This window comes from Salvelinus namaycush, chromosome 3 (genome assembly GCF_016432855.1).
Source record: "Salvelinus namaycush isolate Seneca chromosome 3, SaNama_1.0, whole genome shotgun sequence".
Taxonomy (NCBI): domain Eukaryota; kingdom Metazoa; phylum Chordata; class Actinopteri; order Salmoniformes; family Salmonidae; genus Salvelinus; species Salvelinus namaycush.
The window spans coordinates 15,065,762-15,201,337 of record NC_052309.1 but is presented as its reverse complement, the minus strand read 5'-3'; the positions used below and the strand labels follow the sequence as shown (position 1 = coordinate 15,201,337).

Below are 135,576 nucleotides of genomic sequence, written 5' to 3'. Positions count from 1 at the left end.
TCATTGGAGAGTACCTTGGGAGGGTCCAGCCTTCCATAAAGATTATAATCTTGGTCTGGTTTGGTCTTAACCATATGGGTGTGTGGTAACACGTCATGCAAAGATCAAAAGACCTCAGAGGCCCTCAGAAGAAAGATTATTGATGCCCGTGAGGGGTTACAAATCCATTTCAAAGCAATTCAAAGTACATTGTTCCACTGTCCCGACGGATCATCTACAAATGAAGAAAATTCCAGACCACCAATCTACCTAGGACAGGTCATTCTACCAGATTCAGCCCAAGAGCTGACCGAAAGATGCTCATATAAGTCTCTAAGAACCCCAAGGTAACATCAAGGGATCTACAGACCTCTCGTGCCACAATCAATATCGAAGTACATGAGTCAACTGTCAGAAAGAGACTGCACAAAGTTGGCCTACATGGGCGGTCAGGAAGGAAGAAAAATAATATCAAGACAAGACCAAAACTACTGGAACAATGTGCTCTGGACAGATGAGTCAAAGGTGGAGTTGTTTGGCTGCAATGCCAGACACCATCTTTGGCGAAAACAAAACACTGCCTTTGAACAGAAGTACCATAAAGCATGGAGGCGGTGGCATTATGGTTTGAGGCTGCTTTGCTGTCTGAGGGCCTGGCGAACTTACCATCATTTAGTCAGCCATGAATTCCATACTGTATCAGAGAATTCTTGAGGAGAATGTGAGGCCATCTGTCAAAAAGCTAAAGCTGAACCGAACATGGATCTTGCAACGGGACAATGATCCAAAACACACAAGCTAAGCTACAACAGAATGGCTCGAACAATAAGCAATGGAGGGTTATAGAATGGCTGAGTCAAAGCCAAGATCTCAATCCTGTCCAAATGTTGTGGGGGGACTTGAAGCGGGCCGTGCATGCAAGAAATCCCTCGAACTTGACACAGTCGAGGCAGTACTGTAAAGAAGACTGGGGAAAAATCTCGATATAAGAGACTGATAGACAGTTAAACTTAATGTAGACATTTCTTGTTTCTGCCAAAGGGGACAACACCATCTATTGAAGCTAGGGGTGTATTTATTTTTCCCGCACTATGGAATTGCATTTCTGTTGATTTTTGATGAATAAATGATTGAAAAGTATCATCTTTCAGTTTAATTTGTTAAATTAGGTTACCTTTATCTGTCAATAGTGTTGAAGTGAAGATTACATATCCATTTGTCCAAATATTTACAAAAAAATTACTTTCTAGGGGGGTGTACTTACTTTTTCACATGACTGTACATGCATAGTAGTTGTGTATTCTATTATTTACTCTACAAGAACATTTGGAATTTGGACTGGCATGAAATAAACAATCATCAACAGGCACTCTCTCTCACACACACTTTACAAAACAGTTACTTTATGGAGGTTTTTAGAAATAAAGATATGATGACCACCATGATAGCAAAGAATTCCAGATATGTTGGTGTTAACTCCTGTTGCATGCACCCACAAGCACACGCTTTCACACTTGACTTTTGATTGACAGGTAATGTTAGTTTAAGTCAGACCTAACATTGCATTCTGCCTATGATAAAGAATCAACAATACCTGAGTTAATCAAAGATGTAATCAGCATAACACTAATAGAAAAGGAGTAATATGTATATAAACTCTGGATTTCTGATGCTATGTATTGGCCATTGAGAGGCTTTGAAGCCACCGGTCATCCATATTTGCACTCCCCAGTAGGAGTAGTCCTCCATAGGAATGGATGGAATTTTACAGTATTTCAATTAAATGTTTAAAGGACAAAATTGCATGTGTTTAAGTATGTGTTGTAGAGGGGACAGTGACATTAGTAATCTCTAAAAATTATACTTTTAGGAATTCTAAGTTAAGGAAAAAGTTATATATTTTGTCATTTTAAATGTTTATGTTTAGCTCACATAATATAATTTAAAAGTATGCATTAAGGTATCTGTAATGTAATACATGTGGCAAAAACAAATTTAGATATTAATATACTGAACAAAAAAATAAACACAACATGTAAAGCGTTGGTCCCTTGTTTCATAAAAGATTCCAGAAATGTACCATATGCACAAAAAGCTTATTTCTCTCCAATTTTGTACACAAATTTGTTAACATCTCTGTTAGTGAGCATTTCTCCTTTGCCAAGATAATCCATCCACCTAACAGGTGTGACATGAAGAAGCTGATTAAACAGCATGATCATTACACAGGTGCCCCTTGTGCTGGGGACAATAAAGGCAACTCTAAAATGTGCAGTTTTGTCACACAACACAATGCCACAGATGTCTCAAGTTCTTAGGGAGCATGTAATTGGCATGCTGAACATAGGAATGTCCACCAGAGCTGTTGCAAGAGAATTGAATGTTGATTTCTCTACCATAAGTCACTTCCAACATCGTTTTAGAGAATTAGGCAGTACGTCCAACCGGCCTCACAACCACAGACCTTGTGTAACCACGCCAGCCCAGGACCCCCACATCTGGCTTCTTCACCTGCGGGATCGTCTGAGACCAGTCACCTGGACAGCTGATGAACTGAGGAGTATTTCTGCCTGTAATAAAGCCCTTTTGTGGGGGAAAAACTCATTCTGATTGGCTGGGCCTGGCTCCCCAGTAGGTGGGCCTGGCTCCCAAGTGGGCAGGCCTATGCCCTCTCAGGCCCACCCATGACTGCGCCACTGCCCAGTCATGTGAAATCCATAGATTAGTGGCTAATGAATATATTTCAATTGACTGAATTCCTTATATGAACTGTAACTCAGTAAAATCGTTGAAATTGTTGCATGTTGTGTTTATATTTTTGTTCAGTATAAATGCATTTTTATAGCTTCCAAAATATTTTTTACAACGGTGGGGAGTGCCAAGATGGAGGCACGGTGTCGTCAACACAGCGCCCCAATGGTCATCTAGTGTATATATAAATAATTGTGCCAGGTCATAAATGTAGCCCGAACAACATTACGACAGCTCTCGGTCTCCCTCTTGTGGAAGGACTTGAAAGTGCGCGAACTGACGTCATTGACCGAACAGGTCTGAGTTCAGAAAATCTATAAACAGTAGAAAAACACACTTTTTTTCTGTCTTACCTTTTTTGTGTTTCTTCCTCTTGCTTGGCATCCCATCAACATGGATTATCCTGTGTATACAAGTAATTCGCGAGCTGGCAAGCCGAGGTAGCAAACTAAATTTCCCCTCAGTTTGTAACGTACGTTACCGTGTGGTAACCGCTGAGCGCTAACGTTAGCTAGCAAGCAGAGAACGGGCTTTTCTTTTTAACACCGTCTAACAAATTGACATTGTAAATACCATCTGAGAGCAAGTAATTTACACCCCAAAATATTTGCAAGCAGATAGCTAGGTAGCTTGCCAATGTTTGTTTGTTTTCCTCACGATAACGTCTCACAGGATGCTAAAAAACAGAAATATATTAATTATATTTCGCGCGCTAGGATCGTCAAGTCACATGACATCACTCTCCCAGACTACCTAAGTTTCAAGTGTAGGGTCGGTCAGTGAAGAGTTAAAAAATAAAACGGCAACGGCGCATGGTAAATATGGATGTTTCATGTAAGTATGGATGGTTTTACCTGATTTTAGCTTCTGCAGGTGCTTGTCAACTAGAGTATCAACCAGAGTTGGGTCAACATTTTAATAAAATACTGTTGATAAAGCCCACATGCCGGTAGATACTGTATCTTTATCAGCTCACATATAGTGCTGCTCAAGTCTTACCACAAGATGGCAGCAAATGTCCACAAACGATTTAATTGCAACTTGCTGTTCCCAGAACAGCTTGATAGTGAGAATAGAGGGGACTACTGTAGCTTCTTTCTCTTCCAAACGTAATATTTAACTAGGAAGTCACATTTAGATAAATAATCAACTTTTTCTCTAACATCCATCAAAGATCTTCGCACATAAGTACACGATTGTAGATTATTCAGTGTATGAAATCATTACATTACTATACATAAGATATTACATTTGCCTTTTAAAGCCACAGTCTATACGTTTCCAGTAATTTCAACTAAGTAAATATACCCCTTGATTTAGAAGAATGTGACTCGTAGCTCATACTATAATGAGATGAATAGTACAACTGTCTTTATTACCTTATAATAACTAGCCGGGGCGGCAGGGTAGCCTAGTGGTTAGAGCGTTGGACTAGTAACCGAAAGGTTGCAAGTTCAAATCCCGGAGCTGACAAGGTACAAATCTGTCGTTCTGCCCCTGAACAGGCAGTTAACCCACTGTTCCTAGGCCGTCATTGAAAATAAGAATTTGTTCTTAACTGACTTGCCTAGTTAAATAAAATAAAAAATAAAAAAATGCAATACCATGTGTGGATATCATAAGGTGAATGCACCAATTTGTAAGTTGAGCGTCTGCTAAATGACTTAAATGTAGATAATAAAATAAAGACCTAGGCATATTGCTTCATTGTTATGGTTGTGTTGTCATATGAGACAACAGAGTGTGTCTTTAAGGCACATTTTGAGATATTTGTTAAATTGGGTTACCTTTATCACATTTTGTCCTATTGCACATGTATTACTTTTCATTGTGTGCTGTGTAGGGTAATACCTACTCTATTATAATTGCCATAACACATGTTATGTAACAGTTTATTACTGTATGTGTGTCATGGAATACAAATCACCAAAATCAAACATTGCTTCCTTTTTACATTTTATTCAAAATGTCATTCACCAAAGACAAATCTACCAGTCCATTTATTTCCTTTTCACCACAAATGTTGCCTTTACAGAAAGTGAACCATCATATCTCAAAACTTAAAGGAAAAAAGAAAGAAAATAACATTTTCTAAATCCATTTGAGTTAGTTCACACATACTGTAATTATCACAAACTATGTTCCTTGATTTCACTAACCAAGGCATTGGAGTGGCATTTCGGCCCTGAAAACAAATATCTTTCTGCATTGAGATTAAAGAAGACATATTCACGTAAACAACTATCCATATTATATAGTTCATTTACACATATATCGACATGCAATCACTCTACAAAGCCTTAAAAATATTAAACACCTGCTATGTTAAAATAATGATGTACTAAATAGTGAAGGATATTTCAAAGACTCATTTGTCTTAGGGCTGGCTACAAAATAGGGAATATATAGTGATAACAATTGTTGGATACATATATAGTGATGACGATTGTTGGATACATCTCGTTTTAACCATATTGTCAGCATCACAGCACCACCTTCAAGAATTTGATCAATCAAAATAAAATAAAAATACAATTGAAGTTGTCATATGCAACAGGAATATTGACAGCATGATAAAAGTTAATCAAATTTAAAAAAAAAATACACACCACTTGAGGATTGCTATTTAAATTACTGCTTATTTAACCCATGATAGGAAGTTGGTTGTTTTTCACCAGAAACAGCTCATAGGGCCTCATTTCATTAGTTGTAGCAAATAAAATGTAATTGTATTTGTATTTATTGGCAGCAGCTTCTCTTCCTGGGGTCCACCAAAATTAAGGTAGTTATATACAAATGTGTTCTCTGTTGCTTTTTTTGAAGAATGAAGCTTGCCCAGTCATTCAAACATAGGTTGTCCTTTCATAATTTTACAAAATTCCTTTTGGACATCAACACCCATATCACTTTCCTCATTACTTATACCATTATACCATATACATATTCTAGGCCATGACTTAACTCAACACAAAAATACCCAGACAAACCATAAAATAGGTGGCCTATCTATCTCGTAGAGAGGCGGCGGATGTAAGCAATTTGATTGGGCAACTTTATGAATGACAAAATAACAAAGGAAAGGAAATATGGTAGAGTGACAATAACTGGACAAATATGACAGATTGAAAACAAGAATGAACCAAAACATTCCGTGTTTGTGTGTGCGTGTGCGTGCGTGTGCTTGTGTGCACTATTGAGCGTTGATCTACATTTTGCTCTCAGTTTTCGGACGTTTGGCGTTTTCGTGGTCGTTTTCCTGAGAGATGAGCTGGTATGGTTTTTTCCTCTCCTCCAGCACAATGTTCCCCATCTCCACATCCTTGGCCTGCAGCTCCTGTCGAGATAGGAATTCCACAATGCCAGCCCCAATGGAGTCACCCAAGACGTTGGTTGTGGTACGCAGCCGGTCACTACAATCCAGGAATAACGTAAGAAGAAAAAGCTTAACCAGGGTGAAGGAGTCATATACAGTGGGAGGAGAGACAGAGGTCGAGAGGGGTGGCGGGACATACAGTTTTTAAAAGAAAACCCTAGCCTATGTCCGCTGGGACGTTTGGTCATGTTATATTGAACAGGTCAAAACATTTACCTATTTCCTGCTTTTGATTAAAGGTAAACTAACGTTTTTAGATTACTCATAGTCAAAAGAATGCAGAGGGGAAATAGTCCACAGCATTATCAGCAGAGACAATTCCAATCTACTGTTAAAGAGTAGTCAGAACACTCCCTATAGGCTATCTCATATTCTAATCACTGTGAGAAACATCCATGTTTTCATTAAATGAAGGTTTGACTCTGTCTGCACATTCCATCCCTCCTAGTTTATGGAGAGTGGGATTTTTTCTCACTACCCAATTAGCTGTGTAATTTCTGGGAAGGGAATTCTAATTGAAATCATTAATTTGGGCAACCTAATTATGTTTCTATGTTAAAACTTTTAAAAAATGCAATTCCAAAAAGTGGAGCAAGACCCGAGGGATAGTACAAGTGTGTCACTAGGGTTGTAGTTGATAAAAAAGGATGTTCGACCTTTAAAATGAAAGATAAATGGTTTGCGTTTCAGTTCCAGTCATTATACAATTTGTATACTATAGACAATAAGTAGTGTGTGTATATTTGCACCATAATAGCTTTATCATTATTCAAATATAATTTATCTATTCTCATGTCTCAATCTGAAAATGGGAAAAAATTACTCACAGGAACCAATCAACTGCAATGATGAGGGTGATGTCATCAGTGGGAAGTCCGACAGAGGTCAACACAATCACCATGGTGACCAGTCCAGCCTGTGGTATCCCAGCAGCTCCAATACTTGCTGCAGTGGCTGTGATGCTATTTTATAGCACAAAATGATATATTTTAAACTCTTATCTTGATAAATCATGTAATGTAGTTGTAAACATATCAACATCTTTTGATTCTGTAAACATAAACTTTAGCTTATTAACCTTAGATACTAATTCTTACCTGATTGTAATGATCTGACCTAAGTTCATGTCCATGTTGTTAACCTGAGCTATGAAGATAGCTGCCAGAGCCTCGTAAAGTGCTGTTCCATCCATGTTAATGGTTGCGCCGACCGGCAACACAAACCGCGTGATGCGCTTATCCACCTTGTTGTTCACCTCCAGACACTTGAAGGTAATGGGAAGGGTTGCTGAGCTGAGATAGAGACGGAGAGAGAAACAGATGGTGTTTGAGTGGTTGTTGTTTTAGTTTTTTTGTATTAGATCTATTCATCATATTCTCCAGGGGTAAGCTTTAGTAACACTACTAACGAGGATGGTGATGTCTTATAGGCACAATCTGATCAAGAACACTCCTGGCCCTACTATAATAGGCTTTGATTTGACATGAGTCAGGGCCAAGTCAGGCAAGGCCACAGTGTGGGGTAGTCCGAGCAGGCCAGGGAGGAGATTAATGTAAGGGGACCAACCTGGAGGAGGTTCCCAGGGCTGTGATGAGGGCCTCCACCAGCCCCATGATGAAGATGAAGGGGTTCAGCCGTGTGATGGCGAAGTACAGGCCGGGGAGGATGATGAAAGCATGGATGGACAGGCCTATGATCACCGTGATGGTGTACATGGCCAGCTGACCACCCATCTCAGTGATGTCATCCATCTCCACGATCTTCCCTGATATGAGGAACATGATGCCGATTGGTGCATACCTGTAGAGCAAAGGACGGAGAAGAGGTTATGCTGGGGAAGGATATGGTCACAAAGTTAAAAGGGATTAATTTTTTTGTGTAATACTGTAGGCCTGAAAAAGTAAAATTTTTAGTCTCTCACGGACAGACATTTGAGAAATCATCAGTGCATTCTGAGAGTGCAAAGCACAGGCTATGAAATTACCTTTATTCATAAACAAAACTTGGTTTAAATCTGTCAAATATCTGACTGGGAATATTTTGGATTTAATTGAGTGAACATGTCACTGGTCTTGGTTACAAAGCCTTGTAATTCATCTGTGGAATCATTTAGCATCAGGAAGCTACATGCCCCGAGACGGTTCTATGTTGGCCAATTATGAGATTGTGGTCCTGCAATTATCTCAGTAACCCTAAAGACCTATATCAGATCATGCCTGTCTATAGTTACCAGATAATTCATAGCAATACCTCAGGCAAGAGGCTAAATAAAGCCATTTGATTGAATTGAGAGGGAGAGATACACATAGTAACTCCCAAATCTGCAGGCACTCTATAGGTAGACTTAGCATTTCAAAGCATAGATGTGGAGATTTCTCTGTGCCTGATCTAATCATGAACCACGTGCAATGCAGGGGGTTCACATAAACACACACACACACTCACCTAATGAATGATTATTGGACCATCATCATAACACACACACACACACACACACACACACACACACACACACACACACACACACACACACACACACCATCCTTATAAACACCTATACACACACCAACTACTCACCACATGATAATTGCTACCAGTCTCATGATAGCCTCATTGAGGCTGTCGAAGAAATCCCTGAGGGGCTGGCCCTGCTCCTTCATGTTGCCGATGATGAGGCCAAAGCACATGGAGAAGACCACCAGCCCCAGGGCGTTGACTCCGTTCACCGTGCCCGGGATAGGGATCACCTCCTCCCGGGTAATCTGCTCAGTCAGGTTGGTCAGGTTGAAGACCGAGTCGTTCACTGTCACCGTTACATGGACAATTCGCTTCCCGTATTTGGTTTTGAACTGGAGGGAAAGAGCCGGTTACGTGAGTGATGGGTTATCATTGTCTTGTTAAAGTGATGATAGCATGTCATTTCCTTTAGTGAAAGTGTTACTGAAATAGTATTTTTTAAGTAATGTTACTGAATATTAACTCAGCCTCTTCATTTTGGCCTGTGCTCCAGTCTTCAAGTGGGATTTTGATGTGCATCTACTGAACATAGATAAGGTATCTAGGGAAGATTGTCAGACTTGTGCCCTTTCGATAGACTAGAGAGCAAAAACTAAAGGCACCTGCTCCACTCATCGCAGCCTTGTGAATTAAACAATAGGCCTCCTCTGTATGGCTGGAGCAGTATTCTGTAAGGTTCAGCTGGATCTATGATGACCCTGTATGGGGAGAGGGTCCAGACCACCAAGTGTTGAGCTCCCCATGGACATGGTCCCCCCCAAAAGCCATGGAAGAAAGGTTTAGAATGACAGGAAATTAGCTCAGACCTTGCCCGGGGCCCTGCGAAACTGCGGTACGCCACGGACCCCACAATGCTATTGTTACAACCCTGCCAATTCTTCATTGCAGTTCAAACCCCACTGTGTCAATCAACTATACCACAACAACTCCAAAACATTCAGATGAATAATGGAAGTGGGTTCTTTCTTATCTCCTGCTGGTGATCATTTTTTATTTACACATGGCAGCAGAAGTCCAGGCTGTATCACAACCGGCCGTGATTGGGAGTCCCATAGGGCGGCGCACAATTGGCCCAGCGTCGCCCGGGTTAGGGTTTGGCCGGGATAGGCCGTCATTGTAAATAAGAATTTGTTCTTAACTGACTTGCCTAGTTAAATAAAGGTTAAATAAAATAAATAAAAAATGTCAGATTTTGTCATTTGTTCCTAGTGGTCAGAATTTTTCTTCCAGTGTAAATAAAAGCCCCCCTCAGTTTTGGGTTTTTATGTCTCTTATGTAATGATTTATCTCTGCTCAGAAATTCCAAAACCAGCAAGCTTCCTCTGAAAATGTCAATAATGTATCCATTCACAAAAAGTATTTCGCAAAACGTATCCTTTTTCATTACCATCATTATTTCAATAGAACCATTTCCTGTGGCAAACTTTTACTGAGGGAAAATCTGCTTATTGAATGAGGAAAGCTGTTTTACTTTATACGTTTCAGACTGTCAGTACAGTTGAAAGTGTGGATTATATCTCTCGTGCTCCACGCAGGTCAGGTAATAATAAAAACAGTCACGCTGTTGATGTGACAGCTTGAGAAGACGTGCCCGCGGTTCATAACAAACCATACGTCAGACAACGCACGGTCTCTTACTTCTTCTCGCAAGTTATTTTAGCCATATTGCTCAAATTGACTGCTTCGCTGCTCCCATTTTTCGAATTGCATTTTCCCAGGTCCCGGTAAGGCAGGGGTTCCCAAACTTTTTTTGGACCACGACCCCATTTTGATATCTGAAAATTCTTGCGAGCCAAACCATGTGAAAAAAATGATTTAATTAACAGCAAATGTTTACTTTTTTATTTGGGGTTTTGGCAGAATTGAAAAACATTCTAACAGTATTTCTGATTGGCTTCTCAACTCACCATCACATACTTTTAATGTGGGGCTATGAGAGTCAATTCCAAATTAGTCTGACATAATGTCTCTTATCTCACCACCACTAATAAAATGGGTGTGCTTGATGCATGTCACGTCAGAGATTCTCAAAGTCATGGGGTGTGGTCGACAGTGCGCACCTCATCTTTGCTGTCACATCCAACCTGGATCTATATTTGGTTTTAAAGCAGACGATAGCACTGAATCCAGCTTCACACAGATGCTGGTGAAGGGTAGCATGAGGTTTATAGTGCTTTCAAAACAACTGGGAACTCTGGAAAAATACGAGCTCAAATCATGGCTTCAGTGATCTTCATGTCGGAAAGAAACGATTTTTCAAAACAATTTTTCCCAGTCGGCGCTTGTTTTTTTCAGAGTTCCCAGTTGTCTTGAATGCACTGAAGTCTGAGATTTCCGAGTTCCCACTTACAAGTTCCCAGTTGTTTTGAATGTGGCATTAATGCTTAGAGGGAGATGGCAGGGTCAGGAACAAAACCTCCTCCGTAGTGACCCGTGAATGCATTCGGTCACATGACCGCTCAATTAGCTGTTAGATTTCACTTACCGGTATGTCAACTGAGCCAGGATCACAGTCAAACAGATTGGGAAGTAGGTCCCAAAGTGCTCTTCCAAGCATTGGAGGTGAGCAGTGATCACTCATGTTGGACACTTACAGATTCTGTTTTCTGTCAGTAACATGCACAGGTGAGGGAAGGGGGCATGGCTTTTGGAAGACTCTCTCCAATAAGAATTCTTTCCTCTGAATGCACTGATTCGGTCACTCATCGGTAGAATGTTTTAAAAAATAATGTTTTTTAGTACTTTCCAATTCCAGTGAGTCTTGTTCCATCACTGCAACTCCCATATAGACTAGGGAGAGGCAAAGGTCGAGAGCCATGCATCCTCCAAAACACAACCCGCACTGCTTGCTTACCCCGGAAGCCAGCCACACCAATGTGTCGGAGGAAATACCGTACAGCTGGCGAGCAAAGTCAGCATGCATGCGCACAGCCTGCCACAAGGAGTCACTAGAGCGCAATGGGACAAGGACATCCCGGCCGGCCAAACCCTCCCCTAACCTGTCCGGGACTCTGGCATTCTCTATGGGGGTGCCACAGGGTTCAATTCTTGGGCCGACTCTCTTCTCTGTGTACATCAATGATGTCGCTCTTGCTGCTGGTGAGTCTCTGATCCACCTCTACGCAGACGACACCATTCTGTATACTTCTGGCCCTTCTTTGGACACTGTGTTAACAATCCTCCAGACGAGCTTCAATGCCATACAACTCTCCTTCCGTGGCCTCCAACTGCTCTTAAATACAAGTAAAACTAAATGCATGCTCTTCAACCGATCGCTGCCTGCACCTGCCCGCCCGTCCAGCATCACTACTCTGGACGGTTCTGACTTAGAATATGTGGACAACTACAAATACCTAGGTGTCTGGTTAGACTGTAAACTCTCCTTCCAGACTCACATCAAACATCTCCAATCCAAAGTTAAATCTAGAATTGGCTTCCTATTTCGTAACAAGGCATCCTTCACTCATGCTGCCAAACATACCCTCGTAAAACTGACCATCCTACCGATCCTCGACTTCGGCGATGTCATTTACAAAATAGCCTCCAATACCCTACTCAATAAATTGGATGCAGTCAATCACAGTGCCATCCGTTTTGTCACCAAAGCCCCAAATACTACCCACCACTGCGACCTGTACGCTCTCGTTGGCTGGCCCTCGCTTCATACTCGTCGCCAAACCCACTGGCTCCTGGTCATCTACAAGACCCTGCTAGGTAAAGTCCCCCCTTATCTCAGCTCGATATACCAGCAGGTATATCTCTCTGGTCACCCCCAAAGCCAATTCCTCCTTTGGCTGCCTCTCCTTCCAGTTCTCTGCTGCCAATGACTGGAACAAACTACAAAAATCTCTGAAACTGGAAATACTTATCTCCCTCACTAGCTTTAAGCACCAGCTGTCAGAGCAGCTCACAGCACTAACAGAGCAGCTCACAGCACTAGCAGCACTAACAACTACCTCTTCCCCTACTGTATTTATTTAGCTCCTTTGCACCCCATTATTTCTATTTCTACTTCGCACATTCTTCCACTGCAAATCTACCATTCCAGTGTTTTACTTGCTATATTGTATTTACTTCGCCACCATGGCCTTTTTTGCCTTTACCTCCCTTCTCACCTCATTTGCTCACATTGTATATAGACTTATTTTTCCTGTATTATTGACTGTATGTTTGTTTTACTCCATGTGTAACTCTGTGTTGTTGTATGTGTCGAACTGCTTTGCTTTATCTTGGCCAGGTCGCAATTGTAAATGAGAACTTGTTCTCAACTTGCCTACCTGGTTAAATAAAGGTGAAATAAATAAATATATCCTGAACGACGCTGGGCCGATCACGTGCCGCCTCATGGGTCTCCTGGTCGCGGCCAGCTGCAACACAGCCTAGGATCGAACCCGGGTCTGTAGTGACGCCTTTAGCACTGCCTTAGACTGCTGCGCCATTCGGGAGGCCACCCATAGAATGTTTTTGTATTTCCCCTGCATGCTTGTGTTCAGTTCGTTCAGTTTCCCAAATATGTCTGTTACATAGTCAGGGAGACACATTTTCCTTTCATTACACAGAAAGTCAACTAAGTCAGTTTCTTTTACATACATTGTGAATGACAACAGTACCTCTGCTAATGAGATTTTTTTTTCTAACACTCGATTACCACCAAGCCTCAGTATGAAATAGAACATTGTCATGCCTCCACATAGTTTTGCGAACAGGCGTGCACGCAGTGGATGTGGTTTGATATAGTTTACAATCGAAGTTACCTGCTGCAGTATATCTCCGAGTTCTGTGCTCAGCTCTTTTGTCGCCAATTGCTCTCGGTGTATCGTGCAATGCGTGCATATAACAGAGGGAGACACAAGCCTGGCAGCCATAGATGGAGCCCCATCTGTGCAAAGCCCACCATTCGATTCCATGGAATGTGTTTTTTGTCAATATAGCCACGCAGCACAATGAACATCCCCTGTACCATTTCAGGTAGCCTAGTGGTTAGATTGTTGGGCCAGTAACCGGAAGGTTGCTGGATCAAATCCCAAGCTGACAAGGTAAAAATCTGTCGTCTTGAGCAAGGCAGTTAAACCACTGTTCCCCGGGCGCCGTGGATGTCAAGGCATCCACATAAGGCAGCCCCCTGCACCTCTCTGATTCAGAGGGGTTGGGTTAAATGCAAAAGACACATTTCAGTTGAATACATTCAGTTGGACAATTGACATGGTATCCCCCTTTCCTTCATGCTCGGGAATTGTGAGACAGAACAATATGTCCTTGTGAATAGCATCCCCTGAAATGTATAGTGAACAAAAGTCAATGCATGGACATCTTTCCCCTCACAGTTAATGTCCATTTGGAGAGTATAAGCTGGGGAGTTGAGTCTTTCAATCAGTTTCCTCTTGATTGCTAACAATAGCAAAAACTGTTTGTTTAACAGTGTTATCTCACAAAGGTATTGATTTGAGTCTCGGTGCCTCTGCCTCCCCACACATTGTTTTTTCACCATATCAATTGTGGCTAGTAATATCAAAGTCTCTGCAATAGTGTGTGCTTTCATAGCGTAGCGGGCCTAGTCTTTCACTGTGGGAATGATTCAAATGCAACGGTCAACTGCGGCCTTTTCCCATGATCTAAGGGCGTTCTCTGGTTGAATTTGAACTTTTAGATTAGAATAATTTTCATTTAGATTTTTAAGGTTAATCACATTACAATGATTTTGAGATACAAAGACAATATTATAATATACCTGCAAAACACCAGTCTCTATGTCAACAGTGAAGAGGTGACTCCAGGATGCTGGCCTTCTAGGCAGAGTTGCAAAGAAAAAGCCAATCCCAGACTGGCCAATAAAAAGAAAAGATTAAGATGGGCAAAACACAGATACTGGACAGAGGAACTCTGCCTAGAAGACAAGCATCCCTGAGTCGCCTCTTCACTGTTGATGTTGAGACTGGTGTTTCACGGGCACTATTTAATGAAGCTGCCAGTTGATGACTTGTGAGGCATCTGTTTCTCAAACTAGACACTAATGTACTTGTCCTCTTGCTCAGTTGTGCACCGGGGCCTCCCACTCCTCTTTCTATTTTGGTTAGAGCCAGTTTGCGCAGTTCTGTGAAGGGAGTAGTACACAGAGTTGTACGGGATCTTCAGTTTCTTGGCAATTTCTCGCATGGAATAGCTTTCATTTCTCAGAACAAGAATAGATAGTTCTTTATCTCCGGCCATTTTGAGCCTGTAATCGAACCCACAAATGCTGATGCTCCAGATACTCAACTAGTCTAAAGAAGGCCAGTTTTATTGCTTCTTTAATCAGAACAACAGTTTTCAGCTGTGATAACATAATTGCAAAAGGGTTTTCTAATGATCAATTAGCCTTTTAAAATGATAAACTTGGATTAGCTAACACAACGTGCCATTGGAACACAGGAGTGATGGTTGCTGATAATGGGCCTCTGTATGCCTATGTAGATATTCCATAAAAAATCTGCCATTTCCAGCTACAATAGTTATTTACAACATGAACAATGTCTACACTGTATTTCTGTACAATTTAATGTTATTTTAATGGACAAAAAATGTGCTTTTCTTTCAAAAACAAGGACATTTTTAAGTGACCCCAAACTTTTGAACGGTAGTGTGTGTGTGTGTATGTATGTGTCTATATATATATATATATATATATACCAGTTATTTATATATATATATATATATATATATATATATATATAGACAAATAAAAAAATGGATTTTGGACATTCTCCCGCAAACCCATGTTCATATCAGGCGACCCTTCGCTTGGGAACCGCTGCAGTAGGGTAAGCTAAACTCTGTGTGAGTTGTGTGTACTGACAGTCTGTCATCAACAGCCTGTGACCTGTGGGTCGAAGCGCGAAATTCGCCCTCCAAGGCTGTGTGACAGCTCTCTCCTACCTATCTCTTTTATATCGGTGGATATCGGGCTTCCTTGTCTTGTGCTAACTTTAATAGCTTACCAGCTAGTGTGTATGTTGGCCACTGTACTCCGGTGCTAACCTTGTCAAGATATCCTCCACTGCCATGCTTGTTATCGAGACCACGGGGCACTAGTCATCCTTCGACTGTTTAAATCTCAAAACGGGTCCCTTTCCCTAGATAACCACGTCTCATAGCGTGCACGCCGTCTAGGAAGATTGTTAGCCTAGCGAACTATACGAAGTGAGATTCGAACTGCCTCCCCCAGGCATCCCTCTCCTCTGGTATTACTAGGACACTACAAGCTAGCTAGCTAACCAACTCAACCTACTGTAGCTGCCACTGTGTGTCCTCAGCTAGCTAACCAACTCAACCTAGCTGCCACTGTGTGTCGTCAGCTAGCTAAACACTCAACCTAGCTGCCACTGTGTGTCGTCAGCTTGACTTACCAAACGACAGCCGTTCGTGAGTGTTTTTCATAAATTATGCCTACATTTAAACATGGTATCTCTCCTGCTCCAGCCCTACGGTCATAGCTTGGCTCACAATAAATGATTTTGAGGTTGCTGTACAACTCTTGCCAGATTATTGTAGCCCTCTACCTTTACTGTGTATTGTGGTATTAATAAGTATATTTGCATGAGAATATATATTTAGATTTTTTTCTTCACATTCTTAGCTGAGAGACTACCACATCACCATTGCTGGGCATGCATGGCTGCTCCTCATTTGGAGTTGAACTACAAGTGGAAGATGGCCATGACCTGTTCCCCGCCTGCCTAGGCATTGGCCACCTGCGAGATGCACTCTCTGACCCCTGCATTAACTGCACCATCATGCCTGTGAAGGTGAGGGAAGCGCAGCTAGCCAGAGTTGAGGGCCTGGTTTTCACAGATAATTTGAGTCTCTGTGCCTCTGCCTCCTCACACATCATTTTTTCACCATATCAATTGTGGCTAGTAATATCAAAGTCTCTGCAATAGTGTGTGGTTTCATAGCGTTGTTCGCCAGGACCCACCCAGGGCCACCAAGAGAGGGAAAGCCCACAAAACTCTATATGCAAGCCTCGGAGCACTACAGGAAGTCAGACCAGCTGTTTTACAAGGTCAACGTCTCATCCTGCCACACCATGGGACCTGCCATTCTCCCAGTGACATTGTCGCATTAATCAGAGGTTAATAGTGCTATAACTGTACTGACGTTCTGAAAGGTATGAAGTAGAACAGAAGTTACGATTGTAACTATGGCTCTACGAATACCTGTAAGACCGTCAGTACTTTCCTGTCACTCTGAATCTTTGGGCAAGAAGATTTTCTGAGACAGTGCGTGGTCTGATGTACGGTTTCATATGAACTGCGGGGGCACGTCCTACCACGCTGTCACATCACCAACGTGACTTTGTTGTTGTTATAACTCGACCTGTGGGGAGTGCGAGGGATATCATCCACAATTTAAACCATACTGACGGTCTTCAAGGAATTCGTAGAACCATAGTTAAATTTGTAGCATCCGTTTGTAGTGACGAAGTCATTAAATGCTTTACCTGCTGTGTGCAGGCCTGGACCATGTTTGGTGGAAACATGTTTCTGAAATGAAAGAGCATGATCATCACAATGAATGAACACAGGGGTACTATGGCACAAAAACAGTTCATATTTCCTCCACTAAACCCCTGACCCTCCTCCTACTCTAGTATGCAGCTAGCTACCTGATGAGATCCAGGAAGGCGTCGGCAGGGCTGATGTCCTCTATCTTCGACTGTTTCATGAACTCATCCTTAGATCCTTTCCCAGGGTGGATAATGAGCACCACGATGATGCCTATGATGACAGCGATAATGGTGGTGGTCATGTAATACACCACAGCGCGCATACCCATCTTTCCTGAAGCCTTACTGTCCAGTGCTGCCATGCCTGGTTGGGAGAGACAGGGGAGATGTTGTTTAGAAGAACAGTATTATCCCATTGTGCAACATTTCTAACATTTCTTCATAGCAGTGGCATGAAAACACTTGAAATAGCAATTGCCTGTAGCCATATTAGCCTGCATTCTGGATAGCTCCTGAAGCTATGCTGATGTGTTGGATGGTGTTGGAGCCAGAGAGACAGAAGGGTGAGTCCTTGCTCTGGTCAAGGAAAGGCAGAGACAGGAACACTGTGAGAACTGAGGGGCCACAGAATTGTTGAGAAGTGTCTATGCCATAACAGGCAATTGTTGGCTGGTATTGGAACAGCAGGGTTCTCAGATATCTCATCATCAGACAATGGGTGAAAATGAGGTTGAACTCAGTGAACTGGGGCTATCAGGTGTAACATCAAGAGACCAGTGGCGACCCGTCATTCTGTTTTGAGCCCCATATTTTTAGCAAATAAATTATAAAATATATTTTCTTTTTGGGGGGGCTTGCCTGTTTTGCATGTTATTTTGGCATTAATACGTGTCACATATCAGTTCGCAAACAATGTCAAAAAATATATATATGATTGAGTTAATAAAGACGCATACAAACATGGTCTCGTTTTTGTTTTCTTGAGTAAGGCAGCTCCAAAATGCAGGTGTTTCAGCCTAGCTCAGTGCTTTCTGTGGTGGTGGGGCAAGCCAGCAGAAAATACGGAGCCCTGCTCCGTGATTGGGTCAGTGTTCTGTCACTCATGGGGACACTACATCACCGCCAAGTCTAAGGGTAGACCTCGAAAATTCTAGCCATTTGGGTGTTGCCATAGAGTTACATTAGAAGTGCCCATCCAAGAAGGCTCAAGGTCATTGGCCACAGATATAATTACGTCAAATCACGTTATACAGTTGAAGTCAGAAGTTTACATACACCTCAGCCAAATACAATTAAAGTCAGTTTTTCACAATTCCTGACATTTAATCCTAGTAAAAATTCCCTGTCTTAGGACAGTTAGGATCACCACTTTATTTTAAGAATGTGAAATGTCATAATAATAGTAGAGAGTGATTTAATTCAGCTTTTATTTATTTTCTTCACATTCCCAGTGGGTCAGAAGTTTACATACACTCAATTAGTATTTGGTAGCAATGCCTTTAAATTGTTTAACATGGGTCAAACGTTTCGGGTAGCCTTCCACAAGCTTCCCACAATAAGTTGGGGGAATTTTGGCCCATTCCTCCTGACAGAGCTGGTGTATCTGAGTCAGGTTTGTAGGCCTCCTTGCTCGCACACGCTTTTTCAGTTCTGCCCACAAATTTTTTATAGGATTGAGGTCAGGGCTTTGTGATGGCCACTCCAATACCTTGACTTTGTTGTCCTTAAGCCATTTGCAACAACTTTGGAAGTATGCTTGGGGTCATTGTCCATTTGGAAAACCCATTTGCGACCAAGCTTTAACTTCCTGACTGATGTCTTGAGATGTTGCTTCAATATATCCACATCATTTTACTTCCTCATGATGCCATCTATTTTGTGAAGTGCACCAGTCCCTCCTGCAGCAAAGCACCCCCACAACATGATGCTGCAACCCCCGTGCTTCACGGTTGGGATGGTGTTCTTCTGCTTGCAAGCCTCCCCCTTTTTCCTCCAAACAACGATGGTCATTATGACCAAACAGTTCTATTTTTGTTTCATCAGACCAGAGGACATTTCTCCAAAAAGTAAGATCTTTGTCCCCATGTGCAATTGCAAACCGTAGTCTGGCTTTTTTATGGTGGTTTTGGAGCAGTGGCTTCTTCCTTGCTGAGCGGCCTTTTAGGTTATGTCGATATAGGACTCATTTTATTGTGGATATAGATACTTTTGTACCTGTTTCCTCCAGCATCTTCACAAGGTCCTTTGCTGTTGTTCTGGGATTGATTTGCACTTTTCGCACCAACGAACGTTCATCTCTAGGAGACAGAACGCCTCTCCTTCCTGAGCGGTATGACGGCTGCGTGGTCCCATGGTGTTTCTACTTTTGTACTATTGTTTGTACAGATGAACATGGTACCTTCAGGCATTTGGAAATTGCTCCCAAGGATGAACCAGACTTGTGGAGGTCTACAACTTTTTTTCTGAGGTCTTGGCTGATTTCTTTTGATTTTCCCATGATGTCAAGCAAAGAGGCACTGAGTTTGAAGGTATGCCTTGAAAAACATCCACAGGTACACCACCAATGATGTCAATTAGCCTATCAGAAGCTTCTAAAGCCATGACAATATTTTCTGGAATTTTCCAAGCTGTTTAAAGGCACAGTCAACTTAGTGTATGTAAACTTCTGACCCACTGGAATTGTGATACAGTGAATTATAAGTGAAATAATCTGTCTGTAAACAATTGTTGGAAAAATTACTTGTGTCATGCACAAAGTAGATGTCCTAACCAAAACTATAGTTTGTTAACAAGAAATTTGTGGAGTGGTTGAAAAACGAGTTTTAATGACTCCAACCTAAGTGGATGTAAACTTATGACTTCAACTGTATGTACAGTAGCTTTGATTGGACCGATCATGTCAACATCATACTTTCAAAATCCTAGCTAGCAGTCATCATGAATCAAGTCAACAATCTACTGGCAAATCCTTTTTAATCCTTGTCATATGAAGAGAAATAATGAAGAGATTATAGATCAAATACACTGCTCAAAAAAATAAAGGGAACACTTAAACAACACAATGTAACTCCAAGTCAATCACACTTCTGTGAAATCAAACTGTCCACTTAGGAAGCAACACTGATTGACAATATATTTCACATGCTGTTGTGCTAATGGAATAAACAAAAGGTGAAAATTATAGGCAATTAGCAAGACACCCCCAATAAAGGAGTGGTTCTGCAGGTGGTGACCACAGACCACTTCTCAGTTCCTACGCTTCCAGGCTGATGTTTTGGTCACTTTTGAATGCTGGCGGTGCTTTCACTCTAGTGGTAGCATGAGACGGAGTCTACAACCCACACAAGTGGCTCAGGTAGTGCAGCTCATCCAGGATGGCACATCAATGCGAGCTGTGGCAAGAAGGTTTGCTGTGTCTGTCAGCGTAGTGTCCAGAGCATGGAGGCGCTACTAGGAGACAGGCCAGTACATCAGGAGACGTGGAGGAGGCCGTAGGAGGGCAACAACCCAGCAGCAGGACAGCTACCTCCGCCTTTGTGCAAGAAGGAGCAGGAGGAGCACTGCCAGAGCCCTGCAAAATGACCTCCAGCAGGCCACAAATGTGCATGTGTCTGCTCAAATGGTCAGAAACAGACTCCATGAGGGTGGTATGAGGGCCCGACGTCCACAGGTGGGGGTTGTGCTTACAGCCCAACACCGTGCAGGACGTTTGGCATTTGCCAGAGAACACCAAGATTGGCAAATTCGCCACTGGCGCCCTGTGCTCTTCACAGATGAAAGCGGGTTCACACTGAGCACATGTGACAGACGTGACAGTCTGGAGACGCCGTGGAGAACGTTCTGCTGCCTGCAACATCCTCCAGCATGACCGGTTTGGCGGTGGGTCAGTCATGGTGTGGGGTGGCATTTCTTTGGGGGGCCGCACAGCCCCCCATGGGCTCGCCAGAGGTAGCCTGACTGCCATTAGGTACCGAGATGAGATCCTCAGACCCCTTGTGAGACCATATGCTGGTGCGGTTGGCCCTGGGTTCCTCCTAATGCAAGACAATGCTAGACATCATGTGGCTGGAGTGTGTCAGCAGTTCCTGCAAGAGGAAGGCATTGATGCTATGGACTGGCCCGCCCGTTCCCCAGACCTGAATCCAATTGAGCACATCTGGGACATCATGTCTCGCTCCATCCACCAACGCCACGTTGCACCACAGACTGTCCAGGAGTTGGCGGATGCTTTAGTCCAGGTCTGGGAGGAGATCCCTCAGGAGACCATCCGTCACCTCATCAGGAGCATGCCCAGGCGTTGTAGGGAGGTCATACAGGCACGTGGAGGCCACACACACTACTGAACCTCATTTTGACTTGTTTTAAGGACATTACATCAAAGTTGGATCAGCCTGTAGTGTGGTTTTCCACTTTAATTTTGAGTGTGACTCCAAATCCAGACCTCCATGGGTTGATAAATTTGATTTCCATTGATAATTTTTGTGTGATTTTGTTGTCAGCACATTCAACTATGTAAAGTAAAAAGTATTTAATACGAATAGTTCATTCATTCAGATCTAGGATGTGTTATTTTAGTGTTCCCTTTATTTTTTTGAGCAGTGTATATCGGTGCTCATTGTCCATTGGACATAAACATTACACAACAAGTTGGAAATCGCAAATTCAACAATGAGTGGTTTGGAAGGAATCAGTGACAGGGGCTGTGTGGTCCAAAATCTGCAGTTAAGGGCTCTTTTCCAAGTTTAAAATGATAAACATTCAATATAGGCCATGCTGCCAATGAAGCTGTCACGTCTGCTCCCGCTCTTCCCGCTGCCCTGTATCACGCACTCCTTCTATCCATTACACACACCTGCCTTCCCTCGTCACGCACATCAGCGATATTGGACTCCCCTGGACTCACTCATCACCTGTTATTACCTCCCCTATATTTGTCAGTTCCCCAGCTCTGTTCCCCGCTTCTGCATTGATTGTCTTTTGTTTGTGTTACTCGTTTGCTGACGCTGTTCCTGTCTCGTTCCATGTCCGTTCTACATTAAATGTTTTACTCCCCGTACCTGCTTCGTCTCTCCAGCGTCATCCCATGTGACAGAATGCAGCAGCCATCACACAAAGCATCGGGGAGTACTGGCGTTCCGGTTGGTATGGTGGCATCGGCTCTGGGTCGCCACCGATGGAACTGGGGGCTTCCATGCCCTAGCTGGCTCGAGAGGTTTCCTTGCCCCGGTTGGCTTGGATGGTGCCCATCCCACGTTGGGCCTCAGCCGGATCGTCAGTTCTTGTTCGCCCAGCCGGTCCAGGAGGTTTTTTTGTTGTTTGTTTTTTGTTTTGTTGGTGACGTCGGGGTGGATTCCACCACCGATGGAACCGGAGGTGCTTAAGCAAGCCCGTCGGGCTTTCACGTCCTGGCTGGCTCGAGAGGTTTCCTTGCCCCGGTTGGCTCGGCGGCTTCCCATCCCACGTCACTCTCCATCGGATCATCGGGCTCCCTCGCTGCAGCAGGATCGACAGGCGTCTTGCCTCAGTTGGATTGTCTGGCTTCCATGCCTCAGCCGGCTTGCCAGGCTCTCACGCTCCTGCCGGTTCGTTGGGCTCCCACGCCCCCAACCGGCTTGCCCAGCGCCCATGTCTCAACCGGTTAGCCCAGGTGGGACACCGGGTGGCGCCCCAAGAGGGAGGGGTACTGTCACGTCTGCTCCCGCTCTTCCCTCCCTGGCGCTTGAGGGTGCCAGGCTGCCCTGCATCACGCACTCCTTCCATCCATTACGCACACCTGCCTTCCCTCGTCACGCGCATCAGCGATATTGGACTCACCTGGACTCACTCATCACCTGTTATTACCTCCCCTATATTTGTCAGTTCCCCAGCTCTGTTCCCCGCTTCTGCATTGATTGTCTTTTGTTTGTGTTACTCGTTTGCTGACGCTGTTCCTGTCTCGTTCCATGTCAGTTCTACATTAAATGTTTAACTCCCCGTACCTGCTTCGTCTCTCCAGCGTCATCCCATGTGACAGAAGCATGATTTGTGCCGCGCTCAAAACAACTTATCTCGGAACTGCAGAAACGTGACTTCAGTGAGTTCAAGACAACTGGGAAGTCGGGAATAAACAAGCTCCGACTGGGAAAAAAACATTTTAAACGGTCATCCAACTCGGAATTGTAAATCTGGCCTCTTTCTAGAGCTACAACCTGAAGATGAATGACGTCATCAAGATTCAACCTTGTTTTTTTTCTGAGTTCCCAGTTGTTTTGAAAGCACCATAAATCCAGAGAATGTCAGACTTTGATGACAAAACTTGCCCACGAAGGACCACCGTGCCACCTTCCTGTTCAAGTTAACACAGCACAACAAGGTGAGTCCAAAAATGTATTGTATGATGCTGCATAAATGATGTAATATGCCAGGGAGATATGTTTACGGTAGCTAAGAAAGTAATTCAAAATCAAATCAAAATGTATTTGTCACATGTGACGAATACATGTGTAAACCTCACAGTGAAATGCTTACTTACAAGCCCTTAACCAACAATGCATTTTTAAGAAGAAGAAATAAAAGTACCAAATAATTAAAGGGCAGCAGTAAAATAACAATAGCAAGGCTATATACAGGGGGTACCGGTACAGAGTCAATGTGTGGGGGCACTGGTTAGTCGAGGTAATTGAGGTAATATGTACATATATAGAGAGTTAAAGTGACTATGCATAGATAATAAACAGAGAGTAGCAGCAGCGTAAAAGAGGGGGAGGGACAATGCAAATAGTCTGGGTAGCCATTTGATTAGACTAAGGGTATGTTGTGTAGTAAGATGTTAGTAACCCATGTGCCTCACCCTAATAATTTGGTCTATTTACCCCTCTTAATTTTGCCTACTGTTCTGACATGGTGGTGCACATGTAGCCTATATAGCCTGTTTTAGAGAAATGTCATCATTGAATATTGTAAGAGATTTCATTGTCTGCTTATATGCCCCCTTTATTTATCCTACGGTTCTGACTTAGTGTACAGGGAGAACACTGTAAGAACGACCCATGTTCTGAATTCTGTCACTGTACATTTCAAAAGTGCTAAACAAATAGTTATATCGACTACGTCCGTCCTAGCTCGCTCGTTAAAGTCTTAATCGAAATGACGGATTGCGTCTTATCCTCTTGTCGTCCACTTATGCCATAGTTTGTACATCTCATTTGTCATTAGAAACCAAATTTGTTTAAGCAAGTTAGCCATATCAGCTATGTTTTTTTTTAAAGGCAGTAAATGAAGTTGAGTGAACTGTTTCGCTGCCAGACAAGGCTCCGCTGATAGCCAGGTGTAGCAGTGGTGTCACGTTGTCACGTTCCTGACCTGTTTTTCCTTTTTCTTGTATTTATTTAGTTGGTCAGGGCGTGAGTTGGGGTGGGTTGTCTATGTGTTATTTTCTATGTTGGGATGTTTGTGTTCGGCCGGGTATGATTCTCAATCAGAGACAGCTGTCAATCGTTGTCCCTGATTGAGAATCATACTTAGGCAGCCTGGGTTTCACGTGTGTTTTGTGGGTGTTTGTCGCTGTGTCTGTGTATGTCGCACCACACGGTACTGTATCGGGTTATGCACTTCGTTTATTTGTTTTGTAATTCGGTATTCAGTTTCGTTTTAATAAATCATTATGAACACTAACCACTCTGCGTATTGGTCCGATCCGTCTCGCCTCTCCTCGTCCGAGGAGGAGGAAGAATATGACGATAGCCGTTACACACGTCCTGACAATAGTGAGCCTTTTTATTCTCTATTTCGGTTAGGTCGGGGTGTGACTAGGGGGGGTGTTCTAGTCTAGTGTGTGTATTTCTTTGTTGGCCTGGTATGGTTCCCAATCAGAGGCAGCTGTTTAGCGTTGTCTCTGATTGGGGATCATATTTATGTAGACATTTCCCCACTGGTTTTTGTGGGATCTTGTTTGTGTGTAGTTGCCTGTGAGCACTGCATTTGCTGCACGTTTCGTTTGCTGTTTATTGTTTTTGCCCGTTTCACAAATAAAGATGTGGAACCCAGATCACGCTGCACGTTGGTCCGAGTATGCTTCCAGTTCGTACGACGAGCGTAACAAGTGGTAAGATGTTGGGACTGCTGTTGGCACAGCTTTATGTAGGCCCTAACAGTTTGTGGGCACTGTTTGTCACCGTTATAGTGCAATTCATGTATTGTTTAGTGTTGTGTAGTGGCTTTGCTGGCATGCATCCCACTTTTTTATTATTTTTGCCAGACCAAGATGTACATGCTGAAATCACCACTGCAAGAGACTAATAGATGACCTCAGTGTGAACTAGTCTACTGCCCTGGCAGTCACTCTTCTCCTTTTTCTCAGAGATTATTTATCATCTCTCATTATTGTAGACCAGAGATTATCTGACCTGCTGGAGGATGCAGCCTAATACAAAGAGTCAACAGGTGTGCAGATTAATGGGCTGCCTGACAGTCATCTGACAGAAATCAGAAATCAGGCTAGTAGCAAAACATACAGGTGAGCAAAAGTATTGACGTTCTCCATCTGAAATTAGATAATGATTATGGTTTGCTTCTCCCTACTGACATCTCTCAATCTTACAAAAAGGCCAAGGGTAAGAGGCAAACAACGAGCCATTATAGAGAAAGACCTCTTCCTGAAAAAGCGTTGCAATAAAGTTTGCTTTGGATTTTCCAAGGTGTCAGGGGCCGTTCTGGTGTGTTATACCAATTCAGTGTGTTGATGGAGTAAGCGTTTTTTGTGTAAGCGAGATGTCTGTGCTTTAATCCTGTTAGGGGCACTGCCATTAGACTAAACCTCCTCACCCTCCATTTAACCCTCGTTCAACTCTCAATCTCCTTCATCCCGCCTCCCTCTCCCACAATCACCCCTCTGCTGACCTGTGCCTCTGCTCCTTTCTGTGTCTCTCTCTGTTCTGTGCCTCTCTTTATTTCTCTCTCTTTCACCATCTCTCCCTGTTTCTCCCTTTCTCTTTTTCTGTCTTTTCCCTCCATCCTCTCTGAGTCCTCAGAAACTTGTCCACTTGCCATGCGCCCATAACGACTTTGCATCTCCACATTGCCATGGAAACTGCAAACAAGCCTGTGTGACCACTTTCACGGGACTAAAGAAATGACTTATGTGGGTTCTTTTCAGGGGTTACTACAAAGATGAAGGATGAAACAAAAATTGATCCCACACATCTCCTTTTCTGCCGTTCACGCCACAGTTCTACTGTTTTTTTAGTGTTTAAAATGTGATCAGAGAAAGTATTCTTAGTAAACATTCACTGCTTCTTTCAAGCCAGTGTGAACATTCACAAATTAGGTTAGTTTGAAAAGAAAATTAGATACAGTACAGATCAGCTCAATCTTACTTTGAGAAATGACTAGAGCTTGCTGCTGTAGGTCTAGTTTCAAGGTCACAGTAAATCCCTCAGCATTAGCATAGTGATGTCATTTATACTACACATCATACCAAGCTAGGTCATATGGATCCTAACCTTGTTGAGGACTCAGGAAGATACTAGATGCTGTAGTTACATGTCTGCTTGTGTACCTGGGCAGTGGACCTCTTTTCTAGGCCGTAACCTCTTATCCCACCACCCTCCAAACCACTTACTGTATTTTGGTGCTGGGTGTCATGGAATGCCACAAAACAATACAGCTGTGTAGAAAGTGGCGGAGGGGCACATTGTGTGCTTTTATCCGTGTGAAGTCAAGCAGGAGGAAGAGGTTCAAGGGGGTACCCATCCCAAAGCTACCCTCTCAGACCCACAGGCAGTGGGTGTCTTTTCTACTGAAGCTAACCCCACTCCCTCCATCCCTCCTCCCTCATTCTCTACACCACATTTTAATAGAAAAGAAGTACAATGAAGTGGCTGTCTCCATGCCAGAGCCTAGAGACCAACGGGAATCTGGAGAAAAATACATTTCACACGGATCAAGCACAAGTTACAGTACCTGTGCTTGTGCCTCAAGCCCCTTTGGCATTCTTCCTTTTCCTTTGGGCCTCCACACCTGTCTTTCAAACACCACTAAATCCACCCCTCATCTGCATGGTCAAAACATCTAAACTTGCCTCTGGTGGAGGGCATCCGTATAGTGACTTGGTGTACCTGTGATTAGACTGGATACTAGCAGGGGAAGCACCAGCATCTGCAGCATCCTCATCAGCAGCTCTCCGGGGAAAGAGAAGTACTTCACCTCTCGGTAGGTCATTTTATAGGGACGCAGTGCAAAGCCTAGGATTATACCTGGAGAATCAGAAGGGCTGATTAGTGGGCTTGAAACTGCATGTAGAACAGAGGACACTGAGAGGCTCTGTCTCTCAATCACCTCTAGAATGAGGTTTGTAGGTGAGTCTCCCTATTGGATTTTGGATTGCAATAGAAGAGCATGGGTTTCAAATTGTGTGAGTGTGTGTGCGTGTGTGTGAGTATGTAGGCCTGTTTGTGTGTATTGTGTATGTAGGCCTGTTTGTGTGTATTGTGTATGTAGGCCTGTCCGTGGTGGGGGGAGGGTTCACTCACCTACAACGACGGCAGCTACAGTAAAGAGCACGAAGGCGTGCTTCTTGAAGAAGGCCTGGACATCTTCTTTAGAGATGTCCTCCACTTTCCTTTTGGCCTTCATGGTCCTTATGTGGATGCCCTCCCGGATCCGCTGCATCCTAGTGTGGAAATCCGAAGCCGGGAGAGTTTCCTCATTACTGGCCATGACTGCAGATGGGACTAGGGGTGTCTCACACACCTCTTAGACACCCAGAGAACCTGAACCAATGGGTCGGACTGGACCTTACCTTAGTGATAGCTACTTGAGATATGTGTATTGTCATGTGTCATTTCATCTTCGGTTGAAATGGCACATGCAGACGTTCACATTGACATTGCAATGCAGTTGATAAGAGAAAAAATGTGTTTTTCTTATCGCAAATCTTGACCATATGGTGTGTAGTCAAAATAACAATGTACATAAATTGATATTTTCATGATAAAATAGTCACAGAACCTTGAGAAGAGAGCAAGTCATTTTAGTGTAACAAAAAAGCCAGCATTTTTTCCCATTATGAATCCATGACAAGCATCGAAGACCCTGAACACAGGAAGCATGGAACCATAATACACCATGGCAAATCATTAGTCTATCCTGGAAGATTATAAATACAAACACTTGAGTAGAAAAAACTCATGCACACCAGAATAATGGAATAACAAAAACAATATTTTTGTGCTTTCTTTAAAAAAATAATTACTCTTAGAGGAAATGTGTTTGTGCCCTCATACATTAAAGAGTTGCCCCGTCATGCATTAAAGAAACTTAACAGAAAGCACCGTACAGCTCTGTATGTTCTCATTTGAAAGGCACAATTTGTCAATCAGTTGTTTGATTGAAAATGCCAGTTGGCAACCCTCTGAACAAACTGCAAATTTATATACAAAGATTTTGTTTGCATTTCAATGAATGTAAATGATGTGGACATGTTACTATGGATAGTGTAAAATGTAATGAAAATCGGAACAAAGGATGAGACCTTTCATGCGTGGCCACATCAACAGTATGTACCCCTGGCATACAGATACAACAACACAAGGGCCACACAGACCTGGCCATTTCCTTGGACAACACCACCAACAACTTTCTCTGAAGCAGTTGTTAGGAATTTCAAGAAAAAGTGAAAAGCAAAACAAAACGCTGACCTTCACCAGTGTAGATGTTCCTTCTTTAGACAAACTCCTATTCCTGACGATGCTCAGGGTTATCCTCAGCCTGAGGACAGGTCAGGCAGGCAGGCAGGCAGGGAGCAGCAGTGGAGGAGGTCAGCAGTGGGTCCGTCAAGAAGGCAGAGAAGGGAGGATAGAGACTGGGAGATGGAGTGAGAGAGACGGGCACACAGAGAATGGTAGATATGCGTATATGTTCTCTTAAGACGACTGAAGCAATCCCTCATACTCCCATTCTCTGAAGAGGGAGGAGACTTTAAAACTCAGAGAGAGAGAGGGGGAGGAGGAGGCAGTGAGGGGAGATGATAGCCCTTCCTATTTATTGTTTTTCTATTAATTTTACACTGTTTCAGTTGACACACTCTCTGTATGATTTGGGGGATGTTATGTACCTAACTCATTCCAATGAGACTGCCCTCAGTGATGCTCAGAAAGCAGAAGTGAGTAAGAGTGGACAGTAGGCTATTCTTTATACACTCTTAAAGTAAAAAAGGTGCTATCTAGAACTCAAAAGGGTTGAGGGTCCTTCGGCTGTTCCCATAAGAGAACCCTTTGAAGAACCCTTTTTGGTGTTTTATCTGGAACCCTTTGAAGAACCCCAAAAGTGTTTTATCTGGAACCAAAAAGGGTTTTACCTGGAACAAAAATGGTTCTCCTATTGGGACGGCCGAAGAACCCTTTTGGAACCCTTTTTCTAGAAGTGTAGACAAGATGCAAGTTGACCAATTTTTGTAGAACATTCTCAGTTGCTTACTCATGCAAACTGCTGCATTTTACTCAGAACACATATCTTTCATCTCCACTTACCTCTCACTACTCCTCTTCTCCCTCTCCCCTGCTCTCCTCCTCCCACCTATCGTTTCCTTTCCCATCTTCCCTCCTCCCCATCCTCTCCTCCATCCTCTTCCCCTCTCTGCTGGGCTATTCATCCCTCACTGGAGTGCTTCAGATAAAGCCTGTGGCCCCGTAGGCGAGCTCTGCTCCAGCCCAAGGGGGTAGGGCTCTCTCCCTCTGCTTCAGTGTAACCTCAGCCCAAGGTGGTAGGACTCTCTCCCTCTGCTTCAGTGTAACTACCCAAGGTGGTAGGACTCTCTTCCTCTGCTTCAGTGTAACTACCCAAGGTGGTAGGACTCTCTCCATCTGCTTCAGTGTAACTACCCAAGGTGGTAGGACTCTCTTCCTCTGCTTCAGTGTAACCTCAGCCCAATGTGGTATGGCTCTCTCCCTCTGCTTCAGTGTAACCTCAGCCCAATGGGGTAGAGCTCTCCCCCCCTGCTTCAGTGTAACCTCAGCCCAATGTGGTAGGACTCTCTCTCTCTGCTTCAGTGTAACCTCAGCCCAATGTGGTATGGCTCTCTCTCTCTGCTTCAATGTAACCTCAGCCCAATGGGGTAGAGCTCTCCCCCCCTGCTTCAGTGTAACCTCAGCCCAATGTGGTAGGACTCTCTCTCTCTGCTTCAGTGTAACCTCAGCCCAAGGTGGTGGGGCTCTCTCCCTCTGCTTCAGTGTAACCTCAGCCCAATGGGGTAGAGCTCTCTCCCTCTGCTTCAGTGTAACCTCAGCCCAATGTGGTAGGGCTCTCTCCCCCTGCTTCAGTGTAACCTCAGCCCAATGTGATAGGGCTGTCTCCCTCTGCTTCAGTGTAACCTCAGCCCAAGGTGGTAGGATTCTCTCCCCCTGCTTCAGTGTAACCTCAGCCCAATGTGATAGGGCTCTCTCCCTCTGCTTCAGTGTAACCTCAGCCCAATGTGATAGGGCTCTCTCCCTCTGCTTCAGTGTAACCTCAGCCCAAGGTGGTAGGGCTCTCTCCCCCTGCTTCAGTGTAACCTCAGCCCAATGTGGTAGGATTCTCTCCCCCTGCTTCAGTGTAACCTCAGCCCAAGGTGGTAGGATTCTCTCCCCCTGCTTCAGTGTAACCTCAGCCCTGTGTGGTAGGGCTCTCTCCCCCTGCTTCAGTGTAACCTCAGCCCAATGTGATAGGGCTCTCTCCCTCTGCTTCAGTGTAACCTCAGCCCAAGGTGGTGGGGCTCTCTCCCTCTGCTTCAGTGTAACCTCAGCCCAAGGTGGTAGGGCTCTCTCCCCCTGCTTCAGTGTAACCTCAGCCCAAGGTGGTGGGGCTCTCTCCCTCTGCTTCAGTGTAACCTCAGCCCAAGGTGGTAGGATTCTCTCCCCCTGCTTCAGTGTAACCTCAGCCCAATGTGATAGGGCTCTCTCCCTCTGCTTCAGTGTAACCTCAGCCCAAGGTGGTAGGGCTCTCTCCCCCTGCTTCAGTGTAACCTCAGCCCAATGTGGTAGGGCTCTCTCCCCCTGCTTCAGTGTAACCTCAGCCCAAGGTGGTGGGGCTCTCTCCCTCTGCTTCAGTGTAACCTCAGCCCAAGGTGGTAGGGCTCTCTCCCCCTGCTTCAGTGTAACCTCAGCCCTGTGTGGTAGGACTCTCTCTCTCTGCTTCAGTGTAACCTCAGCCCAATGTGGTGGGGCTCTCTCCCTCTGCTTCAGTGTAACCTCTTCCACAGTCCTGACAAACAGGACCTTTCATCAGCAGCAGTGATGTTGCTGGTGAAGGAAGCCCTGGATCTGACTGTCAGTATCTGGTGCCGTAAGATCAGCATTAGTTCCAAGATACTTTGAAGTATTGAAAGATCATTCTGAGTGTTTCACAAAAAATAGGTTTGATGTTCGACAACAGTGCCCATTTCAAATGCCCAGTAAATCTTTATCAGATATTGAGATCAATAGTAAAATCACCTCTACAACTCCCTAGAATTCATCAAACACACAGAGCCAAGTTGGTCAAGCAGAATGTGTGTCGTTACTGTGGTAGTGGCCTTCTCTGGGACACGCATTGGCAGTCCACAAGGAAAACTCAATGAGGAGCTAACAACTCCATACACATGGTTTTTATTTAATCAGGTAAGTTGACTGAGAACACATTCTCATTTACAGCAACAATGTAGGGAATAGTTACAGGTCAGAGGGAGGATGAATGAGCCAATTGGAAGCTGGGGGTGATTAGGTGGCCAGATTTGGAATTTAGCCAGGACACCAGCGTTAACACCCCTATTCTTACAATAAGTGCCATGGGATCTTTAGTGACCACGGAGAGTCAGGACACGCGTTCAACATCCCATCCAAAAGACAGCACCCTACACAGGGAAATGTTCCCAATCACTGCCCTAGGACATTTTTTTAGACCTTAGGAAAGAGTGCCTCTTACACCACATCCAGCAGCATCTGGTCTCCCATCCAGAACTAACCCTGCTTAACTTCAGAGGTAAGCCAGCAGTGGGATGCAAGGTGGTATACTGCTGGTTTGGGTTAAAGGCTGATGGGGTACATACAAGGACATGGCTCCCAACACAGTCTAAACAAGACTATGCTTGATTCTGTGTTTCTGTCAAATCAAATCACATTTTATTTGTCACATGCGCCGAATATATACAGGAAGTACCAGTACCAGATCAATGTGCAGTGTAAATGTCTTCACTGATATACCTGAACCCGATTACCCGAGATCTGACTCAGTATCTGAACAGGTTGGATCCGAAATTCTGTAGTTGACCCTCAGATCCTGGGTCGGATCACGCTTTGTAGCCACGGACCTGGGATATGTCTGAAAATGTGTGAAATACCATCCAGATCCGAAATTACATTTTGAAGAATAAAATATCCTGACGAAAATAAATATCCTCTGCATCACATTTGCTACGCATCGCAGTTGGTTCAGGCAATAGCATTAAAATATATCTTCCGCCTGTCTGCCTCTCTCTCTGTCTAGCTATAGAGAACTTGCAACATTATTTCAACTGGGTCCTCACTCTTTTCCACGCAAATGAGCTTGGAATTGACACAGCTGTATTTGCACAAGGGAGAAGGGTTCAGGTAGCCCATTTTATGACATTTCCACTGGAGATATGGGATCAGCATTTTGCTATTTCACACCGAGGCATGGTGGTTACTTAGGCCTATAAAGAAGAAAAGTGTTGGAAAGATTTTTCAAATACAGTGAAGAACTAGTGTTATTCGCAGTGGATGGAAACACTGTTGACTTTCTGTGTTAGGTGATGGAAAATAAACTTTGAGTCAGTAATCAGAAATACTATTAGACATCCCCAAATGTGAACTTTTATAGACCTACATTTGCGCTCAGGCCAGGTACTTCTATGCTTGCTCAATCAAAATCAAAATAAACATTAACAAAGGGCCAACAATTGACACAATGAAACAATGAATGTGCATGAATTAGCGGGAGACAGAAAGCTCATTGTTGGCAGAGAGGTGCCTATAGTGCATCTTCGTGACACACCCCTTCCCGTATGGTGCCGACATTTTAAATTAGGCATGTCATTTATGAAAATTCGAAGCTGTAGTGTAGACCACAACTCAATTATTTTAAAATGGCCTACAACAGAAAATGCATGTGAAAAGGTTCACTGCCTGCCAGACAAGTCAAAACAATTCTGCTGGCTTGCACAGCAATAAAGCTGAATTTTTAATATTTCAGATCCATTTGGGTCTGATACAGACCTGACCCAATTTGGACCTGATTCTCCCTCATCTCTTATATATTTTGGGTCAAATCTGGTTCATGATCTGATCCACCTCGGAACCGAATCAGATCGGTATTGATTTTGTATTTTATTTACAGTGTTAAGAGAATTATGTTCTCAATGTTCATAAACTGAACTTCAATTAAACTACTCGGTCTGTTACCAAAAATGTGTAAGGTTCTTGTTGAAATGAAACAGACAGAGGCCAGTCTACAATAGTCAGAATGTTTATTTACGAGAGCTCTGCTTATCATTTCCTGTAAATTGGTTTATATACCTCTCATTTCGTCATAAATGTCCCTCCTCCTCTCAGAGACAATGACAATATAGTTCACAAGTCTTCTCCTACCCATAAATTGAAGGCCACCTGTTATACAATCTACTACAATCCCAAGGTTTCTCCCCTCCCTGGGTGGGGACAGAATGTCCTGTAAGGAACACAGTAGTACAGCTTGTTTGTCGATAGCTCCTCTTATCATTTGTTTCACACTTGCACCCCTAATTCTGACTAAAACTACACACATCAGATTATAGTTTTATGTTTCTAATAAATTTCATATAATTATATGGTTTCAGGGTGGAATATTTTTAGTCATTACCATTAAGCATATAATTCCCTTATCAACAGGACCTGTGGGTGTCAGATGGCAATTTCACAGATCCAATTTGGTTCGGATCTTAATTTCGGTATCCGAGAGAACCTGAAGTGGTACGAGGTATTTGAGGTAAATACAGTTGAAGTCGGAAGTTTACGTACACCTTAGCCAAATACATTTAAAGTTCGTTTTTCACAATTCCTGACATTTAATCCTAGTACAAATTCCCTGTCTTAGGTTAGTTAGGATCATCACTTTATTTTAAGAATGTGAAATGTGAAATGTGTAACGTTCGTCGTCTGAGGATGAGGAATCATCGGACCAAAGCGCAGCGTGGTACGTGTTCATGATATTTATTAAATTGAACACTGAAATAAAATTAATCAAGAGAAAAACGAACAGTTCCGTAAAGTCACTACAACTATACAGAAAACAACTACCCACAAAACACAGGTGGGAAAAGGCTACCTAAGTATGGTTCTCAATCAGAGACAACGATAGACAGCTGCCTCTGATTGAGAACCACACCCGGCCAAACACACAGAAATAGAAAACATAGAACACAAAACATAGAATGCCCACCCCAACTCACACCCTGACCAAACCAAAATAGAGACATAAAAAAGGAACTAAGGTCAGGGTGTGACAAAATGTCAGAATAATAGTAGAGAGAATTATTTATTTCAGATTTTATTTCTTTCATCACATTCCCAGTGGGTTAGAAGTTAAAATACACTCAATTAGTATTTGGTAGCATTGCCTTTAAATTGTTTAATTTGGGTCAAATGTTTCAGGTAGCCTTCCACAAGCTTCCCACAATAAGTTGGGGGAATTTTGGCCCATTCCTCCTGACAGAGCTGGTGTAGAGCCAGGTTTGTATGCCTCCTTGCTCACACACGCTTTTTCAGTTCTGCCCACAAATTTTCTATGGGATTGAGGTCAGGGCTTTGTGATGGCCACTCCAATACCTTGACTTTGTTGTCCTTAAGCCATTTTGCCACAACTTTGGAAGTATGCTTGGGGTCATTGTCCATTTGGAAGACCCATTTGCAACCAAGCTTTAACTTCCTGACTGATGTCTTGAGATGTTGCTTCAATATATCCACATAATTTTACTTCCTCATGAAGCCATCCATTTTGTGAAGTGCACCAGTCCCTCCTGCAGCAAAGTACCCCCTCAAAATGATGCTGCCACCCCCGTGCTTCACGGTTGGGATGGTGTTCTTCGGCTTGCAAGCATCCCCCTTTTTCCTCCAAACATAACGATGGTCATTATGGCCAAACAGTTCTATTTTTGTTTCATCAGACCAGAGGACATTTCTCCAAAAAGTACGATCTTTGTCCCCATGTGCAGTTGCAAACCGTAGTCTGGCTTTTTTATGGCGGTTGTGGAGCAGTGGCTTCTTCCTTGCTGAGCGGCCTTTCAGGTTATGTCGACATAAGACTCGTTTTTACTGTGGATATAGATACTTTTGTACCTGTTTCATTCAGCATCTTCACAAGGTCCTTTGCTGTTGTTCTGGGATTGATTTGCACTTTTCGCACCAAAGTACGTTCATCTCTAGGAGACAGAACGCCTCTCCTTCCTGAGCGGTATAACGGCTGCGTAGTCCCATGATATTTATACTTGTGTACTATTGTTTGTACAGATGAACATGGTACCTTCAGGCGTTTGGAAATTGCTCCGAAGGATGAACCAGACTTGTGGAGGTCTACAATTTTTTTTTCTGAGGTCTTGGCTGATTTCTTTTGATTTTCCCATGATGTCAAGCAAAGAGGCACTGAGTTTGAAGGTAGGCCTTGAAAAACATCCACAGGTACACCACCAATGATGTCAATTAGCCTATCAGAAGCTTCTAAAGCAATGACATCATTTTCTGGAATTTTCCAAGCTGTTTAAAGGCACAGTCAACTTAGTGTATGTAAACTTTTGACCCACTGGAATTGTAATACAGTGAATTATAAGTGAAATAATCTGTCTGTAAATAACTGTTGGAAAAATTACTTGTGTCATGCACACAGTAGATGTCCTAACTGACTTGACAAAACTATAGTTTGTTAACAAGAAATTTGTGGAGTGGTTGGAGAACGAGTTTTAATGACTCCAACCTAAGTGTATGTAAACTTCCGACTTCAACTGTATGTACATGAAGGCAGGGTAAAGTGACTAGGCATCAGGATAGATAATAATATAAGAATAAAATAAAGAACAGAGTAGCAGCAGCAAATCATTAGTGTGTGTGTGTGTGTGTGTGTGTGTGTGTGTGTGTGTGTGTGTGTGTGTGTGTGTGTGTGTGTGTGTGTGTGTGTGTGTGTGTGTGTGTGTGTGTGTGTGTGTGTGTGTGTGTGTGTGTGTGTGTGTGTGTGTGTGTGTGTGTGTGGTGTATGTGAATGGGTTTTGTGTGAGAGTGTCAGTGTAGTGTGTGTGAGAGCCCAGCCTATCAAAGCACTTCATAATTACAGATGTGAGTGCTACACGGCGATAGTCATTTAGGCAGGTTACTTTGGAGAACAGGGACAATGGGGGTCATCTTGAAACATATTGGGATTGCAGACTGGGACAAGTAGAGATTAAAAATGTCAGTGAAGACACTTTCCAGCTGGTCTGCGCATTATTTGAGAACGCGCCCTGGTATTCCATCTGGCCCAGCGAGTGTTTAAAAAAATATATATATTATTTAACCAGGTTAGTTGACTGAGAACACATTCTCATTTACAGCAACGACCTTGGGAATAGTTGCAGTGGAGAGGACGGGATGAATGAGCCAATTGTAAGCTGGGGATGATTAGGTGACCGTGATGGTATGAGGGACAGATAGGGAATTTAGCCAGGACACTGGGGTTAACACCCCTACTCTTACGATAAGTGCCATGAGATCTTTAGTGACCACAGAGAGTCAGGACACCCGTTTAACGTCCCATCCAAAAGATGGCACCCTACACAGGGCAACATCCCCAATCATTGCCCTGGGGTATTTAGACCAGAGGAAAGGATGCCTCCTACTGGCCCTCGAACACCACTTCCAGCAGCATCTGTTCTCCCATCCAGGGACCAACCCTGCTTAGCTTCAGAAGCAAGCCAGCAGTGGGATGCAGGGTGGTATGCTGCTTGTTTAAAAGTTTTACTCACATCGGCCATTGAGAGCAAGGTCACACAGTCATCCGGAACAACAGGGGCTTTCATGCAAGTGTTGTTTTCCTCGAAGCAAGCATAAAAGGTATTTAGCTCATTTGGGAGTTCTGCATCACTGTGCATTTCACAGCTGGGTTTCCCTTTGTAATCCGTTATCATTTGCAAGCCTTGCCACATAGGACGAGCATTGAAGCCAGTGTAATAGGATTCCACTTTCCTGCTATATTGTCTTTTTGCATGTTTGATGTCTCATTCGAGGTCGTAGCGGGCTTTCTTGTATGCGTCCGTGTCCTGTTTCTTGTAAGCGGTAGCGCTAGCCTTTAGCCCAGTGAGGATATTGCCTGTAATCCATGGTTTTTGATTTGCATACGTTCGTATAGTCACTGTGGGGGGATGTCATCTATGCACTTATTGCTGAAGCCTGTGACTGATGTGGTAAACTCCTCAAAGCTGTCAGATGAATCCTGGAACATATCCCAGTATGTACTACAAAACCGTCTTGTAGCCTCGCGTATGCTTCATCGGACCATTTCCATATTGAGCATGTCACTGGTACTTCCTGTTTGAGCTTTTGTTTTTAAACAGGAAGCAGGAGAATAGACTCGTGGTCAGATTTGCCGAAGGGAGGACAAGGGAGGGCCATGTATGCGTTTCTGTGGTTAGAAAAAAAGTGGTCTAGAGTTTTAGCGCCCCTAGTGGTGCTAGAGACGTGTTGGTAAAAGTGAGGTAGAATGGTTTTAAGTCTCCCCATGTTAAAATCTCCGACCACCAGAAACGCTTCTTCTTGGTGAGTGGTTTATTGTTTGTTTATGGCCCTATACAGTTTGTTGAGTGCCAAAGTGGTGTTGGCTTGTGGAGGGATGTAGACAGCCGTGATAATTACAGATGAGAACTCCCTTGGTAGATAAAAGGGTCTGCAGCTCACCATGAGGTATTATACTTTAGGTGAGCAAAAGCTCAAGATTTCCTTCACTAGAAGCAGCACACTAGTTGTTTATGAAGAGGCACACCCCTCTCCCTTTGAACTTGCCTGAGGCCGCCTTGGTCCGATTGTGCCGCTGCATGGAGAAACCACTGAGTTCTATGTACATAGGGCTCTATTTGAACAAACTTAATGCAATGGTAAATCTAAGCCCAGGAGGCGCATAGGTTCAGGGGTGTGTCAGAAATATTTTGGCCATTTTCACTATCACAATTATCGGCGCACTTGCTGGCGTTGCCGTGAAAGGGCTGGATTTTGATGAATAAACAAGTTGTGGGTGACGAGGCTTGGCCCCTCACTGGCCAATCAGAACGTGTTCAATGGCGAAATAAGTGGTTGCTGCTTCAAGTTGTGTACTTACTGTCTTTTATGTATTACCTTGGAATCAACTCCAATTCCAATATTAGTCTACTATAGTTTGTTTAATGACTTACAGAAATGAAATAACAAAATGTAGACCTATTTTTGCTAAATACGTTAACTTCAACCCATTTGCAGTCCACATTGTTCTAAGTAATTGCATGGCTTCAATAGCATTCACACTGATATAGGGGCTAGGCCTACTGTAAATTGAATTATGACTGAGCATGGACATGACAAACTGTCACACTTGCTCCTCTCCCCCTCTCTGGCGCTCGAGAGCGCCAGGCTGCCTTTCATTACGCACACCTGTCACCATCATTACATGCAGCTGCGTAATATTGGACTCACCTGAACTCCATTACCTTGTTGATTACCCCCTCTATATCTGTCTGCTCCTCAGTTTGTTCCCCGTGTCAGCATTGATGTTATTTTCCCCCTGTCCAGATGCTGTTCCTGTTCTGTTTCATGTCCGTTGTTTATTAAATGTTCTCCCTGTACCTGCTTCTCGTCTCCAGCGTCGATCCTCACCCAAAAATTGTCAATAAGCAAGATTAAATTCATTATTGATAAGGCCTAAAAAGAGAATGAATAGTTCTAATAAAATTCTAAACAAAACAAAACAACAACTTTTTTTAAATAGGCTATGTCACACTTACAGGCACCATCATTTCTCCCCATGGGCATATAATATTAAAACAATGCAGACTATGGAGGTTTTTACCACATCCAAACTTTTCACAGTAGCTGGACAAAGATTCAATATAAATAGAAAGGGAGAATGCCAACTCACCTTTATACAGCTCCCAAATAGGCCTATGTTTTATGAACATAATCGGAACCACTGTACAGATCAGATCCATTAAAATCTGATCGCATCGCCTGAAGTTGCATTGCAAGCGTGCTACGGACGTTGTCACCATAATACCAGGAACGTGTAATAACATTTTACGAAAAAAAAAATCTATCAGTTTATAAAAACAACAACAATAAATACATGTAAAATGAAATGATATCATAAAAACACCACGATAAAAAAGACACGCATTGCTGTTGAACCAGCCTTCGCTATATTAGGCCTGGGAGGGCTTGGGTTTTAAACATATGAAACGGAAAACAAGCACTTTTTACAGGTTACAGATAACTTCTAAATATGAGGTTCACCTTATTCACAGAGGTTCTCATCTCTCGTTTCATGATGGTCACAGAGGTTCTCATCTCTCGTTTCATGATGGGCATGGACACGTAGCCTACATTATGTAGGGGGCTTTACGCACGCCCAAAACGGGACCTGCACGGCCAAAATCATATGGGCCAGCCTACAATGCATAGATAAAAAGGTAATGTCAGCTCTGTTTCACTCCTCTCAAACTTGATATTGTAATAAAGCTTTGGTGATTAAGATTTTTTTGACTACCTCGCCATTGCATTGGGCATACAAAATAAGCCTTAATTGAGAGGAAGGGAGGCTATGCTTGGTTTTTAATCAAATAAAATGAAATGTGAAAAGATCTGTTAGTTTTTTATGCTTCTAAATACTAAGTATATAGGCACCAAAAGCACATTAGGCTACTCTTATTCCATGGGCATATGGGCAGTGTGCATCACTGCTGGATAGGCTGCTTTTACGCTGTGAAAATTAATGCCATAACCAACTGCATTACCGCTAAAACCTGCTTTTGATTGGTCTTAACCCTATCAGCTCTGCCTGAAATTAGCACTTTGGGTCATATTTTTAAGGACACGCCTAAAATATTTCCACCCCTCGCATCTGAGCGCAAGCGAGCAGATATAGACAGGTAAATTGCCGAACCTGGCGTTACGGCTGGAAAATGCCACTGCGCCAGTTTTTAGATGACGAAATTGCAAATTAACGTGCATTTGATACTAGCGCCGCCTTAACGCCAGCCGAAAATTGAGCCCAGAGAGTCATCCAGCCACGTCTCTGGAAGGCATACAATATTGCAGCTTTTCACGTCTCTCATGTAGGAGACTCTCGAACGAAGCTCATCCATCTGATTCTCAATGACTGGACATTTGCCAATGGAATGGAGAGGAGTGCCGGTTGATTTTGTCTTCGTCTCAGTCTCACCAGGATTCCAGTTCATCTACCGCGTCTATGCATGCAGCGTTTTGGGTAGCCCATGAAACGTATGTATTAATACGCATGTGTGAATTGGAATGTTTTTTTGCATATCCCAACTCTCCCCGAGACACCCTCAGACAGTGGGGTCATGGCCAGGGTCTATGTCAGATACTCCAGTGAGTGTAATTTGCTCAATATTAGAAGTTGATATTATGAATGAAGATATTATCCTATTTTCTACTGTAGGTATGTAGTTCAAAATGTGTGTATTATGTTGTTGCTAGCGATTTTCAAAATACATTTTTGCAGAACCCCTGCAGTACCTCTGTGACCCCCCTATGTTGAAAATCCCTGCTTTAATATGATGCAAAACAGCTCATTGAGAACTATTATTATAGTTCAAAGTAATTAATATGATGCAAAACAGCTCATTGAGAACTATTATTATAGTTCAAAGTAATTAATATGATGCAAAACAGCTCATTGAGAACTATTATTATAGTTCAAAGTAATTAATATGATGCAAAACAGCTCATTGAGAACTATTATTATAGTTCAAAGTAATTAATATGATGCAAAACAGCTCATTGAGAACTATTATTATAGTTCAAAGTAATTAATATGATGCAAAACAGCTCATTGAGAACTATTATTATAGTTCAAAGTAATTAATATGATGCAAAACAGCTCATTGAGAACTATTATTATAGTTCAAAGTAATTAATATGATGCAAAACAGCTCATTGAGAACTATTATTATAGTTCAAAGTAAATCCACAGAGTAACTGACACAAGAAAGTCAATTATAGTTAGTTGAAAAAGTGTAACTTGTGCAGTAGTGGGTGACCTCACTGCAAGGATAATGTATTCCCCTGTGAAGTAGAGTATAATTAGTGAATAATACCCCTGAAATCAGGCCACGTATCCACTTACAAATAAAACTGGCAGCAAACTGGCAGATAAATGAATGAATGGAAATTTACTCCAATAGAGAATATGTTTTTTAGAGATCCAAAATGCACAAATCATTCTGTGGGATGTCAAAATCTGCACAATGCTGACACATATCTTTCATGTATCGAATTCAAGTGTTAATTGACGTTTCATGACCTGCACGATAACAGTAGAGGTAAAATGCCTGTAGCCAGTCCTGTAGATTTGGCCAAACTAGCAAATTCAATGAGTGGCACATTTCAGGGTGCCCTGCCCCCCATCACCACCATCACCAATTACTATTGAATCTGCAAGGGAGCCTTGCGTTCATTGTTCATTCTTCAAAGTTCCAGTCCAGACAAAATCAAGTCCAGGCCTAAATACCTTTGCACTGTTAAAATGAAAAGTGGGGCTGCCAATAGCTGAAGAGTGTCATTAATTTACCAGTCACACACAATGCCTTGGCAGGAGAATCCAGGCTGGGCAGACCAGCACTGTCTAGGAGAGCAAGACAGTCACTAAGGCTTATCCTCTTTGTGATGCTCAATGTCCACGTTAGAAGATCTAACAGACATAATAAAAGCAAACAAAGCCAACTCATGCTGGTATCTTAGGTGATTTTGAGACTCTTCACGCTTATTAGTCTTTTCCTAAAAAATACCATTGACTAAACATATTACTCAAAATGCAAACTTGCGTACTTGCTACGTCTCGCACGACTTGCGGCGGACTGTTGCCCCCCTTGAAGCACGGCAGTGTAAACAGAATTGTCTCGTTGAGGCAACACTCTTACAGTATAAATGGTAATAGCAGAACAATGTTTTTGAAACAGCTGAAATGTATGTTTGAGACTTGTTTTATTGAGTTTTTACTTGTTACTTTCTGAAATTTTTGCAGTAGCTGTCGGCTGCACTGAGCCACGTAAAACTATGGAAGGCAATCCCCACCACCAAAACATGTCAAATGTAGATCATACAAATAGGATATGTCCTAGAGTGGTGGGGGGGGAATTGTTTTCTTTGGGCCCAGAGTTTTTCCTAATCTGGTAGTAGGCTAACCTAACCAACTCCGGACCCTAGTTGTAGCGTATGACATAGTAATAAAAAAATGTTTTAAGTAATTTAAAAAACTCACCAATCAGGCCTTTATGATAGAGTGGCCACTCCTCAGTAAAAGGCACATGACTGCCTACTTGGAGTTTGCCAAAAGGCACCTCAAGGACTCTCAGACCATGAGAAACAAGATTCTCTGATCTGATGAAACCAAGATTGAACTATTTGGCCTGAATGCCAAGTGTCACGTTTGGAGGAAACCTAGCACCATCCCTACGGTGAAGCATGGTGGTGGTTGCATCATGCTGTGGGGATGTTTTTCAGCGGCAGGGACAGGGAGACTAGTCAGGATCGAGGGAAAGATGAACGGAGCAAAGTACAGAGATTCTTGATGAAAACCTGCTCCAGGGTGCTCAGGCTCTCAGACTGGGGCGAAGGACAACGACCCTAAGCACACAGCCAAGACAGCTCAGTAGTGGCTTCAGGACAAGTCTCTGAATGTCCTTGAGTGGCCCAGACAGAGCTCGGACTTCAACCTAAACAAACATCTCTGGAGATACCTGAAAATAGCTGTGCAGTGACGCTCCCCATCCAACCTGACAGAGCTTGAGAGGTTCTGCAGAGAAGAACGGGAGAAATTCTCCAAATACAGGTGTGAAAAGCTTGTAGTGTCATACCCAAGAAGACTTGAGGCTGTAATCGTTGTCAAAGGTGTTTCAACAAAGTACTGAGTAAAGGGTCTGATATTTCAGTTTTGTCTAAAATGTCTAAAAACCTGTTTTTGATTTGTCATCATGGGATATTGTGTTTAGATTGATGAGGAAAATAAACAATTTAATCAATTTTGGAATAAGGCTGTAACATATCAAAATATGGAAAAAGTGAAGGGATCTGAAAACTTTTCCAAATGCACTGTATATTCGTGTGAGAGAGTTAATTGTTCATTTTTGATAGGGTGACGTTACTTGATGAAGCAACATGCTGTTATAACAACTGTGCTTTTGTCTTGAAGCTAAAATGTAATGAGTGTAGCCTACAGACAGGAAAATAAACACTTTAATTGTCTGCACATACATGCTTGTGAATTGTTGCATTATTCAACAGTGTAATATGTTTTGGTTACATTATTCAATATTGTAATATGTTTTAGAAGAAAGTCTCTGTCATTGTTAAGTAGGTTGTGCTTACTGGTTAGTGGCTACTGTGATATTTACGGTCAATTTGAGCTGCGGACCAAGAATGTTGCGTTGCCAGCCACAATGAAAGATAAGGTAAGGATGTAATGTGAATTGAAAGGTAGAATTCTCTTTCGCCACCCCGCTCCTCAGATTGCTTCATATCTCATAGTGAGAATAAGGTATTTGTGTTAGTCTGTGTCATGGGCCCACAGTTTGACTGCAAGGCCATGCGCACCACACAGCTGACCAATTTTCTTTGTTTTGAGAAAAGGGTTATTATCTATGATCCCTAGTGGCCTCAAGCAGGGATGAGGTTAATTCCATAAATTCTATTCTCTCTCCCGGTAAATTCCCTATAATTCAATTCAAATTCCAGGTCAGTCTTTGAATTCTGAGATATTTCAATTCCTCTCAATTCCCACGTTAGGTAAATTCCAATGATTCAATTCCCAATTTAATATTATCCCCAACAATTCCACAAATTCAAATTCTATTCCCTCAAACTTTCATGCTGATTATGTCAGCGCTATATGGAAATATAGAAATACAAGTAGAAATGTTTTCAAACAAATCCTGCAATCCATTTTTTGATAAGGGCATTCATTCCATGAATTGGGAAATGTACAAATACTGAATTCCAACTCAATTCCAAATATATATTTTTTTACAATTACAATGAAATTACAATTCGTTCAGCCCAAACAGTCTAATTTTAATTCCATAACTTGAAAATTCAATTCAATTCAAATTTCAACAATGTAAATTATCCACTTTGAGAGAATTCAAGAATTTTATCTGAATTTCTAATTAAATTGGAATTGACCCCAACCCTCGCCTGGCGGTAGGTAGCCTAGTGGTTAGAGCGTTGGACTAGTAACCGAGAGTTTGCAAGATCGAATCCCCGAGCCGACAAGGTAAAAATCTATTGTTCTGCCCCTGAACAAGGCAGTTAACCCACTGTTCCTAGGCCATCATTGAAAATAAGAATTTGTTCTTAACTGACTTGCCTAGTTAAATAAAGGTAAAAAAATTAAAAAGCCATTTTGTCATGTCTTGAAGTTGTGTTCTCTGTTTCCAAAAAGTGGGGGACTCCACTCCACCATGCTCCATCCATCTCCCCATCCACTGCTAAAGGAGTTATAAAATGGCATCGGCTAATGACATCAGAAATTACTCACACAGAGCTAATCCATGGGGTGGGAAGAAAGTTTTCAATACAATTACTCCCACACCCCATGGTCCGGAGCTGAGAAAGTACTTTACTGTATTTCACTCTCTCATGTACAGAGCTCGCCTGTACAGGCCCTTCCGGAGCAGTGAAGACATCAACAACATGTCCTGTTGTTGACCTGTCAAAAGAGAGCTGTCTGTCATAATCCAGGTGGAATCAGGAATTCCCCAGGGCAGCTGTCTAGGCCCCTTACTTTTTCCAATCCTACAAACGACATGCCACTGGCTTTGAGTAAAGCCAGTGTGTCTATGTATGAGGATGACTCAACACTATACACGTCAGCTACTACAGCGACTGAAATTACTGCAACACTTAACAAAGAGCTACAGTTAGTTACAGAATGGGTGGCAAAGGTTAAGTTAGTCCTAAATATTTCAAAAACTAAAAGCATTGTATTTGGGACAAATTATTCACTAAACCCTAAACCTCAACCAAATCTTGTAATGAATAATGTGGAAATTGATCAAGTTGAGGTGACTAAACTGCTTGGAGAAACCCTGGATTGTAAACAGTCATGGTCAAAACATATTGACACAACAGTAGCTAAGATGGGGAGAAGTATGTCTATAATAAAGTGCTGCTCTGCCTTCTTAACAGCACTATCAACAAGGCAGGTCCTACAGGCCCTAGTTTTGTCACACCTGGACTACTGTTCAGTTGTGTGGTCAGGTGCCACAAAGAGGGACTTAGTAACCACAAAACACCAGTCTCAACGTCAACAGTGAAGAGGCGACTCCGGGATGCTGGCCTTCTAGGCAGAGTTGCGAAGAAAAAGCCAATCTCAGACTGGCCAATAAAAAGAAAAGATTAAGATGGGCAAAAAGAACACAGACACTGGACAGAGGAACTCTGCCTAGAAGACCAGCATCCCGGAGTCGCCTCTTCACTGTTGACGTTGAGACTGGTGTTTTGCGGGTACTATTTAATGAAGCTGCCAGTTGAGGACTTGTGAGGTGTCTGCTTCTCAAACTAGACACTCTAATGTATTTGTCCTCTTGCTCATTTGTGCACCGGGGCCTCCCACTCCTCTTTCTATTCTGGTTAGAGCCAGTTTGCGCTGTCCTGTGAAGGGAGTAGTACACAGCGTTGTACGAGATCTCCAGTTTCTTGACAATTTCTCGCATGGTATAGTCTTCATTTCTCAGAACAAGAATAGACTGACGTGTTTCAGAAGATAGTTCTTTGTTTCTGGCCATTTTGAGCCTGTAATCGAACCCACAAATGCTGACGCTCCACATACTCAACTTGTCTAAAGAAGGCCAGTTTTATTGCTTCTTTAATCAGAACGACAGTTTTCAGCTGTGCTAACATAATTGGAAAAGGGTTTTCTAACGATCAATTAGCCTTTTAAAATGATAAACTTGGATTAGCTAACACAACGTGCCATTGGAACACAGGAGTGATGGTTGCTGATAATGGGCCTCTGTACACCTATGTAGATATTCCATTAAAAACCTGCCGTTTCCAGCTACAATAGTCATTTACAACATGAACAATGTCTACACTGTATTTCTGATACATTTTTTGTTATTTTAATGGACAAAAATTTTGCTTTTCTTTCAAAAACAAGGACATTTCTAAGTGACCTCAAACTTTTGAACGGTAGTGCATAATAAATACAAATACAAAGTCAAGAAAGTCAAGCAGGGAGTTTTTCAACCATCTGTTCAAGTTCAGGTCCTTCTTCCTTTGCAAGGATTTGTTGTGATTGTCATTTCATATATTTACTATACAATAAGAAACAGAAAATGGTGAGAATTTTTAATTTTATGGACAACTTCATGAGGCACTGTCATGAGGCACTGTCGAACACAAAGTCCATTGAAAGATACAAGCTGAATCCCATTGACTGATGGTTGTCTATGACTTTACCTGGTTTACCTTATGTGGTGTGAATTAGTCTTGCCTTATTCTCAGCACTTAACACTGACCTCATCTGTCAGCCCCACCTGTGGTCCAAAGGTGTGGCCCCTCCCTGGGGTTTCCCTCAGTCAGATAAGGAGGGCATTGTGTGGATCTATGCTCCTTGACACAAACAGCAATAGAATACTATTATAACACTAAGGACTTTTGGGTGTGAGCGATTTGGAATGTACAGATAACAAATCGGTTAATTATATCCCTATGACTGTGTCATAGCAATTGTCTTTCGATGTACCCAGGCTTAATTTTTATGTTCTTTAACTGTTTTCTGTTGTTGGGAGTGCCTGCTAAAGGAATAGTGAGCATGCATGAACTTGAAATTGATATGCTAGTGTATGGCCTAAATAAGACAGGTCTTTTTTTTTATGGCGGCCTTGATTATGCAGCAAGACATTGGTGTCACCATGTGGTAAGAAGGAAGACTTGCACAACTGCATAAAAGGTGCCATATAAGAGCCTGTGCAAAACTGGGTGAAGTTACAGTTGATGTTGGAAGTTTACATACACCTTAGCCAAATACATTTAAAGTCAGTTTTTCACAACTCCTGACATTTACTCCTAGTAAAAATTCCCTGTCTTAGGTCACTGCCTGCCAGACAAGTCAAAACAATTCTGATGGCTTGCACAACAATAAAGCTGAATTTTTTATCTTTCAGATCCATTTGGGTCTGATACAGACCTGACCCAATTTGGATCCGATTCTCCCTCATCTCTTATATATTTTGGGTCAAATCTGGTTCATGATCTGATCCACCTCGGAACCGAATCAGATCGGTATTGATTGTTTATTTTATTTACAGGACCTGTGGGTGTCAGATGCCATCTATTTTGTGAAGTGTACCAGTCCCTCCTGCAGCAAAGCACCCCCACAACATGATGCTGCCACCCTCGTGCTTCACGGTTGGGATGGAGTTCTTCGGCAAGCCTCCCCCTTTTTCCTCCAAACATAACTATGGTCATTATGGCCAAACAGTTATATTTTGTTTCATCAGACCAGAGGACATTTCTCCAAAAAGTACCATCTTTGTCCCCATGTGCAGTTGCAAACCGTAGTCTGGCTTTTTTATGGCAGTTTTGGAGCAGTGGCTTCTTCCTTGCTGAGCGGCCTTTCAGGTTATGTCGATATAGCACTCGTTTTACTGTGGATATAGATACTTTTGTACCTGTTTCCTCCAACATCTTCACAAGGTCCTTTGCTGTTGTTCTGGGATTGATTTGCACTTTTCGCACCAAAGTACGTTCATCTCTAGGAGACAGAACGCGTCTCCTTCCTGAGCGGTATGACGGCTGCGTAGTCCCATGGTGTTCTACTTGCGTACTATTGTTTGTACAGATGAATGTGGTACCTTCAGGTGTTTGGAAATTGCTCCCAAGGATGAATGAGACTTGTGGAGGTCTACACATTTTTTTCTGAGGTCTTGGCTGATTTCTTTTGATTTTCCCATGATGTCAAGCAAAGAGGCACTGAGTTTAAAGGTAGGCCTTGAAATACATCCACAGGTACACCTCCAATTGACTCAAATGATGTCAATTAGCCTATCAGAAGCTTCTAAAGCCATGACATAATTTTCTGGAATTTTCCAAGCTGTTTAAAGGCACAGTCAACTTGGTGTATGTAAACTTCTGACCCACTGGAATTGTAATACAGTGAATTATAAGTGAAATAATCTGTCTGTAAACAATTGTTGGAAAAATTACTTGTCATGCACAAAATAGATGTCCTAACCGACTTGCCAAAACTATAGTTTCTCTGGGATATGTGGGACGCTAACGTCCCACTTGGCCAAAAGCCAGTAAAAATGCAGAGCGCCAAATTCAAATAAATTACTATAAAAATCAAACTTTCATGAAATCACACATGAAAGACACCAAATTAAAGCTACACTTGTTGTGAATCCAGCCAACATGTCTGATTTCAAAAAGGATTTACGGCGAAAGCACACCAAACGATTATGTTAGGTCATAGCCACAGAAAAACACAGCCATTTTTCCAGCCAAAGAAAGGAGTAATAAAAAGCAGAAATAGAGATAGAATTAATCACTAACCTTTGATGGTCTTCATCAGATGACACTCATAGGACTTCATGTTACACAATACATGTATGTTTTGTTCGGTAAAGTTCATATTTATATCCAAAAATCAGAGTTTAGGCGGGACGCTACTGTCTCACTTGGCCAAAAGCCAGAGAAAATGCAGAGCGCCATATTCAAATAAATTACTATAAAAATCAAACTTTCATTAAATCACACATGAAAGAAACCAAATTAAAGCTACACTGGTTGTGAATCCAGCCAACATGTCAGAATTCAAATAGGCTTTTCGGCGAAAGCAAACGATGCTATTATCTGAGGATAGCACCATAGTAAACAGAGAGAGAAGCATATTTCAACCCTGCAGGCTCGCGCCTGCAGGGTTGCAGAAATAAAAATATAATGAATGCCTTACCTTTGACGAGCTTCTGTTGTTGGCACTCCCATAAACATCACAAATGGTCCTTTTGTTCGATTAATTCCTCAATCAGAGGCAGGTGTTAGTCGGACCCTGGACACAGGCTGGTGAATATCGCCGCCCAAAGGCTGAGCTGGAGGCAGCGAAAGCGGAGAGGCGGTGGTATGAAGAGGCTGCACGAAAGCGCGGCTGGAAGCCAGAGAGGCAGCCCCAAAAATGTATTGGCGGGGGCATACGGGGAGTGTGGCGAAGTCAGGTAGGAGACCTGCGCCAACTTCCCGTGCTTACCGTGGAGAGCGAGAGTACGGGCAGACACCGTGTTATGCGGAAGAGCGCACGGTGTCTCCTGTACGTGTGCATAGCCCGGTAGGGTACATAGCAGCACCTCGTATCGGCCGGGCTAAATTGGGCATCGAGCCAGGTGCCATGAAACCGGCTCTACGCATCTGGTCTCCAGTGCGTCTCCTCGGGCCGGGGTACATGGCACCAGCCCTACGCATGGTGTCTCCTGTACGTGTACATAGCCCAGTGCGGCTTATTCCACCTCGCCGCACTGGCATGGCTACAGTGAGCATCCAGCCAGGTAGGGTTGGGCAGGCTCGGTGCTCGAGACCTGTAGTGCGCCTCCACGGTCCGGTCTATCCGGTGCCTTCTACAAGCACCAGCCCTCCTGTGGCAGCCCCACGTACCAGCCCTCCTGTGGCAGTCCCTCGCACCAGTCCTCCGGTGCCAGCACCACGTACCAGGCCTCCAGTTCCAGCACCCCACACTCGCCTTGAGGTGCGTGTTCCCAGCCCGGTACCACCAGTTCCGGCACCACGCACCAGGCCAACTGTGCGCCTCCAGGGTCCAGTATGCCCTGTTCCTGCTCCCCGCACTCGCCCAGTGGTGCGTGTCTCCAGCCCGGTACCACCAGTTCCGGCACCACGCACCAGGCCAACTGTGCGCCTCCAGGGTCCAGTATGCCCTGTTCCTGCTCCCCACACTCGCCCAGTGGTGCGTGTCCCCAGCCCGGTACCACCAGTTCCGGCACCACGCACCAGGCCTACTGTGCGCCTCAGCAGGCCAGAGTCCTCCGTCTGTCCAGCGCCGCCTGAGCTGCCCGTCTGTCCAGCGCCGCCTGAGCTGCCCGTCTGTCCAGCGCCACCTGAGCTGCCCGTCTGTCCAGCGCCGCCTGAGCTGCCCGTCTGTCCAGCGCCGCCTGAGCTGCCCGTCTGTCCAGCGCCGTCAGAGCCGCCCGTCTGTCCTGAGCCGCTAGAGCCGTCCGTCAGTCAGGAGCTGCCGGAGCCGCCCGCCAGTCAGGAGCTGCCAGAGCCGCCCGCCAGTCAGGAGCTGCCAGAGCCGCCCGCCAGTCAGGAGTTGCCAGAGCCGACCGCCAGTCAGGAGTTGCCAGAGCCGCCCGCCAGTCAGGAGCTACCAGAGCCGCCCGCCAGTCAGGAGCTGCCAGAGCCGCCCTTCAGTCCGGAGCCGCCCTTCAGTCCGGAGCCGCCCTTCAGTCCGGAGCCGCCCTTCAGTCCGGAGCCGCCCTTCAGTCCGGAGCCGCCCTTCAGTCCGGAGCTGCCCGTCAGTCCTGAGCTGCCCCTCAGTCCTGAGCTGCCCCTCAGTCCGGAGCTGCCCTTCAGTCCGGGGCTGCCCTTCAGTCCGGAGCTGCCTTTCAGTCCGGAGCTGCCTTTCAGTCCGGAGCTACCCCTCAGTCCGGAACTACCCCTCAGTCCGGAGCTACCCCTCAGTCTGGAGCTACCCCTCAATCCGGAGCTGCCCCTCAATCCAGAGCTGCCCCTCATTGCGGAGCTGCCCCTCATTGCGGAGCTGCCCCTCATTGCGGAGCTGCCCCTCAGTCCGGAGCTGCCCCTCAGTCCGGAGCTGCCCCTCAGTCCGGAGCTGCCCCTCAGTCCATAGGCGCTCCTCAGTCCAGTGGGGCCCTTTATTAGGGTTCCCAGGCCAAGGTCGGCGGCAAGGGTCGCCGCTCAAAGGACGTCACTGAAGCGGACAAAGACAATGGTGGAGTGGGGTCCACGTCCAGCGCCAGAGCCACCACCGCGGACAGATGCCCACCCAGACCCTCCCCTATAGGTTCAGGTTTTGCGGCCGGAGTCCGCACCTTGGGGGGGGGGGGGTTACTGTCACGTTCTGACCATAGTTCTTTTGTTTTTTCTTTGTTTTAGTATGGTCAGGGCGTGAGTTGGGGTGGGCAGTCTATGTTTTCTGTTTCTATGTGGGGTTTCTTGTTTGGCCTGATATGGTTCTCAATCAGAGGCAGGTGTTAGTCATTGTCTCTGATTGGGAACCATATTTAGGTAGCCTGTTTTGTAGTGTGTTTTGTGGGTGATTGTTCCTGTTCGTGTGTTCCTGTTTTTTCTGTGTTCACTAGTTCGGGACTGTAGCTTTGTTGGTTTTCGTCAGTTCATTGTTTTTGTTCATTCTGGAAAAGTATTCTAATAAATATGGATACGTACCACGCTGCGCATTGGTCTTCCGATCCTTCCTACTACTCCTCGTCAGAGGAGGAAGACGAAAGCCGTTACAATTCCGTTGATATATATCCAAAATGTCCATTTATTTGGCGCGTTTGATGCAGAAAAACACCGGTTCCAACTTGTGAAACGTGACTACAAAATATCTCAAAAGTTACCTGTAAACTTTGCCAAAACATTTCAAACTACTTTTGTAATACAACTTTAGGTATTTTTTTACGTAAATAATCGATAAAATTGAAGACGGGATGATCTGTGTTCAATACAGGATTAAAACAAACTGTAGCTAGCCTTCTGGTCATGCGCCTCTAACAAACAGGACACAACAAGTGACCCTGATTCAAAATGGCCGTACTTCTTCATCACACAAAGGAAAAACCCTCAACCAATTTCTAAAGACTGTTGACATCCAGTGGAAGCGGTAGGAACTGCAAGAAGGTCCATTAGAAATCTGTATTCCCAATGAAAATCCATTGAAAAGAGAGTGACCTCAACAACAACAAAACATCTGAATGGTTTGTCCTCGGGGTTTTGCCTGCTAAATAAGTTCTGTTATACTCACAGACATGATTCAAACAGTTTTAGAAACTTCAGAGTGTTTTCTATCCAAATCTACTAACAATATGCATATCTTATCTTATCTTATGAGTAGCTGGCAGTTGAATTTGGGTATGCTTTTCATCCAAACGTGAAAATGCTGCCCCCTATCCTAGAGAAGTTTTAACAAGAAATTTGTGGAGTGGTTGAAAAACGAGTTTTAATGACTCCAACCTAAGTGTATGTAAACTTCCGACTTCAACTGTATATGTTTAAATCACTCCATAGGATACTGATATTGAAGTTTATTTCAGTTCGTTGTCCTGCTAGAGAGACTATGGGAAACAATTGGCATCCTAATTAATTGTAGACTACTTTAAGATCCCAACTCCTGTATGGTCAAAACTACTCTACCTCTTTAGATTCTCTACTCCTTATTCCAGGCTTCTTTTCAATTTTGTTCTTCGTTTTTGGCGATGGATAGGTTGGTGTTCAGCTTCAAATGCCTATATGGGTGGTCAAGGAACATCTGCAAAGTGTTTCAGTTTTTTTCCAATGGTGTATAAGTATTCAGGTGCAGGAATTCAGTTTGTCTGTGATTAGCTCCAAATGAAAAAAGAACGTTGAGTCACTAAGGAATTTATAGCTGTGTTACTGAACCATGTATTAGCAGTCAGCAGAAAGTAACAGTAGCACAACAAAGCAAAGTACACAACATGGTATTATTATCTATCCTGATGCCTAGTCACTTTACCCTTGCCTACATGTACATGTAACGGCAGCCTTCCCTCTCTTCACTAGAAGAGGGGGTGTAACAGGGATCAGACCAACACGCAGCGTAGCCAGTGCTCAACATGTTTAATACGAACGTTAAACGTGAACACTTAACAAATACAAAATAATAAATGTGGCAAACCGATACAGTCCTAGCTGGTGCATAGAAAACACAAAGACAGGAAACAACCACCCTAAAAAAATCCCAACACAAAACAAGCCACCTATATATGATTCTCAATCAGGGACAACGATTGACAGCTGCCTCTGATTGAGAACCATATTAGGCCGAACACAGAAACAGACAAACTAGACACACAACATAGAATGCCCACCCAGCTCACGTCCTGACCAACACTAAAACAAGCAAAACACATAAGCACTATGGTCAGGACGTGACAGTACCTCCCTCCTGAGGTGAGGACTCCGAACGCACCCCTAAAACTCAAGGGGAGGGTCTGGGTGGGCATCTGTCCGCGGTGGCGGCTCCGGCGCAGGACAAGGCCACCACTCCACCATTGTCTTTGTCCCCCTCCTTAGCGTCCTTTGAGTGGCAACCTTCGCCCCCGACCTTGGCCTAGGAATCCTCACCAAGGTCCCCACTAAATTGAGGAGACAGCTCAGGACAGAGAGGTAGCTCAGGACAGAGAGGTAGCTCAGGACAGAGAGGTAGCTCAGGACAGAGAGGTAGCTCAGGACAGAGAGGCAGCTCAGGACAGAGAGGCAGCTCAGGACAGAGAGGCAGCTCCGGACAGAGAGGCAGCTCCGGACAGAGAGGCAGCTCCGGGCTGAAGGGCGGCTCCGGGCTGGAGGGCGGCTCATGACTGGAGGGCGGCTCATGACTGGAGGGCGGCTCATGACTGGAAGGCGGCTCATGACTGGAGGGCGGCTCATGACTGGAGGGCGGCTCATGACTGGAGGGCGGCTCATGACTGGAGGGCGGCTCATGACTGGAGGGCGGCTCATGACTGGCAGCCGGCTCATGACTGGCAGGCGGCTCTGGCAGCTCCTGACTGGCTGGCGGCTCTGGCAGCTCCTGACTGGCTGGCGGCTCTGGCAGCTCCTGACTGGCGGGCGGCTCTGGCAGCTCCTGACAGACGGGCGGCTCTGACGGCTCGGGACAGACGGGCGGCTCTGACGGCTCGGGACAGACGGGCGGCTCTCACGGCTCGGGACAGACGGGCGGCTCTGACGGCTCGGGACAGACGGGCGGCTCTGACGGCTCGGGACAGACGGGCGGCTCTGACGGCTCGGGACAGACGGGCGGCTCTGACGGCTCGGGACAGACGGGCGGCTCTGACGGCTCGGGACAGACGGGCGGCTCAGACGGCGCTGGGCAGACGGATGGCTCAGACGGCGCTGGGCAGACGGATGGCTCAGATGGCGCTGGGCAGACGGATGGCTCAGATGGCACTGGCCAGGCAGGCAGCTCAGACGGCGCTGGGCAGACGGGCAGCGCAGGCGGCGCTGGGCAGACGAGCAGTGCAGGCGGCGTTGGGCAGACGGCCGACTCTGACCTGCTGAGGTGCACAGTAGGCCTGGTGCGTGGTGCCGGAACTGGTGGTACCGGACTGGAGACACGCACCTCAAGGCTAGTGCGGGGAGCAGGAACAGGGCACACTGGACTCTCGAGGCGCACTATAGGCCTGGTGCGTGGTACCGGCACTGGTGGTACCGGGCTGAGGGCACGCACCTCAGGGCGAGTGCGGGGAGAAGGAACAGTGCGTGCAGGGCTCTAGAGACGCACAGGAGGCTTGGTGCGTGGTGCCGGAACTGGAGGTACTGGGCTGGAGACACGCACCACAGGGAGAGTGCGTGGAGGAGGAACAGGGCTCTGGAGACGCACTGGAAGCCTGGTGCGTGGTGTAGGCACTGGTGGTACTGGGCTGGGGCAGGAAGGTGGCGCCGGATATACCGGACCGTGCAGGCGTACTGGCTCCCTTGAGCACCGAGCCTGCCCAACCTTACCTGGTTGAATGCTCCCCGTAGCCCGACCAGTGCGGGGAGGTGGAATAACCCCCACTGGGCTGTGTTGGCGAACCGGGGACACCATACGTAAGGCTGGTGCCATGTACACCGGCCCGAGGAGACGCACTGGAGACCAGATGTGTTGAGCCGGCTTCATGGCACCTGGCTCGATGCCCACTCTAGCCCGGCCGATACGTGGAGCTGGAATGTACCGCACCGGGCTAAGCACACGTACAGGAGACTCCGTGCGCTCTTCCGCACAACACGGTGTCTGCCCGTACTCTCGCTCTCCACGGTAAGCCCGGGAAGTTGGCGCAGGTCTCCTACCTGACTTCGCCACACTCCCCTTTAGCCACCCCCCCCCCAAGAAATTTTTGGGTGAGCCTCTCGGGCTTCCAGCCGCTCTGCCTTGCTAGCGCCTCATAATGCCGCCTCTCTGCTTTTGCTGCCTCCAGCTCCGCTTTGGGGCGGCGACACTCCTCTGGCTCTGCCCAGGGTCCTTTACCGTCCAGAATTTCCTCCCATGTCCATTCCTCCTTGTACCGCTGCTGCTGTCGCTGCTGCCCGTTGCTACGCTGCTTGGTCCGAGTTTGGTGGGTGGTTCTGTAACGGCAGCCTTCCCTCTCTTCACTAGAAGAGGGGGTGTAACAGGGATCAGACCAACACGCAGCATAGCCAGTGCTCAACATGTTTAATACGAACGTTAAACGTGAACACTTAACAAATACAAAATAATACATGTGGCAAACCGATACAGTCCTAGCTGGTGCATAGAAAACACAAAGACAGGAAACAACCACCCACAAAATCCCAACACAAAACAAGCCACCTATACATGATTCTCAATCAGGGACAACGATTGACAGCTGCCTCTGATTGAGAACCATATTAGGCCGAACACAGAAACAGACAAACTAGACACACAACATAGAATGCCCACCCAGCTTACGTCCTGACCAACACTAAAACAAGCAAAACACATAAGCACTATGGTCAGGACGTGACAGTACATACCTACCTCAACTAACATGTATCCCAATGCACATTGTTATTTTATTGGTACTCCCTGTATATAGCTGCATTCTTGTGTGTTTAATTTCTCTTATGTTTTTATCTTCTTATTAATCTCTTTGGGAAAGAGCTTGTAAGCAAGTATTTCAATGTAAGGTGAATGTTGTATTCAATGCATGTGACTAATAATATTTTATTTTATTTTTTATTTGAAAAATAACATTGAGAACCTTTCACCAATAGATGGCACTGTATTAACCCAGATGTCTTGAAATATTTCACTGGCAAAATTGTCATAAACACTCCCATCCGATCCCAGGTGCACTGATTTATGAGGAGCTCACATTTTCTCCAAATGTAGTGTTTCCACTTATTTCTCCCTCAGTGCATACAGGTAAATTACTTTTTTTATTACCATAATTCATATAATGTACACATTTATAACATGACTGAATTCCCTTTCAATACTGTAATATGATGGGACTTCAGAAGATTGTGGAAGTAAAAGGTTCAGTGACATCTGTTTTATGGGTTATAATGGCCTGGTCAGACCTGAGCATTAGCAGGGTATGTTGTGGACTCACACACACACACGGCTATAGTCCAATTATAGTGTTCTGTGCCAAGGTCGGTGAGAGAGAGAAAGACCTGCTGATTGTTATCAGCTGAGATAGATGAAGGGCAGAAAGGGTTGTGTAATGTGTAATGGACCTAAAAAGGAATACCCTCTGGCCCAGAGAGAGAGAGATAGTCGAGGGGGAGCCTGGCCCTGAGAGTTAAAAACAAACCATGATTGTGAAATGCTCACAGTCAGAGCAAGCACATTCAGACCACACATAGACAAACACAACAAACAGACATAGAACCCCTAACATCCCCCAATGACATAAAAACATATTGTGAAAAAAAGCCATGAACTAAAAAAAAACATGAAAGAACACAAGAGCTCATACATACTGTACACACATAAACAGATACACTCATCGTCCACAGTAGTTATACCACTAAACAGATGAAGTAAAAATGAATGCACAGTTACACACAATAACACACTACAACATAACTCATGCACACAAGCAGCCCCTCTGAACAGAAAGCCTTTGCCCCCTCTATGGCTGCTGCATGGACACACAGTGGAAAATTCCTCCCGCTCCAACTGAGCATGCTCCGAAAACCGGCCCATTCCAGTCCTGCACCCTTCACTCAGAGCCTGTCCCTGTATAGTCAATGAATCACAATCACCAGCTGGGGGATCTCACATGACAACCAGGCAGGCACCAGCATGTACTGTGTTCTAATGCTGCTTGGCATTTTAAAATGTCTCCTGATATCACAGTAATCCTTAGCTGTCTTGGGACAATTTGTAAAAGAAACCTAATAAACAAATGTTGATTTATTTAGCTGGCAATTCATAAAACTATTCTTAATGATAGAGCTCAACGGTCCACTCCAGGTTATTAATAGCTATGGGCACTGGGCCACATTTACCATTCCTATCACCGGGTAAACTACACACTCAACAGACAAGACTAAGTTAGGATCAATAGAAAGACAGAATGTTTTATTAAATGATGAAAATTGTGATAATAAGTGTCATTATGCATCTACTATAATAAGAATCAAGGCTCTGTGTCACCATATACTGTCAATAATAAATAAGTAGTGCAGCTACCATGGAATTTGGGAATAGTGGGAATGAAGTTGCAGCACAGAGTGAAGTTGCCACTATTGTCTCTCATTAAGCAAAGGCTACACAGATTCATATCCTGTTTCTCCCTCATGATTTGGGGCAAGAATCCAACAACATTTGAATACAAGCTCACTCTGGACATTTCCCAAGTCGTCTCTCATGAGTAGAACTCAAAGTTCAAGTTAAGCATTTTGCAAAAGCCCAAGCCACAATAAGGTATTATACAGAAACAGTTGAGAAGCAGCTCAACTGCCATTCAAAAGTTGATGCAGCTGCATGTAACTCAAGTACAGTAGGCCAGGCCTGTGTAACCTACTTAGATTCAGGTGATCTTTGGGCAAAGTTCCATAAATTCCATTCCAGTGGGGATAAGGCAATAACACACAGAGCATCATGCCATTGTTCATCACTGTTTGTTCTAGCACACAACCATTGGAATTCCCGCACTGGCAAATTGAGCATATGTTGTCAAATGTTCATTTACACCTATTTCTAATCTAGAGCATGGTAGAGACATCCAATTTCTTTGTCTGGGCAGATTACTTTCATGTAGCACCCATCATGGCAGAATCTATGTTTCTTTATTATGCATTACCTACTTAATAGGTTACATCGTCTAGGCTATAGCGGGTAAATCTGTAGGATTGCGCAGAATAGCATTTATTTGTATTTTGGGGAAATGTTTTTAATGGCATAAGAGAAGAGTGAATTTAGCGCTACAAACTGATTGAGGGTGCTGCCCTGGCTAAATCACTCAAGACTTACCACGCCCACATTTCACAAGCAGCCAGGAGCCATGCTCGGTAGTAAACACGGGATATGACTGTTCATTCACACACACAGCAAAGGCTACGCGACAGACAACTGACTGGAGAGTGCCAAAATCAACAAATCAGGAGTATCAAGCTTTTGACACCAAAGGAGCAAATCACCACCTTTATCTGGATTCTTCTTTATTTTCTTGAGGTTGTGTTTATTTTACTACGGTAGTTTATCACATCTTCAGATCCGTAGAATGAGAGGGAATCTTTCCCCGAACGAAGATATTTCAGGGTATTATTCAATGATGCCTGTCTCGGACTTCCATGCAAAGCCTTCCTGTACGATGGAGCCCGCGGACAGTATGTGTGGAGCGGGAGGAGCTGTCACCGCCAGACCGCTGATGGAGAACACCTCTTCGTGGCAGCACTCGGGGGATGGAGGATGCGCGCAGGACGGACCTGAGGAGTTAAACGGTATGGTTGTCATTGCGTCTCACTTTTTTAAAGCGACTTCAACAGATCTTTACTGCTAGATAATAATAAGAATAGATTTGAAGACCTTAATATAATCAAGGTTTTGTTTTTATTTTTTGAGATTATGTTTTTAGTGCCATAATGCCACACATGATTAATATTCCCCATTTATTCACTCTCAATGTGACAAGCTCTTAGTAGGCCCTACTGCAAACATGAAACTCATTCATAGAAAAATATTTGGAAAAATACACAATTGTTTACCGTAGCACATGTAGATATCATTGCTCTTCTTTGCTCTTTCAGTAGTGACATCAATATTTAGTCTACACTCATAATGAACACACACACGCACATACACATACATACATACACACTGTATCCTGATGCAATATCTCTAGGGTTCTTATCTTATTTAACTACATAGAGCACACATGCACAGAAGCATGGACACAGTATATGTGGGCTCTGGACAGGTTCTTAGCTCAGGCCTGTTGATTTTCTGGAAAACAATGCAGGAGGATGAACGTATGGTTCAGTAATTGACCTGATTTAAAATACAGTTATAGCTTGGCTCTTCGTACATTTACAATACAGTTATAGCTTGGTACATTTATAATACATTTATAGCTGGGTACATCTTGGTATATTTATAATACAGTTATAGCTTGGATCTTGGTACATTTATAATACAGTTATAGTTTGATTTTGGTACATTTATAATACAGTTATAGTTTGATCTCAGTACATTTATAATACAGTTATAGTTTGATCTTGGTACATTTATAATACAGTTATAGCTTGGTACGTGTTGCTTTTGAACCAAGCCTGTAACCTTTTGCACATCCATGTCTAACCTATAGGGATGAGTTGACATTCTATGGCTGCAGGGTTGTCATCTGCAGCTCAGTGTCACCCTGGTGTAACACAGTGGGATGTGTCAGGAATCAGGGATGAAGTGAGTCCATTGGAGAAGTACTGTATGTGTAAGACATGATCAGATCTCATCCCAGGAGTAGTGGTTATTATTTACCACCCACTTGAGGTTACAGACTCCACTAATGAAAACGAGGACCAGGTCAGGCTAGCTAATACCAGTTTTCTCCACCAAGCTACCAAACTAGCTAGCTCTGGTCATGGCCAATGACTAGGCTCTTTCTCATGTTCCAGCGTGAACACTGAGATATCCCCCCTCCCTCCTCCATACCCAAACTACAGTCCCCCTCCTTCTTATAGTGTTATAGGCACCCACCTTCCCCTTTTAGATTTCCAATCACACGTCTGTTCATGTTTCAGACTGAAGTGACGAAACATACTAGATTATTCTATTGCTAGGTGGAGAAGAAGAAAAAAAACATCTACAAGAGAAGCTGAGCAGTTGACCTGAAGTTCTGGATTTGAATGTTTTCCCAGGGGCCTTAACTAGAGCGATTTGGATGTATAGCTCTCAGTAAATTCAGAAATACTGTCTCGTTACCGGTACTTTCAATGGTAACCATGTTTAGCCCCGCTGTTTGCTGTAGGGGAAATAATAAGCAGGCTGAGATAGTGTTTAGGTCGAGTTAAGAGGCCATCGAGGTAACCAAATTATTAAAGATTAGCACAATAGCTCATCAATAAATTACAAATAAATTCTGATATTCCCAGGAAAATCAAATGCTCTTAGGACATTCAATCCGGTAAGATCTTATTTTCTCCTAGTTTCTCAGTAAAAGTCTGTTTTCGTCCAGAGCTGCAGAGCTAACAGAGATATGACAAGTGATTCATGAGGGTGTGACTGAGGCCTCAGTGAGTTAGATATGCCCGTTCCCATAGTTGGAGGTTGTTGTAAGTAGCCCGACATTCCTATAGTGGTGAAGCACCCCTTATAATAGCCTGTTAGAGGCCCAGTCTGGCTTATGGACTCAGGAGTAAGACAGCATCCAGGGGGAGCTCCGTGTGTGTGTGTGTGTGCTTGCGCGTGCTTGCGTGTGCTTGCGTGTGTGTGTTAGACCCTTTGCAGGGGGTCCTTGGCTGGAATCTGGGGCACCAGCAGAGTTAAGGTTTTCCTTTCAGCATTTCCTGTTCTACAGGAGGCCCCAAACGTTTTCCTAAAATGGTATCTTTGTTCATACAGTGTGAGGTCCCTATATATATTAGGAAAGCCCTCTCTTTTATCAGAAAGAGTAAGTAGCCTTGCACAAACCTTGGTACAAGGACACCCCCTGGACAGGACACTACTCTATCACAGGGCCTTACCCCCAATCTATCTCCTTAATGTTGAGTGCCAAGCAGAGACGCATCAGGTCTCAATTTTACAGCTTTGGTATGACTCAACCGGGGATCAAACTCCCAATCTTGCAATCTCAGGGCAGACACTCTAACCACAAGGCCACTGAGTTGGTTCAGGAATAGACATCGAAGCTAGTTCAGTCCTTGATTAAAGACCTGGGACACCAGGTGGGTCCAATTAAGTATCAGGTAGAACAGAAAACCAGCAGGTTCCGGACTTCGTAGGGTAAGAGTGAATACCCCTGGTGAATTGCACTGGTGGGTGACATTTATTAGTTCAGGCTTGGGGCTGAAATTCACACTGTAAATATTGTTTTGTTGAGTTCCCAAATCCAGAACTCACGTTCTTGTATTAGAAGAATAGTGCTGTTTTTGTCTGACTGGTTTATATCAATGTCTGTAACCATCTGTCTGACCATAAGGCTGTGATGCAACTGTATGCTGGCCACGTGGTCTTTCAAGTTGTTTTGTCCTTATGTTACCCCAGCTCCCCAAATGAAGCCCAGATGTTCTGCTAGATTGAGCTATTGTTGTGTTGTTCTCGTTTGGACGATCTGAGAACGGTTGCTGGAACCACTGAAACCCCACTTGGGCCCGCAGCCAGCACGTGTGTGAATAGAGGCTGTCTTCATAACATGTGACAGTGGGTACGCTCAATTAGGGGGAAGACAGGGGGAGGCAAGGCAGCGTTATGAAGGGGACGGGGCTTGGTGGGGGCTTGGAGCAAAGCATTGTCCCCCCATGTGAGTGTTGTGTGGGCAGCTGCTGCTTGTGACATGGCGGAGTGATTTTTTTTCCTGGTCCTCTGCCCCTTTAACCCCGCCCAGCCCCGGAGTAACATTCTGATTGAGACCAGAGTAGCCTAGTTTGAGGCAGCTTTTAGGGGGAGTGCTCCCCGCACCAACCCACTCCTGCTCCTAACAGAGACAAGGAAATTCGAGAAAATGTGCATGCGTGCATGTGTGTTTAATGGGCTCTCCTCTGCGTCTCTTTCTCAGGGCAGCGGTTTGTGGAGCACTGCCACTGCTGGCAGTGGTGTTTATGGCATATTCAGCTTCTGCCAGAAGAGAAGCTCACTGCTTCTTTACAGGATGGTTAAGTTACCACTAGCAGAGGACAGAGAGAACAAAACATACTTCAACAAACAGTTCAATCTCTCGTCTGTGCCTTCCAAAAGCTGAAACTATGGGACATTAAACAATTATATTTTATTCAAAATCTGTACAGAAAACAGATTCCAACCAAATGAAAGTATTACCATGGAAAAATGACATGATTCACTTTTAGAGTAGGCCTACTGTTTTTTTAGTACATGCTGCTGAAAGGCTCTGTTGAGGTCTTCATACAATAAAGACTAGTTAGTTGTGCCTTCCTTATAAAGTCTGCAATAGAATGGTCTACCTGTGAGCATCAATTCTCTTTGAGAGGCCTCAGGAAATATTTATGATCCACTCCTGCAATGAGCATGGACAGGGCATGTGCATCTCTATTGATGTCAATCTTCATAGATCACCATTGTATGGTCCTCGTCTCTGAGTGATTGGGTCTTGCCTTAGTTTCCAGTGCTTCTCGGGTTTTTCTACCAGATACAAGCATGTTAGGTTTTTTTCTCTTTGAGAAAATAAAAATGTAAAAATTGATTAATGTATAGACAGACCTTGTCAGCAATATTCCAAGGAATGCTCTTTTAAGCTCAAAGGAAACTAGCTTAATTTATTTTTCATTTCATAAATGGCAAGCATGTCTGTTCATGAAACGTGTTTATTTAGTACTCTCCTCTCTCACTTATGTAATGACCCTTTCAATCCGTGATGTGGAAAAAGAGCGGCTGTCATAAAGAGTTGGCGCTCTCTGGCGCTAACCTGACAGTGTGCATCATGTCAGGATTTTCTCATGACGTCTGTTACGTATGGCCCTCAGCCGAGGTCCGGGGCTGTCTGACCTCTGGACACTCAGACCTATGGTAACTGAGACACTGTCTGCCCAGACAGAAGATAGGATAAGGGGGGAGGAGGGGAGGAAGAGGAGAGAGAAGGAGAGAAGAGTAGGAAAGGTTAGTGGAGATTCGGGGAAAAAGAGTTGAGATGGAGGAGATGCAATGGGTTTAATTGTTACTGTATATTCGTGTTGTCTGGGGTGACCAAACTCAACTGTGAGTAGTACGGTACCTAACCTGTGAATAAGTATTTTCCCACAGCAGCGATGACATCACCTATGTGTCAGGGAGGATACACAGTGCTCCTATTGACACTCAGCAAAAACACTCTACCTTATACACTGATGACCACCCTTCTATGCTGTTACATTCAGAGTAATAGGCACTTGTCTCTGGCACCACTTGACTGTTGGAGTGTTGTGTAAACTAATTGCAATTCCATTTGTGGTGCCCTGCTTTTTGTCTACAGTAGGTCATGTGACTGGAAGCCCTTAGAGTTGGACTGTAGAGTTAATAAGTAGAGCTTGCTCTGATTTCCCCAGGAGGTCACAGACAGGATTACTGTGGCTTGTGGTAGAAATAGCCTCCATTGACCCATTACTGTACTTTTTAGCTTTCAAAGAAAGTTGAACAACTGCATAAATGCAAAAATCAAACACATTTCAATGTTAATCATCAGTATATAGGACACATATTAATCAGTTGCATCTGAACAGTCAGTTGTCTTTAGAATAGGCTGCTCACACCATAGACTTGGGTGAATTCCAAGTGACCATCTGTCACTGACTGTGAAGTGTGAACGCCATCTTTCTCCATGCCCATAGTGAACACAGTCACTGACTGACACAGCACTGGCAAATCTCAACATGTGAATTAGCACACCAAAAGACCTTACTAATTGACTCTAAGCTGAGTTGATCATATGAGGTCAGATCAGTGACAGAGTTCCTGTGTATTTATAGCCTCCATACAGGTCTGGACCAGTCTCAGTCAGTTTGACCCAGGGCCAAGTCTTGGCGTCTGGTGCATAGCTGGCTCACACCTCCACTGCTATCCCATCACTCAGCCCTGCCACGGTGGGCTTGTCCCCAGCGTCCAGGGCCTGTTGTCAGGCTGCGTGGTTACATAAGAGGCCTTGGATGTCAAAGCCTCCATTGATTAAAATAACACATTGGGGTGGGATGACGATGGACATCTCCAGTCAGAACTGTGGGCGAGCCTAGAGATCTCACCGCTCTTTGGGTCCTTGTTTAGTTGGCTGTGTGTTTTGAGGGTTAATTGAGGAATAATAAATGTAGTAGGAAATTACTCTTAAATTCAGAACAGTGCTACTGTTGATTTTCCTAACTTTGCATTTTAGTGTCTTGGCAGAACAGTGTGTACTGACAGCTCACAGTCTCAGTCATTTCCCTGGTTACGTCTTTGTGGTTTCAGTGACAAAATTAGGAAAAGTGTTTTCCTATTTGAATTTAAGTAAACGCTTTTAAACTCAGTTACGGTTTAGCTAAGATTCACTCATGGATAATGACTCAGTCGCTGTATCAAACTTCAACAAGGATAATTCTCTAACTGTGCTATAATCTGTCTTTTCACAGAGAAAACTGTGCTTGCCCCACCGGTGTTCGTCTTTCAGAAGTCTTTCACGCTTTCCATGAAGGTAATCTGAATCATATCCTGAAGGGTAACATGTTGACAGATGATGCACATGCATTATTAAAAAGTAGTTGCTAATCAAAAGGATACATTCAGAAATATGTAATGGAAGAATATGTATCATTAGTTTGTATTTCTGAACTTTCTTTCTGAACTGATTTTCTACAGAGGAGAGCAGAGCGATGGGAGGAGGGATCAGGTCAGCATTATATCTGCTGCATGTCATAATGAGGAAACATTTTGATGAATCTCTGTTGCTTTCTATTGCATTGGCAGTAATGTATTTATGTGTACTTGGCTTGTTCTCCAATAGTTGTGGGAATCAGTCCAAACAAACGAGTCCGATCCTTCACATACCCTAATCCTAACAGCAGAATGAGGAAAGGTGAGTGTTCAGAAATATCAATTTGCAGAAATTGTCTGCCTACTCTATTAAAAAAATACATATATACGTATTATGGTATTATTACCACCAAACGTAAACATTTGAGGATTGAATTATAATTCCTGTTCCTCCGTGTTACTCTCCATTGGTAAAGGTGATTTTTTTTGTACAATCTCTACTGACATTTCATCTACAGTATATACACAATGCTGCTGGTTAACATTACTTACCTTTTTTCTCTGCGTCTCTGACAGGCTCCTGTGACGGCAGTAGACGAGTGCGAACAAATTCCCACTCTTTTCCCCCACCGCCTCCAGGTAAACAACCACACCCCCTACACAAGACCTGTCATCTCTCTAGTGTACTCTATTATCTCTATCCTTTCATCCATCCTTTCTAAGTTGTCCCCTAGGGCATACAGCGCCCATGCAACTGAGTTTAGTTGCCTGATTCCTTGACTCGCCTGCAGATGATTGTAGCCTTAATAAAACTGGGATCTTACTGGGATAAAATACAGTATCTCCGTATCTTTGAAATGAACCGAAGCAGTGCACCATGACGTAGCCGCTGGAAGATGTTTGGCGCTACAAATGGATATTTCAGTCGGTTAATGCAGTACCAATAAAGGTCCAGTGCACTACTTTTGTGAGAAATAAATAAATAGTAATAATGATTTTTCAGGGGTGCTGCAGCACCCTCAGCACCCCTACTTCCCGCGGCTAAGCATCATGATCAAACTCTCTTAAAGGGTTTCCTGTCTATATTCACTGCCAGTATTTCCTCTAGGTCCATACATTCCAGTCACACCATCCATGTAAAGGGTTCTTCGGCTGTCCCCATAGAAGAACCCTTTGAAGAGACCTTTTTGGTTGCAGGTAGAACCCTTTCTACAGAGGGTTCTATATTGAAACCAAAAAGGTTCTACCTGGAACCAAAATTGCTTCTCCTATGGGGCCAGCCGAAGGACCCTTTTAGAAAAAAATGTTTGTGTAGATTCTGAGAGATACTGGGGGCTGCATTGAAGTGGTTGCTGGGAATCTACACAAACATTTGTTTGTGTAGATTCTGAGAGATACTGGGGGCTGCATTGAAGTGGTTGCTGGGAATCTACACAAACATTTTTTTCTAAAAGGGTCCTTCGGCTGTCCCCATAGGAGAAGCAATTTTGGTTCCAGGTAGAACCTTTTTGGTTTCAATATAGAACCCTCTGTAGAAAGGGTTCTACCTGCAACCAAAAAGGTCTCTTCAAAGGGTTCTTCGGCTGTCCCCATAGAAGAACCCTTTGAAGAGACCTTTTTGGTTGCAGGTAGAACCCTTTCTACAGAGGGTTCTATATTGAAACCAAAAAGGTTCTACCTGGAACCAAAATTGCTTCTCCTATGGGGACAGCCGAAGGACCCTTTTAGAAAAAAATGTTTGTGTAGATTCCCAGCAACCACTTCAATGCAGCCCCCAGTATCTCTTTCCCCTGATCCGTTTCAGTTTCACTCTGTCACTGCAGCCCTCACCTGCTCATCACAAATCACCAACATGACCCACTATTGGCAACGCGGAACCCTCACTGCTCATTGTTAGCCAAGCATGTTGTATGTTGTCATGTGCCAAGTCTGGCGGTCACTTTGACATAAATGTGGAGCACGTTTTAACTTTAATCATGTATGATATGTCTGTCTGTGTGAACTCTTCTGACGGATCTCCTCTCCACTCTTTCCTAGTCTCAAGATCAAATGTCTTCATGCCTTCAAATCTGTGCAACCGGGCCAACATTTCCCCAAACAGAGGCAAATATCCATTCTCTGGTCTTATGTTGACCTTTTGATGTGCTAAAATACCTCTAATTATCTAATCAAATTTCAAATCAAATCAAATTTATTTATATAACCCTTACATCAGCTGATATATCAAAGTGCTGTACAGAAACCCAGCCCAAAACCCCAAACAGCAAGCAATGCAGGTGTAGGAGCACGGTGGCTAGGAAAAACTCCCTAGAAAGGCCAAACCTAGGAAGAAACCTAGAGCGGAACCAGGCTATGAGAGGTGGCCAGTCCTCTTCTGGCTGTGCCGGGTGAAGATTATAACAGAACATGGCCAAGATATCTAAACAACTAACAAACCACACTTAATCTCTATTCTACATACTAATACATTCGGTGAGTATTCAGACCCCTTGACTTTTTCCTCATTTTGTTACGTCACAGACTTATTCTAAAATTGATTCAACATTTTTACAAAAACTCAGCAATCTACACACAATACCCCATAATGACAAAGCAAAACCAGGTTTAAGAAATGTTTGCTAAATTATTAAAAATTAAAAACAGAAATAAGTTTTTCCCAGTGGGTCAGAAGTTTACATACACTCAATTAGTATTTTGTAGCATTGCCTTTAAATTGTTTAACGTGGGTCAAACGTTTTGGGTAGCCTTCCACAAGCTTCCCACAATAAGTTGGGGGAATTTTGTCCCATTCCTCCTGACAGAGCTGGTGTAACTGAGTCAGGTTTGTAGGTCTCCTTGCTCGCACACGCTTTTTCAGTTCTGCCCACAAATTTTCTTTAGGGTTGAGGTCAGGGCTTTGTGATGGTCACTCCAATACCTTGACTTTGTTGTCCTTAAGCCATTTTGCCACAACTTTGGAAGTATGCTTGGGGTTATTGTCCATTTGGAAGACCCATTAACTTCCTGACTGATGTCTTAAGATGTTGCTTCAATATATCCACATCATTTCCCTGCCTCATGATGCCATCTAGTTTGTGAAGTGTACCAGTCCCTCCTGTAGCAAAGCACCCCCACAACATGATGCTGCCACCCCCGTGCTTCACGGTTGGGATGGTGTTCTTCGGGTTGCAAGCCACACCCCTTTTTCCTCCAAACATAACTATGGTCATTATGGCCAAATAGTTATATTTTTGTTTCATCAGACCAGAGGACATTTCTCCAAAAAGTAAGATCTTTGTCCCCATGTGCAATTGCAAACCGTAGTCTGACTTTTTTATGGCGGTTTTGGAACAGTGCCTTCTTCCTTGCTGAGCGGACTTTCAGGTTATGTCGATATAGGACTCGTTTTACTGTGGATATAGATACTTTTGTACCTGTTTCCTCCAACATCTTCACATGGTCCTTTGCTGTTGTTCTGGGATTGATTTGCACTTTTCGCACCAAAGTATGTTCATCTCTAGGAGACAGAACGTGTTTCCTTCCTGAGCGCTATGACGGCTTAGTGGTCCAATGGTGTTTATACTTGCGTACTATTGTTTGTACAGATGAACGTGGTACCTTCAGGCGTTTGGAAATTGCTCCGAAGGATGAACCAGGCTTGTGGAGGTCTACAAAAAAATGTTGAGGTCTTGGCTGATTTCTTTAGATTTTCCCATGATGTCAAGCAAAGAGGCACTGAGTTTGAAGGTAGGCCTTGAAATACATCCACAGGTACACCTCCAATTGACTCAAATTATGTCATTTAGCCTATCAGAAGATTCTAAAGCCATGACGTCATTTTCTGGAATTTTCCAAGCTGTTTAAAGGCAGTCAACTTATTGTATGTAAACTTTTGACCCACTGGAATTGTGATACAGTGAATTATAAGTGAAATAATTTGTCTGTAAACAATTGTTGGAAAAATGACTTGTGTCATGCACAAAGTAGATGTCCTAACCGACTTTCCAAAACTATAGTTAATTAACAAGACATTTGTGGAGTGGTTGAAAAACAAGTTTTAATGACTCCAACCTAAGTGTATGTAAACTTCTGACTTCAACTGTAAGTATTCAGACCTTTTGCTATGAGACTCGAAATTGAGCTCAGGTGCATCCTGTTTCCATTTATCATCCTTGAGATGTTTCTACAACTTGATTGGAGTCCACCTGTGGTAAATTAAATTGATTGGACATGATTTGGAAAGTCACACACCTGTCTATATAAGGTCCCACATGAGGTCGAAAGACTTGTCTGTAGAGCAACGAGACAGGATTGTGTCAAGACACATATATGCAGCATTGAAGGTCCCCAGGACCACAGTGGCCTCCATCATTCTTAAATGGAAGAAGTTTGGAACCACCAAGACTCTTCCTAGAGCTGGCCGATCGGACAAACTGAGCAATCGGGGGAGAAGGGCCTTGGTCAGGGAGGTGACCAAGAATCCAATGGTCACTCTGAAAGAGCTCCAGAGTTCCTCTGTGGAGATGGGACTTGGGAGAACCTTCCAGAAGGACAACCATCTCTGCAGCACTCCACCAATCAGGCCTTTATGGTAGAGTGGCCAGACTGAAGCCACTCCTCAGTAAAAGGCACATGACAGCCTGCTTGGAGTTTGCCAAAATGCACCTAAAGGACTCTCAGACCATGAGAAACAAGATTCTCTGGTCTGATGAAACCAAGATTGAACTATTTGGCCTGAATGCCAAACGTCACGTCTGGAGGAAACCTGGCACCATCCCTACGGTGAAGCATGGCGGACTGCAATAGCATCGAATAGTCCCCACGATATGCAACTGTTCAGGGAAGTCAGGAACCAATACACGCAGTCAGTCAGGAAAGCAAAGGCTAGCTCTTTCAAACAGAAATTTGCATCCTGCAGCACTAATTCCAAAAAGTTTTGGGACACTTTAAAGTCCATGGAGAATAAGAGCACCTCCTCCCAGCTCCCCACTGCACTGGGGCTAGGAAACACTGTCACCACCGATAAATCCACGATAATCGAGAATTTTAATAAGCATTTCTCTACGGCTGGCCATGCTTTCCACCTGGCTACCCCAAACCCGGCCAACAGCTCTGCACCCCCTGCAGCAACTGGCCCAAGCCCCCCCTCTTCTCCTTCACCCATATCCAGACAGCTGATGTTCTGATAGAGCTGCAAAATCTGGATCCCTGCAAATCAGCTGGGCTATACAATCTGGACCCTCTCTTCCTAAAATTATCCGCCGTCATTGTTGCAACCCCTATTACTAATCTGTTCAACCTCTCTTTCATATCGTCTGACATTCCTAAAGATTGAAAAGCGGACGCGGTCATCCCCCTCTTCAAAGGGGGTGACACTCTAGACCCAAACTGTTACGGACCTATATCCATCCTGTCCTGCCATTGTAAAGTCTTCGAAAGCCAAGTGAACAAACTGATCACCGACCATTTCGAATCCCACCGTACCTTCCCCACTATGCAATCCGGTTTCCGAGCTGGTCACGGGTGCACCTCAGCCACGCTCAAGGTCCTAAACGATATCATAACCGCCATCGATAAATGACAGTACTGTGCAGCCGTCTTCATCGACCTGGCCAAGGCTTTCGACTCTGTCAATCACCGTATTCTTATCGGCAGACTCAACGGCCTTGGTTTCTCTAATGACTGCCTCGCCTGGTTCACTAACTACTTCTCAGATAGAGTTCAGTGTGTCAAATCAGAGGGCCTGTTGTCTGGACCTCTGGCAGTCTCTATGGGGGTGCCACAGGGTTCAATTCTCGGGCCAACTCTTTTCTCTGTATATATCAATGATGTTCTTGCTGCGGGTGATTCTCTGATCCACTTCTACACAGACGACACCATTCTGTATACATCTGGCCCTTCTTTGGACACTGTGTTAACAAACCTCCAAACGAGCTTCAATGCCATACAACCCTCCTTCCGTGGCCTCCAACTGCTCTTAAATGCTAGTAAAACTAAATGCATTCTCTTCAACCGATCGCTGCCCGCACCCTCCTGCCAAACTAGCATCATTACTCTGGACGGTTCTGACTTAGAATATGTGGACAACTATAAATACCTAGGTGTCTGGCTAGACTGTAAACTTTCCTTCCAGACTCATTAAGCATCTCCAATCCAAAATTAAATCTAGAAACGGCTTCCTATTGCACCCCAGTATCTCTACTTGCACATCCTCATCTGCACATCTATCACTCCAGTGTTAATTGCTAAATTGTAATTACTTCGCCACTATGGCCTATTTATTGCCTTACCTCCTTACTTCATTTGCACACACTGTATACAGATTTTCAATTATGTTATTAACTGTACGTTTGTTTATCCCATGTGTAACTCTGTGTTGTTGTTTTTGTTGCACTGCTTTACTTTATCTTGGCCAGGTCGCAGTTGTAAATGAGAACTTGTTCTCAACTGGCCTACCTGGTTAAATAAAGGTGAAATTAAATAAATAAATAAGAAAATGTGGAAAAGGTCAAACGGTCTGAATACTTTCCGAATGCTCAGTATAGTATATTTTTATTCATACCTGATCGTAAGACTGACTTTGAAGGACAGAATTTGATTTAAGTCTCTTTTTACTCCTCCTTCCCTCTCCTTCCCTCCTTTTCTATTCCTCTTATCTTCTGTGTAGTGACACCTCTGAACAGGGTCAGAAGGTCATTACTTCAGCCTGCACGTCTCCTCGCCCCTCAACCCTGGAACATCTCCTTACAGCCACACCTATCTGAGGTATTCTACAACTCTCTTCGCCCCCTCACACAGAGTGAAACCAGAAAACTCTCTCAGGTAAAAAATTAAAAGAGAGAACTCTCTCAGGCCTTAAAAGTATTTCAATAATACAATTATTATTAGTTGGGGTTGTGTCATTGCCTGAGGGACCCACGTACTCTTCTCAGAGAAACCTATTCACTCACTGCCAGTTTATAAACCCAAACACCAAAACCGGTTTGAATCAGTTCTGTCTATTGGAAATTATTGTGCAATGTTTTTTTTTGTTGAAGTCTCTCTGAATGCTTAAATCGCTTTCTCTCTACTCCCAAACTTGCCACATCAACACACTCAATTATATAATAGCTTATGGCTGCAAAATGTATTTTATTTTCTATTTACACAAGCATTGTGTTGAATTATTTGACTCAAGAAAGTACCAATCCAATGTATAGTCGTGGCCAAAAGTTTTGAGAATGACACAAATATTCATTTTCACAAAGTTTGCTACTTCAGTGTCTTTAGATATTTTTGTCAGATGTTACTATGGAATACTGAAGTATAATTACAAGCATTTCATAAGTGTCAAAGGCTTTTATTGACAATTACATGAAGTTGATGCAAAGAGTCAATATTTGCAGTGTTGACCCTTCTTTTTCAAGACCTCTGCAATCCGCCCTGGCATGCTATCAATTAACTTCTGGGCCACATCCTGACTGATGGCAGCCCATTCTTGCATAATCAATGCTTGGAGTTTGTCAGAATTTGTGGGGTTTTGTTTGTCCACCCGCCTCTTGAGGATTGACCACAAGTTCTCAATGGGATTAAGGTCTGGGGAGTTTCCTGGCCATGGACCCAAAATATTGATGTTTTGTTCCCCGAGCCACTTAGTTATCACGTTTGCCTTATGGCAAGGTGCTACATCATGCTGGAAAAGGTATTGTTCGTCAGCAAACTGTTCCTGGATGGTTGCGAGAACTTGCTCTCGGAGGATGTGTTGGTACCATTCTTTATTCATGGCTGTGTTCTTAGGCAAAATTGTGAGTGAGCCCACACTCCCTTGGCTGAGAAGCAAGCCGACACATGAATGGTCTCAGGATGCTTCACTGTTGGCATGACACAGGACTGATGGTAGCGCTCACCTTGTCTTCTCTGGACAAGCTTTTTTCCGGATGCCCCAAACAATCGGAAAGGGAATTCATCAGAGAAAATGACTTTACCCCAGTCCTCAGCAGTCCAATCCCTGTACCTTTTGCAGAATATTAGTCTGTCCCTGATGTTTTACCTGGAGAGAAGTGGCTTCTTTGCTGCCCTTCTTGACACCAGGCCATCCTCCAAAAGTCTTCGCCTCACTGTGCATGCAGATGCACTCACACCTGCCTGCTGCCATTCCTGAGCAAGCTTTGTACTGGTGGTGCCCCGATCCCGCAGCTGAATCAACTTTAGGAGATGGTCCTGGAGCTTGCTGGACTTTCTTGGGCGCCCTGAAGCCTTCTTCACAACAATTGAACCGCTCTCCTTGAAGTTCTTGATGATCCGATAAATGGTTGATTTAGGTGCAATCTTACTGGCAGCAATATCCTTGCCTGTGAAGCCCTTTTTGTGCAAAGCAATGATGACGGCACGTGTTTCCTTGCAGGTAACCATGGTTGACAGAGGAAGAACAATGATTCCAAGCACCACCCTCCTTTTGAAGCTTCCAGTCTGTTTGTTATTCGAACTCAGTCAGCATGACAGAGTGATCTCCAGCCTTGTCCTCATCAACACTTACACCTGTGTTAACGAGAGAATCACTGACATGATGTTAGCTGGTCCTTTTGTGGCAGGGCTGAAATGCAGTGGAAATGTTTTTGGGGGGATTCAGTTCATTTGCATGGCAAAGAGGGACTTTGCAATTAATTGCAATTCATCTGATCACTCTTCATAGCATTCTAGAGTATATGCAAATTGCCATCATACAAACTGAGGCAGCAGACTTTGTGAAAATGTATATTTGTGTAATTCTCAAAACTTTTTGCCACGACTGTAAATTCAGAAATGTAATAGGACTGTAAAATAATAATTTGCATTGTTTTTTTGTCCCATTTCCACAGGTGAGCCACGATCCTTCAAATGATGTCTCCAGCATCTCAACTGACCGCCCCCCCACTGTTGGTGTATTACATCAAAAGAAACCCCATCAAGTTCACAGGTACGCAGAGGACCTGGTTAATGTAACAGTAAAGATGCAGGTGTCTAGTTGGGTCAAGTCTGTGCAATATTTCATTTTTACAGCCTCCCAGCCACTTTAAACTGTATATTTGACAGTTGACATTCTAATTGAGGGCTACAAACTCCAGGTCAAGGCATGGATTAGTTAAACCAGGGGGTTTGGGTTACGTGTTAACTTTCAGTCCAGACCCAGGACTGGACAGCCTTGCTTCAATCCAGAGACCTTACAGAGTTTTCCTCTGTCAGAGCTATGTGGGGTCTAGGGGTTTAGTTCCCAGCAGTGATTCTGAACCTGCTGACCTCTCTGCTGACCTCTGGTTCACCCTCCACAGATCGATGCCAGACGGTACCACCTCAGACAGGGTCCAGTTTGTGTTTGGGGAAAACATGAGCGAAAGAGTCTTGGTGAGTTCAGCAAGCACCACTGACATACACTACATGACCAAAAGTATGTGGACACCTGCTAGTCGAACATCTCATTCCAAAATCATGAGCATTAATATGGAGTTGGTCCCCCCTTTGCCGCTGTAACAGCCTCCACTCGTCTGGGAAGGCTTTCCACTAGATGTTGGAACATTGCTGCGGGGACTTGCTTCCATTCAGCCACAAGAGCATCAGTGAGGTCGGGCACTGACGTTGGCCGATTTGGCCTGGTTCGCAGTCGGCGTTCCAATTCCTCCCAAAGGTGTTTGATGGGGTTGAGGTCAGGGCCCTGTGCAGGCCTGTCAAGTTCTTCCACACCGATCTCGACAAACCATTTCTGTATGGACCTCGCTTTGTGCACGGGGGCATTGTCATGCTGAAACAAGAAAGGGTCTTCCCCAAACTGTTGCCACAAAGTTAGTAGCACAGAATCGTCTAGAATGTCATTTTATGCTGTTGCGTTAAGATTTCCCTTCACTGGAACTAAGGGGCCCGAACCATGAAAAACAGCTCCGGACCATTATTCCTCCTCCACCAAACTTTACACTATGCATTGGGGCAGGTAGCGTTCTCCTGGCATCCGCCAAACCCAGATTCGTCCGTCGGACTGCCAGATGGTGAAGCGTGATTCATCACTCCAGAGAACGCGTTTCCACTGATCCAGAGTCCAATAGCGGTGAGCTTTACACCACTCCAGCCGATGCTTGGCATTGCGCATGATATTAGGCTGGTGTTCGGCCACTCGGCCATGGAAACCCATTTCATGAAGCTCCAGACAAACAGTTCTTGTGCTGATGTTGCTTCCAGAGGCAGTTTGGAACTCGGTAGTGAGTGTTTCAACCGAGGACAGATGATTTTTATGCGCTATGCGCTTCAGCACTCGGTGTTCCTGTTCTGTGAACATTTAGGCCAATAGACATTTCCATGTCATAATAACAGCACATACAGTGGACCGGGGCAGCTCTAGCAGGACAGAAATTTGATGAACTGACTTGTTGGAATCCTATGACACCATCTTATGACGGTGCCACGTTGAAAGTCAGTGAGCTCTTCAGTAAGGCCATTCTACTGCCATTGTTTGTCTATGGAGATTTCATGGCTGTGTGCTTGATTTTATACACCTGTCAGCAATAGGTGTGACTGAAATAGCCGAATCCACTATTTTGAAGGGGTGTCCACATACTTTTGTATATATATTGTACTTATACAGTAGCAATTTGCATAGGATGACTATGCAATATATGATGTCATCACATTTGAATGAGTTTAACTGTGTTACCAAACACGTCATATTTACAGAAATGCTCTCACTTTCTCACCCTCATATAGAGACCACAGAAATCCCCTAGCAGTGAAGATTCTGATTGCAGCTCTGATTCTGACTCTTCTACCTCTGATTCAAGTCATAAAGGTAAATCATTAAGCGGGTCATAGTGTTTTTACATGAGTACACAACTCTGGTCCTCGAGAGCCAGTACCTTAATGGCCACAGTGTCTGCTGATCCACCAAGACTGTGGTCCTAGGCTGCATTTATACAGGCAGCCCAATTCTGATCTTTGCCCAATTATTGGGAAAAGAGATGACCTGATCAGTCAAAAGACCAATTAGTGGAAAAATATTAGAACTGGGCCGCCTGTGTAAACCCTGCCATAGAGGACTGGAGTTGTGCACCTCTGTTCTAATAGCGATTGACTGCCTCTTAGTGGATGCCTTTCAGAACTGCAGCTGAAGTTCTGTCTGTGTTTGCTGATAGGTGCTGTGTGGAGCAGTCTGAGGGAGTCTGCTGCAGCTTACACAGCGTCATGTGGGAGGCAGCATGTGCTCAGGCTCAGGCGGGTTCAGCTGTTCACTGGGGAGGAGAAGGAAAGCAATGTGGTCCAGGTGAAGACCTATAGGGCTGACGCATGCCAGATCTTACAATGCCTGGTACCTGACGGCACAGTTGATAACGTGGCATGCAATGTCTGAGCAGGGGAATGTGACCATTATGTTGAAATAGGAAGTGACCAATGCCTTCTGATATTGCTAAAGGCAGTGGTGTACCTTTTTCATTTTTAAATATTTTTTTCTTTTAGCTGACCTGCAGACTGTTTGTCCTGGAAAAAGGAACTCCGTCATGGACTGAGCGAGGGAGAGGAGTCCTGCGACTCAATGATCTAGCATCAGGGACCAAAAGAGGGCTTCAGTCCAGGATAGGTGAGTTTATCATGAGGGAGTTTATTATTCCCATCACTCTGACCAACACCTGCACGTCTTTCTGTGATTCTTAATGTTTCTCATCCTCAGTATATCTCTCACACCTGTCGCCCTCTGATCAAAACAGTGATGAGGCACCAGGGCAGTCTCAAGGTTATCCTCAACACTAAGCTCTGGCCACACACACACCTACGTCGCCCGGCCCGCCGGAACCTCCAGGTGACGGCCACTGACGTGGAGACTCAGGCCGTTCGGGTGTTCCTCATTCAGGCCAGCGCCAGGGACGTGGCTCGCCTCTACGTGGCCATCCACCATCGGCTGGTAGCCCTACGGGCCAGTGCTGCTGAGAGGGAGGCAGAGGCTGCAGGGGGCAGGACCAGGGAGGGGCACTGCAACAGTGAGAATGAAGAGGAGGAGGAAGAGGAGAGACAACAGAAAGAAAGAGAAGAAAGGCTGCTATTGACACGATTGCGACCTGGTAAGAGTGAATAGCAATAGTAATAGGGATGTACTCTACAGTTGTCTGAGATGAACTTGTCTGAGATTATCCCTTGCTCTTTCACCTACACACCTGTATGTCTACGACTAAGTCCAATGTTTAGCGCATTGTTTGTCCTGTGTAAAAAAACGTGTTTGGAATTTTTGCTTAGTTTGAGTAAGGGAACATTCGTCCTCCAATAGATGTCTGGTGGGAAGTCACGTTACTAATCCCCAGTCCACATTCCAGAGTCAGAGGCGTTGGGTTAAATGCGGAAGACACATTTCAGTTGAATACATTCAGTTGGACAACTGACTAGATACCCCCCTTTCCCTTTTCCCTTTCCCAGAGGGAGCTGTTAGCAGGTGGTAGTCATAGACCTTCACTCTGCCACTGGCAAACCCCCCCCACATAAAAAACTGAGTAACAGATGGATCCCCATCATGGTGGATTACATTCCTAAAGGTCCCAGGCCTAAAAAGATTAGGTTATTTTTTGTACCATTATGAAAAAGAGAAGAGAACACTAGATTAGTGGTTTTTAATTGATGTACCTTGAGGAACTCTCAAGTGTGCCGCAAAACTTTTCCTAATCTTGATAATTTTTTTGAACACTCACTTCTAAACGTGACCTGTTGAATGCACATGGGATTTTGACTTGGGATCACCAGTGCTGCTCAGATAATACACGGAACCAAAATATAAAGCAACATGCAACAATTTCAGAGAATTAACTTTATTTTTTAGTAACAGTAACTTTATTTGTCACATGCGCCGAATACAACAAGTGTAGACCTTACAGTGAAATGCTTACTTACAAGCCCTTGGGGGCAGTATTTCGCAGTATGGATGAGAAGTGTGCCTAAAGTAAACTGCCTGTTACTCAGGCCCAGAAGCTAGGATATGCATATAATTGGTAGATTTGGATAGAAAACACTCTAAAGTTTCCAAAACTGTTAAAATAATGTCTGTGAGTATAACAGAACTGATATGGCAGGCAAAAACCTGAGGAAAATCCATCCAGGAAGTGGGATTTTTTTGATGTGGGTATATTCAATTGAATGCCTATAGAGAATCTAAATGGTTAGGGCCCAGCTTGCAGTTCCTATGGCTTCCACTAGATGTCAACAGTCTTTAGACATTGTTTCAGGCTTGTTTTCTGAAAAATGAAGAAGAATGAGACATTTTTGTCAGTGGACTGAGGAAGAATGCAGAGCTGGTTTGTGCGCATGACCGATTGCGCGCCCTTCGTTGTTTTTCCTTTCTATTGAATACGCTATTGTCCGGTTGAAATATTATTGATTATTTAGACAATTGACAACCTGAGGATTAATTATAAACATTGTTTGACATGTTTCAACGAACTTTACCGGTACTATTAGGATGTATTCGTCTGCATGTTTTGACCGCCTTGGAGCCAGTGGATTACTGAACATAACGCACCAACAAAACTGAGTTTTTGGGATATAAAGAGGGTCTTCATCGAACAAAACAAACATTTATTGTGTAGCTGGAACACTTGTGACTGCAACCATATGAAGATATTCAAAGGTAAGTGATTCATTTTATCGCTATTTCTGACTTTTGTAATTCCTTTACTTGGTTGTAAAATGTTTGTATGCTTTTGTAAACGGGGCGCTGTCCTCAGATAATCGCATGGTATGCTTTCGCCGTAAAGCCTTTTTGAAATCTGACAAAGCGGCTGGATTAACAAGAAGTTAATCTTTAAGCCGATGTATAACACTTGTATTTTTTATGAATGTTTATTATGACTATTTCTGTATTTTGAATTTGGCGCTCTGCAATTTCACCGGATGTTGTCAAGGTGGGTCGCTAGCGGAACGCCTGCGCCAGAAAGGTTAAGAAAATATTTACCAAATAAAGTAAAAAATAATAAAAAGTAACACAGTAACATAACAATAACAGGGCTATATACAGTGGGTATCGGAACCGAGTCAGTGTGCGGGGGTACAGGTTTGAGGTAATTTGTACATGTAGGTAGGGGTGAAGTGACTATGCATACACTACCGTTCAAAAGTTTGGGGTCACTTAGAAATGTCCTTGTTTTTGAAAGATTTTTTTTTTTGTCCATTCAAATAACATCAAATTGATCAGAAATACAGTGTAGACATTGTTAATGTTGTAAATGACTATTGTAGCTGGAAACGGCAGATTTTTAATGGAATATCTACACAGGCGTACAGAGGCCCATTATCAGCAACCATCACTCCTGTGTTCCAATGGCACGTTGTGTTAGCTAATCCAAGTTTATCATTTTAAAAGGCTAATTGATCGTTAGAAAACCCTTTTGAAATTATGTTATCACAGCTGAAAGCTGTTGTTCTGATTAAAGAAGCAATAAAACTGGCCTTCTTTAGACTAGTTGCATATCTGGAGCATCAGCATTTGTGCGTTCGATTACAGGCTCAAAATGGCCAGAAACAAAGAACTTTCTTCTGAAACTCATCAGTCTATTCTTGTTCTGAGAAATGAAGGCTATTCCAATGCGAGAAATTGCCAAGAAATTGAAGATTTCGTACAACGCTGTGTACCACTCTCATCACAAAACAGCGCAAACTAGCTCTAACCAGAATAGAAAGAGGAGTGGGAGGCCCCGGTGCACAACTGAGCAAGAGGACAAGTACATTAGAGTGTAGAGTGTAGTCTAGTTTGAGAAACAGACGCCTCACAAGTCCTCAACTGGCAGCTTCATTAAATAATACCCGCAAAACACCAGTCTCAACGTCAACAGTGACGAGGCGACTCCGGGATGCTGGCCTTCTAGGCAGAGTTGCAAAGAAAAAGCCATATCTCAGACTGACCAATAAAAAGAAAAGATTAAGATGGGCAAAAGAACACAGACACTGGACAGAGGAACTCTGCCTAGAAGGCCAGCATCCTGGACTAGTTTAAGGAAAAAGATTCTTCCAGTTCGTGGATGGCTGACGTTTTACATGCCGTAACCAATTGTGCTATTTTGTTTGTTTTTTTGCATTATTTTTTACTTATTTTTTAACTTATTTTGTACATAATGTTACTGCTACCGTCTCTTATGACCGAAAATAACTTCTGGACATCAGAATTGGGATTACTCACCACGAACTGGAAGACACTTTTTCCTTTAACAAGTCCGACAAGAAAGATATACTGCTCTCCCGGGAACAGGCCCACATCCCCGTCATTTGTGTGAAGAAAAGACGGAGGAAAAGAGGACGCAGATCAGGCTGCCTTCTGAGAATCCGTAGGCGAGCAAGTAAACTCCCACTGCCATCAATTCTACTTGCTAACATGCAATCATTGGAAAAGAAAATTGATGATCAATGATTATTCTACCAACAGGACATTAAAAACTCATATAAGAAAATCAGTCAATTGTCCTGGGCTGGCGTGGTTACACATGGTCTGCCGTTGTGAGGCCGGTTGGACGTACTGCCAAATTCTCTAAAACGACATGTCACCCATTGAGCATGTTAAGGATGCTCTGGATTGACATGTATGACAGCGTGTTCCAGTACCCGCCAATATCCAGCAACTTCGCACAGCCATTAAAGAGGAGTGAGACAACATTCCACAGGCCACAATCAATAGCCTGGTCAACTCTATGCAAAGGAGATGTTTTGTGCTGCATGCGTGCATCAAAAGAGTTTTAATTAAAGGGCTACACACAAATGAATCATCAGGTGTAAGGAACTATGAAAATAGTTCAAATAAATGCTTTTTAATCTACAGTTGAAGTCGGAAGTTTACATACACTTAGGTTGGAGTCATTAAAACTTGTTTTTCAACCACTCCACAAATTTCTTGTTAACAAACTATAGTTTTGGCAAGTCGGTTAGGACATCTACTTTGTGCATGACACAAGTAATTTTTCCAATAACTGTTTACAGACAGATTATTTCACTTATAATTCACTGTATCACAATTCCAGTGGGTCAGAAGTTTACATACACTAAGTTGACTGTGCCTTTAAACAGCTCGGAAAATTCCAGAAAATTATGTCATGGCTTTAGAATCTTCTGATAGACTAAATGACATAATTTGTGTCAATTGGAGGTGTACCTGTGGATGTATTTCAAGGCCTACCTTCAAACTCAGTGCCTCTTTGCTTGACATCATGGTAAGGCCAAGGCCTCAGAAAAAAAATTGTAGACCTCCACAAGTCTGGTTCATCCTTCTGAGAAATTTCCAAACGCCTGAAGGTACCATGTTCATCTGTACAAACAATAGTACACAAGTATAAACACCATGGGACTACGCAGCCGTCATACCGCTCAGGAAGGAGACGCGTTCTGTCTCCTAGAGATTAACTTAGTTTGGTGCGAAAAGTGCAAATCAATCCCAGAACAACAGCAAAGGGCCTTGTGAAGATGCTAGAGGAAACAGGTACAAAAGTATCTATATCCACAGTAAAACGAGTCCTATATTGACATAACCTGAAAGGCCACTCGGCAAGGAAGAAACCATTGCTCCAAAACCGCCCTAAAAAAGCCAGACTACGGTTTGCAACTGCACATGGGGACAAAGTTTGTACTTTTTGGAGAAATGTCCTCTGGTCTGATGAAACAAAAATAGAACTGTTTGGCCATAATGACCATCGTTATGTTTGGAGGAAAAAGGGGGAGGCTTGCAAGCCGAAGAACACCATCCCAACCGTGAAGCACGGGGGTGTCAGCATCATGTTGTGAGGGTGCTTTGCTGCAGGAGGGACTGGCTACCCGAAACGTTTGACCCAAGTTAAACAATTTAAAGGTAATGCTACCAAATACTAATTGAGTGTATGTAAACTTCTGACCCACTAGAAATGTGATGAAAGAAATGAAAGCTGAAATAAATCATTATCTCTACTATTATTCTGACCTTTCACATTCTTAAAATAAAGTGGTGATCCTAACTGACATAAAACAGGGAATTTTTACCAGGATTAAATGTCAGGAATTGTGAAAAACTGAGTTTAAATGTATTTGGCTAAGGTGTATGTAAACCTCCGACTTCAACTTTATATAAAAACATTGTCACAGGAAATAGATGATTTGCTGTATGGATCAAATGATATGGAGGTCATTACCACTAATTAAATGAATAGGGAAATGTTAGGTGTGCCGGAGGATATATTATCCCATCAAGTTGTGGCACAGTTAAAAAAAGGTTGGGAACCACTGCACTAGAGATGAGAACTAGGTATTGCTGTTTATCTAAACAATAGTCCACTTGTTATTCCTTGCAACAACCTCTCCTTCAGCCTCCTTGAACTTGTATGTCCACAAGACACCTAAAGAAGCTAAAATTAGCCCCGTATCAGCTAACCATGCATAAATCACATTCCAGTGGAGGACAACTTATGTCCTCTAGAGCAAAACATGTGTTGTCCCTGTAGAAACTCAGTAGAGACCTACATGACATGAGAATGCATCCTGAACAACTCTTAACATGGCCATTTTGTCATTGTGCATTTACCAGACAAAACACTGTGCTGCAAAACATAAAGCTACTGTATATAAATATTACAATATTTTCACTTACACACGTTCCATAACATGTCTGTTTTTCTCCTTTGCAGTGGTTTGTGATTGGATACACAGTAAACCTAGTTTGGATTCTTGGTGACATGACATCATATCCTGACCTGGACAATCTGAACAGAACTTTGGCTATAATGGAACAGTGGGACAAAACATCAAGAGACAGCTTGCAAGTACTTACTATCTATTGAGCTATCATGACTGCCTTCTTTCAACAACAAAAAAATATATGATTATTCTATTGCCGTACTTACTTTTGTACTTCACGTTATTGTGGCAGTGTGCAAGGGGAAGGTAAACCGCCGCATTATGACAGAGGTAATCTAGATGTAATGACAGATAAAAAACAATTATTTATTTTTGTTATTTTATTATGCATTTATAATGATTCCAACTGTTCATGCAAGTGCTATTTGTGGCTGAAGCACCCACATTAAACTTATTTTAAACATATTTAGAATATTCCCAAAAGGTTTTGTTCTTCTGTATTTCTTTTATAAGCATTATGTTTTACATGTTGTAAGTGTTTTAAAAACAGCTTATGATCAACGTAATGATTTTGAAACAATTTTTGTATGTCTTTCACTACAAACAGAATATAATATGTATCTATCTATTTCAACTGTGAAACAAACAAAATAGCTTTATTGTTAGCTGTTTCATTTATACAGTACATTACTGACATAAACAACAATCTCATGGTTGTGGTACACTCACCTTTTCTACACAGTACTAAATGCATGCCTCTGCCTACTTCTGTAATTGCTACAAATGTTAGAAAACATTTCAATGTTTTTAATGGATTTTAAGTTCTATTACCTAGTGTATTGTCAAAAGCAATTTACTTAAAAGGGTAATCCTGCATAAAAGCAAACATGACTAGCATCTAGTTCATATTCTGATATGTATATATTATATTAATCTGCTTCTGGTAATATCACCATGTTATGTGAGCAGTTATGTCATCGTGATTGATAAAAACTGATTTTCTGATACAACTTTTGAGTTTATCATAATTTTTCATGGTTATTGTTGCTGAGCTGATGTTACTAACAAAAAAGGTATCTTGTCCTCTAGTCTAGTAGACCTGCATTCATCTATCCAGTGTTTTCAGATCAGTGCAGGCGAAGGAGAGAAGACAAAGGTATCCCACTTTGGACAATGTTTGCCAAATGAATAGCCTCTCTACTGCTGATTTTCCTTCATGAACACTGAAGGACTGGTAAGGTTCCATTCATATTGGTCTCATATTTATAGTGTTTTCAGGTGACAAAGGGAAAGGAGTCTAGGAAAGGAAGCTATTTAGACAACAATATTCTGGCTCCACCGGTTTCCATTAGATTCCACAGCCACAAAGTCATAATTGCAACAACAACAAAAAATGTGTCTTAATTTTTAAGGTTAGGGTTAGGCATAAGGTTAGCAGTGCGGTTAAGGTGAGGGTTGATGTTAGGTTTAAACACATATTTTAAGAAGATAAATGGTAGAAATTGGCGGGGTTTAGTCATAATTAATAAATAAATCATAAATAAATAAATAAATTATGACTTATTGGCTGTGGTAACTAGTGACGACAGGCTCCACCCCTAAAAAGCACGTTGTTGTACGTAATGAAATAAGCGTGCGAGCGCATTCCGCAAGCGTGCGTGCTTCAAATACCGTGTTGTAGATTGTAGGTCCGTGCAGCTGGGTACTGTTGTTCTACAAGTCCTCTGATTCTCAAACACATGCATGTATTTAGTGTCTTGAAGACGTTTAGAGTATATAAGTATGAGCAAACTAATGCTTGGATTATTAGAATATTATTTTGAAAATGTGAAAGGTGCATGTAGAGGGTCGCTGGCAAGGAAAGTTGATAGCCAACAATATGGACTGTTTAGAACACGTGCCCAACACGTGTTGGGCTTACAATAATTTTGATTAATTGAAAACTAGTTATCCCGTTCTACCTAGCTGGATCGGGAGTGCGCGTGACCATCTTTGCTCTCATTACATTAGCTGGCAAATGTTAGTGAGACGAAACAAAAGTCGTTCATATAAACTGTCATAGCTAGTTACCTACATTGTTAGCTCGTGAAAGTGAAACAGAGTTGGCTAGAGTTAAGGTGGTCAGTTTCTAAGCTGCTATAGTAGCTAGCTCGATAGCTAAACTTGTTAGGTCGTGGTTTGTCAATTCAGAATTACGTTAGTCCACTAATTTAGCTAGGTGAGAGTTGGTGTCGCAGTATCTGGATTCGACGATTGTAGTGCATGAGGGACCCATGTCTAATAGCTAGGACATCAGATTGGATTAACACCGACATGGGCCAACAACTACATTAATGGGGACCAACAACGAATAGCTTTTGTTTAATTTATTTAATTTTTCTAATAATTTACAAGAATGACTCACCGTTCCTTTAAAAACTTTTTGTGCCTTGGGCATCGAGATGTCACTATTTTAAATGGGAGCGTCACATCCAGATGGAGATGCGAAGTATTGCATCACAGGCTGAAATTGGTTTTAAACCCGCAAAAGTTGCTGTGACAATTGCAACAATACTGAATGAACAATGAACACTTTTATTTTAACTTAATATAATACATAAATACACACACGCACACAGCTCTGAAGTGACAATGATACTGAAGAGTCTGCTTAGGAGACAAATACTCTCAACTGTTTGAATAAAAATAGAGTTTAAGTTACCTGTGATGAATGTTGAAAACAAAAACTTTAATTTCTATATGCAGGAAATCCTATTTTAATAATGGGCATGGTAAGAATTGACAACCAAAGTGCGAGTCATAATTCCCATGACACCTAGCAAAATCTGAAAAGCGGTTCCTTCATTTATTCCATAGGATATTTTTAGATTCACTTAAAATAAGGTCTGTGTTTCGTGTAGGCTTACATCACCGTGCCAATTTTATAACTGTAGATATCCATAGGACAAGGTAACTCTGATCAATATTGGCTAAATATAAGCGAAGATTAAAAAAAATTGTAGAGTGGATTTATGAAAATATGTTGACAAACGTTACCTTATCCTAGTGAGATTTACACGGGTATCAAAACGTTGAGGCGGTTTAAGCCTGCACGAAACACAGACCTTATTCGAAGTAGATCAAGACATTATCTATGGAAGACATGAACGGTAAAATAACGAAGGAACCCCTTTCAAATTCAGCCTCAAGTTATTACAGGAATTATAACGCGTCGACTATTTCTCTCTAAACCATATACCTTTGACTAATCCGGAAACTATCACCTCGAAAACAAAACGTTTATTCCGTTCCGTATTTTATCTAACAGGTGGCATCCATGAGTCTAAATATTCCTGTTACATTGCACAACCTTCAATGTTGTCATAATTACGTAAAGTTCTGGCAAATTAGTTCGCAAAGAGCCAGGTGGCCCAAACTGTTGCATATACCCTGACTCTGCGTGCAATGAACGCAAGAGAAATGACACAATTTCACCTGGTTAAATATTGCCTGCTAACCTGGATTTCTTTTAGCTAAATATGCAGGTTTAAAAATATATACTTGTGTATTGATTTTAAGAAAGGCATTGATGTTTATGGTTAAGTACACATTGGAGCAATGACAGTCATTGATTGATTGTTTTTTATAAGATAAGTTTAATGCTAGCTAGCAACTTACTGCATTCGCTAACAGGCAGGCTCCTCGTGGAGTGCAATGTAAGCAATGCAAGATTGGATCCCCCGAGCTGACAAGGTTAAAAATCTGTCGTTCTGCCTTGTTTAGGGCAAATCTGCTCCCAAAAATACCGATTTCTGATTGTTATGAAAACTTGTAATCGGCCATTCCGATTAATCAGTCGACCTCTAGTCCAGAGTAGTGATGCTGGACGGGCGGGCAGGTGCAGGCAGCGATCGGTTGAAGAGCATGCATTTAGTTTTACTTGTATTTAAGAGCAGTTGGAGGCCACGGAAGGAGAGTTGTATGGCATTGAAGCTCGTCTGGAGGGTTGTTAACAGTGTCCAAAGAAGGGCCAGATGTATACAGAATGGTGTCGTCTGCGTAGAGGTGGAGCAGAGACTCACCAGCAGCAAGAGCGACATCATTGATGTATACAGAGAAGAGAGTCGGCCCAATAATTGAACCCTGGGGCACCCCCATAGAGACTGCCAGAGGCCCGGACAACAGGCCCTCCGATTTGACACTGAACTCTATCAGAGAAGTAGTTGGTGAACCAGGCGAGGCAATCATTTGAGAAACCAAGGCCGTTGAGTCTGCCGATGAGGATGTGGTGATTGAGTCGAAAGCCTTGGCCAGGTCAATGAATACGGCTGCACAGTATTGTTTCTTATCGATGGCGGTTAAGATATCGTTTAGGACCTTGAGCGTGGCTGAGGTGCACCCATGACCAGCTCTGAAACGAGATTGCATAGCGGAGAAGGTGCTGTGGGATTCGAAATGGTCCATAATCTGTTTGTTGACTTGCTTTCGAATACCTTAGAAAGGCAGGGTAGGATAGATATAGGTCTGTAGCGGTTTGGGTCAAGAGTGTCACCCCCTTTGAAGAGGGGGATGACCGCAGCTGCTTTCCAATCTTTGGGAATCTCAGACGACACGAAAGAGAGGTTGAACAGGCTAGTAATAGGGGTTGCAACAATTTCGGCAGATTATTTTTAGAAAGAAAGGGTCCAGATTGTCTAGCCTGGCTGATTTGTAGGGGTCCAGATTTTGCAGCTCTTTCAGAACATCAGCTGACTGGATTTGGGAGAAGGAGAAATGGGGAAGGCTTGGGCGAGTTGCTGTGGGGGGTGCAGTGCTGTTGACCGGGGTAGGGGTAGCCAGGTGGAAAGCATGGCCAGCCGTAGAAAAATGCTTATTGAAATTCTCAATTATAGTGGATTTATCGGTGGTGACAGAGTTTCCTATCCTCAGTGCAGTGGGCAGCTGGGAGGAGGTGCTCTTATTCTCCATGGACTTTACAGTGTCCCAGAGCTTTTTTGAGTTTGTGTTGCAGGAAGGAAATGTCTGCTTGAAAAAGCTAGCCTTGGCTTTTCTAACTGCCTGTGTATATTGGTTTCTAACTTCCCTGAAAAGTTGCATATTACAGGGGCTGTTCGATGCTAATGCAGAACGCCACAGGATGTTTTTGTGTTGGTTAAGGGCAGTCAGGTCTGGAGAGAACCAAGAGCTATATCTGTTCCTGGTTCTAAATTTCTTGAATGGGGCATGCTTATTTAAGATGGTGAGGAAGGCATTTAAAAAAAATAAACATTTAACCAGGCATCCTCTACTGACGGGATGAGGTCAATATCCTTCCAGGATACCCGGGCCAGGTCGATTAGAAAGGCCTGCTCGCTGAAGTGTTTCAGGGAGCGTTTGACAGTGATGAGTGGAGGTCGTTTGTGGTCATCTGAGTTTTTGGGCTTGTTACAGCTTGCATTGAAGGGCTCCAGCTACATTGGGCTTCTGGAGAGAGACAACATCCACACCTGCAATGTGGATCACATTGTGGAGAGTCTACAGTAAGATAATAGGATTTTATTCAAGGATATTGTTGTGGTGTACTGTCTACAAAAGGTCATGAAGATGTGTGTGGCCACATGACCTTTGTGTGTCTCTCTGTGTTCCTTCTAGGAAAGGGGATTGAGGTGCGTGTGGTGAAGAGAGGGGAATATGATGAAGAAACAGTGCGATGGGCAGATGCCATTATCTCGGCAGGGGGCAACTGTTCCCGTTTTAAGAGTTTGAGAATAATATCTGATCCTTTACATGGTCACGTTCCCGCTGAGGGGTACAAAACAATTCAAAATAAATTGTGTTCATACAGTGCTCAGAGAAGGGTCAACTCAATCCATGAATAGGCCCATTTCACCCTGAGACCTAGTTGACATTAGCTCTGACAACCTCCCGTTCCTTTTGTTAGGGGATGGGACTATACTACTTGTTGCCAGTAAGGTTTTCAATAAAGACCAACCGGTTCTTGGGGTTAACACAGACCCTGAAAGGTAAGAACTCACAACAAAATAGGTTAGTGAATATAAAGTGGTGATATGGGTTTGGGCAGGTGGTAAGTTTACTTGACTGGTAAGGTTCTTAGCTAGTTTAGAAGAGACGGGTTGGGGAATTCATTGTTGTGAATTTCAGCATTTTGTTATAGAATGAGAGGAGATAAATTACTTTATCTTGTTTGATGAAAAAAGTGCTCATATTATATATATATTATTACAAGCATCTTTTTATAAATTTTTTTGCATTAAGGTCAGAGGGACATCTGTGCCTTCCTGTGTGTTACACACATACCTTCCCTGAGGCACTACAGAAACTGTCGTGGTCAGTTCAGGTGGGATTTTCCCTTTCACTTCCCTGACCAGAATACTGCTGTTAGGAAGGCTATGTTTATGTGTAAAGAATAGTCTGATTTCTTTGCCACACCTCTAAAGTTTTGTTTCACATGCCTGGGGTGTATTCACTAGGAGCGAAACAGGGTGGGACCTACCTGAATTTGTCTAATATAAACTCTTGTTTCCGTTGCAAAAAGTTTTGGACTAATGATTATCGTTTAAGGACCAAACGGAGCGGGGATGGACATACCTGAATATGTCCAATAGAAAGTCTTGTTTGCGTTTTCAGTTTAAAGTTAACGGTTTTTGTTGCATAGTGTTTGCAACAGACTAAATCTTTTGCTCTAGAATCGGCAAAACTATTACACCCCTGGTCTTACTACTCTGCCCTCTAGTGTTACTGTTGCTGAACTGTCAGACATGAGTTTCTGATTCCAGGATCAGTAATGCGTATTAATATCATGGCATGTTTCACCACCCCCTCTTCTTTCTCCATATGTTCCTCTCCCTGTCTACTGCATATTCTACTACTTAACTCCTTTTGAATAATTTACTTCCCCATCCACTCCTCTCCCATTCTCTCTCCTCCACCCTGATCCCGGGGGTTTCCTGTCTACCTCATGCAGGTGGCAGTGGCGGCAGAGGATCCGTCTACACCTGGAGGGCACCGGGATCAACCCCATCCCAGTAGACCTACATGAACAGCAGCTCAGTCTGGAGCAACACAACCAGGCACACCGCATTACCCTCAATGGAGGCCCAGCGCAGTACGGCCCCTCGGCCTCCTGTGTACCTGTATCAGTCTCTGTCTGGGCCCTTGAGACAAATCTAACACTTATTGAATGGACGGTGCACTGTATTGAATGAATAACATGTCTTCTTGACTTACAGCTGTGTGTGTGTGTTCAGTCTCTGTTGTCGTTCATTGACAATTATTTTCATGTAATTTGTCAAAAAGCCCTTCACTAACTGTCCCTCTATGAATTAATCTGTTTCTTTGATACAGGTGAGGTTTACCGCCTATCCAAGCCCTACATACTACCTGTCAGAGGACTGAATGATATCTTCACTGGGGAATCTCTCTCCTCAAGGTACCCATGTCCTCCAACCAAGCCATAGCATCATGAACCCCCCCCCCCAAACATGAATGCCTGTTTTTCTGTTCATCAACCCCACCCCTGCACTACTATCACGCCCACCCATCTCGCTATGCACTCATTGGTGGATTTCTGTCCGTGACTCTTAGGATGAAGTGTAAATCCTTGAATCCCCATCTCACCCTCTTGCTCAATAGAGCTTCCTACTATGAGACCTCTGTGGATAACTGACCGTGGGAGAAGCAAAAGAGCTCTGGCCTCAGTATCTGCACAGGGACCGGATCTAAAGCCTGGTAGACATTTTACATGTACATTTTAGTCATTTAGTAGACCCTCTTATCCAGAGCGACTTAGTTAGTGCATTCATCTTAAGATAGCTACAGGTGTGTGACACAACCACATATCACAGTCATCCTAAGTACTTTTCCCCCCCTCAATTACGTAGTTATCAGCAAAGTCAGTGCTAGTAGGTAAAGACAAGTGCAAGTGTTAGTTCCCTTTATTTTTATACGTAGCGCCAACACAGGCCTCTATTTATTTTTTTGCTGATACTGGAAGAGCCCTGTCAATGCTGCATCTCATTCATGAAAGTTCTAAAATCTCTATCAATAAAAACTGTGATTGACAGCACAGCCTTTAGTGGTCCTCCAGGGCTTGAATGTTAGCTTCATGGAATGTGAGCTTAATGAGAATCATTCTAGTTTGTCTCATCTACAGGTCATACAATATTAGCAAACTGGTTGAACAGGCTGTGGAAGATGTCCTAAGGATAGGTATGTGGACTCCAACCTTTCCTCATGAACAGCAATGATCATGTGGATTTATTTTCTTGTTAAATCTGTCTAAATGTTTCAATTTCCAGCAGTAATTCCAATCTATGATTTTGGAGAACCTGTATAGTACACTGATAATTCAATCATTGTCCTGCCCTTATCTTTTTCTCCCCAGGAAAGGCACAAACGGGTCTTGATATTCAACTGAGTCAGGACTTTATTGAGAAAGGTGAGTTCCAAAATATGTACAGCTGAATGTGTTGTATGAATGTATGGATGCTCAAGGAAAATTCGTATACATGAATCTCACTGTCTTTTGTCAGTGACTGATGAATACAACGAGTGTCTGGTGTTTGGTCCGGAGGAAGGCTAAATGTTCTTCAGCATCAGAGAGCTCATCGTCAACAGAGTATTATCCAGCAGTCGCCAAAGAGGTTTTGCCAACAGGTCAGTTTATCTACAGTACCCATTCATTTTGTCTTGCAGTGGGGTTTGATGTACAAGATCACACTTTAGTATTTTTGCTCTTGCTCTTCAGGGTGCTCCTCGTCTGCCCACGTGTTCTCGCACACCCTGAGAGCTTCTGGTCAGCGGGGTGATGGCACTGGGATCCTCATCTCTCCCAAGTGGACATTCTCTCTTTCTCCCCTGACCCATCTGTCTATCGCCTCCTTTGAATTCCATGCTGTCACAGTTACCAGCCCTTTCAAGCTTAACATCCTTATCATTTATCGCCCTCCAGGTTCCCTTGGAGAGTTCATCAATGAGCTTGACGCCTTGATACGTTCCTTTCCTGAGGATGGCTCACCTCTCACAGTTCTGGGTGACTTTAACCTCCCCACGTCTACCTTTGACTCATTCCTCTCTGCCTCCTTCTTTCCACTCCTCTCCTCTTTTGACCTCACCCTCTCACCTTCCCCCCCTACTCACAAGGCAGGCAATACGCTTGACCTCATCTTTACTAGATGCTGTTCTTCCACTAATCTCATTGCAACTCCCCTCCAAGTCTCCGACCACTACCTTGTATCCTTTTCCCTCTCGCTCTCATCCAACACTTCCCACTCTGCCCCTACTCGGATGGTATCGCGCCGTCCCAACCTTCGCTCTCTCTCCCCCGCTACTCTCTCCTCTTCCATCCTATCATCTCTTCCCTCTGCTCAAACCTTCTCCAACCTATCTCCTGATTCTGCCTCCTCAACCCTCCTCTCCTCCCTTTCTGCATCCTTTGACTCTCTATGTCCCCTATCCTCCAGGCCGGCTCGGTCCTCCCCTCCTGCTCCGTGGCTCGACGACTCATTGCGAGCTCACAGAACAGGGCTCCGGGCAGCCGAGCGGAAATGGAGGAGAACTCGCCTCCCTGCGGACCTGGCATCCTTTCACTCCCTCCTCTCTACATTTTCCTCTTCTGTCTCTGCTGCTAAAGCCACTTTCTACCACTCTAAATTCCAAGCATCTGCCTCTAACCCTAGGAAGCTCTTTGCCACCTTCTCCTCCCTCCTGAATCCTCCTCCCCCCCCCCCCCCTCCTCCCTCTCTGCGGATGACTTCGTCAACCATTTTGAAAAGAAGGTCGACGACATCCGATCCTCGTTTGCTAAGTCAAACGACACCGCTGGTTCTGCTCACACTGCCCTACCCTGTGCTTTGACCTCTTTCTCCCCTCTCTCTCCAGATGAAATCTCGCGTCTTGTGACGGCCGGCCGCCCAACAACCTGCCCGCTTGACCCTATCCCCTCCTCTCTTCTCCAGACCATTTCCGGAGACCTTCTCCCTTACCTCACCTCGCTCATCAACTCATCCTTGACCGCTGGCTACGTCCCTTCCGTCTTCAAGAGAGCGAGAGTTGCACCCCTTCTGAAAAAACCTACACTCGATCCCTCCGATGTCAACAACTATAGACCAGTATCCCTTCTTTCTTTTCTCTCCAAAACTCTTGAACGTGCCGTCCTTGGCCAGCTCTCCTGCTATCTCTCTCAGAATGACCTTCTTGATCCAAATCAGTCAGGTTTCAAGACTAGTCATTCAACTGAGACTGCTCTTCTCTGTGTCACGGAGGCGCTCCGCACTGCTAAAGCTAACTCCCTCTCCTCTGCTCTCATCCTTCTAGACCTATCGGCTGCCTTTGATACTGTGAACCATCAGATCCTCCTCTCCACCCTCTCCGAGTTGGGCATCTCCGGCGCGGCCCACGCTTGGATTGCGTCCTACCTGACAGGTCGCTCCTACCAGGTGGCGTGGCGAGAATCTGTCTCCGCACCACGTGCTCTCACCACTGGTGTCCCCCAGGGCTCTGTTCTAGGCCCTCTCCTATTCTCGCTATACACCAAGTCACTTGGCTCTGTCATATCCTCACATGGTCTCTCCTATCATTGCTATGCAGACGACACACAATTAATCTTCTCCTTTCCCCTTCTGATAACCAGGTGGCGAATCGCATCTCTGCATGTCTGGCAGACATATCAGTGTGGATGACGGATCACCACCTCAAGCTGAACCTCGGCAAGACGGAGCTGCTCTTCCTCCCGGGGAAGGACTGCCCGTTCCATGATCTCGCCATCACGGTTGACAACTCCATTGTGTCCTCCTCCCAGAGCGCTAAGAACCTTGGCGTGATCCTGGACAACACCCTGTCGTTCTCAACTAACATCAAGGCGGTGGCCCGTTCCTGTAGGTTCATGCTCTACAACATTCGCAGAGTACGACCCTGCCTCACACAGGAAGCGGCGCAGGTCCTAATCCAGGCACTTGTCATCTCCCGTCTGGATTACTGCAACTCGCTGTTGGCTGGGCTCCCTGCCTGTGCCATTAAACCCCTACAACTCATCCAGAACGCCGCAGCCCGTCTGGTGTTCAACCTTCCCAAGTTCTCTCACGTCACCCCGCTCCTCCGCTCTCTCCACTGGCTTCCAGTTGAAGCTCGCATCCGCTACAAGACCATGGTGCTTGCCTACGGAGCTGTGAGGGGAACGGCACCTCCGTACCTTCAGGCTCTGATCAGGCCCTACACCCAAACAAGGGCACTGCGTTCATCCACCTCTGGCCTGCTCGCCTCCCTACCTCTGAGGAAGTACAGTTCCCGCTCAGCCCAGTCAAAACTGTTCGCTGCTCTGGCACCCCAATGGTGGAACAAATTCCCTCACGACGCCAGGTCAGCGGAGTCAATCACCACCTTCCGGAGACACCTGAAACCCCACCTCTTTAAGGAATACCTAGGATAGGATAAAGTAATCCTTCTAACCCCCCCCCCTTAAAAGATTTAGATGCACTATTGTAAAGTGGTTGTTCCACTGGATATCATAAGGTGAATGCACCAATTTGTAAGTCGCTCTGGATAAGAGCGTCTGCTAAATGACTTAAATGTAAATGTGTGTGTGCGCTCACGGTGCTGGGACGCGTGCATGGTGGTGGATGGCGGGACTTCTTTTGAGTTCAACGATGGTGCCATAGCAACAATCACGATTAATGAGGAGGACCAGCTCCGGACTGTGCTCCTTGAAAACGGACTGACCGGCCAATCATCCTTAGAGCTCATACAAGACCCTCAGCAGCAGTGATCTATAAAGGGAGTTGGGACTAGTTTCTTATTATGACCTGTGACCTCAAAATAAACTTGTCACATCTGCCATGTTCTACCATTGAGTTTGCTTAAGCATGATTTCATTTGTTACATGAGACGAAAGTAATTCTGTCAGGATGCTGTGAGTCGTTTGACCTTGCCTCAGACATTTACCGTTGCTAAACGCTACCCCATCAATCCTCTCCACTCATTGGGATATTAGGCCAAACTGAAGGACAGAGCGAACCCACAACGATGGTTGACTTACAAGGCTTTTTTCCCCTGGAAAAGTATAATTTGAATTGCTGTAAATGTCGTTTTCAGGTGATATGTAGTTTGCCCTCCCTCCCTGAGTAGTGTGTTTACTGCCCAGAGATTTTGCCATGTTAAATGCTTACTTTTACAACCGAGGATGAGGTACATTTCATAGTTTCTGTAACACATGACATTACCTGACTGAAGAGGATTTTAAGCATAGTTTGCGCTGCCATCAGCTTCGTTTGTAATTATATTAGTCGGTTAAGTACCAATTCCTATTAGAAAGAATGTTGATAGTGAATTGACTGCACAAAAGCTTATAGTTGGTATTGGTGGAACAATTGCAATTAGAGGTCGACCGATTAATTGGCAAAACATTTAAAATGTTAATAACAATAGGTAATCTGCATTTTTGGACGCTGATTGCATTGCAATTCACGAGGAAACTACGTGGCAGGCTGACAACCTGTTTCACGAGTGCAGCAAGGAGCCAAGGTGAGTTCCTAGCTAGCATTAAACTTACATTACAAAACAATCTTAACATAATCACTAGTTAACTACACATGGTTGATGGTATTACTAGTTTAACTAGCTTGTCCTGCATTGCATATAATCAATGCGGTGGCTGTTAATTTATCATCGAATCACAGCCTACTTCGCCAAACGGGTAATTTAACAAAAGTGCATTGCCGGGAAAAAAAACTATTTGCACACGTATCTAAACATCAATGGCTTTCTTAAAATCAACATACAGAACTATATATTTTTAAACCTGCATATTTAGTTAAAATAAATTAATGCAGGCAGTATTAACTAGGGAAATTGTGTCACTTCTCTTGCGTTCAGTGCAAGCAGTCGGGGCATATGCATCAGTTTGGGCCGCCTGGCTCGTTGCGGACTAATTTGCCAGAATTGTACATAACATTGAAGGTTGTGCAATGTAACAGCAATATTTAGACTTAGGGTTGCCACCCGTTCGATAAAATACGGAACGGTTCCGTATTTCACTGAAAGAATAAACGTTTTGTTTCTGGATTTGACCATATTAATGACCCAAGGCTTGTATTTCTGTGTTTATAATTAAATCTGATTTGATAGAGCAGTCTGACTGAGCTGAGCGGTGGTGGGTAGCAGCAGGCTCGTAAGCATTCATTCAAACAGCACTTTACTGCGTTTTGCCAGCAGCCCTTAATAACTTCAAGCCTATCAACTCCTGAGATTCGGCTGGTAATACTAAAGTGCCTATAAGAACATCTAATAGTCAAAGGTATATGACATACAAATGGAATACAGAGAAATAGTCGACCGTCATAATTCCTAAAACTTCGTAACTGGGAATATTGAACCACCAGCTTTCATGTTCTGAGCAAGGAACTTGCATTATTGAGCAGCTTGGCTTCAACCAGACTAGAGGACAATATGAAACTGAAGGCATTGTATTGTTCCCAACCTGCCAGGGCCTCAAAACAGAATATGCCTGGGCCAAACTGACACTTTAGGAAACAGTTAAATATAGTTGGTTCCAGCCTTCACCATGGGGTCTTTTGGAAAACATCCTGGAGTTAACAGGAATGTTTATTTATAAATCAGTGTGTGGTGTGAAATAAATGGTGTGAAAACAAAGGTGGCAAATCAACTAGTGATCACAACTTTAAATAAAACATTTATTTACATAAAATTGGTAAGTTTCACATTTTAGTATTTAACATAGTAAATCTTATTTTTAAAACACATGAATAGAAAGGAAAAAAAGTTTCTCAAAGAAATGTGAGCACGAACAGGAAACATACCAAACATGGCACCGATACATAACTACTGCTCCCTTGTGGCCAAGGCTACCATTTACTACATAGGTGTAGTGCACATTCTCATATCGTACCTAATTTAGGCACAAGATTAAAAATGTTAATTTCCACAAAAATGCCAACGGCTCTAGCATATTTTATGTTAGAGCCGCCTCAGCTTTCATTCAGTCAAAACGGACATAGAGCTGGATTTAAAATGTAATACGAACAGCGTGGCTTCATTGATTTCTTATGGTTTCCAACTTTAAAATACAAAACAAAATAGATCAAGTAAATGACATCATTGTTAAAACTGGGCCTTAAAATGCAGATTGAATTTGTATTTTATAAAACACTGAAGAGGGAATTCCAAATCATTGCATCATGGAGGGAAAGATGCCAACTGCTAATGGTAGAGCACCTATGCATTAGTCTAACAGACCAATCTTCCTAGCTTGTCTTTCTGGCAAACCCGGCTTACAGTTGATAGACCTGAACTGAAATTAACTTTCCTATATCCAGCTAGTGAAACGTTACAGAACGAACCAACATTATCAAGATTTTTTTTGTTTGGCAAGCTTAACTACAGACCTTTTTTCCAACAGATCTGTCTTTGGAATGTTCGAAAGTCAATATATTGGACAGGTCATAGGATCCTGATAACGTATCCTATAAATCAGAATGTAATATTATAGCAAGTAAAAAATAAAGGCATTTCCCTTACGACTACACTCAGTCTTCAACATTATCAGGGTTAAATTGTCTAAAACAGGTACCCTTTTAAAATCTTAAGAATTCAGTTGCATGTTATTCAAGTAAGATTAATGTGGAGAAATGCAATCTACCGGCATTTAGAATTCCCACTACTGTGCATATGAAGGCCATGTTCTATTACTGACCTTAGAGTAACTTTGAAACAATGCCCGCCATTATAAAAACAAAATAAGTGTTGCCAAAAGCACAACAAAACAGAAAGTTATGACAGCGTTGTGACTAGGACCTGAACACCAGGCGACAGGTCATACCCCACATGGCGCGGTCCCGCCGGGTGGCCTCGGTGGGACGGGCCACGCCCGAGAATGGCCGGGTGTTGATTTGGAGACGGGGCAAACTTTTACTCAGGATTGGCAGGTAAGTGTCCTGGACCAGCCCGTACACCTCTAACGTCTGCAGCTCTGGAAACTTCTCAAAGTCACTGAAATAAACAGGTTTATTTAGTACTGCACAAATTATAATGAGGACAATTTGCAGCTAAGAAGCATTCCTGTTATCACATAAAAAGATACGTGTGACTTACGCTAAGGCAGCAGGGTGGATCTGGTAGCAACGGCTCAACGCTAAGTGTCTAAGAGACTGCAGCTGCTGGAGGATGGGGAAACTTGATGTCGTCATCAGAACACTGTCACTGTAACACAAATACAGTCAGTTATCATAATGAGATTATGGGATAGAACACAGTAGTTGCACAGTATCCATGTCAAATCACATCAGTCAAAGCAATCATATGGATCCACAGTTCAGCCCAGGTCAAGACCTGTACTAGGAATTCCTCACCTTAAATCCAGATTTACAAGGTGAGGACATCTCTCCACCAAGTCTTTCAGATCTGAAAAGAGGCCATTGGTAAGTTTAACATCAATAGATATATGTAAACATTCAATACAAATATGGGCAGAGGGAAAATGTTCAATGCCACAGGCTTCCTCACCTTCCATAGTAAGGTTCTGTCTGTAGCCACTAAGGTTGAGCTGGGTGATATTGGAGGGGATGTTACTGACAACAGCCTTCACATGATCAGTACTGAAGTCACACCATGACAAGTTCAACTCTTCAAGCCTTGGTGTAGGAATGGAAAGAGACATTTCTGCATTAGTTTACCAATGCACAGATAGTTTAAACAGTGAGTTAAATACATTGATTATGCTGTCATTCAGAAATAGGACTTCAAAACAGAAATACAAATTGACAGACTCCAAGCTTACCGTGAGCAGGATTTGAGCATCTCACCAAGCGAGTCGGGTGAGAAGCCAGAGCAGCCACACAGGTTGAGCCGTACCAGCTCAGTATTCTGGGATAGGGACCTGTAGAGTAACAATGTTAAGAATCGTGCCGAATGTTGTCTAAAATGACTGGTAACATTTACACTACATCATTTGACAGATCATTGCAACAGAGCATGTTTTCTTTACTCACTGAATGATCCAGTCAGAGAGCTCCAGTCCCTCCAAGCTTAGATTCTCTAGTCGCCTGCAGCGGGAGATGATGTCATCTAGAAACACAGTTGAGACAGTGCAGCTGGAGAGATCCATGTGCTGGACACGCAGGTGTCTGGGGAAAAAACGTGACATACAGCACCACAACCTAAGTTGTCTGCGTTCACCTTCAACAGTTGGAAAAGAAAGCTCTGTATCCCCATAATAGGCATGAGTATGTATGAGGACTCACCGTGTGTGGGTGAAATGTGGTTCTCCAATGCAGGTATGGGGGCAGCGTAGTCCCAGTACTCCAGCCACAAGCACCTGCCCAAGAGCTTGATCCAGCTGGGGGTTCCCTACAAGATCCACACTATGCCACAGAGACTCGTCAAACCTGACAGGCACAAAGGCATGCATTGACTTAATGACAGGTTTTGTTGACCCATTTGACTGTGTTAGGAGATCTGAGGGTGATATCTAATATTTATCATGCAGAAATACTGCAATGTAGTAATACATTTGAGTCATTTAGCAGATGCTCTTATCCAGAGCAACTTACAGTAGTGAGCGCATACATATTTTTTACTTTTTCATACTGGTCCACTGTAGGAATCGAACCCACAACCCTGGCATTGCAAGCACCATGTTCTACCAACTGAGCCCCACGGGACTAAGAACTTTACAAGCATGATTGAATGGTCGCAGACATACGCCAAGCGATGCCAGCGCTTGCAGACCCGGGACATCCGGAGGAGGTCCTGCAGGGGAAGGCAGGAAAGGATCCCCAACAGTAACTCATCTGGTAGTGTGTCCCAGGACAAGCCTATCAGAAAAACATCAATAACTCAAAAAAAGTGTCACTTCTCTGAAACATAATTCCATATATATTTATACAAGTGGTAGCAAGTCTTCTGAGCTTATTGTATTCCTTCCAACACATGTATATCTATACACACCTGAGAACTCCCTCCTTTTCCTTGGTCGCCTGGCAAGCACAAACTGGTTCTCCTCATTCTCTTTGCCCTTGCAGACCACCCGCTGCTTGTGAGGTGGTGACCACTGGTGAATGAGCTCGTGTGGGGTGTTCTCTGTGTCCAGACCGTCTCCGATGCGTTCTCTCTTTTTCCGTTTGCTCTTCTGGGATATGGACAGCATTGATCCCTCCAAATACTCATTCAGACAGGGCAACTCCTGCAGAGGCCTAATACAAAAAAGGGGGACAATCCTTGTGTGTGTACGCATGTTGTATTACCCGGGATGTAACGACTGATGTAGTTAAAACAAAACCTATTTTAATTCCCATCGTTACATGAAGTAACAATTAGCAAGCCAAATTAGGTAACGTTAGTTAGCTACAATGGATGGCCCGCCATAATGTTTGCAGGCATTCCATTTTAGTAATCTCCAAAAAGATTGCGCCATATCACACCAACAAAGACGCGTTTAAATAGATAGGTATGTATGCAATACAAGTAATACATTCGCTAGCGTTCCTACTACCTAGCAATAAAAAAAAGTGTTTTATTATGTATAAATTATCGAATGCTGACGTGCTAGCTACCTCCCTGTGTTGGGCGCGCGTGATTTCGATTGCTCTGTCTTCCAATGCATTTGCGGTATTATTTGCTCGAACAGTACTTGTGTTCTCATCATCGTAATTAAAAATCAATAATTACTATTTTAATTTGAGGCTTGCATAGCACGACGAATCGACCAAATATGACTAGTAATAATATGTTTGGTCAATTCAAGCTGGAACCATCCGCACTGCATTCTAGAATGCGTCCACCCACACCATGCAATCAATAGCTTAAAAATCTAAAAATGGTTGTGAAGTTTTTTAAACATACCCTTCGTATGACATCTTCCCGGGTATTTGCTTGAAATAGGAAACCTAAAAATCCGTGTTAGAAATCAATAGAAAATAAGTAACTAGACAACTTTACTCCTCTGAACCGAAACCAGACTGTTTAAACCTCCCGCAAGATCGCCCGCCCTCAGCTCTGCAGCGTGCTGTGATTGGCTGAAAGTCTTCGTGCAAGAGGAAGTGACGCAAACGTCCTCTTGAACAAATTTTCTTTTTAATGTTTGAAGATTCGATTAACTGTTCCGGGTTGCTCCGGTGGTAGGAGTTTTTTTCGGGTGAAAATTATTTAATTCGTTTTGGAACACTGGGCTGCCTCCCAGGCGTAAACCAGGTGCACCGCTCTGGCCGACGGCGAAATCGGCTCAAACCAAAAGTGACGTACTTTAAGCACATGGAGTAATGAGTAGGATTCTGTGTTTTCAAATGCAAAAGTGATTGCTTTTGATAAAATTACTTTACCTGCCTTTCCACTGAAAACTAATTTGAAAAGTCGAACATATAAAATGTACTGAAAAGATATGTATGTTTCTGAACGATGCACCATATTGCCTTGTTGATAACGTTATCGAGAGGCGCAGATTACGGTTCGATTTGAGAAGATCACTCCTCCCATCACCGCTTTGCCGTACACGTCATGGTCCATACACCGGTCCACCGCGTTTCATTTTAATTGAACTACTATTTTTTTTTATGAGACTGCTAAGGAACAAAAACTCACGGCGTTCATATCATAGAGATAGATAGAGGACTCTGGTGTCCAAAAGCCTATTTTAGCATGGACAGCGCCATTGATGACGTGCACCATTTTGAAGTACCATAAGTATTTCTGGAAGTAGTCAATTGGGTGGGACTTCCTTTGGGTTAAGGAAGGATCACATAATTACCCCCAGGTCACCAGGAGGGAGCTAACGTTCCATAACTGCAGGTGGCAATAAATCGCCAACCATGGCTTTATACCTGTTAAAACAACATACTCCAGACCCCAGAGACTTTTATTGATTAAAGAGTCTAGCAACAAATTCAGCTACTTTTCCTGCCTTTGGGGAGTATTGACACCGAGGGTTTCTAACTATGATTTGTATATCATTTAATTCTGCAGCAAACGAAAGTAGTAAATACTTTCTTAACACTTTTTTTCTTGTTGGGCTTGTTAGCATTTCCTGTAAGTGTAACAGATGTTGATCGTACTCTCCTTGAGTTGTGTTTAGTTCAAAGAAATCACCCCAGCCAGTGGTACCAGTTGAGCGTTATTTATTATCTGTGATTAAATAGGAAACAGCACGTTAGATGTGCATGGCTTAATGATGTTGATGGTAAAATCCCTTGTATCACATTTTCATACTGGGGAGACCTGACGTTCGCGATCTCCCCCTATCTGCAAGCGGGGCCAATAACACGCCTTATTGTCATCGGAATTGAACCAACCAATAAGAGTGCTTGAACATTAAATATACATTTATTTAGATGCAAGTGGAAACATTTCCAACCCTGGTCTACACCTGTTCTTTTGGCGCATGTGACAAATAAAACATGATTAGATTAGCTTTTGATTTGAGAAGCTGTGTCAGGTACCATAGCAAGGAAAATTGGTGCGGTGACATCATCCCAGCAACGGCAAATTGTAATCTAGCGACAAATCAAAAATACAATATGAATTCTCATCAGTGATGTAGTGGTAAAACAATTGGTCGCTAAATTCTGATCGCCGGTCGCGGTGAAAAAAATGCTCCTATTCTTTCAATATGTTTTTCCTCAAAGGTGGGTAAACTGTTAGGCAAAATACACCACTGATTCTCACTGAAAATCTGGTTGGCAACACTAGTGGCAGAATGCACATTTTTAGCGAAGATACTGTTAACTAACCCAAGATATCTCATTGGCATCGTTTCCAATGGGAGCAAATTAAGTATAGTGGGCAGAACAAGCAACGACGTTTTATCACAGCGGACAACTTTATGACTCATTATTGTAGTCCGTATAAAAATGTGGGATGGACCTCTCTGTCTGTAAAAAGACAGCTGCATTCTCTTTTATTTATTTACAAAGCAATCTTAGCATTCAAACTCCCTTCATATGTAACTTAATTAATAAAGTTAAGAATGGTAAATCAAATCAAATTGTATTTGTCACATGTGCCGAATACAACAGGTGTAGACCTTACAGTGAAATGCTTACTTACAAGTCCTTAACCAACAATGCAGTTTTAAGAAAATACATAAAAGTAAGAGATAAAAATAAGAAAAGTAGTAGAATAAGAAAAATGTATTACTTCAAAATGGAGATTGCGCTGCCCTGCTCTTACAGTCACCATAATAGGGCATATACAATGATGCGATATCTATCTAAGTCTATGGTTAATATACCTCAGTGGCGCAACGTCGCATCACAGTGTGGAAGTAGGGAAGTACTCCTAACAACTTCCAAATGTAAACTTGCGTCTTTGGCTGTACGTAGGACAGGAGACACATTTCCAGGTACCAAAATCATACAAGAAATTTCAGAGAATTACAGGCCAGACAGAAACACAAGAAAAATTTGCCGAATTCCGGCTGTCATAAATCCACACTGTCCTCAAATAATGATTACACGAAATGTCTGGATTGCAAGGTGCAGACAGAGAGCACAGATGCAAAACACATAGATGTATATATTTGCTGCAAAAATAGTTTTTCTTTCATGAGACAACTGTGGTTGGGCGGAGAGGCAATGAGTGCGGGATTTCTCGCGATAATCCCTGTTGATTCCGATCCGGTTAGTGCTGAATGATTCTGGAAAGATGGCGGTCAGCATCCGAGGCCGTCCGAGCCGAAGCATTCGGATGCGAGGTGAGACAAGAGATATTGCAATCTGGACCAGAGATTAGCAACCCTCCAAAACATAAAGCTGAACTTTCATTGTGCCTGTTAGTTGTGGTCTCCTTGCTAACCTTTATTGGTTGTTGTGCTTGCTTTGCTTTGACAGGTCGGAATGACAGTGGGGAGGAAAATGTACCACTCGATCTTTCCAGAGGTGGGTGAATCAGATTGGAAATTGGATAGTCAGCATCCCATTTATTGAATCGTAGATAGCTATCCTATTATTAAAATGCTGCTAGCTAGCTAATAAATGGCCGAACATCCTAATGTATCTGCATACAACATCCTTGTTACTAACAGGGTTTCTTTCCCCTTTATTTACATTTAGCTAGTTAGCATAGCTAGCAGTAATTCATAACATTATCATCACATTGTTGTTTTGATGCATCTGATTTGCAGTAATAGCTAACAGTGATAGCGAAATAGATAGGATTCTAGCTAATGTCATTCATTGTTTCTACCTTACTGAATATGGCTTGTATAGCTACAATTCAACGCTAATTCAATGCCACTGGTTTTCAATTTGAGAAATGTGTCCCAGTCCGTTCATAGATTTTTGTAGAATAGGCCCATGCCTTGTATTGAAGCTTAATACCAGCAGTTAGGACTGTCCTACCTTATCATCATGATCCAAATGCTAAGGACCTTTATGCAGTGTTTCTGTTTTTACATCATGGGAGAAAATGTAACTGTCCTTTTTACAGAAATACACTGTGATAGCCTATATTTCCTCAGGGACACTTTACACTAATTCACTTCATGCTCCAAAGTTGAAGTCACTTGTCTGAAGCATAGAATAATACATTCTGACCATTGAAGAATTGTAATGTTTTAATCATTTATAGCTCTAATTTGTCTATTGCTACCCTCAGTCTGAATAATTGTTTACTTCAGGATAGAATAAACATGGCATGGTTGTTTTCAAACAGACAAACTACAGTGCTAACATTCTGAATTTTAGTTGAATAGATTTGATTAAACCCTGTGCCTCAAACACGTTTTGCATTTATCCCAAGTAGTGTTGAAATAACAACATGGTACAATTTGTTGAATCATGACAGGGACCTACAAATAACATCCTACCATGTATATAGAACCTGTGGGTACTTTTATTCACACTAGACTTTACAGTCGTGTGTCATTACAAACTCTTCTTTCGGTGGGGCTACCTTTTTATTTCGGTGTGCCCTGATCCCAAATGTGTTTCTGTTTCCAGTTTATTGCTGGTCACATTCACTAATGAGGCTTTGTCATGCTCATCTCACCTGAACACTGTGTGTTTTGTTACTGGAATGTATTGGAACAGAGTTGAGCCAGGTGAATAAACTTACTGACCACTTATTGACCTTGATGTATCATTTCAGATCCTTCAGACAACCTTCGGGAAATTCTACAGAATGTTGCCAAGCAACAAGGAGTCTCCAACATGCGCAAACTCGGTCACCTGAACAACTTCATAAAGGTTTGTGGGGCAACATCTCAGCAGACCATTAAAGCAGTGTTTCCCAAACTCAGTCCTGGGGACCCCAAGTGGTCACGTTTTGGTTGTTGCCCTAGTACTACACAGCTGATTCAAATAATCATCTCATCATTAATTTTTGATTATTTTAATCAGCTGTGTAGTGCTAGGGCAAAAACCAAAACGTGCACACCTTGGGGTCCTAAGGACTGAGTGTTGGAAAGACTGCAAAGGGATACTTTAGGATTTTGGCAATGAGTCCCTTTATCTACTTCCCCAGAGTAAGATGAACTCACAGATACCATTTTTATATGTTTACGTGAAGTTTGAAGGAAGTTACTAACGAGTGCTAGCTCAACTGCTAACTAGCATTAGTGAAATGACTGGAAGTCTATGGTATCTGCTAGCATGCCATTCAGATGCCCATAGACTTCCAGTCATTGCGTTAACTCTAATTAGTATTGGCTTGTGAAACTACCTCTAACTTCCTTCATACTGGACACATAGACCTGAAAATGGTATCCACGAGTCCTCATTCCCAAAATCCCAAATAATCCCTTTAACTGGATGTAATGTTTGATTCTTTGTGTTTGGATGTGTTCTTATCAGTTTGTTTTTCTCCATCTGTCACAGCTTCTCTGCAAGGTAGGCCACTCAGAAGAGAAGCTTGGGTTTACACATGAAGAGATCATCATTTGGTGAGTCTTTTGAGAAATGAATCTTCACCAGTGCTATATGTACAGTACTAGCTGTTTCTCTGGGTTGATTTTGGGATGTTTCTACTATACCATGATTTAAAATGCAGATTCATTGTTCCTCATTCAACTTTTCTCTCTGTCTCTACCTCTTTCTGTCTTTCTCTCTCTCTCTCTCCACTTTCCGTTCTTCCCCTGTTCTAGTCTCCGGTTAGCGCTGTTGAACGAGGCTAAGGAAGTGCGAGCTGCAGGGCTGAGGGCTCTACGCTACCTGGTCAGAGACAGCACTATTCTCCAGAAGGTCCTCCGTCTTCAGGTGGACTACCTGATCGCCAGGTGAGTGCTACATCTATGCTGTGTGTGTGTCTTATGCCAATGTTGAGCCCACTTTTTTTTTTTTTTTTTTTTTTTTTTTTTTTTTTTATATCCCCTTTTCTCCCCAATTTTCGTGGTATCCAATCGCTAGTAATTACTATCTTGTCTCATCGCTACAACTCCCGTACGGGCTCGGGAGAGACGAAGGTCGAAAGCCATGCGTCCTCCGAAGCACAACCCAACCAAGCCGCACTGCTTCTTAACACAGCGCGCCTCCAACCCGGAAGCCAGCCGCACCAATGTGTCGGAGGAAACACCGTGTACCTGGCCCCCTTGGTTAGCGCGCACTGCGCCTGGTGGCGCAGCTAGCACTGCGATGCAGTGCCCTAGACCACTGCGCCACCCGGGAGGCCCTCCCACTTAACCTTTCAACCACTAATTGTGTATTTTCCTCTCCAGGTGCATAGACATCCAGCAAAGCAATGAGGTGGAGAGGACACAGGCTCTCAGGCTGGTGCGAAAGGTGAGACAGCCCAGCCTCTCCCTAACTAAATTGATTTAATTCGTAATGTACCGTTCAGTAATATGTAGAGATGTGACCAGTTAGATGTCTATCTGATAAACATAAACATCCCTCTATCACCCGAGTACTACTATGTGAGATGAGTGTGAGACATTGATCTGTCCCCTCTCTGCTGTCCCTCTACAGATGATCACTGTGAATGCACTGCTCTTCCCCTCATCTGTCACCAACTCCCTCATTGCCGTGGGCAACGATGGGCTACAGGAGCGAGACCGCATGGTTCGTGCCTGTATCGCCATCATCTGTGAACTTGGTAGGTCAGAAGAGCAAACACACACACTTATCTATACTATAGGTGGTGTTATGGTTAAACCCTGTGTGGTTCCTTTGTTCTGCAGCTGTGAAGAACCCTGTGGTGGTGGCCCAGAGGCGTGGTCTCAGCACCATTCTGAAGAACGTGATCGACTGTCAGCTGAGCCGCATCAACGAGGCACTCATCACTACCATCCTACACCTCCTCAACCACCCACACACACGCCAGTATGTGCACTCGGATGTGGAGCTCGAGGTACTGACAACACACACACACTCTCGCACACAAAGAGCAGCATTCATTAACAGGAATTTGATGAATTGGATTATTTCCTCATTGAATGAGATTGTTCTTCTTTTTCTGTTTCTCTTCCAGCAAATCCTGGCCCCTTACACTGACTTCCACTACAGACACAATGCAGACACGGCAGAGGGGCAGCTCAAGTCAGTGTGCATGATAGTGCAATATATTTGTGCAGTATATTTAATTATGTCCTGTGCAGTATATTTAATTATGTCCTATGCAGTGTATTTTATGGAGTGTTGTATTGACTGTTTCAATAATTTGGGAGATTTTAATCATGCATTTTGATGTCCACCCCAGGGAAGACAGGGAGGCTCGTTTCCTGGCTAGTAAAATGTCCATAGTTGCTTCCTTTCGCTCCTGGTCAGGTAAACTTTACCCCTTCATATTCAATGATATCTGAGTTTGAGTGTGTGTATATACCTTGATAGCTCTTATGTGATATTAGTGGTGTGGTATAAACAGGATGAACATGTTCCTATCTGACCCTACTGTCTACATCTCACTCCAGGCATCATTAACCTGTGCAAGTCAGGCAACTCTGGAATCCAGTCTCTTATTGGCCTGCTCTGTATACCAAATATGGAAGTAAGGGTAAGTATAGCATCAAATAAACATTATCAGCACCTGACAACTGAGGTGAAGGAGAATGCAGTGTCCTCCAGTTTACCTCAAGATTACTTTATGGTTGTGCTCAATAACATATATAACAATGTTACTCAGTGTAATGTAAGAATGATGTAGGGCACACCCCTAAAACTCATTATTTTCTGTCTTCTCATCAAAATGTTATAAAATGAATGAAGTCTCTATTAATGTGTGTAAACCTGGTTCCTCTCGACCTCCCACAGAAAGGCTTATTAGAGGTGATATATGATATATTTCGGCTCCCCGTGCCAGTTGTGACTGCAGACTTTATTGAAGCACTTATCAGTGTGGGTGGGTACAATGTCACTTTTTGTGTCTTTATTCAAGTTAAGAGCCTTTCTTTTCTTATCATATATCTCATGTACCATGTATTATTAGGTAACAAAGTATACTTGTCTATATTCCTCCTGTAGACCCTAGCAGGTTCCAAGACAATTGGAGGTTATCAGATGGCTTTGTGGCTTCTGAAGCAAAAGTTATCCTTCCACATCGAGCTCGATCAAGGTAAGAACCATCACTTATTTGAACTCTTTAACTCATGATTGAGGAAAACATTGTCTGCATAAACTCCATTTGTTCTCTTACTGCTCTTAGGCCTGACTTAATGGATAATTACCTGGCGTTGGTACTGTCTGCCTTCATCAAGAGTGGCCTTCTTGAGGTATGGTCATCAATATCAGGATCGATAAGTTTGTCTATATTCAACCAATAATGGCAGTTGCATATCTGTCTATTGGTACCTAAAGATCCCACACACAAACCGCTATTGTCTGTCGTGTAAAGCCTGTGTACCTCTCAACAGGGTCTCGTTGAGGTTATCACAAGCACTGATGACCCCATCTCTGTGCGAGCCACCATTCTACTGGGAGAACTGCTTCACATGGTAACTCAACTCCCTGTTTGCTCAGCTGTTAACATTTTGTGAGGTCAGCGAACTGGACCAGAGGAGGAAATGCTCTAGGAGTTTTTGACACGTTTTTATGGTCCCAGTTTTGCATGGTCCCCATTGTTGTTGTTGTAACTGTTTATTTCTGTTTCCCTCCCAGGCCAACACCATCCTCCCCCACTCCCATAGCCACCACCTGCACTGTCTGCCCACACTCATCAACAAGGCTGCCTCCTTCGACATCGCCCAGGAGAAGAGACTGTGAGTGACAGCTACCTACCATAGAGTACTGAGGACATTTCTTGGGGTCACTATAGACAGGGACCATTGTGAGAAATTTACTCTCTTGCAGACAGGAGAAAAGACTGTATTACTAGTTACATGAAACTCTCTAACCTAATCCTCATTTAACAATATACACTGAGTGTACAAAACATTATGAACAGCTGCTCTTTCCATGAGATAGACTGACCAGGTGAATCCAAGTGAAAGCTATGATCCCTTATTGATGTCACTTGTTAAATCCACTTCAATCAGTGTAGATGAAGGGGAGCAGACAAGTTAAAGAAAGATTTTTAAGCCATAAGACAATTGAGACATGGCTTGTGTATGTGTGCCATTCAGAGGGTGACTGGACAAGACAAAATATTTAAGTGGCTTTGAGTGTGTCAACAACTTAAATGTTGCTGGGTTTTTCACTCTCAACAGTTCCCCGTGTGTATCAAGAATGGTCCACCACCCAAAGGACATCCAGCCAACTTGACACAACTGTGGGAAGCATTGTGGTCAACATGGGCCAGCATCCCTGTGGAATGCTTTCGACCCCTTGTAGAGTCCATGCAACTCAAATTAGGAAGGTGTTCCTAATGTTTTGTACATCCAATGCATGTGCTACAAGAGAGTTTCATATTATTAACACGGACACAACAGCTGTTTTCATAATTTTTCAGACGGGCGAGTGCAGCGGTCAACTACCTGAAACGTTTCCACGAGAAGAAGAAGAGAGGACCCAAACCCAACAGCCTGTACCTGGACCACATCATCCGCAAATCGAAGGCTTCTCACTACTGTAGAGATCAGCACTTTAGACCACAGAGAGATATCTTTGTCATTAAGGTACATATCAAACCATGCCCCTGTGTTGCAACACAAGCTTCTTGGATTTCTTGGAGTGGTATTTGTAATGCTGTCCTTGTTTGCATTGAAGGACACTGAGGATGCTCTTATGATGAACCTGAGAGACAGCCACATCCTCAACCACAAAGAGAACCTGGACTGGAACTGGGTTCTCATTGCAACAGTATTGAAGGTGAGTGGACTAAGACTGCAATAAATACTTATTCCAGTCAGTATCTTTTACAATACTGTCCTTTGTTCAAATTATGTTTGTTTCCTTTTCCCCATCTGTAGTGGCCAAACGTTAACCTGCGGAGCAATAAAGATGAACAAATGCACAGGTAAGTACCATTATAACCACTTATTTCACCTCCTGTTTGTAACTGTAGCAAACCAAATGTTCTCTCTCTGTCTGACACCGGGCTCTCTCTCTCTGTCTGACACCGGGCTCTCTCTCTCTGTCTGACACCGGGCTCTCTCTCTCTGTCTGACACCGGGTTCTGTTTCTGCAGGTTTGTACGCAGGCTGCTATTCTTCTATAAGCCCAGCAGTAAGCTGTACGCCAGCCTGGAGCTGGACCACAGTAAGGCCAGGCAGCTCACTGTGGTGGGATGTCAGTTCATCGAGTTCCTCCTGGAGTCTGAGGAGGTGAGAGGGTTTACTATGAGGCAAAATTTGAATAGACTACTGATATTTACACACAGCGGACGAGAATTGCACTATCCAGACCTATTAATGATAAGTACACAAAGTTAAATAACTTTATATTGGAACTCCATTGATAATCAAATATTGAGTTACATGACTTCACGTGACCTCTCTATCAATGTCCAACATTACCTAAACATTACCCCTGTCTGTGTGTCAGGATGGGCAGGCATACCTGGAGGACCTGGTGAAGGACATAGTCCAATGGCTCTCCTCTTCCTCGGGGCTCAAGCCTGACCGCGGTCTCCAGAGCAACGGGTTGCTCACCACTCTCAGCCAGCACTACTTCCTGTTCCTGGGCACTCTTTCCTCACACCCGCACGGTGTCAAGATGCTGGAGAAGTGCAGTGTCTTCCAGTGGTCAGTCTCTCACCGTCCACTAGTCTGTTTTTCCAAACATGTACTCTGATCGTACCTCTTGGGAGATCCCTAATATCTTGGAAACTGTCCCATTTAAAGATGCCTTTTTAAGCTGCTGCAGAGTTTCCTTTGTCCTCTTTCACACTCACTTCATCTTCACTCAAGTCATTGTGTTGGAGTGTGTATGGAGCAGTACATTGATTCTCTGTATCCTGTGCTCTCCTACTAGCCTGTTGAACATCTGTACTCTGAAAAATCAGGACCACCTGCTGAAACTCACTGTCTCCATACTGGACTACAGCCGTGATGGGCTGTCCAGGGTCATCCTGTCCAAGATCCTCACTGCTGCCACTGACGTAAGAACCCCACCACTAACACAGAAAACACCCAGATGGAATTCAAACATTAATTGATACATCTTGGTTTCCTAGAGGTGGTCGGAGTAGCTTGCACAGGTGTTTGGAAAGCAACATTATGAGCAATTTGGTTTGTTGTGTTTTCAGTGGAGCATATGTTAGTGTTTTTGAATGACAGCCTGTCCTCTTCCGCCCTCTGTTGGTGTGCCACAGAACTGCAGGTTGTATGCCACTAAACACCTGCGGGTGTTGCTTCGTGCCAATGTGGAGTTCTTCAGTAACTGGGGCATCGAGCTGCTGGTCACCCAGCTCCACGACCGCAACAAGACCATCTCCATGGAGGCGTTGGACATACTGGACGAGGCCTGTGAGGACAAGGTCAGGGATGAGGGGCCTGAGTGTCTGTTGTGGTGCCTTGCTATGTGCTGTTTCCTGGGCACTGTTATACCTTACAGTCTTGTACTTTAGTTTAGTCCAGCAGCTTTTGACTCCAGAAGTATATTAGCTGACATGTCCCTCTGGTGTTTTTTTTCCCCTCTAGGCAAACCTCCATGCTCTGATCCAGATGAAGCCAGCTCTCACACACCTGGGGGACAAGGGTGTCCTGCTGCTGCTACGGTAAGCTGCTGGGAGAAAACTGAGCTATTGTTTGCTTTTCTGTATTAGGTCCATTTGGCTCTGACCGCTGTGATTCTTATCTCCAGGTTCTTGTCCATTCCAAAAGGCTTCTCCTACCTAAGTGAGAGGGGTTACGTCACCAAGCAGCTAGAAAAATGGCAGAAGGTACATTTATACTCAACCAACAATGCCATAAATGATGATTTGCATCTTTTCGCTATCACATGAAAACATAAACTAATTTTTATATCATTGTGTTTTGCAGGACTATAACCTGAAGTATGTGGACATGATAGAGGAGCAGCTTAACGAGGCTCTCACCACGTACCGCAAACCTGTCGATGGAGACAACTATGTACGCCGAAGCAACCAAAGGTTACAGAGGCCAAATGTTTATCTTCCTGTTCATCTGTATGGCCAGCTTGTCCATGATAAGACAGGCTGCCATCTACTGGAAGTCCAGGTAACTGCATCTACTTGAACCATTCACTATTACACTAGTCGAGTAGCAATTACAAGCATAATGCGTTTAAAGATATACTTCTCCTTAATGCAACCGCTGTGTCATATTTCAAAAAAGCTTTAAGGAAAAAGCACACCATGTAATAATCTGAGTACAGCGCTCAGGCACCGAAACAAGCCATACAGATACCCACCATGTTGTAGAGTCAACAGAAGTCAGAAATAGCATTATAAATATTCACTTACCTTTTGATGATCTTCATCGGAATGCACTCCCAGGAATCCCAGTTCCACAATAAATGTTTGTTTTGTTCGATAAAGTCCATTTATGTCCAAATACCTCCTTTTTGTTCGCGCATTTAGTTCACAAATCCAAATTCAAGAGGCGCAGACACTTAGTCCAGACGAAAAGTCAAAGAAGTTATATTACAGTTCGTAGAAACATGTCAAACGATGTATAGAATCAATCTTTAGGATGTTTTTAACATAAATCTTAAATAATGATTCAACCGGACAATTCCTTTGTCTTTAGAAAGGAAAAGGAACGCAGCTAACGCTCACGGGCGCGCACCTGACTCATGGCATTCTGCCAGACACCTGACTCAAACAGCTCTTATTCTCTCCCCCTTCACAGTAGAAGCCTGAAACAAATTTACACTGTATATTGGATAGGCAAAGACTTGAAAACCTACAAACCTCAGATTTCCCACTTCCTGGTTGGATTTTTTCTCTGGTTTTTGCCTGCCATATGAGTTCTGTTATACTCACAGACATCATTCAAACAGTTTTAGAAACTTCAGAGTTTTCTATCCAAATCTACTAATAATATGCATATCTTAGCTTCTGGGCCTGAGTAGCAGGCAGTTTACTCTGGGCACCTTATTCATCCAAGCTACTCAATACTGCCCCCCCAGCCATAAGAAGTTAAACCCTTTTCATCTTTCTCTTCAGAATGTGGTTCCTGACCTAAGCTACACTGTCCGTTCCCCAATGCTGGACAAGTGGGAGGGCATCAAACAGCTAAAGGCAGCACTTTGGGCCTTGGTCAGTATAATTAAGCTATAAGGCCCGAGGGGGTGTGGTATATGGCCAATATACCACGGCTAAGGGCTGTTCTTATGCACGACGCATCGCGGAGTGCCTGTATACAGCCATTAGCCATGGTATATTGGCCATATACCACAAACCCCTAACGTGCCTTATTGCTATTATAAACTGGTTACTAAAGTAATTAAAGCAATAAAAACAAGTGTTTTGTTATACCCATGCTATACTCTCTCATATACCACGGCTGTCAGCCAATCTGCATTCAGGGCTGGAACCACCCAGTTTAATAATGGAGAATGACTAACTACCACATCTGTTGTCATCATCAGAGTTCCACAGTTATGTGCCAATTATTGATAAGATTCACACATCGTTTTCATAATAACATGAGTATTAATGTTGTTAAACTGTTTGTTTCCAGGGTAACATAGGGTCATCAAACTGGGGGTTGAACCTCTTACAGGAGGAGGGGGTGATCCCTGACATAGTGGTTCTGGCCCAGCACTGTGAGGTTCTCTCCATCAGGGGGTAAGACACATTGATATTTGCAACTCCAATATTCAAGGTGCTTCTGACGAAGCAGCATGCTTGTACTGTCCCAAAAGAGTACTATATCTCTGTCCAGGATCTCTCTATAATGTTTGTCTGCTGTCTCTGTGTAGGACGTGTCTGTACGTGTTGGGGCTGATCTCAAAGACACGTCAGGGCTGTGACATGCTGAAGCAGCACGGCTGGGACGCTGTAAGACACAGCCGGCGGACGCTGTGGCCCGTTGTCCCAGACGACATGGAGCCCCCCCCCAACCCGCCCAGCCTGCTGTCCTCTGTCCCCTCCACCCTCAGCCTCGCCTCTGACTCCACCAGCTCTAGACACAACAGTGAGAGTGACTCCACACAGCCCAGTAAGTCTCAGCCCAGTAAGTCTCAGCCCAGTAAGTCTGTAATCATAGTATTGGTATTAATTTATTTTTAACCTGTACAGTATCGCCAAATGTTTACTCCATACTACTAAGAGTTAACCTTGAGTGGTCATTTCCAGGTATGTACATCATGGACGATGAGCGGCTGGAGAACTGTGACCTGTCGGACGATCCTCCCATGTACATGAGACCCAAGTACAAGGACCGCAGCCCCTTCACCCTCCTGGCTTCCAGCCACTTCCGCAACCGCCTCCTCCACTCTCTGTCGCTCTCCGGGAAGATGCTGCGCAGCACCAGCGACCCCAAGGGCACCACCAGGGACCACGGAGGAGGGATGGAAGAGGAGCAGGGGCGCAAACGCACCGTCACTGAACCCAGCTATACCTTTGGATCTTCAGATGTCTTCCCAATCTATAATGACGGCCACCTGCCCAAAAGCCCCTCTGCCAACCTGGGCAGCAAGACCTCTGAAAACCAGGGCAGCACCCCCAGCTTCGGTGAAGGAGATGGGGAGGGGAGGCTGCCAGGCCGGTCAGTGGGGGTAGGAGGGTCAGGGGTGGGGGAGAACCAGAGAGAGCAGACTAGCCGGGAACGCCTGGCCGGGGATGGCCCGTCCGGAGGGGGCGGGGGGGCTCAGTTTAAATCGCGCAGTCAGAGCTTCAACACGGACACAACCACCAGCGGCATCAGCTCTATGAGCTCCAGCCCCTCCAGGGAGACCCTGCCCTCCACCATCGACACGGACGGTGTCAGCCTCAACAGTGTGATCAGCGCCCAGACCATCCAGACCCTGACCTCCCTCACCCCCCAGCCCCACACTGCCCACCTCTCCTCCCTGTCCAAATCTAGCTCTGCCTCCTTGGTGCCCCCCGGCTCCTCCCACACCCTCCCCCGCCGCGCCCAGTCCCTCAAGTCACCTTCGTTGACCACCCTGAGCGGCCTGACGGACTGCAGCCTCATGTACTCAAACTCCCGCGACGCGCTGGGCTACGCCACACTGAAGTACGCCACTTCCTGTGACACGTACGCCAGTCAGCGTGATGCGCTGGGCTACGCTACTCTGAAGAGGCTGCAGCAGCAGAGGATCCACTCGTCCCTGTCCCACAGCGAGGCTCTGGCCTCCCCAGCCAAAGACGTGCTCTTCACTGATACCATCACCATGAAGACAGGCAGCCTGGATTCCAGACTCACCCCACGGCGGTAACACACACACACACATACACATACACACATACACACTCACTCAGTCCCCCTTGACTCGTACTTGTCCACACGCACACTCCCTTAAGAACTCCTTTCCTAGAATCTCCCATGACTACTACTGACTACTACTTCTCTGAATATTCCCCCCTCCCTCTTTCTCAGATCTTCAGTTGCCCTTTCTCTTACTTCCTCTTGTTGCTCCTCTTTCTCTTTAGAGGCTTCTCACTCCTCTTTCTCTTTAGAGGCTTCTCACTCCTCTTTCTCTTTAGAGGCTTCTCACTCCTCCTTCTCTTTAGAGGCTTCTCACTCCTCTTTCTCTTTAGAGGCTTCTCATTCTTTGATGACAAGATCAACTGAGTTTGACCTCTGCTCTGGCTTGAATTAGGTTTTGCTTCTGTAATTTCCTGAAATATTGAGTGTTGTTTTCCTGAAACAGGAAAGGGCCTTCCCCAAACTGTTGCCACAAAGAATTGTATAGAATGTCATTGTATGCTGTAGCGTTAAGATTTCCCTTTTTTTTTCACTGGAACTAAGGGGCCTAGCCCGAACCATGAAAAACAGCCCCAGACTATTATTCCTCCTCCACCAAACTTTACAGTTGGCACTGTGCATTCGGCAGGTAGTGTTTTCCTGGCATCTGCCAAATCCAGATTGGTCCGTCGGACTTCGAGATGGTGAATCGTGATTCATCGCTCCAGAGAACGCACTTCCACTGCTCCAGACTCCAATGGTGGCGAGCTTTACACCACTCCAGCCGACACTTGGCATTGCACATGGTGATCTTAGGCTTGTGTGCGTCTGCTCGGCGATGGAAATCCATTTCATGAAGCTCCCGACGAACAGTTATTGTGCTGACGTTGCTTCCAAAGGCAGTTTGGAACTCGGTAGTGAGTGTTGCAACCGAGGACAGACGATTTTTACGCGCTTCAGCACTCGGCGGTTCCGGTCTGTGAGCTTGTATGGCCTACCACTTCATGGTTGAGCCTTTGTTGCTCCTAAACGCTTCCACTTCAACAGCACTTATAGTTTACCGGGACAGCTCTAGCAGGGTAGAAATTTGATGAACTGACTTGTTGGAAAGTGGCAACCAATGACAGTGCCATGTTGAACGTCACTGAGCTCTTCAGTACGGGCCATTATACTGCCAATATTTGTCTATGGAGATTGTATGGCTGTGTGCTCGATTTTATACACCTCAGCAACAGGTCTGGCTGAAACGGCTGAATCCAATAATTTGAAGGGGTGTCCACATCATTTTGAATGTATAGTGTATTTGTTTTTTTGCACGGGCTGTGTCTCAATCCACTGCATCTTCCTATGTCAGCCTAGTGCATAGCGGTGGAAGGTTGCTGAGCTACAGCGGTGATTATCAGACCACGAGACACCGGAAAATTGGTATTCTCACAAACATCTGTAGTGTCAGAATGGTTTGGCCTACAAACTAATATGATTTTGGAATGAGGTGTAAGATGAGCAGGTAGACCTTTCCTGCCTCCTAACTCACTGAATGTTTATTTTATCTCCAGGTTCCTGAAGGCTCTGAGTTTTGCCTCCCTGGACAAGGAGGATCTGCTGAGCCCCATCAGCCAGAACACTCTGCAGCGGTCCTCCTCAGTGAGATCCATGGTGTCCAGCGCCACCTACGGCAGCTCTGATGACTTCATCGGCCTGGCGCTGCCTGTGGACATTAACAACATGTTCCAGGTACTGACCATCGTATGACCCCTCTCTCTGAACCCTCTCATCCCTTATCTATCCTTTTATTTTACTTCTACTCTAGATATTTTACAAGAAATTGAGTTTGTTTACCAATCTATTTAAGACCTCTATTTAAACTTGTGTCATAACTCCATGTTAGTATTTGGATAAAGTTGTGAGTGTTTTGTTCCTAGATAAAAGAAACACCATATTTCCTGAAGAGGACCAGCCCTCCCTCTGAGGACAGATCTGCCAAATTCTTCTCTGGAGACTCAGATGGTAAGAAACAGCCCGGGGCCAACACAATCTGTTTTCTTCAGTAAGGAGTTGTTTAGCACAGGAGGAATGATGGCTTTGCTACTGATAAAGGAGGCCCACTCAGGACCAACAGGCTTGAATAAAAAGGGGGGAAATGCATGATCATGTGGATATGTGCCCCTTCTCCCAGGCCCCAGCCCTCACTCCAGGCATGCAGTGCTTCGCTCCCAGCTGAGCATCACAGAGCTGATGGGGGTGAGCCGGGCGGAGCAGCAGAAGTTGCTGGGCTCAGAGGAGACTGGTTTACAAGAACACAACGATGACAACTGCCTCTACTGCACTGGGCTCTCTGTGCTCGGCTTCAGCGCTTCCAATAGCAGCCCAGGTCAGCGGCAGATACAAACACAAAACAGAACATTATGCTGTTTATCAATTCGTGCCGTTTGCATCCTTGTACTTCCTTGTATGTTTATATTATTAGCAGTCAGCAACCGATAAACAACTTAAACTCACGTTTCTCCATCAGACTTGACAGAGGAACCCCCTTTCTCAGAATGGTGCGGTCCGCCTGTGCAGAACCACCTGGAGGTCATGGGCCAAACCAAACTGTCAGGGGTGTCCGGGTGCAGTGATGCTGTGTCTCAGGGCTCCCCAGGAAGCACCCGCAGCACTGAACTGATTTTGGGTAAATGTCATGTTTTTGTTTTCTCTCATATCATGCTTTTGTCCAAGCGAAGGGTTTTCTTTTGTTGTTGAAGATGGATGGACTAAACCTACTGACTCTCTGCGGTCTATCTCCCCCCTCAGGAGTGAAGTCCATCCCAGAGGAATCTCCGGCCGGCAGGGTTCTCCTCAGGAAGGAGGTCCTGCGTCTCGTGGTCAACCTCAGCTCCTCAGTGGGGATCAAAGGCCACGAGACTAACCTGCTAACGTAAGACACACACACACACACACACACACACACACACACACACACACACACACACACACTCAAACCGAGGTTGATATCCCTGGCTGTGTCTGTTGTCTTGACAGGATCAAGGAGAAGTTCCCCTATGCATTCGATGACATCTGTCTCTATTCTGAGGTGTCTTACCTGCTTGCCCACTGCATGTTCCGTCTGTCCGCACGCCGCTTCATCCAGGAGCTCTTTCAAGACGTGCCATTCATTCCGGTAAACAACACACACATTCAAAAATAATAAACATTTCATGTTGGCTGTTCTTCTATTCACTTCTGTCTCTTCCTCAGATGTACGAAGAGGCAGAGGCCATCCTCTCCAAGCCCCCAAAGAATGGACCGGCCGACCCTCCCGTTGAGCCCTGAGTCAACCCTACTGCCCTTCCCTTCTGTCTCACAGCCTGTCAAACCCTGAGTCACCACTACTGATCTTCCAGTCAACCACAACCCCTAAAGCATGAATCACACCCCACCCCCGGAACCTTCAGCTAACCCTCAAACCTCAACCTCCACCCCCGGAACCTTCAGTTAACCCTCAAACATTAACCCCGGGAACCTTCAGTTAACCCTCAAACCTCAACCCCCACCCCCGGAACCTTCAGTTAACCCTCAAACCTCAACCTCCACCCCCGGAACCTTCAGTTAACCCTCAAACATCAACCCCGGGAACCTTCAGTTAACCCTCAAACCTCAACCTCCACCCCCCTGAACCTTCAGTTAACCCTCAAACCTCAACCCCCCTGAACCTTGGACTTTGTAGCCCTCAAACTTCAGTCAACCCCCACCCCTGACGTGTGAGACAACCCTAACCCCTTAACCACAAACCCTTGAGTCACTACCAACCACAGCTCTGTAGGGCCTGAGTCACCTTTCGCCCCCACATCCTCCCTTACCTCTCCATACCAGAGTGCACTCACTGTATGTCCTCCTGGGATTTAAACAAAGATGAAAATATGGAGAAGGAGGGAAGAAATATGTTCTTCCTATTGACTAAGTTTGAGATATGATGGATGATAACGCAGGATGAACAAATATTCCGTTTTTTTTATCTGATCAAATGATGGCAGCCAGCTGTGAGCGTTTTTAACAGAGCTCATTTTGGGAAATTCGTCACAAACTGAGCTTGGATCACAATCAAATCCAAATGACTTAAAACGGTCCTTCATTCCTGAGGGTTTCCTCAGTTTTTAAAAAATATATGACTGCATCCCAACCACTGGTGTGAAATACCACAGCATGTTGTTTTTAGCTCGCCTTCTCCCAAAGTGGATCCATTGACTTTGACTAAAACACTAAGAGTAGGGTTCCTCTGCATAACACTAAAACCTCTCTGCATCTGGAGAGAGGACCATGCCATTGTGAAAATCACTGCACCTGAACAAAGAACAGTGAAGGAGAATAGTGATGAAAATACTTTTGGTATTGCTCTATTTAATGACGGCAGATACAGGTCAGCCAAACGATCATCAGTCACTGATGCAGTTTGGTGGTTGTCTCTCTTATTTGTTGACGTGCTAAAGAGGAAATGTTCCTCCTTCCCTTTGCTGGATTTTGTTTTGTTGTTTTGTTTAGGATTTTGTTTGTCTGTGTTTTTAAGCATTTATATTAAGAACTGAACAACTACATGTAGGAGTGAAATCTACCAAATCATTGCCATTGAACGTCTGTGTGTTTCAGCACAGAGGAGTTATTAACGGTCAGTTACTCAACTGATGTTTGAAACTACGGCTGCATTTATTTTTGTTTACGACCTAGAAATTTCAACCCTAAAGTCAAAGTGCAGGGTTGAAACAAGAGATTTGGTTCTCATTAAAGTGGAAGAAGACATGTATGATTGCTAACCTTTCTGTCATAAATTTCTTTAGAACATGGTTCATGAAAACAGTCCCTATTTGATGGCCATGTAGAGTTGCTGCTTCATTCCACAGTCATTCAGTAGCCATTCCCGCCAGTTTCCATTCATTCCCGCCAGTTTCCATTCATTCCTGTCAGTTGCCATTCCCGCCAGTTTCCATTCATTTCTGTCAGTTTCCATTCATTCCCGCCAGTTTCCATTCATTTCTGTCAGTTGCCATTCCACAGTCAGAAGCCATTCCTGTCAGTTTCCATTTCTCAGTCCTGTGTTAGTTGCTGTTCCTTAGACAGTGTCCTTGGGAGTCACTGTCTGCTTGTTCTTAATCTGGTAAAACTGGGGAATAATGAAACTGGAGTAAACGTTTTGAAGTGGAGCTCAGGTCCAATAAGAACACTCATTTAATTGGAAAACTCAGCCACTTCCGGGTCGAAATCTAGCTACATGTTTGTAAAATGACGGTTTAAAACAGTCATTGTACTGGGGGTTTTTGCTATGCAAGATGCCTGTTAATTGTGAGTCCAAATGTACATGTATAGGTTATTAACTGGTTTGATATATTTCATCTTTTGTTTGAATTTTGTCTAGCTGTTGACTCATTGTTTCATTACTGTTTTAAAGAAGTGGTGGCTACCATTGTGTGGTCCTTTCCAACATGATTCACTTCGACTGAAGATGGTACTTGCTGCACTGAATCCTTCAACAACATGCACATATGACTATTATGACAATGGAAGTGTTTAGGCCTACTGTTGAAAATGGCCTTGGTTAAGTGATGAATTGGTTAGCTAAATGGACTGGTGAAAAGAGGATTGGGGTGCACTGCAATTGCACTTAGCAATCAACATTTAACTAAGTATGCAATTACTACAGAAAATATTTTTCTGTATAAATGCGTAATGTTGAAAAGTTTCCACTCAACTATACCTTCATATAACCTTATTTTGCACGTTTGCATTCTAAGAGGCCTCAGTTCACCTTTTCAACGAACTGCAAAATTCTAAATAGTGGTAAAATGTTTTTTTTTGTCAAGTCTACAGTACATTTCATAGTTAGACACATTTGAACATAATACTGATGTTTCAGATATATATTGAAAAAGGTCAATTATTTGGGAACATAATTGTACTACTTTCTGTTGGGGACCAAAAAGCTAAACTGAAAAGCCAAGAATTATTTGTTATCTAGCAATTGTTTGAAACAACAGGAAGTAGTAACTTAAATATTTAACTTTTGTCTACATTTGAATGATTTGAAGTGGACTTGTGTTGATAAAGCACTGTATGGGGATGTGAAAACAAAGCCTTTATGTACCTGGACCGTTTAGGAACAGAGAGACAACGATAAGAGAAGTGTTATTTATATTTTTCCTCAAGTGAAAACATTTTCAAGAAGATGTGTATAAGTCTGTCGTCCCCCCCAATTTGTGGTTTTCCTTGTACAGAACCATGTATGTTTTTGGCATTTTATATAGGCCATTAGAATCAGTCTTATTAAAGGGATGCATTGATAATAAAAACATAATCTACTCACTTATGTCACTGTATTTCATTGTATCAATGTGTCTTCAACTATGAGTTTAGATTTTGGTATGGAGTCAGATCATCCAAAACCAGTGTGTGGGAGTTAACTTGTTTATGTGTAATTTAAGCAGTCTGGCCCATGACTTTCCTCTGTTGCATGGAAATCAGCCTGGAGAAAAATGTGCTTATCTGCCAAATGCATCCCTTTTATTATTTTTTTTCAACACTGCTTTACAGGAAAGACCTCCCCTAGCAATGCCTCACATCTCCAGTTCCAAAAACATTAACGCTCTTTGTAAGAATACTGTGTCATGCCCTGACCATAGAGATCCCTTGGTTCTCTATGGTGTAGTAGGTCAGGATGTGACTAGGGGGTGTTCTAGCTCAATATTTCTATGTTGGTGTTTTGTATGCTTCCCAATTAGAGGCAGCTGGTAATCGTTGCCTCTAATTGGGGATCATATTTAGGTAGCCATTTTTCCCACCTGTGTTTGTGGGATATTGTTTTGTGTTTGTTCATGTGCACCACTACTTTTACGTTTCGTTATTGGTTTTTTGTTTAAAGTTTCACAGTAATAATGATGTGGAACTCTACACACGCTGCGCCTTGGTCCGCTCATTACGACGATCGTGACAGAATATCCCACCAAGCAAGGACCAAGCAGCGTGTGACGGAGGTAAAGGAGTTTTGGACCTGGGAAGAAATTATGGGAGGTTGTGAGACCCTTCCTTGGAAGGAGACACCAAGGAAGGTGGAAGGACAGCAACGACGCCGGGGACCGCGGCCACTGAAACGTACAAGATTTTTGGGGGGGGGGGGGGGTACGAGGGGTGGTCGGCGGAGCAGCGGAGAGTGGAAGAGCGGGTCATCAGTCTGGTGCCATCTGTGCCAGCTCCACGTACTCACCATGAAGAGCCAGAGACCGTCAGGGAGGCGATGGAGAAGTTGGGAGAGAGAGAGATGAGAGAAATGTTATGTAGGTGTGTTCTGCACGGCATCCGACCTGAAGAGCCTGTCAGCAGTCTGGTGAGTCCTGTGCCAGCTCTCCGCACCCTTCCTGAAGTGCGTGTCACCAGTCCGCTGCCACCTGTGCCGGCTCCACGCACCAGGCCTCCAGTGCGCCTCCCCAGTCCGGTACGTCCTGTGCCAGCTCCCCGCACTAGCCCTGAAGTGCGTGTCACCAGTCCAGTGCCACCTGTGCCGGCTCCACGCACTAGGCCTCCAGTGCGCCTCCCCAGTCCGGTATGTCCTGTGCCAGCTCCCCGCACTCGCCCTGAAGTGCGTGTCACCAGTCCGCTGCCACCTGTGCCGGCTCCACGCACCAGGCCTCCAGTGCGCCTCCCCAGTCCGGTACGTCCTGTGCCAGCTCCCCGCACTAGCCCTGAAGTGCGTGTCACCAGTCCAGTGCCACCTGTGCCGGCTCCACGCACTAGGCCTCCAGTGCGCCTCCCCAGTCCGGTACGTCCTGTGCAAGCTCCCCACACTCTTCCTGAAGTGCGTGTCACCAGCCTGGTGCCACCTGTGCCGGCTCCACGCACCAGGCCTCCCGTGCGTCTCCTCAGTCCCGCTCCAAGGCCGGAGCCTTCCTCTGCGCCGATGCCCAGTCCAGGCACGGCGGCCAACCCAGCTCCATGGCCAGAGCCTTCCTCTGCGCCGGTGTCCAGTCCAGGCACGGCGTCCAGCTCAGCTCCATGGCAGGAGCCTTCCTCTGCGCCGGTGTCCGGGCGCGGCGTCCAACCCAGCTCCTAGGCCGGAGCCTTCCTCTGCGCCGATGCCCAGCCCAGGCACGGCGTCCAACCCAGCTCCAGGGCCGGAGCCCTCTGCGCCGGTGCCCAGTCCAGGCACGGCGTCCAACCCAGCTCCAGGGCCAGAGCCCTCCTCTGCGCCGGTGCCCAGTCCAGGCACGGCGTTCAGCCCAGCGCCATGGTCAGATCCAGGGTCTGGGGGGGGCTACGACCCGGAGTTCGCACCTTTTGGGGGTGGGGGTACTGTCACGCCCTGACCATAGAGAGCCCTTGGTTCTCTATGGTGTAGTAGGTCAGGGCGTGACTAGGGGGTGTTCTAGCTCAATATTTCTAGGTTGGTGTTTTGTATGGTTCCCAATTAGAGGCAGCTGGTAATCAAATCAAATCAAGTTTATTTTATATAGCCCTTCGTACATCAGCTAATATCTCGAAGTGCTGTACAGAAACCCAGCCTAAAACCCCAAACAGCAAGCAATGCAGGTGTAGAAGCACGGTGGCTAGGAAAAACTCCCTAGAAAGGCCAAAACCTAGGAAGAAACCTAGAGAGGAACCAGGCTATGAGGGGTGGCCAGTCCTCTTCTGGCTGTGCCGGGTGGAGATTATGACAGAACTATGCCAAGATGTTCAAAATGTTCATAAGTGACAAGCATGGTCAAATAATAATCATGAATAATTTTCAGTTGGCTTTTCATAGCCGATCATTAAGAGTTGGAAACAGCAGGTCTGGGACAGGTGGCGGTTCCATAACCGCAGGCAGAACAGTTGAAACTGGAATAGCAGCAAGGCCAGGTGGACTGGGGACAGCAAGGAGTCATCATGCCCGGTAGTCCTGACGTATGGTCCTAGGGCTCAGGTCCTCCGAGAGAGAGAAAGAAGGAGAGAATTAGAGAGAGCCAAGATTTTCAAAATGTTCATAAATGACAAGCATGGTCAAATAATAATCAGGAATAAAAGTCAGTTGGCTTTTCATAGCCGATCATTAAGAGTTGAAAGCAGCAGGTCTGGGACAGGTCAGGGTTCCATAACCGCAGGCAGAGCAGTTGAAACTGGAACAGCAGCAAGGCCAGGTGGACTGGGGACAGCAAGGAGTCATCATGCCCGGTTTGCCGTGACGTATGGTCCTAGGGCTCAGGTTCTCAGAGAGAGAGAAAGAAAGAGAGAACGAGAGAATTAGAGAGAGCATACTTAAATTCACACAGGACACTGGATAAGACAGGAGAAGTACTCCAGGTATAACCAACTGACCCTAGCCCCCCGACACATAAACTACTGCAGCATAAATACTGGAGGCTGAGACAGGAGGGGTCAGGAGACACTGTGGCCCCATCCGATGATACCCCCGGGCAGGGCCAAACAGGAAGGATATAACCCCACCCAGTTTGCCAAAGCACAGCCCCCGCACCACTAGAGGGATATCTTCAACCACCAATTTACAATCCTGAGACAAGGCCGAGTATAGCCCACAAAGATCTCCACCACAGCACAAACCAAGGGGGGGCGCCAACCCAGACAGGAAGATCACGTCAGTAACTCAACCCACTCAAGTGACGCACCCCTCCTAGGGACGGCATGAAAGAGCACCAGTAAGCCAGTGACTCAGCCCCTGTAATAGGGTTAGAGGCAGAGAATCCCAGTGGAGAGAGGGGAACCGGCCAGGCAGAGACAGCAAGGGCGGTTCGTTGCTCCAGAGCCTTTCCGTTCACCTTCACACTCCTGGACCAGACTACACTCAATCATATGACCTACTGAAGAGATAAGTCTTCAGTAAAGACTTAAAGGTTGAGACCGAGTCTGCGTCTTCCACATGGGTAGGCAGACCGTTCCATAAAAATGGAGATCTATAGGAGAAAGCCCTGCCTCCCGCTGTTTGCTTAGAAATTCTAGGGACAATTAGGAGGCCTGCGTCTTGTGACCGTAGCGTACGTATAGGTATGTACGGCAGGACCAACTCGGAAAGATAGGTAGGAGCAAGCCCATGTAACGCTTTATAGGTTAACAGTAAAACCTTGAAATCAGCCCTTGCCTTAACAGAAAGCCAGTGTAGGGAAGCTAGCACTGGAGTAATATGATCAAATTTCTTGGTTCTAGTCAGGATTCTAGCAGCCGTATTTAGCACTAACTGAAGTTTATTTAGTGCTTTATCCGGGTAGCCGGAAAGTAGAGCATTGCAGTAGTCTAACCTAGAAGTAACAAATGCATGGATTAATTTTTCTGCATCATTTTTGGACAGAAAATTTCTGATTTTTGCAATGTTACGTAGATGGGAAAAAGCTGCCCTTGAAACAGTCTTGATATGTTCGTCAAAAGAGAGATCAGGGTCAAGAGTAACGCCGAGGTCCTTCACAGTTTTATTTGAGACGACTTTACAACCATCAAGATTAATTGTCAGATTTAACAGAAGATCTCTTTGTTTCTTGGGACCTAGAACAAGCATCTCTGTTTTGTCCGAGTTTAAAAGTAGAAAGTTTTCAGCCATCCACTTCCTTATGTCTGAAACACAGGCTTCTAGCGAGGGCAATTTTGGGGCTTCACCATGTTTCATTGAAATGTACAGCTGTGTGTCATCCGCATAGCAGTGAAAGTTAACATTATGTTTTCGAATAACATCCCCAAGAGGTAAAATATATAGTGAAAACAATAGTGGTCCTAAAACGGAACCTTGAGGAACACCGAAATGTACAGTTGATTTGTCAGAGGACAAACCATTCACAGAGACAAACTGATATCTTTCCGACAGATAAGATCTAAACCAGGCCAGAACTTGTCCGTGTAGGCCAATTTGGGTTTCCAGTCTCTCCAAAAGAATGTGGTGATCGATGGTGTCAAAGGCAGCACTAAGGTCTAGTAGCACGAGGACAGATGCAGAGCCTCGGTCTGACGCCATTAAAAGGTCATTTACCACCTTCACAAGTGCAGTCTCAGTGCTATGATGGAGTCTAAAACCAGACTGAAGCATTTAGTATACATTGTTTGTCTTCAGGAAGGCAGTGAGTTGCTGCGCAACAGCTTTTTCTAAAATTTTTGAGAGGAATGGAAGATTCGATATAGGCCGATAGTTTTTTTATATTTTCCGGGTCAAGGTTTGGCTTTTTCAAGAGAGGCTTTATTACTGCCACTTTTAGTGAGTTTGGTACACATCCGGTGGATAGAGAGCTGTTTATTATGTTCAACATAGGAGGGCCAAGCACAGGAAGCAGCTCTTTCAGTAGTTTAGTAGGAATAGGATCCAGTATGCAGCTTGAAGGTTTAGAGGCCATGATTATTTTCATCATTGTGTCAAGAGATATAGTACTAAAACACTTAAGTGTCTCTCCCGATCCCAGGCCCTGGCAGAGCTGTGCAGATCCAGGACAGCTAAGCCCTGGAGGAATACGCAGATTCAAAGAGGAGTCCGTAATTTGCTTTCTAATGGTCATGATCTTTTCCTCAAAGAAGTTCATGAATTTATTACTGCTGAAGTGAAAGCCATCCTCTCTTGGGGAATGCTGCTTTTTAGTTAGCTTTGCAACAGTATCAAAAAGAAATTTTGGATTGTTCTTATTTTCCTCAATTAAGTTGGAAAAGTAGGATGATCGAGCAGCAGTGAGGGCTCTTCGGTACTGCACGGTACTGTCTTTCCAAGCTAGTCGGAAGACTTCCAGTTTGGTGTGGCGCCATTTCCGTTCCAATTTTCTGGAAGCTTGCTTCAAAGCTCGGGTATTTTCTGTATACCAGGGAGCTAGTTTCTTATGACAAATGTTTTTCGTTTTTAGGGGTGCAACTGCATCTAGGGTATTGCGCAAGGTTAAATTGAGTTCCTCAGTTAGGTGGTTAACTGATTTTTGTCCTCTGACGTCCTTGGGTAGGCAGAAGGAGTCTTGAAGGGCATCAAGGAATTTTTGTGTTGTCTGAGAATTTATAGCACGACTTTTGATGCTCCTTGGTTGGGGTCTGAGCAGATTATTTGTTGCGATTGCAAACGTAATAAAATGGTGGTCCGATAGTCCAGGATTATGAGGAAAAACATTAAGATCTACAACATTTATTCCATGGGACAAAACTAGGTCCAGAGTATGGCTGTGGCAGTGAGTAGGTCCAGAGACATGTTGGACAAAACCCACTGAGTCGATGATGGCTCCGAAAGACTTTTGGAGTGGGTCTGTGGACTTCTCCATATGAATATTAAAATCACCAAAAATTAGAATATGATCTGCTATGACTACAAGGTCTGATAGGAATTCAGGGAACTCAGAGAGGAACGCTGTATATGGCCCAGGAGGCCTGTAAACAGTAGCTATAAAAAGTGATTGAGTAGGCTGCATAGATTTCATGACTAGAAGCTCAAAAGATGAAAACGTCATTTTTTTTTTTGTAAATTGAAATTTGCTATCGTAAATGTTAGCAACACCTCCGCCTTTGCGGGATGCACGGGGGATATGGTCACTAGTGTAACCAGGAGGTGAGGCCTCATTTAACACAGTAAATTCATCAGGCTTAAGCCATGTTTCAGTCAGGCCAATCACATCAAGATTATGATCAGTGATTAGTTCATTGACTATGACTGCCTTTGAAGTGAGGGATCTAACATTAAGTAACCCTATTTTGAGATGTGAGGTATCACGATCTCTTTCAATAATGGCAGGAATGGAGGAGGTCTTTATCCTAATGAGATTGCTAAGGCGAACACCGCCATGTTTAGTTTTGCCCAACCTAGGTCGAGGCACAGACACAGTCTCAATGGGGATGGCTGAGCTGACTACACTGACTGTGCTATTGGCAGACTCCACTAAGCTGGCAGGTTGGCTAACAGCCTGCTGCCTGGCCTGCACCCTATTTCATTGTGGAGCTAGAGGAGTTAGAGCCCTATCTATGTTAGTAGATAAGATGAGAGCACCCCTCCAGCTAGGATGGAGTCCGTCACTCCTCAGCAGGTCAGGCTTGGTCCTGTTTGTGGGTGAGTCCCAGAAAGAGGGCCAATTATCTACAAATTCTATCTTTTGGGAGGGGCAGAAAACAGTTTTCAACCAGCGATTGAGTTGTGAGACTCTGCTGTAGAGCTCGTCACTCCCCCTAACTGGGAGGGGGCCAGAGACAATTACTCGATGCCGACACATCTTTCTAGCTGATTTACACGCTGAAGCTATGTTGCACTTGGTGACCTCTGACTGTTTCATCCTCTGACTGTTTCATCCTAACATCGTTGGTGCCGACGTGGATAACAATATCTCTATACTCTCTACACTCGCCAGATTTAGCTTTAGCCAGCACCATCTTCAGATTAGCCTTAACGTCGGTAGCCCTGCCCCCTGGTAAACAGTGTATGATCGCTGGGTGATTCGTTTTAAGTCTAATACTGCGGGTAATGGAGTCGCCAATGACTAGGGTTTTCAATTTGTCAGAGCTAATGGTTGGAGCCTTCGGCGTCTCAGACCCCGTAACGGGAGGAGTAGAGACAAGAGAAGACTCAGCCTCAGACTCCGACTCGCTACTTAATGGGGAAAACCGGTTGAAAGTTTCTGTCAGCTGAATGAGCGACACCAGTTGAGCATTCCAACAGCATTTCCCTCCAGAAGCCATGAGAAAGTTGTCCGGCTGCGGGGACTGTGCGGGGGGATTTATACTAACGTTAGTATCTGTACTTACTGGTGGCACAGACGCTGTTTCTTCCTTTCCTACACTGAAATTACCCTTGCCTAACGATTGCGTCTGAAGCTGGGCTTGCAGCACAGCTATCCTCGCCATAAGGCGATCGTTCTCCTGTATATTATGAGTACAGCGACTGCAATTAGAAGACATCATGTTAATGTTACTACTTAGCTTCGGCTGTTGAAGGTGCTGACGAACCATGTCCAGATAAAGCGTCCGGAGTGAAAAAGTTGAATGAGGGAAAAAAGTTGCGATGGAAAAACTAAAAATATAAACGGTAATTAAAAAGAAAAAAAAACGTAAAGTTGTCAGCTAGCAAAGTAAAGTTGGCAACAAAACGCACAGCAACAAAACGCACAGCAACACGTCTGCAAATTCAAGAGGAAGTTGCCTCTAATTGGGGATCATATTTAGGTAGCCATTTTTCCCACCTGTGTTTGTGGGATAATGTTTTGTGCATGTGCACCACTACTTTCACGTTTCGTTATTGGTTTTTTGTTTAAAGTTTCACCGTAATAATGATGTGGAACTCTACACACGCTGCGCCTTGGTCCCGTCCTTATTACGAATGTGACATACTGCCTATCTTGGTCAACCTAAATGAACCACGCTTTAATTTAGATTTAAATTCTGAAACAAAACTCATAGTATGGGCAAATCAAACAATTACAATGACCAGAGACTACTGAGGCTCACTCTATAAACCAACACCTCACCAAAATATGTCTTATGGGATTAACATGTCGGATTTCCTGCTATGGGCTTCACTGTTCCTCTCAAGCGTCCAAGAACAGAACTGTCAGGATGGTGAGTACAAAACTTTATCGTTACAATACTTTTGACTGATACAGTACTGCATGTCATGTTGAATTGTATTATGAGACTACACCTATGTAGCTCCAGTGGTCCTGCTGTCTGAACCTCTGAATGTGAGGGTGGATTACAACCTACAACACCAGAGGATCTCTGTAACATGGGAAGATGGCCCTTCTACCTACAGAGTACCGGACAAACGGATTTATGATGTGGCGGTTCTCTTAAAACACAATATGAAAGAAGTATACAATGTGAGTGTTTGTTAAATCAAGGAATAATATGCAATTTACAACAATGGAACTTCTTACTACAACTGGTTGCTTTTGCAAGATTATTATAAGTAAGTATAGTACCAGTGACTGGGTGTCCTCAGGAAGCTGTGGATGTCACACCAGATCAGGTTGGCAGTAAACATCACTGGAATTGGACTTCTGCTTTACCCCTAGAGTGCACCTCCCACTCAGTCAGGCTCTGCTCCCGATACCAGAGCTATGCCAGTCAATGGAGCCCCCTACAGAACATCACTGGTTAGTGTTTGTATTTCACGTCACAGACACACGCACACACATGATGTTGGTCCTTCACATCAGTAACCTTATTTTCTACAGGGATAGCCTCGTCATCACACCCACAGGTTTACCCAAAGAGCAGAGTGGTTAAAGTCGATAGCAACTTCACCTTCTGCTGTGTTCTTGGGCCGGGATAGAGACTTGAACATTTCGACAGCAAGCTGTCTTCGTCAGGGTGGGGCGGCAGGTAGCCTAGTGGTTAGAGTGTTGGACTTGTAACCGAAAGGTTGCAAGATTGAATCCCCGAGCTGACAAGGTGAAAATCTGTCGTTCTGCCCCTGAACAAGGCAGTTAACCCACTGTTCCTAGGCCATCATTGAAAATAAGAATTTGTTCTTAACTGACTTGCCTAGTCAGTTATTTTTTAAATAAAGGTCAAATAAAATAAAAGGGTAAAGCTTTTGTGCAGTTATCACTGGAGGTGTCATTCTCCGTCCATGTACTTTTCAGAGCTTGTCCACACGATACAGTCTCAAACTGCTACCAAACAGTACGTGTGGATCAGGGGGAGAGGAATTGGACATTGACTCCCAGAAACCCGCTCTGGAGCTCAGAGACACAGCTGACCTGAAGAAGAGAGGTAGAGTAGTGTGATCGCTACTCCTCACACCACATAAAAATCTGTTCTTTACTCTCAGTCTATTTATTTACAAGGCCATTGAATGTTGTGTGGTTCTACATTCCAGTGAGTTTACTGGCTCCCATGGAAGTGGTAGCTTCAGATAAGAATGCCAGAAATGCCCGTGTTCAGTGGGGCTGGGATAGGCAGCAGTACAATATGCTGTTAATGGTTTGTAAAGTACAGCTGAACAACAGTGGACACATATGCATGGTGAGTTACAGTAGGACACCTACAGTAGAATGGTTCACCCATTCACAAAGTCTGAACAATAGAGTTATTAACTAGGCATTACTAATGCCACACCCATTTACACTCTATTCACAGAGGAGATTTTCTGGCATAGATCTTACGTCAGTAGTTTTACGTGACCTAGCACCTGCCCAGACATACAAAGTGCAGGTGCTTTGTGGATTAAAACAGAACTTCTGGAAATGGAGCGACTGGAGTAGAGATAGTACCTTCCAAACCACGGAGGACAGTGAGTATCAAATCCCTATGCAACTACATACACACACCTTTTCAAATAAGAGTAAAAAGGGAGACAGATTACACACACACAGTGTGTGTAAAGATTTCAGTGTGCATTGTATTTGAATACATACAGTTCACAATTTTTATGTCATTGTGTGTTTTTTTTTGTCCCAGTTCCTGAAGCGTTAGATATATACTATACTATGGAAAGTATGTTTTGAAGATTGTGTGCACACGATATGTGCTATTGGTCATACAGCACATTAGAGGACTGGGCTGATAATCAAGATTTTAATTAGACATAACATTAAACAGTTTGTGATATTCATTCTTCCTCTTTAGCCCCTTACAGTGAAACAGAGTCATGGGCAGATCAAGGACTATGAGGTGACCTGGGGTAGGCAGAAGACCATTGTCCATCCACCTCAGCATTACTTTCTCCTCGGTGATCAATTTACCAATGAGGGACATAGAGTCACAGTTACAGCCCAAAACTCTGCTGGCAGCTCGATCGTCACTATTCCCAGGCTCCCTCACAGAATGAAAAGCTCCATGAAAATTGTTGGCCGTGATGGTGGGTTTGACCTATCCTGGTCCGCTAGCCCCAATGCTAGCTGTGGCTACATGGTGGACTGGTGTCCCACATACATTGAATGCAGACTGGTATTCCCCCTGAGAATGACTGCGTTCATTTGTGGTTACATCATATAATACTCTGATACCTCCCATCCTTCCAGCATGAGAGCTTTCAATGTCACTACAGGTATGATGACACACATACCCAGAGAGAGGATGTATGGTATTCAATAACAAATTGAATACATTAAAACATATCTTGTTGTGCTTTCTTTTTTTAAACTTTTTTTTTGTCTGCTCTGATGGCCAGATGAGGCTGAGGCTAAGAACCTGACAGGCCTACCTATCAGCCCCTACAGATTCATAGTGAAGGCCCTCACATCAGTAGGGGATGGCGGAGAGTCTTCACCAGTCTTTGTCCAAATGGTCCCGCAGAGTATGTCCTGACCTATTCAAGTGATGTGTATTTTGTATTGCTGCTGCTTTGTAAAAAGCTGGAACTTTCTGACTCCATTCCACAGCTGATCAGTTGATCACAGCGATCGTCATTTCCCTGAGTTCGGCTGCCTGTCTCCTCACGCTGGTCACCATCTTATGCTTCAGAAACTGGAAATGGTAGGAACGTGTTTACTGTCATGTTGTCAAATGCTGTTACAAAGACAGCTCCAACTCCATTGGTGGCTGTTTTTCAGGACCTGGCCATTTTACTGTTTTATCAACTATTTATATTATTGTGTCAACAATGTGAAAGAGAATCTGTATCCTACAATTCCAAAGCAAGTGTGGAAGGCGGAATGGTTGACACCACCGGTAGGTCCTCAGTCCCACTCCATCTTATTTTTGCATATACAGTGCATTCGGGGTTCCCGAGTGGCGCAGTGGTCTAAGGCACTGTATCTCAGTGCGAGAGGCGTCACTACTGGTGACGCCCCCTGGTTCGATTCCAGGCTGTATCACAACCGGACGTGATTGGGAGTCCCATAGGGCGGCGCACAATTGGCCCAGCTTTGTACGGGTTAGGGTTTGACTGGAGTAGGCCGTCATTGTAAATAAGAATTTGTTCTTAACTGACTTGCCTAGTTAAATAAAGGTTACATTCAAAAAGTATTCAGACCCCTTGATTTTTTTCCACATTTTGTTCCGTTACAGCCTTATTCTAAAATGGATTCTTCACACAATAACCCATAATGACAAAGTAAAAACAGGTTTTTAGAAATGTTTGCTAATTTATAAAAAATTCTAACTGAAATATCACATTTACATAACTATTCAGACTCTTTACTCAGTACTTTGTTGAAGCACCTTTGACAACGATTACAGCCTCGAGTCTTCTTGTGTCACGACTGTGGCGTTCTGCAGTGACTTAAATTGGGACATGTTTAACACCCCGGCCGTCTTACAATCGAACCTAGATGCCCTCAATCTCACACAAATTATCAAGGAACCTACCAGGTACAACGCTAAATCCGTAACCATGGGCACCTTCTTAGATATCATCCTGACCAACTTGCCCTCTAAATACACCTCTGCTGTCTTCAACCAGGATCTCAGAGATAACTGCCTCATTGCCTGCGTGCGTAATGGGTCCGCGGTCAAACGACCACCCATCATCACTGTCAAACGCTCCCTAAAACACTTCAGCGAGCAGGCCTTTCTTATCGACCTGGCCCGAGTATCCTGGAAGGATAGTGACCTCATCCCATCAGTAGAGGATGCCTGGTTGCTCTTCAAAAGTGCTTTCCTCACCATCTTAAATAAGCATGCCCCAAATAAAAAATGTAGAACTAAGAACAGATATAGTCCTTGGTTCACCCCAGACTTGACTGCCCTTGACCAGCACAAAAACATCCTGTGGCGTTCTGCATTAGCATCGAATAGCCCCCGCGATATACAACTTTTCAGGGAAGTCAGGAACCAATATACTCAGTCAGTTAGGAAAGCTAAGGCTAGCTTTTTCAAACAGAAATTTGCTTCCCGTAGCACTAATTCCAAAAAGTTTTGGGACACTGTAAAGTCTATGGAGAATAAGAGCACCTTCTCCCAGATGCCCACTGCACTGACCATAGGAAATACTGTCACCACCGATAAATCCTCGATAATTTCAATAAGCATTTTTTTTTTTTTACGGCTGGCCATGTTTTCCACCTGGCTACCCCTACCCCGGCCAACATCTCAGCACCCGCTGCAGCAACTTTCTCAAGCCCCCCTCCCTCCGCTTCTCCTTCACCCAAATCCAGACAGCTGATGTTCTGAAAGAGATGCAAATTCTGGATCCCTACAAATCAGCTGGGCTAGACAATCTGGACCCTCTCTTTCTAAAATTACCCGCCGAAACCCCTATTACTAGCCTATTCAACCTCTCTTTCGTATTGTCTGAGATCCCCAAAGATTGGAAAGCTGCCGCGGTCTTCAAAGGGGGTGACACCCTAGACCCAAACTGTTATAGACCTATATCCATCCTGCCCTTCTAAAATCTTCGAAAGCCAAGTGAACAAACAGATCACTGACCATTTCGAATCCAACCGTACCTTCTCCACTATGCAATCTGGTTTCCGAGCTGGTCATGGGTGCACCTCAACCACGCTCAAGGTCCTAAACGATATCATAACCGCCATCGATAAATGACAGTACTGTGCAGCCGTCTTCATCGACCTGGCCAAGGCTTTCGACTCTGTCAATCACCGCATTCTTATCGGCAGACTCAATAGCCTTGGTTTCTCAAATGACTGCCTCGCCTGATTCACCAACTACTTCGCAGACAGAGTTCAGTGTGTCAAATCAGAGGGCCTGTTGTCCGGACCTCTGGCAGTCTCTATGGGGGTGCCACGGGGTTCAATTCTCGGGCCAACTCTTTTCTCTGTATATATCAAGGATGTCGCTCTTGCTGCTGGTGATTCTCTGATCCACCTCTACGCAGACGACACCATTCTGTATACATCTGTCCCTTATTTGGACACTGTGCTAACAAACCTCCAAATGAGCTTCAATGCCATACAACACTCCTCCCGTGGCCTCCAACTGCTTTTAAAAGTGCATGCTCTTCAACAGATTGCTGCCCGCACCCTCCCGCCCGACTAGCATCACTACTCTGGACGGTTCTGACCTAGAATATGTGGACAACTACAAATACCTAGGTGTCTGGTTAGACTGTAAACTCTCCATGCAGACTCACATTAAGCATCTCCAATCCAAATTTAAATCTAGAATCGGTTTCCTATCGCAACAAAGCCTCCTTCGCTCATGCTGCCAAACATACCCTCGTAAAACTGACCATCCTACCGATCCTTGACTTCGGCGATGTCATTTACAAAATAGCCCCCAACACTCAGACTACATCCAGTTTGCTTTCACAGTACCATCCGTTTTGTCACCAAAGCCCCATATACTACCCACCACTGCGACCTGTATGCTCTCGTTGGCTGTCCCTCACTACATATCCGTCGCCAAACCCACTGGCTCCAGGTCATCTATAAGTCTTTGCTAGGTAAAGCCCCACCTTATCTCAGCACACTGGTCACCATAGCAACACCCACCCGTAGCACACGCTCCAGCAGGTATATTGCACTGGTCATCCCCAAAGCCAACACTTCCTTTGGCCGCCTTTCCTTCCAGTTTTCTGCTGCCAATGACTGGAACAAATTGAAAAAAATCACTGAAGCTGGAGTCTTGTATCTCCCTCTCTAACTTTAAGCATCAGCTGTCAGAGCAGCTTACCGATCACTGCACCTGTACACAGCCAATCTGTAAATAGCACACCCAACTACCTCATCCCCATATTATTACTTACCCTCTTGCTCTTTTGCACCC

At 44.1% G+C, this 135,576-nt stretch overlaps 4 protein-coding genes and 1 pseudogene across 6 annotated transcripts; 3 read left to right on the top strand and 2 right to left on the bottom strand.

Moving 5' to 3' along the window:
- Positions 1–8,676: 8,676 nt before the first annotated feature.
- On the bottom strand, positions 8,677–27,749 carry LOC120044231 (excitatory amino acid transporter 1-like). The gene is made up of 5 exons (XM_038988837.1): positions 27,611–27,749; positions 27,197–27,334; positions 17,262–17,466; positions 17,097–17,139; positions 8,677–8,952 (listed from the first exon to the last, which is right to left on the bottom strand). Exons 1-5 carry the CDS (start codon positions 27,747–27,749, stop codon positions 8,677–8,679), a joined length of 801 nt encoding a protein of 266 aa, XP_038844765.1.
- A 30,798-nt stretch (positions 27,750–58,547) lies between these two features.
- Positions 58,548–83,431, top strand: LOC120045003 (ran-binding protein 3-like). Of its 3 annotated transcripts, none has more exons than XM_038989805.1 (14): positions 58,548–58,960; positions 64,763–64,824; positions 64,989–65,019; positions 65,134–65,205; positions 65,460–65,522; positions 66,921–66,986; positions 71,530–71,627; positions 73,700–73,797; positions 74,150–74,222; positions 75,570–75,651; positions 75,995–76,122; positions 76,317–76,437; positions 76,565–76,915; positions 82,472–83,431. In XM_038989805.1, the coding sequence occupies exons 1-14, from the start codon at positions 58,741–58,743 to the stop codon at positions 82,516–82,518; spliced, it is 1,512 nt and encodes a 503-aa protein (XP_038845733.1). In that variant the 5' UTR covers positions 58,548–58,740; the 3' UTR covers positions 82,519–83,431. The 3 variants fall into 3 exon arrangements, with proteins under 3 accessions (XP_038845733.1, XP_038845732.1, XP_038845734.1); XM_038989804.1 differs by having other exon boundaries at positions 71,530–71,684; XM_038989806.1 differs by lacking the exon at positions 66,921–66,986 and having other exon boundaries at positions 71,530–71,684.
- A 4,351-nt stretch (positions 83,432–87,782) lies between these two features.
- LOC120044816 lies at positions 87,783–91,207 on the top strand (annotated as a pseudogene).
- Positions 91,208–96,067: 4,860 nt separating this feature from the next.
- LOC120044230 (S-phase kinase-associated protein 2-like) lies at positions 96,068–100,386 on the bottom strand. The gene is made up of 10 exons (XM_038988836.1): positions 100,251–100,386; positions 99,357–99,601; positions 99,112–99,223; positions 98,651–98,794; positions 98,399–98,533; positions 98,188–98,286; positions 97,914–98,041; positions 97,760–97,811; positions 97,503–97,610; positions 96,068–97,400 (listed from the first exon to the last, which is right to left on the bottom strand). Exons 1-10 carry the CDS (start codon positions 100,262–100,264, stop codon positions 97,199–97,201), a joined length of 1,239 nt encoding a protein of 412 aa, XP_038844764.1. The 5' UTR covers positions 100,265–100,386; the 3' UTR covers positions 96,068–97,198.
- A 2,656-nt stretch (positions 100,387–103,042) lies between these two features.
- Positions 103,043–121,357, top strand: LOC120045002 (rapamycin-insensitive companion of mTOR-like). Its single transcript, XM_038989803.1, has 37 exons — positions 103,043–103,092; positions 103,229–103,276; positions 104,487–104,584; positions 105,215–105,279; positions 105,481–105,612; positions 106,051–106,114; positions 106,301–106,427; positions 106,513–106,682; positions 106,803–106,870; positions 107,031–107,098; positions 107,242–107,324; positions 107,582–107,669; positions 107,792–107,882; positions 107,973–108,039; positions 108,181–108,261; positions 108,425–108,525; positions 109,215–109,380; positions 109,472–109,573; positions 109,675–109,721; positions 109,893–110,028; positions 110,249–110,448; positions 110,678–110,804; positions 111,018–111,182; positions 111,346–111,422; positions 111,509–111,587; positions 111,688–111,885; positions 112,836–112,928; positions 113,353–113,459; positions 113,594–113,832; positions 113,970–115,050; positions 116,580–116,757; positions 116,946–117,030; positions 117,200–117,394; positions 117,536–117,694; positions 117,817–117,940; positions 118,045–118,183; positions 118,261–121,357. The coding sequence occupies exons 1-37, from the start codon at positions 103,044–103,046 to the stop codon at positions 118,333–118,335; spliced, it is 5,172 nt and encodes a 1,723-aa protein (XP_038845731.1). The 5' UTR covers position 103,043; the 3' UTR covers positions 118,336–121,357.
- Positions 121,358–135,576: the final 14,219 nt, after the last annotated feature.

What these genes read in the sequence shown, in the direction of transcription:
- LOC120044230 (XM_038988836.1), bottom strand. An exon ending in GAAAAGGAGGGAGTTCTCAG is followed by an intron (nt 99,224 to 99,356) that starts GTGTGTATAGAT and finishes TTTTTCTGATAG; the next exon opens with GCTTGTCCTGGGACACACTA. An exon ending in CCACATTTCACCCACACACG is followed by an intron (nt 98,534 to 98,650) that starts GTGAGTCCTCAT and finishes TTTTTTCCCCAG; the next exon opens with ACACCTGCGTGTCCAGCACA.
- LOC120045003 (XM_038989804.1), top strand. Translation starts at nt 58,741, where the DNA reads ATGAGAGGGAATCTTTCCCCGAACGAAGATATTTCAGGGTATTATTCA. An exon ending in CTTTCACGCTTTCCATGAAG is followed by an intron (nt 64,825 to 64,988) that starts GTAATCTGAATC and finishes GATTTTCTACAG; the next exon opens with AGGAGAGCAGAGCGATGGGA. An exon ending in ACATGAGCGAAAGAGTCTTG is followed by an intron (nt 74,223 to 75,569) that starts GTGAGTTCAGCA and finishes ACCCTCATATAG; the next exon opens with AGACCACAGAAATCCCCTAG.
- LOC120044231 (XM_038988837.1), bottom strand. Translation starts at nt 27,749, where the DNA reads ATGCAGCGGATCCGGGAGGGCATCCACATAAGGACCATGAAGGCCAAA. An exon ending in AGTATCCAGTCTAATCACAG is followed by an intron (nt 17,467 to 27,196) that starts GTACACCAAGTC and finishes TCTCCCAACCAG; the next exon opens with GCATGGCAGCACTGGACAGT. An exon ending in GCCTTCCTGGATCTCATCAG is followed by an intron (nt 17,140 to 17,261) that starts GTAGCTAGCTGC and finishes CTTTCATTTCAG; the next exon opens with AAACATGTTTCCACCAAACA.
- LOC120045002 (XM_038989803.1), top strand. Translation starts at nt 103,044, where the DNA reads ATGGCGGTCAGCATCCGAGGCCGTCCGAGCCGAAGCATTCGGATGCGA. An exon ending in TCCAGACTCACCCCACGGCG is followed by an intron (nt 115,051 to 116,579) that starts GTAACACACACA and finishes TTTTATCTCCAG; the next exon opens with GTTCCTGAAGGCTCTGAGTT. An exon ending in ACATTAACAACATGTTCCAG is followed by an intron (nt 116,758 to 116,945) that starts GTACTGACCATC and finishes TTTTGTTCCTAG; the next exon opens with ATAAAAGAAACACCATATTT.